The 121,896-nt window shown below is 52.9% G+C and overlaps 3 protein-coding genes across 7 annotated transcripts; 2 read left to right on the forward strand and 1 right to left on the reverse strand.

The window, feature by feature from the left end:
• Positions 1 to 37,641: 37,641 nt before the first annotated feature.
• On the reverse strand, positions 37,642 to 62,129 carry DHCR7 (7-dehydrocholesterol reductase). 4 transcript variants are annotated; one of them, XM_033861371.2, is made up of 9 exons: positions 62,022 to 62,129; positions 56,941 to 57,070; positions 54,481 to 54,578; positions 53,683 to 53,905; positions 52,140 to 52,230; positions 51,190 to 51,403; positions 49,221 to 49,425; positions 48,922 to 49,053; positions 37,642 to 41,008 (listed from the first exon to the last, which is right to left on the reverse strand). In XM_033861371.2, exons 2-9 carry the CDS (start codon positions 56,965 to 56,967, stop codon positions 40,553 to 40,555), a joined length of 1,446 nt encoding a protein of 481 aa, XP_033717262.1. In that variant the 5' UTR covers positions 56,968 to 57,070; positions 62,022 to 62,129; the 3' UTR covers positions 37,642 to 40,552. The 4 variants fall into 4 exon arrangements, with proteins under 4 accessions (XP_033717262.1, XP_033717260.1, XP_073665427.1 ...); XM_033861369.2 differs by lacking the exon at positions 37,642 to 41,008 and adding an exon at positions 44,684 to 45,913; XM_073809326.1 differs by lacking the exons at positions 37,642 to 41,008; positions 62,022 to 62,129 and adding exons at positions 44,684 to 45,913; positions 61,735 to 61,881 and having other exon boundaries at positions 56,955 to 57,070.
• A 3,864-nt stretch (positions 62,130 to 65,993) lies between these two features.
• Positions 65,994 to 101,295, forward strand: NADSYN1 (NAD synthetase 1). Of its 2 annotated transcripts, XM_033861373.2 has the most exons (21): positions 65,994 to 66,241; positions 67,325 to 67,385; positions 69,365 to 69,481; positions 74,757 to 74,810; positions 75,231 to 75,320; positions 84,394 to 84,445; positions 87,285 to 87,373; positions 87,543 to 87,660; positions 88,420 to 88,551; positions 91,526 to 91,600; positions 92,454 to 92,578; positions 93,006 to 93,054; positions 93,520 to 93,622; positions 94,046 to 94,214; positions 95,088 to 95,223; positions 95,907 to 96,013; positions 97,578 to 97,709; positions 98,093 to 98,162; positions 98,454 to 98,582; positions 99,203 to 99,379; positions 100,543 to 101,295. In XM_033861373.2, the coding sequence occupies exons 1-21, from the start codon at positions 66,157 to 66,159 to the stop codon at positions 100,624 to 100,626; spliced, it is 2,154 nt and encodes a 717-aa protein (XP_033717264.1). In that variant the 5' UTR covers positions 65,994 to 66,156; the 3' UTR covers positions 100,627 to 101,295. The 2 variants fall into 2 exon arrangements, with proteins under 2 accessions (XP_033717264.1, XP_033717265.1); XM_033861374.2 differs by lacking the exons at positions 65,994 to 66,241; positions 67,325 to 67,385; positions 69,365 to 69,481 and adding an exon at positions 69,517 to 69,649.
• Positions 101,296 to 106,025: 4,730 nt separating this feature from the next.
• Positions 106,026 to 115,320, forward strand: MRGPRG (MAS related GPR family member G). Its single transcript, XM_073809327.1, has 2 exons — positions 106,026 to 109,500; positions 109,993 to 115,320. Exon 2 carries the CDS (start codon positions 113,541 to 113,543, stop codon positions 114,726 to 114,728), a length of 1,188 nt encoding a protein of 395 aa, XP_073665428.1. The 5' UTR covers positions 106,026 to 109,500; positions 109,993 to 113,540; the 3' UTR covers positions 114,729 to 115,320.
• Positions 115,321 to 121,896: the final 6,576 nt, after the last annotated feature.

Genomic DNA, 121,896 nt, shown 5'->3' on the forward strand with positions numbered 1-121,896 from the left:
CCTGCCCCGGGGAAGGCTGACCACTGGCTGACGAGGCACCTGACAGATGCCCCCTTTCTGAACAGCAAGTCTTAGTCGGGGGAGACCAGAGAGAAGGCTCAGGAGACCCTCTGCCACCCCGGCTCCTGAATGTGTGTGGACCTCGCCCCTCTTGATGCCCGGTGATCCTGCTTCTCCTGGAATTCCAGAAGGATCTATTTCTATTTTAAATTTGCCTTGGCCCCCACTCCACTGAATGGGTTTTTCACCCCTCCAGTGAGACACGCCCTCTGTATGCATCTGCAGCGTGGATTTCTCTTCTGCCACGTGGAACACAAGGTGGGAATCTTCTCTCTGAGCCTCTCACCAGCATCCCTTCCACTGGAAGCCTCTCTTAGATATTTGGGGAGTTTGGGGAGCAGGGTCAATGCTTTTCGTCTCTATCCTGAGCGTTCAGCACGGCACCCACTACAAGCTGCTTGCTGGATGACGGGGTGAACAGAGGCAAGAAAGAGACCCAGGGAAGGGAGGCCGCTCCTTTAGTCACAGCCTGTGGCTTGTTCTGGTGGCTGAGACGTGGGGACTGGATAGAGAGCCGCTGGAGGCCTTCTGCTGCCGGGTGGCTTCATCGCCGGAGAGCCAGCCTGGGTTCACGGTGCTGGCAGCGATGATGTCAAGACAGCAAGGGCTACCAGCTCCGGGCAGATGCACGGGGCTCTTCCTTAGGAAAATAGAGCCTCACAAAACCTGCCAGCTGCATGGCAGGGGACCTTCTGACTTCAGCCCCTGGTAGAAAGGGGCTTTTTGGTGACTGAGAAAATGAGGGAGTGGCTAATACATCCCCGGGAGGAGACCTGTTCTGAAGCCGGGTATTTGGAAAAGATTATCCAAGTCTAAACCCCAATGCAAAATTCTGTCCCAAATACACTGACAAGAAAAAGGGTTTTATTTATTTTTATCTATTTATCCAGAAGCCCTGAGATTGGGTCCCAGACCTCCTCTGCTTTAAAGAATCATCTTTAAGTACAAACTAGATTAAAGAAAAGTGGAATTTACTGGCTTCGCAAACGATGAGTCCGTGATCGAATTCAGGCTTGGTTGGTTAAAGCCGTGCTGTGAGGAATCAGAATCTCTTTCTCCTTTTCCCTTTCTTTTTCTTTCTCTGTCTCTCTCCCTCCCTCTCTTTCTCCCCTCCCCACTCCTGGGGGTTCTCCTGCAATGGCTTAGTTCTCATGCAGGTTCCCCATTGTGGAAGCTTGAGAGTTGCCAGCAGCTTCAGACTTCTGTCTAAGAGGGTAGCTCCCTCACAGGAGCTGCTACCCAACAGCCAGCATCCTGGAGTTGAGCCTCACTGGCCTGGCTTGGGTAACATCCCACTGGGACGGGTCAGCCAGGCTTTGGGCACATGCCCGCACCTGCATGAGAGGATGGTTATAAACCTCATCCAAACCAACACCAAAGGGAGATCCAGAGGGAGAAAGAGCGCTGAGCCATAAAGGTATCACTCCTGACATGCTGTGCCCCGGATCCTGGCGCCCTCGACCTGCCAGGGCCACGTCCTAGGGCGCTGGGAAGTGGCTCTCTGAGGGACACCTGAGACTCAGGTGCAGCTGGGCCCGCGGCCTGGGTGTGCTGCTGGCTGCTGTGAAAGGGGGCTGCTCTGGACACCCCAAGGGCTTGTTGGGGCTGTTCTTGGTATTTTGTGTATATTCTCTTCCAAATGAACCTTGAATCGTCTCGTCAAATTCCACTCAGGTCTCATTGGGTTGTGGTTAGGGTTACACTGAATTTCTAGGTGAACGGGGGAGAGCTGACGTTCTATATATTGTCTCTCATCCTTGAGCATGTTATTTTCTCCCTTTATCTGAGTCTTCTTTAGCAAGTCAATAGAGGTTTATGGTTTTCTTAATGTTAAGTCTTGTACATTTCTTGTTAGTCTACTTTTCTTCTCTAGGTATTTTATAGCATTTGTTGCCTTTTCCCAATTTTATTTTCTAATTGGTTATTGTAGATTGCATCACGTATAGGTATTTTGGCTCCCAAGTGATAAAGAAAAACTCAATTCAAACATTTATAACAAAAAAGGAGTGTGTGATTTATTATCTTATTAAAATGAAAAATCGAGGTCTGGCTGGCTTCAGGTCTCAAAGGATGAAAGCCCAGTTTATTCTTTCTCCCCCAGCTTGCACGCCTCACGTATACATCAGTTAAAACACCAGCGGCTTTAACAGAAAACCCTCAGTCTCAGCAGCTTAACCCAACACAAGTCTGTTTATTGAGCATCTAACAGCCTCAGTGCCTCTTCTCTGAGAAGGGGATTCCAGGACCCAGGCTCCATCTGCAACCCAGAGCTCCCAAGGTCAGCTGAAGGTCGACTCCAATCTAGGCAGCAGGGAGGGAGGGGGTGTGTGTGGGGGGTGCTTATGGGTCTACCCGGAAGTGGTGAGCATCAAAGATGAGTGAATAAACAAAAGGTGGTCCAGCCGTACAATGGGATACCATTCAGCAATAAAAAGGCATGAATTACTGACGCACGCTCCAACACAGATGTACCTTGAAAACACACAAAAGACCATGTATTGTGTGTTTCCATTTTTATGAAACGTCCTGAATAAGGAAATCCACAGGGACAGAAGGTAGATGAGCGGCTGCCAGGGGCTGGGGGAGGGGAGGAAGGGGAAGGACTGCTAAGGGATACAGGGTTTCCTTTAGGGTTGATGAAAATGCTCTAAACTTACATTGCAGTGGTGGTTGCACGATTCTGTAAATTTACTAAAAACACTGAATTACCTACTGTAAGTGGATGAATTTTTATGCCATGTGGATTATACGTCAAAGATTTTTTCAAAGTGTGAGCAAAACGTAGACATTCTCAGATAGGCATGAGTTTGCCACCAGCATACCCTCGCTAAGAGGACTTCTAGAGGAACAAACAAAGTCAAATTCAAACCCAAGACAGAAATGAAATAGAGGAGGAGAGACTGGAACACAGGTGTTCTGCAATCTCTCCATAGGTAGCGGTAGGAACGAATTCATCCCCAACTTTACGTTTAGGAAGCCTGTAAAGATTGTATGGTAACCACAAAAGAAAAGAGATAACATACAAAACTCCCAAATCAGTTGGGGAATGAAGAAAGTTAAGTCAGTTCAGTAGAAGAACTGTAAATGTAAAAAATGTAAAAAGAAAAGCATTCAAAAGAGCAGTATAAAAATAAATAAATATATCCAGCATCATACGTAACGTAAATGGATTGATTTACATCGTCAAGGGCAGCTGTCGCTCTACAAAGGCAAAGTTGAGTCGTTGCGACAGACACTGTGTAGTGAAAATATTTACTATCTGGCCCTTTGCAGGAAGTTTCCTAGAATAGTTTGACTCTTTAAACTATGTGCATATATAACTTTATACAAATAGAAAGTAGATCTCTTGAGCTGTAGATTTCCATTTTTACTTTAAAAAATTCAACACAGATTTTTAAGACAGAGCATCTTAAAATCTCCTATGTATAATTCATTGCTTTTAACCATCACATAGAAATAGAGGATTTGTATGGACCAAGCGTTATATATTGATTCCCCCAGTCTGTCCCCATGTCCACCTGAAGTGCTCAAGGCTCCGTTGACACGTGCAACACTGCAGGGAGTCTGGCAGGAATGTCCCCTCACAGGTGGGGTGGGGGTGAAGCTTAGGCGAAGATTATGGTTGTACCTGGGCTCCAGGGCGCCTCTCCCTACGAGCTTCCTCTGTACGTGGTACCTGGCTACTTAACAGGTGTCGAGCAGTATCTCACTCCCATCTTTGTTTTTCTTAGCTTGTAGAATTTCTTTTTCTTTCTTTTTTTTTTCTTTTTTTTGCGGTACACGGACCTCTCACTGTTGTGGCCTCTCCCGTTGCGGAGCACAGCCTCCAGACGCACAGGCTCAGCGGCCATGGCTCACGGGCCCAGCCGCTCTGCGGCATGTGGGATCTTCCCGGACCGGGGCATGAACCCGCGTCCCCTGCATCGGCAGGCGGACTCTCAACCACTGCGCCACCAGGGAAGCCCTGTAGAATTTCTAATTCCACCAAATCCAAAGAAATCCATCAGTGCGTTGGAGCATTGATTCATAATTTTATCATCTACTTGTTCTCTGCTGGGCATCGCCAATCCCTGTAGTTTGCCCACTTTCTATAAGTTTTCTTTCTCTTTTGTCCATTTCTTTCATTCACTCACTCATTTGTTCAACAGATACGTGTTCAACAACCATGGTGGACCGACATGCCGGGATTCAGCTGTGAGCAAACACACACAGTCCCTGCTTTCGAGGGCCTGGCATCCCAGCTGGAGGGCAGACGATACACAGAAGCAAAGGAAAACTCTGCAGAGAGATCAGAGCCGTGAAAAGCACACAGAGCAGGACACAGACAGAGTGGTGTGGGCGGGACAAGGCTCTCTGCTAAAGAGAGTTTCCCCAAAGACCTGAACACAGTGAGGGAGTGAGTCATGCCAGGAGCTCTCTGGGGCCACTGTGTCGGGGCAGCAGAGGCCCTGTGGTGGGAGTGGGTCTGAGCAGAGCAGCCCGCAGGCAGGTGTGACCAGAGAGGGTGAGTGACGGGAAGCATGGGGGGAGGTGACGTCATAGAGTTGGCAGCAGGGCGGGTCACACAGGCAGAGACTCAAGTAAAGCCTGTACGTTTCCTTCTGGGATGAGAGCCCATTGGGAGTTTTCAAAATTTTTACTATGGTAAAATAGACATAAAGTAAAATCGACCATTTTAACCATTTTTAAGTGGAGAGCTCGGTGGCATCAGGGACATTCACAGTGTCGTACAACCATCCCCACCGTCCATCTCCAGAGCTTTTCTTCTCATCTTGCAAAACTGAAATTCAGTTCCCCATTAAACCAATCTCCCCATCCCCTCCCCCAGCCCCGGCCCCCACCACCCTGCTGTCTGTCTCTATGAATATGACTCCTCTAGGGACCTCCTACGAGTGGAATCAGACAGCATCCGTCCTTTTTGTGACTTTTTTTCACTCAGCCTCACGCCCTCAGGGTTTATCCATGTGGCAGCATTTGTCAGGATTTCCTTCCTTTTTATGGCTGAATAATACCCATTTATGGATGGACCACATTTTGTGTAAGTACGCGTTTATCGATGCACACGGGGAGTGTTTCCACCTTTTGGCTGTTGGGAATAATGTTGCTATGAATATCGCTGTACACATACGGTTTAGGTCCCTACTTTCAATTCTTTGGGGTATATATTCAGAAGTGGAATTGCTGGATCACACGGTAATTCTACGTTAAGATTTTGGAGGAACCTCTAAACTGTGTTCCATCGTAGCTGTACCCCTTTACGTTCCCACCAGCAATGCACAAGGTTCCAATTTTCCACATCCTCGACAACATTTGCTGTCTGTTTTCTTGATTATAACCACCCAGCTGGGCGCGAAGCGCTGGCTCATCGGGCTTGCACGGAGGGCTCTATGCAGAGGGATGCTGCGACCTCATCTGTGTGTTTCAAAGGTCACTCTGGCTGTTGGGCAGAAGCAGGAACTTCAGGCAGGAGGCTGCTGGAAATTCCAGGCGAGAGGGGACAGTGACAAAGCCTCAGGGAGAGGAGGAGCACAGTGAGAAATGATTGGATTCTGCATAGCGTTTGGAGGTAGAATCATTAAGATTTGCTATACTTTATGTGGGCCACGAAAGAGAAAAGACAAGAATTACTTTACAGATTCTGAGTGGCGCTATTCCTTACTTGGACAGAACCGAGGGGTTCGACTGGGGCACGCTAGTTCTGACGGAGTTCTCAGCACTTTCTAGGCACCATACCCTTTGCCTGATGTACTTGGAAGCTAAATGCACCTAAAAAGGTGAGAAGATTCGTGACTTATATTTTCACTTTCCTTTGTAATTTCATGTTACACGAGTCCCATTTATTGCTACTTTCCCCCGGGTTTCCCTTAAGCTAATCAAAACAATTGTTGAGAGTTGAACACAGATAGTACAAAATTCAGAATATTATAAAGGGGAATTCGTTTAGATTCCATCGTCCACTTACAAGTCATTAAAAGCGTTACTTGAAGGTTTACTACCATAAAGGTATCCTGATCTATTCGTTCAACTACCATCATTCAAAGTGAAATTTGTCATCAAGAGGGGGGATGTCTGGGTGGTCTTCAGCCTACAGATCAGGGCACAGGAATGCCCTGTCAGAGGCATCGTGCCGGGTGAATAGCTAACGGAAAGGTAACGGCAAGCAACTTTCGCTCCTATTTCCAAATTTATGGAAAGAATGATACTTGCTTTCAGGTCAGAAAAAAAACAGGAACATCTGCTAACTGAAACAAACCAACCACTGTTTGCCGTAAGCAATGGCATTCCACCAAGAGGGAGATGATTTTCACAGGCAGCAGAGGCTGCTAGAACGGTTCCCTTCCAGGGCCTGAGGTACCTGGGCAGGTGCAGGGCTTAGGGCAGGCTGCGTGGCCATTATTTTATGCTGAGGACAGTAGACAGAATCTCACGGGTTCAGGCTGGGTCTGGATGGCGCAGTGGCCTGTTACCCTTACATCACGAACATGCACATCGAAGCTTATCCTTTCCCAGCAATATCGGAGTTCAATCATGTCCGTATTATCCACAGCTTCATCTTCTTCCTCATTCTTGCCTCTAACCCCGCTCCACCCCCCATGTCGAGATGCTCTGAGAGTTTTTGGTTCCACATTGCTTTGCTTTTTAAAAATTCCATATAAACAATTATTTAGATGTAACTCCCACTTTGGTCTTCCTTAATCCCCACTGTTCCTTTCTTAGCTTGTTTCTTTATTCATCTCATAGATAATCTTTGATTTTTTATTAGAGAGAGAGGGCAGGTGGGTGGTAAATTTTCTGAGTCTTTGCCGGTGGCCAAATGATGTTTTTCCCAACATTCCAACCCCAGTCGGGGGAGGTATGAGATTTCCAGCTCAAGAGCATCCTTCCTCTCCTCCTCGTGGTTTTGTCCTCTTATCTTGTAGTAGCAGCTTTGCAGGTAAGAATTCTGGTGCAGATCAAAGCCTCTTTATTTTAGAGTAAGGTTGAAAGATTTAGCAAATAAGAACACATGCCATCTTTGGGACGCGCTTATACCATAAAGTTATGTGTTGCATTTCTGAAATTCAATTTCCTTGGGCAGCCTGGATTTTTCTGGTAACCTTACTTTATAGTTTACCTGGTTTTTGTTGTTTTCTCCTACGGCCTCTAGAATTTGCTCTTACTTTCGACACTGTGGGATTTCCCCAGGCAGCGTCCGCCGAGGGGATGCCCCATTGCTCTGTTCGGCCCTCCACAGTCCTTCACAAGGTGAACTTGGGCCTCCAGGGTGGGAACTTCTTCGTAGATGCTCGTGCTGACTTTCTCCCCTTATTTCTCTGCCCTCACCCTCTGGTGTCCCAACTAGGAGTTCTCTACAGATGTAAACTCCCCGTCCCTGTTGAAATGACCTCACTCAAACCCATAAACGTCTCTCAGCTTCAGCTCCGGCATCACGAAGTCGGCTTGAATAGGCCAATCTCACGGCAACGTGATGAGGAATAAATCCGTGAAGGACGTAATGCCCCCTGCATGAATGTGCCCTAACCGTGCGCTCGTGAACCAGAGCATCTGCGCTGTTTATCCCATGTTGGAGGCCAGGTCCGTGGCAGGGTGGTACTTCCCAGCCTCCGTGGTGGTTTGGGGCCACGTGACTTGTTCTGGACAATTAATTGAGCAGACGTGCCATGTGTCCCTTTGCTGCCAGTGAAAGGCCCTCCAGGGCACCCTTATGTGCACCCACAATGCATGACAATGTTCTAGATGGCGTGAGGGTAAAGCAGGACAGAGTCCCTGTGACCTTCAATGGGCGTGTAGCACGGGTGAGAAATATACTTTTGTTTTATGACACTGAGACTTGGGGAATGTCTGTTACTGCAGCACAGCTTAGCCACGCCGAAATAATACACAGGGGATGCCGGAAATTCCCTCCCCTCGTGACTCTGCTCCGACATAGTGAGTGCCTTGCGAGCATTTCCCAAGATGCTGTCTGTCCTTTCTTGACCCTTCTTGTCGAAGTCTGGGGGAGGGAGGGCCGCCTTCACGTTTGAGTTGGTTCTGAGCTCTGATCAATCCAGCCAAGCTGGGGCTCAGCCTGGAGCTTGTGCTGATGAGACAGGCGATGGGGTCCGGACAGTCACAATCAGAGGGTTATCCCCCTGACGATGGAGGAACCGATGTCCTTAGACACTCCTCACTGGTGACCCACACGTCCTTGAAGGTGGAGAGTGAGCACAGGTTGGAACCACCTACCCACGAGCCATATAGGGAATATGGCTAAATACAGGGCCGGCCCGCTGGAGGTCTCAAACAGGTTCTGTGGGAAAGCGCGGAACACTCAGGGGGCGGGTTTCCCTTAATTCCATGAGCACATGAGGCCGACTGGCCCGAAGCCCTGGGCTCCCCCTGAGGGATCCAGACAACAGGGTCAGGAATGCCAGCCCTGCCCTGACGAGCGCTGCCACACTGTTTCCCAGTCTGTAAAATGGGCTCGCGTTCTTCCCAGGTACTAATGGGACAGCACCTTATGGACCGTCTCAGGACTGATCACAGGGCATCACGTCATCTTATGAACCACCGTTTTCTCACAGTGGGGATGCAGTTGAATTCCCAGTGTCTCTGTGAAACCGTTACCGGTCCCTCCACTGAATACATCCTTCTTTCTGCTCTCTGAGGGCGGGCAGATGTTACAGAAATTCTCACACGTGGGAGGATTCATTTGTTTTATTAAAACGGAACAATGAAAGCTAACCGTTATTGTGTGTTAACTGCACGCCAGACCCTTAGTCCAGACGTGGCTTGGTCAAGAAATCTCTCCTGGGTGCTGACTGTATACAGGGTGGGAGGAGTGAACAGGGTAGGCACAGCCTTGCGTTTACAGCCCGTGGTGACCCCCCGGGGGTATGTGATATTAGAGCCCCCCCTCCCCGTCCACAGGAGAGACCACTGGACAAGAATGCGAGGGAGCAGGTGGCAAAAGTGGGATGTGAACACGGCTGCTGAACACGGCAGGGCACTGCCTCTGTGAACCTGGCTGGGTGAACGAATGATTCTCCTGCAAGATGGTGACACGGGTCCATAGGAGTACAGGTTCTTTTGATGGCAGGACCCAACACGGTGTCACTCAGACAGATGGAAGGCAGATTTTGTTACGTACAGCTCCAAAGCAGGGGCAGCTGCCAGGCTGGGCCACGGGGGCGCGGCACCCAAGGACGGGGTCACAGTGAGCTGGAGCTGCCGGGGGCAGCTCCCGGGTGGCCAGCGGGGTGCTCTGCTAGGTTGCACGGGTTCCTTGGATTGGCTCGTTTGAATAATTTCACGGCCTCTGTGCATCGGGGCAGTCCCTAATGGTCTGGTACCCGGTTCTGAAGTGATTAGGGCAGGTGTATCGTGGCCCTGGGGTGTGTGACAGGACCATAAGGGGAGCGGTTGAGGTGCAGACTTAACCAGCTGCCTAAGAGGGAAATTAACCGGCCTCTAGCAAAGACCTCTTAACCGGGTCAAGACAGCACTTTTTTTTCTGATTGGGGTATAGTTTTTTACAATGTTGTGTTAGTTTCTACTGTACAGTGAGGTGGAGTTCCCTGTGCTACACAGCAGGTTCTCATTAGTTATCTCTTTTATACATATTAGTTAGTGTATATATGTCAGTCCCAATCTCCCAATTCATACCACCACCCCCCTTTCCCTCCTTGGTGTCTACACGTTTGTTCTCTATGTCTGTGTCTCTATTTCTGCCTTGCAAGCAAGTTCATCTGTACCATTTTTCTAGATTCCACAAATATGTGTTAATATACAATATTTGTTTTTCTCGTTCTGACTTACTTCACTCTGCATGACAGTCTCTAGGTCCATCCGCGTCTCTACTAAAACACAGTATTACACACGGCCAGGATACGCCACCGAGCTCATTACTCACCAAGCGTGCTGCCCACCAAGTGCGTTATTGCGGAGCAGGGTCAGGGGGGATTGAGGATTTACCCAAGAGAAGTGAAAACACATGTCCATACAAAGACTAGCCTGTAAGTTTGTGCTGTTCCTGGGTGCCCCCCACATTGGAACCTGGTGGATCCTGGAATTAAAAAAAAAAAAGTCCTGGAATTTGGATCCTGATGGAGGAGGGAGGGCATCTTTTATGCTCCAACTAGAGACCGCTCCCCCTAAAAACACAAAGACATAAACCAACCTCCGCTCCCCCTGGCCTGGCATGAGGCCAGAGGTCACAGAGTTTGGAAGGGTCTTCGGGGTTCCTGTGGTCAAACTCCCACTTTATAGATGAGAAAACTGAGGCCAGGGGACAAGAACCAGCATTTACTGAGGGCTCGATGGGCGCTAAGCACTGGGACAAGCGCTTTACAGCGTTAACTCATTTCATTTCAACAGCGACCCCAGGGCCGATACCGTTAGCATCCTTCTGAGGAGGAAACCAGGACACTGAGAGGACCAGTCAGCCGCCTGAGGTCACACACGTTGGTGCAGCCAGAGGTCTTAAGGCCAGGCTGGGCCCTTCCTTGTACGCTGGGCTGCTCCCCCGTTGGCTTCTCTTCTGGGACACAGCCCCCAGAAATCCTCTTCAGATACAGGTTTATTCCAGGAGAAAAATCAACCCTGCACTTCTCAGCCTGTCCCAGTCTCCGGGAGGAGCCCTGGACATGGGCTGCTGGACAGAGGGACGTAGGCAGGGAAGGGACCCTGCTGGGAGGGGCCTGCATGATGGGGAGCTCGTGGTGGCGCCCACAGATGCGGGGAAGCCCATTTGTCCACAGTGAGGTGGCAATCCTTGTGCCCCGGTGTGGACCCCCATCGCCTGCTGTTTCAGAAGCCTGCAGGAGCTTCCGCCCTTCGGCGCCTCTCTCTGTCCTGGGCTGTAGTCACAGACTCCCCCCGAGGTGACCCACCGGGATCTGCCTGTGGGGGTGCAGAAGGAGAGCTGGGGGATGCGGGAGAGGGTGCTGGAGACCTGAGGGCCCCTCTCCCTACCTGCTGAGCCCTCCCGATGCAGGTACCCACCTGCTGCTCCTTCAGCCCTGGGAGTGGAGGCGAGGGGACGGCTCCCCGTCATCACCCGGGGGCTCTGCAACCCTCTCGTGCTGCTTTTCTAAGACTCATGCTCACCTTGGTATGCAATCTCTTTAACAAACCCTCACCAACATTACCTGACGTGAGTGTGCTTTGGTTTCCTGCTGGGATCCTGATACGATTAGAGGGTAAATTTGGAGACAGTCAGGACAGAAAGGCAGGCAGTGGGCCCTGGAAGGGTGGGGAAGTGCCCAAGACAGGCTGTGTGGCCAGCAGTGCAGTTTGTGTGAGGGTGTCTTAATGTGTCTACTTGCCTGGGCCATGGAAGGGCCAGACATTGGGTCAAACATGACTCTGGGTCTGTCTGTGAGATTGACATTTCGGCCCATAGACTGGGTGAAGCAGGTTGCCCTCCCCAAAGCGGGTGGGCCTCATCTAATCAGTTGAAGTTCTGGCTAGAACAAAAGGCATGACCTTCCCCTGAATAAGAGGGAATATCCTCCCTTCTGGTGGCCTTTGAACTGGGACATCGGTTTTTCCTGCTTTTGGACTGGAACGTATACCATCCGCTCTCCTGGGGTCCACCCTGCCGACTACAGACCCTGGGATTTGCTGGCCTCCATAATCCCATGAGCCAATTCCTTATAATAAACCTCCTTCTATATGTGCATCTCCGACGAGTGCTGTTTCTCTGGGGGACCCCGAATAAGGCAGTCTGGAGTGGCACATTCCCTCGGGTGAGGGACAGTTCTGTCTCTGTCTTCTCTCTCCAGCTCACAGGGGCCCCAGTGGGCAACTGGCATTCTCGGAGCTGGTGTCTGATGTGGCAAGGCTGCAGGCCTGTGCCAGGTCCACATGGCGCCCGGCAGGGCCCACTTCTGTGACCGACCTGCCCACATGCAGGGGAGATTCACTGGCTCCCCTGAGTGCTGTGTTACACGAGGCAGCATAAGGTACCGCATCCTGAGCTGTGCTGGGCGGTGCTCTGCTTCTGGGCCATGGCACGAGCCTCCTCTGTGTGCAGGTGGTGCATGGGCCACTGGGCATGCCCGCTGGGTCACCGCTCACGGCGGGAGGCACCGCTGGGCTCCAGGGAGTCGGGGCCAGGTGGTGGGACATGGCTGCTTGCTTAATTGGCTCACCTAAGTCCTCAATAAGGCAGCCCCTGTGGTCCCCACCTCACCTGGACCCCGCTCCAGCCTGAGGGGTACTCTGCCACCTGTACTGGGGGTGCACCCCCTTTCCCCAGCAGCCTTGATGGGTTCCACCACCCAGTTCAATCCAGTTCAATCTGGGGCAATCCGACCAGCACACACTCCAACTCCTTGGGGTGCGGGGGTGTCAGGCCCCACGTGAGGCCCAGAGATGGAGGAGGTCTGGGAGCTTTTAAGTCAGGGTTAGACCTGCAGGCAGGACACACCAGGCATCAGTGTTGAGAATGGGGCTGTGCACTCAGACCCCAGGGTCTGGGCGGGTCCACAGGCCACTCGCTGGGTGACCTCAGCCAGGCTTCCACTCCCGGAAGCCTCAATTTCCTCATCTGTGCAAAGGGGTTAATAATCGCCCTGCCCGTAGAGTAGCCATAGGTCTAGATGAAATCATTCAGATTAAACACCTCGCCCGTACCACACTGCTTGGTGAGTTCTCCAGAGGCTGCCGTCACTCTTGCCGCTAATGTCAAAGAGGTTGGGTCTCAGCTGGTATCTCAGTCTCTCCGCAGGGAGCCCGAGGCTGGTGGGGGGGCCCGAGCTGCCCGCCACGCAGCCTTCTCCCTGACCCCCTTGCCCACCACCTGGCCTCTTACCTGCGACCCTTTCTCTTTGCTGGACGTCGGGTTCAAGGGCGGCTCTGTCAGCATGAGAGGATACTGCTCTGGGCAACGTGCAGCACCTGGTAGAAGGAGTAGTGCCAGACCTGAGGAGAGTGGGGGGCACGTGTTAGGAGGATTGAAGTGGAAGTCGTCTTGCTCAGGCTTCAGAGGCGATATTAGGCCTCGAACCGATTCGTGACCTTGCCTGGACTACGTGCCTGCTTGTGAGCTGCCGCCAGCAAGTCTGGCGGCACTTAAGATAAAGAAGGGAGGGGCTTCCCTGGTGGCGCAGTGGTTAAGAATCCACCTGCCAAGGCAGGGGACGCCGGTTCGAACCCTGGTCCGGGAAGATCCCACATGCCACGGAGCAACTAAGCCCATGCGCCACAGCTACTGAGTCTGCGCTCTAGAGCCCGTGAGCCACAACTACTGAGCGCATGTGCTGCAACTATTGAAGCCCACACACCTAGAGCCTGTGCTCCGCAACAAGAGAAGCCACCGCAATGAGAAGCCCTCACACCGCAACGAAGAGCAGCCCCTGCTCGCCGCAACTAGAGAAAGCCCGCGTGCAGCAACAAAGACCCAACACAGCCGAAAATAAATAAATAAAATTAACTTTTAAAATTTAAAAAAAAAAAAGAAAAAGAAGGGAGTGGATCGTGGAATTTCTTGAGCCTCGTGGACCTGGTCATTTCCTGGGGGTCTAGAAATTTGCATGATACACAAAATGAGATAAACAGCACTGCTGAGGAAACCGAGAGCTGTATATTTGCATGCAATGGATGATATCAGTTAGCGGCCTGGTATTATAAGCGGCAGTCCCCTAAACTGCAATCTGAAGTCTCACCCACGCGGTGGACGCACTGCCTGGGACCTTTCCCAGCTGGGACTCCAGATCGCTGTTTTCAGGACTCCCCGCGCCGAGTCTGGGTGTAGGTGTCACCCCATCTGGTGATGTACCTGCTTTTACTTTCTATCCCTTTTCATTTCTATTTCTTCCTTTCTAACGATTTTCTATGAAAGTTAAATTGAAATTGCCTATTTGTGTGACGAGTGGTGTCTTTTTGCTAACAAACCCTTCGAACCTAAAACAAAAGTAAAACTTTTGGCAAAACAGCACATCAGAACATAAAATTGACCACTGTAAGCTTGTTTTAAGTGTACAGTTCAGTGGCATTAAGTATATTCACATCGTTGTTCAACCGTCACCGCCATCCATCTCCAGAGACTTCCCATCTCCCCAGACTGACACTCCGTCCCCATTAAACACTCATTCTCCAACCCCTCCCAGCCCCTGGCCCCCACTAGCCTACTTTCTGTTTCTAAGAATTTGCTGACCCTAGGTCCTCATGGAAGTGAAATGACACATTGTTTGTCCCTTTGTGACTGCCCTGTTTCACTTAGCATTATGTCCTCAGGGTTCATCCACATTGTAGCCTATGTCAGAATCTCCTTCCCTTTTAAGACAACGATATTCCATTTTAGGGACGGGCAACACTGCGCTCATCCAATCATCTGCTGAAGGACACTTGGGTCATTTTACCTTTTAGCTGTTGTGAATCACGTTGCTATGAGCATGCGTGTACAAATCTCTCTTCCTGTCCTTGCTTCCAGTTCTTTGGGGATTCACTCAGAAGGAGGAATCCTGGACCATACAGTGCTTCTAGCTTAATGTTTGAGGACCCACCATCCTGTTCTCCATAGAGGCTGCACCGTTTTACATTCCCGCCAGCAGTGTTTCAGAGTCTCAGTTTTCTAATCCCTCCTTCGCACCAACCTTTGTTATTTTCTTGGGGCGGGGCGTGGGCGTTGTTTGTTGGTTGGTTTTCTAAGGAACAGCCATCCTAATAGGTGTGGAGTGGATTCAGGATTTTTTATCCGTCGTCCGCTTTAATCCTGACAACAGCACTGTGTGATAGGAAAAGTTATACCCCTTTCTTACAGATTAGGAAACTGAGGACCAGGGAGCCAAGTTGCTGGTCCAAAATGACGCAGATCAGCAATGGTGGAGGCAGAATTCAGGCCCAGGTCTCTGACTCTAGCATCGATGAGGTTAGTACCGTTGTGTAGTGTCTCCAGGGACCCAGAGCCAGGAAGCGCCGGGAGAGCCCCGGATGCTGGCGGTTCATCCCTTCCTAGGTGCCAGGCAGCGGGGCTGCCATTTGGCGTCGATGGGGGCCCTGGGAGCGGGTCCCACCCAACAGCAGCTGCAGCCTACCTTTTCCATGGTGTGCCAGCTGGTGATGGGATATTTCAGGTTGAGTTTCCCTCGATTTTTCTCAACTTCATTTCCGATGAACCAGTCTTCTTCTTCCTTTCCCACCAACAGCTTCTGAAAGACATAGGCCAGGCCAGATCTGCCCTCAGGAGCAACTCGCCTCACTGGGCTCTCGTGTGTCAGTGCGCAGTGGACGGCGGGGAACCCCGACGTGCCACTGGGGATGGCTCTGGGTCACAGCACCGCCATCGATGGCCTTCTCAGACCCGTGCACTGTGTCAAAATGCCACTAAGGGGTTTCAGCAAATGACCTGCAGGGAAGAAGTGTACCCGAGGAACCCCTGCTGGGACACGCTGTTGCCCACTTTGTAGGTGAGGACACTAAGGCCACAAAGAGAGAGGCGGGGGAGGAAAGAACCATGGGGTGAGGGACACACTGACTTCTACATTTGCTTTGGAAAGTGAGTGGGGGAAAGCGTGTGATTTAAGTTAATTTCTGTTATTTTTTAGGAAGATAAATCTATCTACTTTCATGCGGATTAAACCGTTCGTTCTATCGTTCGGAAACGATCTGAGAGTCGGCTGTGTGTTAATCTGGGTCCACCAAGAACCAGACACCAAGAGATGAAAGGTATGAGGATTTTATTAGGGAGCACGCCAGACAAGGCGAGGAGAGACACTGGGCCGTTGTGCAGGTTTGAGGCTCGGTGCAGGATGGAGGGCTGGGTGGGTGCTCTGGGGCACCGCGCCTGCGGCGGTGAAGAAGAAGCAGGGTCATCCTGGTTCGACATGGACGGTGCTCAGGTCTGCCGACCGCTCTGGTTACAGCGGGCTGGGTGACTCCGAGCTGAGCCTCGTCCTGCCTCTCCGTGGCTGCAGGTCCCCCACGAGGGGTCTCACTGCCAACCTGCTGCTACACCGAAGTGCCCAGGAGGAGTCATGGCGCTTGGATGGAAATGAGTCCACGCAGAGCATCCTGTTACATGCCGACCCCTCTTGGAGACAGACACTTCCTTCCTGCCACCCAGGGGCTTGCCCGAAGACTGGGAGGATGCAGGCGAGATGTCTCACGGAAAACAAAGACAGACAGCCCGGTCGGCTGCGGTCCTGATAGATGGTTTGCTGCCTGATCATTCGTCTTGGTCACACGTTGCTATTTCGGTGAGGAATTTGGGGTTTTTTTGCTGTGATCTTATGCTTCCCCAGGTATGTAACCTACTTTATATACGCTCCGTTTCCTGTTGTGCCTCTTTGTAGAGATAACAAGTATTTTTTCCTCCCCTGTGGCTGTGGAATACTTTCCATGGGGCAACGTTAAGTTGTTATTTGGAATTTTTTGGTTTTTTTTTTTACTTTCTGTAGTATTTAGTTTGGGTTTTTTTTACATTATTTTTTAATATTCTAAACCATAATGGAAAAGAATGCAGCTTTAAGTTTTGACCTTGCAGGACCAATTATTATACGTGTCGGGGCAAGAGATGCCACAGCAGGGATTTCAAACAGAGGGATTGAATACAAGGAGGTGGTCACACAGCATCAGGGGTTCAAAAGCACAAACAGGGCAGAGAGTAGAACCACCCGACACTGCTTGGCTGCAGGGAGAACCGGGCAGTGGGTTTGCAGAACAAGGGCTCAGAGGAGGCCCCACAGGGCTGGGAGGGGCTCTGCCCTGCCATTCTTTCATGGCCACTGGGCGCTGTGCGGATGGAGCCGGAGGACGCAGGAAATCGCTGTTGCTGGCGGGAGGCTGAACGGGGCAGGAGAACGGGAAGACTGTCCCCTCCCGCCGCCTTCTATTTGCAGAACCTCTCAGGGAGCAGTAGCCAGAGGAGCCCCAGTCCCGGCATGGGCACCGCAGAGCAGAGCAGAGGCAGAAACCAGCTGCAGCGTGTTGACTGGTGGCCCCCAAGGTAGGTCCACGGGCCGCCCCCAGAACCTGTGCTGGTGTGACCTTATTTGGAAATAGGGTCTTTGCAGATGTGATTCATTTAGGGATCTGGAGAAGAGATCATGCTGGATTTAGGGTGGGCCTGAGATCCAATGACAAGTGTCCTTATGAGAGAGAAGGGAGGGGAGATTTGGGACAGAGAAGGGAATAGGGGAGAGAGAAGCCCCGTGATGATGGAGACAGACCAGGTCCACGAATGCCTGCACCCACCAGAAGCTGGTAGAGGCCAGGGAAGGTCCTCCCCTGGACCCTCAGAGCGTGTGGCCCTGAAACACTGCAGATGAAGAAGGTCGCCTGTCATATCAGTAAACAAAGGGTGTCGCGGCCATCAAGCCGTCAGTCACTGCAGCCGCCCGACTGTGCACCCCGAGGGTGGAGAAAAGCGGAATACTGGCCCGAGATAGCTGAGGTGCACATCAAAGGAACGATTCCAGTGAGCCTAGACGCTTGCATCTTCCCATACATAGAAAAGCGCTAAATTCGTTCATTTGAGATATGTGTTTTTCCTTAATTAGCAATAATCTTTTGACATACCGACGACCTGGTGTTTGTTGCGAATCCCCTATATATCCTAGCTTCTCCCCTGCCTCTTCAGAGCAGTTCTTCAGAGCTGTCTGAGAGCCTGTCTTCCGGGCTCGAGTCCTCAGCAAGTCTGCCAAGTAAAACAATTCTCAGCTTTTAGCCTGTGCGGGGTTTTTTTGTTTGTTTGTTTGTTTATTTTTTTCAGTTGACGACACCTTGATTCTGGACTTGGGGCTCCAGAACCGGGAGAGTCTAAATGTCTGTTGTTTCACCACCAGGACAGCAGTCCTTGGTCACGGCCGCCCCAGGGCACTAACCCAGCAGCAGTTACAACAGGGGAAGTATAAGCCCCCCACTGCCTGCCCCCTGCCCCCCAATTTATTCTCACTCCCCCTCTCCAAACTACTGAGTAGTTAAACCCCTAAAAGTGGGGTGGGAGAGGTGGGAAGTAAATGCATTCTGTCCTGTTAGTGGGGGATTATTCAGAGAGAATTCGGTTTCTGAGAGAGCAGATAGCAGACGAGGCTCAGAGACCGCGAAGCTTTGGGAGGAAGGATCGAGGGGCGGCCAGACTGGGTTCCTGCTTCTGCAGATGCAGCGGGGCATGTGCAGGGGCTTTCAGAACGTCCCGCTCCCCCTGCTGCAGTGGCTGGCAGCTGTCCCGGTGGATAAAGCTCAGTCTATAGCTGTGCGTCGGCAGGGGCTTGGAGGGGTGTCGAGGCCCCTCTCTCACTCAGCTCAGCCATGGTCAGCAGATGAAGGAAGGTTCTCCAGGCCTTTTCTTATCTCCAGCATTCATGCTGCTGCAGACTCCAGAGCCTACGGGACTGGAAGCCAGCGGCCACCGCTTGCAACAAGAGCTTCATCTGGGGAGTTTGGGCGGCCCTTCTCGGAAGTCTAACGGCTCAGTCTCCAAGGAAATTAACACACCCAACTGTTCTCCTGGGTGTGCAAACACTGGTCTAAGTGTTGCTGAGAAGGTGAGATTAACATTGACATCAGTCAACTTTGAGTAAAGGGGATCGCCCTCCACCATGTGGGTGGGCCTCAGCCAATCAATTGAAGGCTTTCAGAGAAAGGACGGAGGTCCCCCAAGAGGAAGGAATTCTGCTCCCGGTCAGTCGTGGGACTCAAGACAGCAGCACCACCTCCTCCCGAGGTCCCCAGCCTGCCAGCCCACACTGAGGATTTTGCGGTATGCAGGACTTTCACTGTTGTGGCCTCTCCCGTTGCGGAGCACAGGCTCCAGACGCGCAGGCTCAGCGGCCATGGCTCACGGGCCCAGCCGCTCCGCGGCATGTGGGATTTTCCCGGACCGGGGCACGAACCCATGTCCCCTGCATCGGCAGGCGGACTCTCAACCACTGCGCCACCAGGGAAGCCCTTGCGTTTCTTGATTACAGGAAATAGGCTTCATTCGGCCTCCATGACCTTCCCTGAGTTCCAACAAGCAGGTTCAACCAGTTGTTAATTAGGGAAGGGAGTGGATGCAGAGACAAGGGAGAAGCAGTTAGGAGAAACAATAGCGCAGCCTCGGGTCAGGGTCCTGGTTCCCCATCAAGGGATACAAACAACAATATCTTTGAGCTGTTCTGCAGATACTGAAGCCCCCTCCAGGTGGGAGAAGTTAACTGCCTGCTGCCCACCAGCACACAGACCCCAGACCAGTTGGAACCAGAAGGTTGATGATGCCTTCCCGACTACCTCACCACCAACCAATCAGAAGAATGTCCGTGAGCTGACCACGCCCTCTTTGAACCATCGCTATAAAACTCCTCACTACCCCCCTCCAGGGTGGGACACACAGCCTTGAGGGCATTAGCCCGCTGTGGCCTCCTTTGCCTGGCAAAGCAATGAAGTGAATCTTTTCTACTTCACCGCAAACTCGTCTCTGAGAATCAATTCAGTGTCGGGGTACAGAGGCTGCATTAGGCTTCAATTTCTCGAGGTCACTGTAGTCGGCTGAGTGGTGTCCCCAGAAGATGTGTCCACTTGGTACCCGTGAGTGTGACCTTATTTGGAAAAAGGTTCTTTTCAGATGTAATTAAGGTAAGGATCTCAAGATGAGATCACCCCGATTTCCCAGGAGGTAATGGTTAGAAACTTCCTACTGGCCAGAAGCTGTGTTAATCATACAGTCACCATCTTGTTTAACCTTCAGGCCAAATGTATGTGTGTATATACTTTTGTTAACCCTGTTACGTGACAGAGAAATCTGTCACCACACGTGCCGTGTGGTCCCACTTAGGTGAGGTCCTTAGAGGAGTTCAATCCATAGAGACAGAAAGTAGGCGGTGGGACCAGGGCTGGGGAAGGGAGATGGGGAGTGAGTGTTTCATGGGGACAGAGTGTCCATTTGGGAAGATGAAAATTTTCTGGAGGTGGATGGGGGTGACGGTTGCACAATGACTTAATGCCATTGAATTGCATGCTTAAAAAGAGTTCAAATGGTAACTTTCATGTTATATATATTTTTTATCACAATAAAAAACCCTGAATTTCTAAATTCTCTTGAAGAGCAGGAAAATCTGGCAATACTGGGCCTGCTTTCTTGCATGTCAACAGGCAGCAAAGATGCCCTTCCAGGCAGAGCCTTGGCCGCAGTCCCCGCCCATCCCTATTGTCCTCCTGTCACGGAGGCTGCATGTCAGTTGTCACCTAGTACTAGTGGACTGACGTTTTTCCTAAAGGTGGAGAACTCCTTCCCCTCTCAGAAGTGGGAAAATCAAACAGTAAATAGATGGGCATGATTATTTTTGACACCTGTCTGCTCTTCTATCATATGTAATCGGCCTGTTCTTTCTAAGTCTGTGGTTCTCAAAGTGTGGCCCTGGGCCAGCAGCCTCTGCATCCCCTGAGAAGTGGCGGGAAGTACAAACCCTGAGCCTCTCCCCTAGACCCGCTGAAGCAGAAGCTCTGGGCGGGCCTGGCCCCCTGCCTTTTGCCAAGCCAAGCGCCCCGTGAGTCTGATGCACGTTCGCCACAGCCACCCTGCTCTACGGACCTGACGTGGCCGGCCTGTGTGGGGGAGGAGCTGCGGCCCCCAGGGAGGACACCCGGCACTCCCATCCTGACAAAGTTTCCCGAGGACGGTTGGGAACACAGCCAGGGGCGCTTCAGTCCCCGCGAAGCCCACCTTGCTGACGCCCAAGCCGCAGTCGCAGATGAGGGGCACATTCATTGTGCTGCACGTGACCTAGATGTGGCTGCAGGGAGAGACAGAAGATGCAGTTATTTGTGCCATTCGCAAGGCTCTCACCTGCGGGGTAGGTGAGGTGCCAGGTACGATCTTGGCTCCGCGCACCCAGAGCTGGGCACACCTGGGGGGGCGAGCCACCATCTGGCTGCTCTGGGCAGTTTTCTGGAGCGGCCAGGCTCTCAGATGGCCACCTGCATGTGTCTGCACTGGGCTAAGGCTTTTTCTCCTACCTGGTGTGGCCTGTGACTTGCTTCATTGGGGTCCCCTGAAGCAGCCCCTTCACCATTCACCCAGCCGGGGGCTTTGGGCAGGGGGACCCTGGTAGGCACCGTGGTCTTGGTGGTCTGTCTGCTGGTGTCCTGGCCAGGCCCCCAAGTTCAGCACCCATACTGCCTCTCCCGGGAGACCTCTCCCACCTCCCGGCCCAGGGTCGAGATGAATCCCCCCCTCCACTTGGCTTCTAGACAACTTCTTCCACGTTTTTACAAGTTTGGAAAACATGAGAAAGTATAAAGAAGGAAATCCCTATCTCCCAGAGTCCTACCACCCACCGCTGCCCTGTTCTATTTTGATATTTGTTTCAACTTTGCTTGTATACATGATTAAAAAAAATTAATTACCCTCAAAATAAATGAATCCATTTTCCCTTTTGAATATTGCATTTTAACTAAACCTTTACTGTAACAAATGTTTTTTTCATTTTGAAAGTGATTTTAATTCTTTTCCAGTTAAAGACAACATGTTCACTAGAGAAAACTATGGGGGGACATAAAAGTCTCCCCAAATCCTACTAGTCATAGACAGCCTTTGTTAACAGTGGGCATCTACCCTTTCAACTCCTACATATAGCATAGAGGTCACTGGGGTCATTTTCTGTCTGGTGCCTTGTGAACAGCCATGTGCGGTACGATTCCCGGGGGCAGTGGTATGTGGTGTAGCTATGTGTTTATCGTATGCATGCATTGCGTAGGAAATATCATATATATTTATGCACCCAAATGTTCTGCAGCGCTATTTACAATAGCCAAGACATGGAAGCAACTTAAATGTCCATCAACAGATGAATGGATAAAGAAGATGTGAGATATATATATATATAAAATGAAATATTACTCAGCCATAAAAAAGAATGAAATAATGCCATTTGCAGCAACATGGATGGATCTGGAGAGTATCATACTAAATGAGGTCAGACAGAAAGACAAATAACGTATGATAACTCATATATGGAATCTAAAAAAAGATACAAATGAACTTATTTACAAAACAGAAACAGACCCACAGACTTAGAAAACAAACTTATGGTTACCAAAGGAGAAGTGGGGGGAGGGATAAAAAGGGAGTTTGGAACTGACATATACACACTAGTATATTTGAGATAGATAACCAACAAGGACCTACTGTATAGCACAGGGAACTCTGCTCAATATTCTGTAATAACCTAAATGGGAAATCAGTTTTAAAAAGAATAGATACATGTATATGTATAGCTGAATCACTTTGCTGTACACCTGAAACTAACACAACATTGTTAATCAACTCTACTCCAATATAAAATAAAAATTAAAAAATAAAATATTACATATATGTAAAATATTGTCTATAGCTATAGCTATTACCTGCTCATCCCTTTAACTGACCCCTATCGTGGAAGGTTTAGACCCAATCTTTCTGGTTTTTATAAATAACCTTGTGATGAGCCTCCTTATTCCTCTTGCTTTGTCCTGAACCCTGGACCAACTCTTGATCCTGTACGTCCTTAGAATGACCGGTGGGAAGACCAAGAATTTTGAAAGGCTCCATAAACATGTTGGCAAATTGCCGTCCAGAAACATCGGCTGATTTGCTGCTGCCACGTCGAGGCCCGTTCCACCCCGTCCACCACCTCCACCTGCCCCGGTCTCCCTGACGGGTCACGAGCTCCTCCGGGCAGAGTTCACGTCTGCGTCCAAGCACCTGTCGCTCCACCGGATGCCCAGCTACTGTTTGTTGATTTGCTTTGGAATTCTGGTCTGTCCTTTACGCAGGACTTTGGGCATTTTCGTGGGTGTCCTGTATGTCTGGTTGCTGGCTGCGTATCTTCATGTAGCTTCTTTTTTCTTTAATAAATTTATTTATTTTATTTATTTGGCTGTGTTGGGTCTTCGTTGCTGCATGAAGGCTTTCTGTAGTTGCGGCGAGCGCGGGCTTCTCTTGTTGCGGAGCGCGGGTTCTAGGCACGTGGGCTTCAGTAGCTGTGGCGCACGGGCTTAGTTGCTCTGCGGCATGCGGGATCTTCCCAGACCAGGGCTCGAACCCGTGGTCCCCTGCATTGGCAGGCGGATTCTTAACCACTGTGCCACCAGGGAAGCCCCTTTCCTTGGTTTTCTAAAAATCATCTGATGCTGCCTTCCATGTCCATTTACTCAGCAAAAGGAGGAAAATTAGGCCACGAGTAATTGCACAGCTCTTTCCAAGCCTAAACGTTTTCATCTAGGTGTCTTGAGTGGAATATAACTGGTTCAGAGCAGGGAGGGGATTTGCCTCCAACGGGCTGACTCCCTGAGCTTGCCGGTCGCTGGAAAGGAGGGCAGGGCCACTGGGCCCAGAATGCAACATTCCACGAAGGGGTGTTTTCCTGCTCTGCTCCAAATCCTTATGGAGCTGGGACTCCCTTGTAAGTCCAAATAGTCATATCAACACACAGAAACAGAAGTCTAAGGGAGGGTGTGATGGAAATTGGAAGGGGAACGTTCAGCTTACCCACAGGATGGACATGCAAAAGGAAGGGGAAGATTGAATTGCTCCCAAACTTCAGGAAACGTACTAAAACACATGGCTAGCACCAGTGAGAACTGGAGACAAGAAGGTCCAGAGATGTAAAGGGGGAGCCCACCTGTAGCCCAGGTGGCGTCCCTCTGTGGCGTTGCTTCTCATGAAGCCACTGGTATGTGATTGGCAGAGACGGCATCTTCTTGACCCAGTTAGTCTTCTCCAAGTTCTCTAAGAGCCTTTGCTTCTCTCTCCATCAAATCCCCCTTCTTGCGGTTTGGATGACTCTGGCCCCAGAGGTGATCACGCCACTTGTCAACAGCGCTGCTATGAACACTCATGTACAGGTTTTTATGTGGACATATATTTTAATTTCTCTCGGGTAGTTGCGGGGTCATATGGTAGCTCTATGATTAAAATTCTTAAGGGGCTGCCAGACTGCACCATCGTCATTTCTATTAGCACCGTTTGAGGGCTCCGGTTTCTGCCCATCCTTAACCACACACCTGTCATTGTCTTTTTTTACAGTCATCCTAGTGGGTGTGAAGTGACATTTTGTGGTGGTTTTAATTTGTATTTCCCTGATGGTTAAGTATGTTGATCATCTTTTCACGTGCATATTTGTATATCTCCCATTCACATACCTTCTTTGGATAAATCTCTCCTCACATAGTCTGCCCAAACAAATTGCTCTGTTTGCCTTTATTTTTTAATTAATTTTATTGAAATACTGTTGATTTACAATGTCGTGTTAATTTCTGCTGTACAGCAAAGTGACTCAGTTGTATATATATATATATATATATATATATAGAGAGAGAGAGAGAGAGAGAGAGAGAGAGAGAGAGAGGGAGAGAGAGAGAGAGAGAGAGAGAGGGAGAGGGAGAGAGAGAGAGAGAGAGAGAGAGAGAGAGAGAGATACATACTTTTTCATATTCCTTTCCATTCGCGTTTATCACAGGATATTAGACATGGTTCCTTGTGCTATGCAGTAGGACCTTGTTGTTTATCCATTCTAAATGAAATACCTTGCATCTGCTAGTCCCAAACTCCCAGTCCTTCCCTCCCCCACCCCTCCTCCCCCTTGGCAACCACAAGTCTGTTCTCTATGTCTGTGAGTCTGCTTCTGTTTCCTAGATAGGTTCATTTGTGTCCTATTTTAGATTCCACATATAAGTGATATCATATGATATTTATCTTTCTCTTTCTGACTTACTTCACTTAGTATGATAATCTCCAGTTGCTGCAAAGGGCATTATTTCACTCTTTTTTATGGCTGAGTAATATTCCATTGTGTATGTATTCCATTCCATCGTCTTTATTCATTCATCTGTCAGTGGACACCTAGGTTGCTCCCATGTCTTGTTTGCCTTTATTTTTGAGTTATGAGAGATCTTCATACATTCCAGACACTAGACCCTTGTCAGAGGTAGGATTTGCCACCATTTTTTTTACATCGTTCAAAGCTTTTGATGATGTACAATTCTCAGGGATGGCCTGTCAATCTTGCCGAAAGTATTCACGTCCCCTGAGTACACAGATCACATCCCTACCTTTGGTCCTCTATTCCTCTCCTGTGAAATTCCCTACCTGCATCTCCTCCCCATCTTGAGCTCCTTGACTCCAGAGCCCTGTAGGTCTGCATCAGAACTGAAGTGGGCTGCCTGGGACCACCTGCCCTGCCTGAACATTGAGCTGTGACTGTAGTGTGCAAACGTCGCAGGATAACGTTGTCACGCAGAGGGAGCGTGCTGCATACTCTTCTCCTCCAAAGCAAGTTAGGTGGGCCCGTCAGCTCTGAACGGGTGAGTGTGTAGAACGAGGGTTCTCAGCTCTGGCATGATTGGCATTTTGGTCTGGATAATTCTTTGCTACGAGGGCCATTCTGGGCATCGTAAAGTGTTGAGCATCACCCTGGCTTCTACCCACTGGAGGCCAGTAGCACCTCCCACTTGTGACACCCCAAAATGTCTCCAGACACCACCAGATGTTCCTGGGGAGAGGGAGGTGGACAGAATAGCTGTGGCTGAAAAACCCTGGTGGAGGGGAGGACCTTCATGACGGAGACCTATGAAAGCACGTGGGAAGACAATTCCAAGCTCTGAAGCAGTTAGAACCAGGTGTCCCCGGTCCCAGATCACCCAGATCACAACAGATTCGAGTGATTGCTTTACTCCCTTTTACGCAAAGCAATTTCCTCCAAACCAGCTCCATCACGAGGAGGAATGCAAAAATCAGAATGACCGAGTTGTGTAGGTTATTCCCAGGACATTTTCTTGTTCTTTTCACTGTCAGGTGCATCAATGCCCACCCCCGTCTACCAAGGATGGAAGAGAGGAGGTTCTTCCCACCTGTGACCTTGGTGTGCCTGACGGGTCCTGTGTCTGTGTGAGTGGTGCAGCTACGGAGGAGAGCATTAGTGTAAAGCCTCGTGTTTATAAACCATAAATGCTGTGACACCTAAGGAGCGGATGATTTTAAAACAAGGGTTTATCCTTATGATAGTTTGAGAAATTTGAATTTCCCAAATGGGAGAGGTTGGGATGAGTGAGAGAGTGTGTGTGTGTGTGTGTGTGTGTGTGCGTGTGTGTGTGTGTTTGTGAAGGGGATGTTGGAGTAGCATAGAATTGGAAGATAAGTCTGTGGGCTAAAGTATTTGTAAAGAGTTTGTTGAGCCCCGGGATGAATGGATGGATGGATTAGATAGATGATAGATAGACATATATATAATCATTTCTAGCCTTTCATCTCTTATACCTCTCAAAGTTCAGACAACCATATCTCCACCTAGTCCATTTGTTAAAAAGAAATCCATCTCCAAAAGGGAATCCTCTTCCACTGTTGGTGGGAACGGAAATTGGTGCAGCCACTATGAAAAACAGTATGGAGGTTCCTTAAAAAACTAAAAATAGAGTTGCCATGTGAGCCAGCAATCCCACTCCTGGGCATATATCTGGAAAACTCAAATTTGAAAAGGTATGTGCATCCCCATGTTCACAGCAGCACCTTTACAATAGCAAAGACATGGAAGCAACCCAAGTGCCCATCGACAGAGGAATGGCTAAAGAAGATGTGGTACATATAGACAATGGAATATTACTCAGCCATAAAAAAGAAGGAAGTATTGCCATTTGCAGCAACATGGGTGGACCTAGAGATTACCATGCTAAGTGAAGTAAGACAGAGAAAGACAAATATTATATGCTATCACTTATATGTGGAATTTTAAAATAATACAAATGAATCAATATACAAAATAGAAACAGACTCACAGACATAGAAAACAAATTTATGGGAAAGGGACGGGGGTAGGGATAAATTAGCAGTATGGGATTAACACATACAAACTACTAAAATAGATAAGCAACAAGCATTTACTGTATAGCAGAGGGAACTGTATTCAACATCTTGTAATAACCTATAATGGAAAATTATATATATATATATATATATATATATCTGAATTGCTTTGCTGTAGACCTGAAACTGACACAATATTGTATATCAACTATACTTCAATTAAGAATAAATAAAACAAAGTAAAGAAATCCATCTCAAAATGGTCCTTGCCGGAGGAGAAATGATGTATCTTTCTGCTGCCTCTGCAAAATTCCTACAGTCTTGGTTCTCTTCTATAATAAAACCATTTAATCCCACAAACATGTGCGGAATACTGACTCGTGTGTTGCTTTAGCAAGCTCCTGGGTCTAAGTGGAGAAAGAGACTCCTTCCTCCCAGCCACCCCCGCCCCCCACATTGAGCTGGACCATCCCTGATGCCTCAGAACGGGATTTGTTCTTCTCACAGGAAACACAGAGGATCCACAGAATGTGGCTACTGTTTGTTTTTCTTAAGAAAATTACCCAAACTCCATGCGGTGGTGTCCCCGTAAAGAGACCGCATTCAGCTGAAGGGGAGCAGGACAGGCAGGGTTTACACACTTCCTGTTACAGGTCCTTCCTTTAGTGGGAAAAGACCCTGGCTGGCTTCAATGTTTTTAATAGACAATGGGGAGAAACATACCCCACATGATTTAAAGGGGTTGTGATTGGATGATCTCAAAGACACTACTGCAGGCTCTGAGTAAGACACTGGTTCTGCACTCAGGGAGTTCCCAGCTTACAGGAGAAACACACTTGTTTTCTAAAGTCACTTTAATCCAGTGTGATAAGGGCTGTAAACAGGAGGCAATGTTATGAATTGGCCTTGGAAAACTTGCACAGATTCCAGACAGGGGAGCAGAGAAGCAAAAGCCTGGCGTCCAGGGTGGGCGGGACAGTCCTTGAAAGATGAAAGGACACTCCATATGGCCTTGGGTCTTCCGTTCCTTGTGTCCCCACTGCTGTCACAAGTGTGGGGCTTCACTTAGACATGAATGACAGCCACCATGTGGAGAGGACTTTCTCGTGCGAGACACGGTTCTAAGTTAACTCATTTAAGCCTCCCAGCAATGGTGTGGGCCTGGGGAGCACCAGCCTCAATGTCCTGATGAGGAGACAGGCACAGGGGAATAAAGTAAGAGCTCCAGCTGGTGAGAGGTGGAGAGGAAACTCAGTCTCAGGGAGCTTGACTCCCTACGCAGCTCTCAGTCTGAGCTGTCAGGGGAAGCAGCTTCCCCTATTACTAAGGGAGGGGACCTATTGTCCCACTGTCAAATCTGGGAGGGACTTGTGACTCTTTGACCAGTGACATTGATGGAGATGACATCATGTTAGTAGTCATCCATCCAGAGGAACTGTGACCCCCTCTCTTGCTCCGATAAGACTACTGGGTAAAAGAGCCTGAGCTAGCCTCTTGGAGGAGGAGAGGCCACTGGGAAGAGAACCCCAGGTGCCCAACCAATAGCCAACCACCTGCTAGACATGTGAAGGAGGCCATCCTCAATCATCCAGCACCAGAGGGTCTGCTAGGTGGCCCCAGATACATGAGAGAGCCCATCAGAGACCAAACCAGCTCGGACCAGAATAATCACGCAGCTGACCCATAGACTGATGACTAAAAATAAGATGGTGGTTGTCACAAGCCACTAAGTCTTAGCATGGTTGTTACGCAGCAAAGGCTGACTGATACACTCTGCTACTCTGCCTTTGTATTTTTAATAAATGGCCCTTCCCGCGACCCTCGCGGCCTGCTGTCAATGGGGTCAAAGTCATCTGCTCACCAATACACAGGGATAGAGAACACAGAGAAGCTCAACATCTTATCAAAAGTCACAAACCAGGGGTTGGCAAACTACAGCCCATGAGCTGAAACTGGCCCACTGACTGCTTTTGTAAATAAAGTTTTATTGGGACACAGACACGTCCATTTATCTTTTACATATTGCCTATGGCTGCTTGGGGAGGGGGGGCTACCATGGCAGAGCTGAGTAGTTGAGACCAGGTGGCCACAAAGCCTGAATGAATTATTTACTATGTGACCCTTTATAGAAAATGTTTGACACCCCCTAGTCCATACTTAATGCCCTTAACACTCGACAATAGTTCTCAAAATGTGGCCCCCAGGCCAGCAGAGTTAACTTCACTAGTTAGAAATGCAGTCCTATGTCCTTACCCCAGACTGACACCATCAGACATGCTCTTGTTTAAGAAGCCCTCCCAGTGATTCTGATCTCCATGGTTTCAAGATCAGACAACACAACCATCTTTGACGACAGAAATCTGGTATAATGCTTGCTTCCCCAGTTTAAAAAGCATTTTCTTTCCCACTCCCAGCTTTTGGAAGAGGAATAATTGCCCTGAATCCTTATTTGACTAGTTTAATCTGCCCCCAGCACCAGCTCACAGTCACCCACCAAAACACTTGCCGTCCCCCCCAGTGCCATGACTGAGCCGAAGGTGTAGAAGGAGTTGTTTGGGGGCAGTGGAGGATAAAGTCAAACCTTCCTTCCTGCCCCCTCCAAAATAAATCTGGCATTTACGAAAGGCATGCAGGAGGTCTGGAGTGCTTTCACGGCATGAAATCAATTGGAACAAAACCAAGCCTTCCTGATCCGTGTGGGGTGACACCTCACTGTAGTTTTGATTTGCATTTCTCTAATGATTAGTGATGTTGAGCATCCTTTCATGTGTTCGTTGGCCATCTGTGTATCTTCTTTGGAGAAACGTCTATTTAGGTCTTCTGCCCAGTTTTGGATGGGGTTGTTTGTTTTTTTGATATTGAGTTGCATGAGGTGCTTGTATATTTTGGAGATTAATCCTTTGTCAGTTGCTTCGTTTGCAAATATTTTCTCCCATTCTGAGGGTGTCTTTTCATCTTGTTTATGGTTTCCTTTGCTGTGCAAAAGCTTTGAAGTTTCATCCAGGGGGGTGGGATAGGGAGGGTGGGAGGGAGACGCAAGAAGGAAGGGATATGGGGAGATATGTATACATACAGCTGATTCACTTTGTGATACAGCAGAAACTAACACAACATTGTAAAGCAATTATACTCCAATAAAGATGAAAAAAAAAAAAAAAGCCTTATATCTAAGTTACAAAGTCCGGGCGGAATCACCAGCTCGTCTTGGTTTGTCCAGATTTTCCCAGCTTTAACGTTGAAAGAACCATGTCCCTGGAAACACCCCAGTCCTGGGAAGACTGGGACAACTGGTCCCTCCACGTCTGGGATTTAAAAGACAATGTTTCCTGCAGCCCAGAAAAGCCCAGCATGTGCAGGCTGATGACATTTACTGATGCTAAGTGCCTGTGCTGGGGGAGGAGTTGACAGGTGGGGCCCTGGGGCTTGGGAGCTGAGGGGCTACTCAGAGGCAGCCAAAGGCAGTTACCCCCACTGTGCAGAAACTCTAGTTTCCACTGGACTGGGGACCTGGGAGCCGTGGGGACCCACAGGGGCATCCGGGCCAGCCACTGTGCTCCTGGACCCAGCATCCCTGGCATTGAGGCTGTCCCCTGTGACATCTCCCATGCGACCACGAAGCCGGGTCTTCACACGAGGTGCAGGCCTTCAGGCTGAGACGAGAATAGCAGTGCATCCCCTACAGCTTCTAGGAAAGCACACTGCAACCATTCCCATTAGGGAATGGTCAGAAATTGAGGGGCCCCAGCTCTACACTATTCCCCTCCCCCAGGGAGCTGTGCCCTGAGATACAAACAGGGAAGGGGTGAGTATTCTTCTTCTTTTTTGTACTAGTTTATGATGATGTTATACAAATCCATGTAACGTATACGCACGTTTTAGCAACGACTACTTATTTTAATAAATAAGTTAATAGCTCACCACCTAGCGCGAGGCATCTATATCATCCAAACCTCTGCGTCGCCCTCCACTCCGGCCTCCCTCCTAGAGGCAACCATCACCCTGAAGTTTGTGTTAATAATTCTCTTGCTTCCTGTCTCAGTCTTGCCACACCTGGATCTGTCCCTGAAGAAGGTATTCTTTGGTTTTGCCTGCTTTTGAACTTATGCAGGGAATGATCACCCTGGATGTTTCAGGGCCTTGCTTGTTTGGTTCAGTCTTTGGAGATCTCCCCACATTGGTGATAGGACTGTGGTTCATTTTTCCCCACTGTAGAGTATTCCCTATTCCACTGCGTGGATACATGCTCATCTGAGCCAAGGGGTGTGTTTGAATGCCAGCAGGTGGCTGACAACCTGTGGCACGAGGAAGAGCACGCCCCCTTTCTCTGGAGGACGTGATGAGGTGCAGGTCGGAGACAGAGCTGAATCTGGGGGAGATCCAGGTGAGGCTCAGCCCCGCCATGTGCCCCTCATAGCACTTGACCTCTCCCCTAAACAAATGTTCAGGTCAGTTATTTAAATAATGTGGCCGGAGGGGGTCTCGGCTTGCTCTCCTAGGATGACACGCTTCTTGGTCTAGTCCAGAGGACATCACACGTTCATATTTACAATCAAGTATTTATTTGCACGAGTAATACACGTCAGCAAACCTTCCACAGAGTGTGGCAATGGAAGAACGCTTCTGGCTCAGCGTTTCCCATCCCGGATTCCAAGCCCTGCGCCTCAAGAGCGCACACAACGCGACCTGGGACGGTACACCCCTTCCAGACTCGATTCCGCTTTCTGTTTCTTCCTGCAAAGCAGCTCAGTTTCCTGTGTGCCCGGGGTGTCCCCTGGTGGCCGCTCCCTAGACCACAATGCTCATGGACCCGGCTCTCAAATCCACGTCCAGGAAGGAAAGATGGAGCAAAGAAAGGTTTTCAGCCCTTCAACTTACCCCTAACACAATACACAGTAATTTGACAACATGAAAAAGAAATTTTATGTACAATAGTGAAAGGAAGAGGCAGAGGCAGGTTTTTTTTCTTTTTCTCCTTTTTTAAAATTGATATGTAGTTAATTTACAGTGTTGTGTTAATTTCTGCTGTACAGCAAAGTGATTCAGTTATACTTATAGATACATTCTTTTTCATATGCTTTTCCATTATGGTTCATTCCAGGATATTGAACATAGTTCCCTATACAGTAGGATCTCATGATTTATCCATTCTATATATACTAGTTTGCATCTGCTAATCCCAAACTCCCAATCCATCCCTCCTGCACCCTCCTTCCCCCCTTGGCAACCACAAGTCTGTTCTCTATGTCTGTGAGTCTGTTTCTGTTTTGTAAATAAGTTCATTTGTGTCATATTTTAGATTCCACATATAAATGCTATCATATAGTATGTGTCTTTCTCTGTCTGACTGACTTCACTTAGTACGATAATCTCTAGTTCCATCCATGTAGCTGCAAATGGCATTATTTCATTCTTTTTTATTGGCAGAGGAATATTCTATGGTATATATGTACAACATCCTTTTTATCCACTCATCTGCTGATAGACATTTAGGTTGTGTCCATACCTTGGCTATTGTGACTAGTGCTGCTATGAACACTGGGGTGCGTGTATCTTTTTGAATTATGGTTTTCTCCAGATATATGCCCAGGATTGGGATTGCTGGATCATATGGTAGCTCTATTTTTAGTTTTTTGAGGAACCTCCATCCTGTTTTCCATAGTGGCTGCACCAGGTTACATTCCCACCAACAGTGTAGGAGGGTTCTCTTTGGGAGAGGTAGTTTTAATACATTGTATTTAACTAAAATATCCAGTTCTGGGTCCTGAGAGGATACAAAGGTGCCATCTCTGTCCTGTAGAACCGATGAGTCCATCTAGTGCAGGGGACTGCACACATGACCCATGGGCCACATCCAGCCCCCTGTGTGTTTTTGTAAATAAAGTTTTATTGGAACACAGCCAAGCCCATTTGTCTACATATTGTCTGTGTGCTTTCTCACTACAGCAGCAGAGTTGAATCGTTGTGGCAGAGGCTGTCTGGCCCACAAAGCCTAAAGTATTTCCTCCTTGGCATTTTCTGGAAAAAGTTTGCCCACTCCTGGGTGAGTGGGTTCACGGAGGCACCTATAAAATGGGCTATTGTTAGCCTGGAAAGAAGCTTCCTCTGTGGATTTGATTTTTCACCAATTCATTCCAAAAATTGTTGCAGACCTACTGTGTGCCAGACATTATTTCTGGCCAGAAAAGATTCTTGATGTTTTCAAACTTGGAGAGCTCCAGTATTTTTCAGTTTGGACAATAGTCATACCAGTTACCAGCATTTTCCACCCAAAACATCTCACTTTTTTTGGCTTCTACCACCGAACCCACCATCTAGACCAAAGTTTCACCCTTTCAGCACGGACACCTCCTCTTTGCTGGACTGAAATTTATATAGGCGCCATCTCCACATTCACCTGTTTCTCCTGATAATGCTGGAAGCCAAATTTTGTCTTCTGTGGAGCATATCAAAAATGATGTGTCGGGCTTCCCTGGTGGCGCAGTTGTAGACAGGGGACATGGGTTCGTGCCCCGGTCCGGGAGGATCCCACATGCCGCGGAGCGGCTGGGCCCATGAGCCATGACCGCTGAGCCTGCACGTCCGGAGCCTGTGCTCCACAACGGGAGAGGCCACAACAGTGAGAGGCCTGCATACCGCAAAAAAAATAAATAAATAAAAAAAAATTTTTTAAATGATGTGTCGATTCCAGCCTGGCCAGGGTCCACAGGAGGGGAGAAGAAAGGGCATTTTGGCAAAACCTGGGTCTGGCTACATGCCTGTTGTTAAATCAAGGCTCTGCTCCCTCAAGGCTTTAGAGATCTTTTAGGGATTTCCTCACTTGTATTACCCTGGCTTGTGTCACTGGTGAGAAATGCAAATGCTTGTGAATTTCTAATACATATTTGGAAGAAAACTCCAACATATTTCATTTACTCGTGGCCATAAGCAGCCCAAGGTGGACCCTTCTCCTTAATAGAATCTTAATTTAAATGTGGATGTTCCGGGCTGTGATTAGACATATGAACAGAAACCCAGGCTACTTTGCTATGTATTCTGCCAGGAGCCCCTGACTCTGGGGCCCAGAAGCCTGCCCATGTGTCCAGACCCACAGAAATTAGGGAATTCCCGACACCTTTAGAATTGAATTCCAGACACTTTTAGAAGTAAGTTGGTTCAATCCCTACCTAAAAAGTCTTTATTAATAGCTGGAGGAAGAAGATAAAAGAAGCACCTAGGGCTGCCCTGGTGGCGCAGTGGTTGAGGGTCCGCCTGCCGATGCAGGGGACACGGGTTCGTGCCCCGGTCCGGGAAGATCCCACATGCCGCGGAGCGGCTGGGCCCGTGAGTCATGGCCGCTGAGCCTGCGCGTCCGGAGCCTGTGCTCCGCAACGGGAGAGGCCACAACGGTGAGAGGCCCGCGTACCGCAAAAAAAAAAAAAAAGCATCAAGAGAAAACATGAAACCATTCATTTTTACACATAAGAAATTTGAAATTCCCGAAGCACACTCTCCTACCTGGAAAGCAACTGCCCCGCTCTCACCTCTAAGTTCCCCGAGGAAGAGATGTGGCACCTGCAGGCCTGATTCTCAAGGGGGTTTGCGTTTATTCAGCAACCGTGGGTCTTGCTCAGTGACATCCCTCTTCCTATTAAAAGAAGATTTCAGGGATTTCCCTGGTGGTCCAGTGGTTAGGGCTCTGTACTTCCACTGCAGGGGGCACGGGGTCCATCCCTGGTTGTAGAACTAAGATCCTGCATGTGGCGCGGCGTGGCCAAAAAAAGATTTCAAAAGCCTCTAATTAAACAGTGAAAGTGGGACTTCCCTGGTGGCGCAGCGCTTAAGAATCCGCCTGCCAATGCAGGGGACACGGGTTTAGATCCCTGGTCCGGGAAGATCCCACATGCCAGAAAGCAACTAAGCCCGTGAGCCACAACTACTGAGCCTGCAATCTAGAGCCCGCGAGCCACAACTACTGAACCCCGCGCGCCTAGAGCCCGTGCTCCGCAACAAGAGAAGCCACTGCAATGAGAAGCCCGCGCACCGCAACGAAGAGTAGCCCCCGCTCACCGCAACTAAAGAAAGCCCGCGTGCAGCAAAGAAGACCCAACGCAGCCAAAAATAAATTAAAAATAAACCAAATATATAAATCAAAAAAAAAATAACAGCGAAAGCATCTAGGCCAAACCAGAGCTACTGAAACAAAGAGCTGAATGCACATGACGGACAAGACAACCCACTAACAACTTTCCCAACCCCGTCCACCGGGGAAAGGCAGTTCTGTACAACTGAGCTACCCGGACCACTGAAACCTCAGGAACGCGACGTTTTTAAACACGTGAGACTCTCAAGGAAATGACAAACCTCTCTGCCTGCTTTACCAAGAGTGCTGGGTGTGGGATGACCTTGTCTTGGTGGCCTGCGGCCATCATGATGCAGAACAAGTGCGCTGTGCTGTGACACAGCTGTGACCTCAGGGCTCTGCCCCTGATATCAGGGTCAGCCTGCCAGGGCCCGGCATGTCCTCTAGTCTTTATTACCTCCTTTCTACTTTTGCTATATCCACTCTCACACTTGTTTTGGCGCATGGGGTCCTCCAGGAATCAGTCCTGCTGCTGAGACCCAGGCCCCAGCCAGAACACTGAGGCCTTCCCCTTGGATGGGAAGCCTCGGGCACCGGAGGAGACTTGACCATTGGGCAGAGCTGCCCTCAGCCCTGGGCAGGGAAGGTCCAGGCTGGAGGAGAGCCCACATGTCCTGGCCTGGACAAGGCAGGGACAGAAGCAATGGAGTTCTCCTCTGTGGGCAGAACATGTCGCACCTTCATTGAAACGATGGGGAAAAAAAAAAAAAGGGACTTCCCTTGTGGTCCAGTGGTTAAGATTCTGCGCTCCCAATGCAGGGGGCGTGGGTTCGATCCCTGGTCGGAGAACTGAGATCCCACATGCCAGGCTAACAAGAGGTGACGGGGACTCCTGGATCCCACCCACTCGGAGCACCATGGCATTGCCTCTGCCAGTCATGATGCCAACCTGGGGACCCCGATGGGGTAGTTAAACTGTAACAGACTTGCTTCCCTGGGTCCAGAACCAAGATTCTAACGCCATCTCCATGAACGCCTCCGAACGGCCGCCTGGACGCACAGGTCCATCTGGTAGGGTCGGGTGAGGGGGGAGCGAGTGGCTGCAGGGGATGGACTTGACGTGTATGTGCGTGGTGAATGCTTTCACAATTTAGCCCCTGGGCTTTGTGACTTTGTACAGATAATGAAGTTCGTGCCCTTACGGGCACACCGGGAGGACTTTGACATTCGCTGCCCTTGTGTAACGGGATGGAGATGCAGGTGTTTCTGGTTCCTGGGACAGCTGCCCTGCCCCCGCCACATCGGTCACCCACTCCTAGAGGTAACCGTCCTCTGTCTCCTGGTGCCATCGTGCAGCTGGCCTGACCTTGGAATTCCGAGAGTGTTTGCTCCTGGGTCCGGCTTCCTCCGCTCACCAGCGTGCACGGGACTCTCCCGTGCGCTGTAGCCCCCGCGGCGGGGGGTTTGCCGTGTGCTGTACCTTGGTCACCCACTCTACTGCGGACTGACTTTCGGGTTCTTTCACTGTTTATGAGCAATGCCGCTGTGAACACTCTTGTGAGTACAGACGCTTTGTCCCTGGCAGTCCAACCCGGCCAAGGGGAGCTGCGTCCAGGGGATGCAGACGCTCGGCTTTAAGAGATGCTACCAGACTCTTTCCCCCAAGGGGCCGTTCTAACCTGCACCCCCATCCCAGGGGCGGAAGTGCCAGGGGCTGCACACTCACCACCAGGTGGGCTTCTGAGCCCGTTTACCTTTGCCATCCAGGGGGAAGTGGTTTCATCTGCATTTTCCTGACCACTAAGGATGCTGAGCACATTTTCATATGGTTATTGGTCGTTTTGTTCAAGTCTCTTCCTCCTTGATACAAATCAGCTTGCCAATCACCGTCTTAGTGATTTGTAGGAGTCCCTTATATATTCTGTCCATGAGTCCTCCAGTGGGAGCAGCATCGTTGCAAATACCTTTTCCCTCCTTGTGAATTGCCTTTTCACTCTCTGAATGCTCCCTTTTGATGAAAAGAAGCTCTTTTTCTTTTTTTTAGCATCTTTATTGGAGTATAGTTGCTTTACAATGGTGTGTTAGTTTCTGCTGTATCACAAAGTGAATCAGTTACACATATACATATGTTCCCATATCTCTTCCCTCTTGCGTCTCCCTCCCTCCCACCCTGCCCATCCCACCCCTCTAGGCGGTCACAAAGCACCAAGCTGATCTCCCTGTGCTATGCGGCTGCTTCCCACTAACTATCTACCTTACGTTTGGTAGTGTATATATGTCCATGCCACTCTCTCGCTTTGTCACAGCTCACCCTTCCCCCTCCCCACATCCTCAAGTCCGTTCTCCAGTAGGTCTGTGTCTTTATTCCTGTCTTGCCCCTAGGTTCTTCATGACCTTTTTTTTTTTTAGATTCCATATATATGTGTTAGCATACGGTATTTGTTTTTCTCTTTCTGACTTACTTCACTCTGTATGACAGACTCTAGGTCCATTCACCTCGCTACAAATAACACAATTTCGTTTCTTTTTATGGCTGAGTAATATTAAAAGAAGCTCTTAATTTCACTGAAATCCAGTTTCTTTTCTTTTTTTGTGGTTAGTGCTTCACTGTCCTTTTTTTTTCCTATTTCTATATTTTTTAAAAATTTATTTTATTGAAGTATAGTTGATTTACAGTGTTGTATAATTTCTGCTGTACAGCAAAGTGGTTCAGTTATACATATATATGCATTCCTTTTTATATTCTTTTCCATTATGGTTTATCACAGGATATTGAATATAGTTCCTTATGCTATACAGTAGGACCTTATTGTTTCACTGTCCTTTTTAAGAAATCTTTGCCTAACCAAGATGATTCTCTTTTATTTTTAAAGAAGATTTTATTGGTTTACCTTTTACATCTCAGTTTTGTTTTGTTTTGTATGATGTGAGCTGGAGTCAAGATTCATTTTTCTCCATTTGGGTATTCATCTGACCCAAAAGTCTGCATTTATTAATTCTTAATTTAAAAAATTTTTATTGATAATGGCCTGTTTGTGCCTTCAAACGGTGGAGGAGTAAGACGTGGAGCTCACCTTCCTCCCCACAAATACATCAAAACTACATCTACATGTGGAACAGCTCCTACAGAACACCTACTGAACGCTGGCAGAAGACCTCAGGCTTCCCAAAAGACGCCCTCAGGTGACCTACATGCAGAGGCGGGGCCGATACAAAGCTGAACCCCGGGAGCTGTGCGAACAGAGAAGAGAAAGGGAAATCTCTCCCGGCAGCCTCAGGAGCAGCAGATTAAAGCTCCACAATCAACTTGATGTACCTGCATCTGTGGAACACCTGAACAGACAACAAATCATCCCAAAATTGAGGGGGTGGACTTTGGGAGCAACTGTACACTTGGGGTTTGCTTTCTGCATCTAATTTGTTTCTGGTTTTATATTTATCTTAGTTTAGTATTTAGAGCTTATTATCATTGGTAGATTTATTGATTTGGTCACTCTCTTCCTTTTTTTATTTTATAAATATTTTTTTCTTTTTTTTCCTTTTTCTCCTCCTGTGAGTGTGTATGTGTGTGTGCTTCTTTGTGTGATTTTGCCTGTAGAGCTTTGCTTTTGCCATTTGTCCTAGGGTTCTGACTGTCCATCTTTTGGTTTTTGTTTTTTGGGTTTTTTTAGTATAGTTTTTAGCGCCTGTTAGCATTGGAGGATTTGTGTTTTGGTTTGTTTGCTCTCTTCTTTCTTTCTCTCTTTCTTTTTTTTTTATTACTTTTTTATTTTTAATAATTTTTTTCTATTTTAATAACTTTATTTTATTCATTTATTTATTTTTCTTTCTTTTTCTCCCTTTTCTTCTGAGCCGTGTGGCTGACAGTGTCTTGGTGCTCCAGCCGGGTGTCAGGCCTGAGCCTCTGAGGTGGGAGAGCCAAGTTCAGGACATTGGTCCACCAGAGACCTCCAGGCTCCATGTAATATCAAACAGTGAAAGCTCTCCCAGAGAACTCCATCTCAACGCTAAAACCCAGCTCCACTCAAGGACCAGCAAGCTACAGTGCTGGACACCCTATGCCAAACAACTAGCAAGACAGGAACGCAACCCCACCCATTAGCAGAGAGGCTGCCTAAAATCATACTAAGTTCAGATACACCCCAAAACACGCCACCAGATGTGGACCTGCCCACGAGAAAGACAAGATCCAGCCTCATCCACCAGAACACAGGCACCAGTCCCCTCCACCAGGAATCCTACACAACCCACTGAACCAACCTTACCCACTGGGAGCAGACACCAAAAACAACGGGAGCTATGAACCCACAGCCTGTGAAATGGAGACCCCAAACACAGTAAGTTAAGCAAAATGAGAAGACAGAGAAATACATAGCAGATGAAGGAGCAAAGTAAAAACCCACCAGACCAAACAAATGAAAAGGAAATAGGCAGTCTACCTGAAAAGGAATTCAGAGTAATGATAGTAAAGATGATCCAAACTCTTGGAAATAGAATGGGGAAAACACAGAGACATTTAACAAGGAACTAGAAGAACTAAAGAGCAAACAAACAATGATGAACAACGCAATAAATGAAATTAAAAATTCTCTAGAAGAAATCAATAGCAGAATAACTGAGGCAGAAAAAATGAATAAGTGACCTGGAAGATAAAATAGCGGCAATAACTACTGCAGAGCAGAATAAAGAAAAAAGAATGAAAAGAATGGAGGACAATCTCAGCGGTTGTGGTGCGCGGGTTCCAGAGCACGTAGGCTCTGTGGTTTGCGGCACACGGGCTCTAGTTGAGGCGCGTAAGCTCAGTAGGTGTGGCACACAGGCTTAGTCGCCCCGTGGCCTGTGGGATCATAGTTCCCTGACCAGGAATGGAACCTGTGTCCCCTGCATTGCAAGGCAGATTCTTCACCACTAGACCACCAGCAAAGTCCCCGGCCTCCCATGTTCTTAGCTGAACCTGCCATATTCTCGTCCTCGTCTTTGCATCAAGTTCATCAAGCAATGGGTGTTGAGAACAACCTAGGTGCTGGGCCAGAAAGCAGAGCCAGGCGGGAGCTACACACCACGAGGAGCCCTGGACCTCAGTGGGAAGGTGCAGCCTGGGGAAGCTGACGAGGTCCACGCTCTTGCCTCTGAGTGGAACTCTGCCACCCATCAGACATGCCACCGTCAGTGAGGTACCCCTCTCCAGGGACTTTTGCAGGTTCCTTTATTGTCAAGTCACCTATGGCAGGCAGCCTCTGAGATGCACCCCTGGCTGTTGGTAGCCCCTGTGTAGCCCCCTCCCGTGTTGAAAGGTGCTGACTTGTGTAACCAATGGAATAGCTCAGAAGTGGGGGAGCAGGACTTGCGAGGTTCGGCATAAAGGACATTGTGTGTCTGGGATCAGACCGTGGGGGCCGCCGTGGTGTGTGGATATTCAAGCAGCCTGTGGAGAGGCCCACATGGTGAGGAGCTGAGGCCTCCAGCCAACAGCCGGCACCAGTTGCCAAATACACGAGGAGCTGCCTTGGGAGAAAGTCCTCCAGCCTCAGTCGAGCCTTCGGGTGATGCAGCCTTAGCCAACGCCCTGCCTGCAACACCATGAGAGACGCTGAGCCAGGACCCCCTGCTAAGCCGCCTCTGGATTCCTAAGCCTCAGAAACTGCATGAGATGATGTTTATTGTTGGTTTAAGCCACTCAATTTAGGGGTCACTCATAACATGGAGACAGATAATACATAACCCTGGGGATGACTTGATGACCCATGAGTGGGTCGCAACCCAAAGTCCTTGAAAGCACTGGCGGAAAGCTTGCCTCTGGCCCAGCCCTGCTTCAAGACACAGGCTTTCTGGTTATTTAACAAGTAGGGCAAGAGGAGATGAAGCTCTAGGGGAGGTGGTAATGAGCACAGACTCTGGCGCCAGAGGGAGTTTGAGGTCCAGCTCTGCAACGTATCAGCATGGAACCCTGGGCAGGTCCCACGGTCCATCTGTGCCTCGGTTTCACCACCTATAAAATGGGGGTGATGACGATAGTATTTAGTAGCTGGGTTATTGTGAGGGTCAGAGAGTATATGTAAGGTTCTCACAGCGGTGGTGGGTGCACAGTAGAAGCTGGAAGAGTCAGCTGCTGACACAGGGCAGACGGCGTTCTGGGGCTGCAGATACATCTGGGAACAAAATAATCAGAAATTTACCCTCAGTGATCTTGTGTTCTTGTGGGGGAGACAGATAAGCAAGATAAATTGGTAACTTATAATCTGTAACTGGAGAGTAGGGTCTATGAAGAAAAGCCAAGCAGAGTCCTGGGATGCGTGTGTGAGGAAGGCTTCCCTGTGAAGGTGATATTTAAGACACGTCTAGGAGGTTGTTGAGGGACCAGACGGATGCCAGGGGGAGAGTGTTCCAGGCAAAGGAAACAGCCTGTGCAAAAGCCCTGTGGTGGAAGAGTCCTGGGGCCTTGGAGGGCCAGCGAGGCGGCCGGCATGGCTGTCGCTGGGCAAATGTGGGAGAAGGAGCGAGGCAAACCTTAGGTTCTGGAAATGACGTTGGTGTTTATTGTGAGTGACAGGAGGCCTTGAGGAGTTCCGAGCAGAGCAGTGACATGCTCTGACTCTCACACCTTAACAGGACAAGTCTGACTGTTGTGCTGTGCTAAGAACAGGCTGGGGCCGAGAGGCCAGAGGCCACGAAGCCAGTGCTGGGGCTCCTCTTGCTGTCGAGAGAGGGCGGGGCTGGGACAGGCTCAGCACAGAGACGGTAGGGAGTGGTCGGATGCCGGATGCCTTCTGCAGGAGAGCCTGTACTCTCCTGCAGAAGGCTCTCCTGCAGAAGAGGAGTACAGGCCGGTTGGGTGAGAGAGGGATAATTCCACGAGCGGGTCTGGACTTGCCATCACCTGAGAGCAACTTCTGGGGGAGACGTGGGAGTTGCTGATCCGTGAAGTTTTGAGAAGGCTTTAAGACCCTAACCATAACCCTAACCCACCTAACCATAGCCCTAACTCTAACCCGCCAAACTATAACCGTAACCTTAACCCTAAACCCACGTAATCCTAACCCTAACCCTAACCCTAACCCACACAAGTGAGACAGGGAGGAGGCATCTGGACACATGGATGGGACTCAGGCCAGAGAGGCATCGGAGGGGGACCTCTGTAGTCGCCGGTGCTTATGGAGGTATTTAAGGCCCCAAGGCAGGTGAGCTTCCCTGGTTACCTGCCTCTCACCGAGAGCTCTCTTCACATCCCTGTTTGTCCAGGTGAGTGAGCTTCCCTGGTTACCTGCCTCTCACCGAGAGCTCTCTTCACATCCCTGTTTGTCCAGGTGAGTGAGCTGGCCCTACACCAATCTCCAAGGCCTGCCTGTATTCCCAGGACAAGGAACTGGCGGCCTGAGCAGGTCTGTGTGTGGGTCACTGGTGGACAGCCACACGTGGGGCACTGAATTTCTGGCGCCCACTGAAGCCATCCCGTCCCTGCCTCCTAATCACGTCTGCCCACGTGACACTCCAGGGCATGCTTTCGACATCTTTCCCAATAGATGTGGAGATCTGAGTCTGGTGAGGGGCAGAGTGTGGTTGTGCAGTGTGAGAACGACCTGCCCTTTCTAGAAAAGAAGCGTGCGGTGTGGACTTACATCTTGATCTTGCATATTCTATTCAACTCAGCCTCTCACCCAGAGAACCTGGCTGGGTCACTGCCTGGCCTGCCTTCTCATGATCGAAACAACACCCACATCCAGGTAGGAGAGCGCCAAGAACTGGAGGAACACTCCCAGGCCTCTGTCCCTCCTGGGATAGCGCTCCCTGAAGACAGCAGTGAAGCCAAGCCCATCGCCGTGGGCAGCGCGTCTCCGGTGTGGACCATCCTTTCCCCCCACCACCTACGCCAAACTCACCATGCACAAAGGTGGAGCTCCGGGCTCCCCAGTGCTTGCCCGGAGAGGGGGCACCGGGCTTCATCCACATGCAGAGGAGGTGAGGGAGGGCAGATAAACCTACCCTATGGCACGGGGCGCCCTGCCTCACTGTGTTAGCTGAGCACGCGGAACAAAACAGGTCAAAGCGCAGCCCAGCTCCAAGACGCTAACACGCGAACGAAACTTGGCAAACTGAGGGGCAGATCCAAGGTTCAAACCCAGAGCTGTCCCAGGAAATCTGGCTGAGGAACCTCACACAAGGCAAGAAGACAATCATCGCCCTTAGTTTTCAAACAAGGACAACAAAGCACAGAGAGGGAAATTGCCTGGCCGTGGTCACACAGCTGTTGAATAGGGAAGCCAGGGTCTGAGCTCACAGCCACCACCCTCCAGCCTCCTTAAAATGAATTCACACAGTGACTGGGAGGAAACGGCGGGGCCCACCGTACTCAGCGCCATCCCGTGGGAGTTCACTGCTCTGGCCCTGGTAGTCAAACCACTTGTGTGGCTGGTGACAATACAAACACCTGGGACCCCCTTTGACCCATGAGCTCCACGGGCAGGGGTGGGGCACCAGCATTGGAAAATCACGGCTCTTAAGTCGGCCCAGGTGGGCCCCAAGCTCTGGTCCCCTCCTGGCTGCGCAGGAGGCCGCCTGTCTTTGCTCAACCAGTTGTAGACTGAGCAGGGGAGGCACTGCCCTGCACCTGCCCTCCCTGCCCAGGGAGCGGGGCCCCCAGCACACTCCAGTCCTCGGTTCCTCCAGGTGTGAAGCAAGCCTAGCACCGCCATCTTTGTGGCTTCTCCGCTCTCTTGTGGGGGGCAGGCGGCCAGACTGGAATTTCTTCCTTTGGCAAACGGAATGGATTCTCACACCCAGCACAAGAGTGGCCCCAACAGAGGGCCAACGGTGGGGAAAGTATGGAGCCCTCCCCTGAATCCCGTGATCGGTACCCAAAGCTCTGAGGCAGGACCCAAGCATCTGACCCAAAGTTCCCCGGGCATCGCCTCTACACACCAGAAATCGAGCCCTTGTCTATGTCCAGGCCCCACTGGGAGACAAACCACAAAGAAGTCTGAACAGGGAAAGGTTAAAACAGGCACATCTACTTCGTCGTGCTTCGCAGATAATCACGCTTTTTACAGACTGAAGGTTTCTGGTGACCCTGCATCCAGCAAGTCTACCGGTGCCACTTTTCCAATAGCATTTGCTCACTTTGCGTCTCTGTGTCACATCCTGGCATTTCTGGCAGTACTTCAAACTTTTCTTTCTGTTTGTTAACGGTGATCTGTGATCAGTGACCTGTGATGTTACCATGGTCACCGTTTTGGCATTTTTTAGCAATAAAGCTTTTTAAAATCAAGGTGTATACACTGTCTTTTAAGACAATGCTATTTCATACTTAAAAGAGTACAGAATCGTGTAAACCTAACTTTTCTCCGCACTGGGAAGCCAAAACACTTGTGTGATTCGCTTTATTGTGATAATCGCTTTATTGGGGAGGTCTGGAACCAAACCTGCAATACGTCCCAGATACACCTGAATAAAGAATTATTAACTCGACTAGGGCATAACGTCTAAAGAGAGCTGTCAAGAATACCTGTGGGGACTTCCCTGGTGGCGCAGTCGTTAAGAATCCACCTGCCAATGCAGGGGACATGGGTTTGAGCCCTGGTCCGGTAAGATCCCACGTGTCATGGAGCAACTAAGCCCGTGCGCCACAACTACCGAGCCTGCACTCTAGAGCCCACAAGCCACCACTACTGAAGCCCGCGTGCCACAACTACTGAAGCCTGTGCACCTAGAACCCGTGCTCCGCAACAAGAGAAGCCACTGCGGTGAGAAGCCCGTGCACTGCAATGAAGAGTAGCCCCCACTCGCCGCAACTAGAGAAAGCCCGCGTGCAGCAATGAAGACCCAACACAGCCAAAGATAAATAAGTAAATTGAAAAAAAAAAAAAAAAACAGAATACCTACGGGTCAAGGAGTGTGCCCAAGGTAAGAAAACACGTGAAGGGTGTCCCGTCCCCGAGGCTGGGGTTCAGGTCTCTTTGGGGAAGGCTTGGGTGAGGCCCCCGGATGGTGTGGCCAAGTTCTCTGGGTTGCCTGGGCCAAGTCTGTACAAGAACCAGAACCGGAAGATGTCCCTACTCGTGCAGCATCCCTTAGCGCCCTCTACAGACAAATGTAACGAGGTGCACGTGCGAAGGAGAGAAGTCTGAAGGGCACAGCTCGCTACCGCAGAGCAGGTGATGCCGGGCTGCACCTGGGGCTGAAAGGCCGTCAATTGATAACTGCCACAGCTTACGTGTCCACTTCTACTTTATTTAGCAAGAGTAAGGGCAGGACTGACCACGGGGGCTGGAAGACATCCCGTTCAGTGTCGGACTCCTGCTGTCTGGGCGGCGGGCAGCTCAGACCCCAGGGAAGAAACAGCGTCATCTGCGAGCCAGCCAGGTCATCCTCCCACCCTGGGGACACTGCACGGAGAAAGCTGGTCACTTCTGCTGGCGAGAAGGCAGTCGGTGTAAGCCCCCGGAATTCCACTCAGGACAAGTGCCGGGCTGTTTGCATCTTACAGGTGAGGACGCAGAGGCTCCTGGAGTGCGGCGCAGAGACCCTGCTGCCCCAGCGGACCTGACTCCAGCTCTCCTCCCTGCCCCGCTGGGGGCTCCTCCCGGGGCGGCCCTTCAGAAGATTCCGGGCAGCAGGCGGTAAGGCACGGCGGCCGTGTAGCGCTCCCAGTCGCGGCCGTACTTGTTAGCGCAGCGGTGCTCGTCCCGCAGGCAGCGGTGGGTAAGCAGGATGGCCATGTAGATGATGTAGAAGTAGGGCAGGAGGTGGCCGCCGCCGCAGGCCAGGCAGTACGCCAGGCTGCCCATCAGGTCGCCGGTGTAGTTGAAGTGGCGGGCCACACCCCAGAAGCCGGACACCAGCAGCTTGCTGTGGTGCTTCTGCTCATCGGCCGACGTGAAGGAGCACTCGATGACCCTGGGCTTCCTGCCCCAGATCAGGCAGCGCCCGTCCGTGCGGCGGAAAAGGTCCTTCTGATGGTTGGCCATCCGGAAGATGTAGTAGCCCAGCAGGCCCAGCAGCAGGACGCCCAGGGAGTAGCGGGTGGGCAGCTGCACGGGGTGGTACACCAGGTACAGACCCTGCAGGGCGAGCGGGAGAGGTCAGCAGGCTGAGCGGGACAGCGGGCTCGGGAGCACGGCCTGGGTTCAAAGCCCTGCTGCGCACCTGACCGGCTGCCCCCGTGCCCTGCCTCGGTTTCCTCTCCTGTAAATAGAAGCGCCCGCCCCGGAGGGTTGCCGTGGGATCAGACAGGTAACTATGCAAATCTGCACGTCCACCTACCTACCCACCTAGCTGCCTTCCTATCTATCTGTCTATCTACACGTACATACATACACATGTGTATCATATATAGTATACATATTATATAACAATATTACAAGCATTATTTGAATATAATATTGTGATGGTTAATTTAATGTGTCACATTGGCTAGGCCACGGGACCCAGACACTTGGTCAAACGTTAGTTGTTACGAAGGTTTTTTGTTTTTTTTTTTTTTTTTGCGGTACGCGGGCCTCTCACCGCTGTGGCCTCTCCCGCTGCGGAGCACAGGCTCTGGACGCGCAGGCTCAGCGGCCACGGCTCACGGGCCCAGCCGCTCCGCGGCATGTGGGATCCTCCCGGACCGGGGCACGAACCCGCATCCCCTGCATCGGCAGGCGGACTCCCAACCACTGCGCCACCAGGCAAGCCCCACGAAGGTATGTTTTAGATGGGATTAATGTTTCCAATTAGACTGAATGAAGCGGACCACCCTCCGCAATGCAGGTGGGCCTCGTCTAATCGGCGGAAGGCCCTAAGAATGAAAGAATCCCTGGAATAAGAGCGAATTCCACCAGCGGACGGCCTGCAGACCCAGCTGCAGTACCAACTCTTCCCTGGACCTCCAGCCTGCTGGCTGCCCTGAAGATTCTGGACTTGAACGCACCAGAGTCACATAATCAAATAAACACACATACACGTCTGTGTGTGTGTGTGTGTGTGTGTGTGTGTGCGCGCGCGTGTGCGTGTGTGTGTGTGTGAGTGAGCGAGCTACTGCTAATGCTTTGCGTGCTTGGAAAATGGTGTTCACAAAATCAGGGAACCAGTGAGCCTGCAACCAGCCAAGCAGAGGAATGAGTCCAGAGGGTCCGTCCAGAGGATCCAGCGTGGGGACCAGAGTCCAGAACTTGTGGCCCCCAGCCCAGGGCTCTCTCCCCTCAGGCCTGCTCACTCTGCTGTGATTTTCCTCCTCTCCCAGTGATCCTGTTTCACGCTGCTGCACAGGGTAGTCAGCCAGGTACCACGGGCCCCGTTATCATCGCCTGCAGGACTGGCTGCAACCACTCACCACCTGCCCGCGCACATCCGGGCCAGCCGACAAGGTCTGTTAGCATTGGTCCTCTCCACTCCTGCACCTCCTGTTTAAGGCAGGCCACCGCTAACCACTCAAGTGCCCTAGAACCTGCTCTTTCCCCACCGCCACACCTCTTCATACCTGCTCACAGAACGGGCAGGTGGGCATCTGGCCAGGCCTCTGAAGCAGCCACCCTACACAGGAGCCCGCGTGCCATGCAGAGGAAAGCAGGGCTGTCCTCTGTGAGCTGGGAGGGGTGCGGGGGGGTTCACGATGAGGCCTCTCCCCTATTCCCCAGCAGCCTCAGAACACGGCGGGTGCAGGAACGCGGATGCCCAGCCCTAACAGAGGTGATGTCCGCCCTACTTTTTCAGAGATGCTCAGGGACGAGTTCAAGGCCCCCTCCCGCGGCTGGCAGCCCTACAGAGGTGCAAACCCAGGTCCCTCAGGCTCCCCAGTCAGGCTTTCTACCCTCGGCTCTGCAGCGTGTGCTGAGGCTCTCCTGGGGACCCGGCCTGATTCATTACTCGTGGGAACTCTTCCCGGAGCCTGTGCCCCCCAACCCCCAGCATCCTCTTCTCGCCTGGAACACTCCCCTCTTGTAGGCCTCCCACCCGGTGCTGGCCCCTGATCCTCCAGCCTCCAGTTGGGCAAGGCTTCCTGCCACCCCCACGTCCTGTGTCCCAGCCACGCTGAACTGTCTTGTGCCTTAAATGTCCCCCTCGGCCCTCCCCCCCACCCTGATGTATTCCCCACTCCGCCTTTCTGGAATGTTCTTACCCTCAGACTCATCATTCTACTCTCAGCCTGGCTCTGACCCCCACCTGCTGGCTGGGGGCTCCTCCTTGGCCCTCTCTCAGGGGTCAGCACCCCACTTCCTGTCCAGCTCCCCCTCCCCGCACTGGACTGCCTGTGTCAGGGACTTTCCCTCCCAGCTGTGAGCTCCGAGAGCGCAGGGCCCCCTGCATCTCCTCCACTCTTGCGTGTACATACTCAAAGCTTAAATGCAAATGACGGAAGGAAAGAAGGCCTCTCATCCTTTCGGCCTTGAGATTTGAACACACGTGAATACAAATACCCACCTCCATCCACCCAGATCCCCCAAAGCATTACTTTTGACCCAAAGTTTACTCCGTATCATCATCTTCTCTCAGTCTATGGGCTGAGCTGTGTCCCCCAGTCCTGACACCCAGCATCCCAGAATGTGACTGTCTTTGGAGTTGCCTGTCTTTCTTTCAAGAGGTGAGGAAGGTAAAATGCGGCCACTAGGGTGGGTCCCGATCCCACAGGACGGGTGTTCTCATAAGAGGAGGTCAGGACACAGACACACACAGAGGGACGACCCTGTGAGGACACAGGGAGGAGACGGCCGTCTACACGCCGAGGAGAGAGGCCTCAGGAGGACCAGCCCTGCCCACACCTGGTCTCGGATTCCAGCCTCCAGACGAGGAGACAATGAACCCTGTTGTTTAAGCCGCCTGGTCCGTGGCATTTGTTACAGTGGCCTGTGCTGACTCGTACACTAAGCCTTCTCTTCTTCCTAAGACAGGGGAGCAGCCTCCCTTCTCCAGGTTCTGGCGCCACCCCACACCCCCAAAAAAAACACACACTTGGGTGACGACAAGGCTCGGCATGTGCTCAGCTGTGTCTGCTCCGAGGGCAGCGCTGGGGGTGCCCGGGGACCTTACAGCTCAGTGTGCTGCTGTGCTGGGCATGCGTCACGGGGGGCTCCCTGCCCCTGCTTCTCACCTGCAACGTGTAGAGGTACGGCAGCCAGACGCAGTCCCCCCAGCCCAGGTACCACCCAAAGTGGTCGTGGCAGATGTCAATGGTTTTCAGGTACCAGGTTTCGTTCCAAAAGAAGTCCAGCACATAGATGGCCTGCAACACAGGAGCGGCCGTGTACTGACCAGAGACACATGGGAGGGGGGCCGACCCCCACGTAAAGGCGGCAGATTACGGTCTTTTGAAAACCATCTGGCTTTCAGGCTTCCCCAGCGCCCACCGGGTGTCAGAGCTCCCACCCCCCTGGGCCACAGAGAGGCTACCTGCAGGACGTTGACCAAGACCATGGAGTTGGTCACGTGGCCATAGAGCTCCTGCTGCTTGGCTGCGAAGGACAGGTTGATGAGGGTCCAGGCGACGATCCCGGGGCGTCCATTGAAGAAGAGCTTGAAGTCAAACCACTCCCCGATTCGGGGGTTAAACTCAACGCCCATCATGTAGTTGTAAAGGAAATTGCCTGTGAATTTGCTTTAAAATACAAAGAACAGATGCGTGTCGTCAACGAGCGCATCTCACAAGTGGCCTACGCGGCTGGCACGGACACAGGTGCCCAGCCCAGCCTGGGTACGGCAGGCCCAAGAGAGACGACCTGGGGGGAGACCTGCCGTGAACTGCGGGGATGCGGCAGGCAGAGGTCGCGTCAGCCTCCCTCCCTCCCCGCAGACTCAGAGCTTCACTCCACGTTCACCTCTGGCCCTTGAGTTGCTCGCTCTGCTCCAGGGAAGGTGGGGCGATTGTATCTGTGCACCTCCCTTGGGCCAGCACCCAGGGTCCTCCCTCCCCACTCCAGGCTCCCTGGAGGCACAGCACAGCTGAGCTGCCCAACTGGCTCGACTGGACAGAGATTTTATTCTGAAAGACTCACAGGGCATTCGGGTCTCCCGTGGGCCAGTGGAGCTATACGTGATGCCGAGGTAGATGTGGAAGAAAGCGTGCTGCTCAGAGCCGGGCGCCTGGCTCCAGGGCCCACACCCATCCCTTGCTGGGCAAGTTGAATGTTTCGTTACCTTGGTTACCTGACCTATAGCCCTCTCCAGGAGCGATCAGAGAATCTGCCATAGTAACCCTTGTGGAGACCTTCATTAAGTATAACTTGCTGTACATACACAGGGATTTCTGTGCTAGTCAGAGAAACACATTTTCGTGTCCATTTCCCTCAGGTAGGGTAAGTAGAAAGAAGCCGAATATACAAAGTCTACAACAGGGGATGTGATTATAAAGCAGAGAAAATGATTTCCATGAGTCCTAGAAGACCAGCCTCACTATTTGATAAAAAAAATCACACAGGCTCAAAGTACCACCAACCAAACACGTTTCCTAAGAGTTTAGGTGTAACAGTTAAAGGAAACATACTTTATTTTCATTTGGACCCCCAAACTAAAATGTAAGCACCCCGAGAATAAGAATCTTGTTTACACCTAAAGCCCCACTGCCTACACCTGTCTACAGGAGGAACCCAACAAACATCTCTTGATGAATGGACGGATGGAAGGAGGTGGGGAGGGAGGGATGGGGGGAAGAGTGGATGGATGGATAAATGGGCTGGATGAATGGGTGCATGGGTGAATGGATGGATACAGGGAGACAGGAAGGGAGGGAGGGAGGGAGGGGTGGAGGAAGGGATGGGGGATGGATGGATGAATGGATGGGTGGATGGGTGCATGGGTAGGTGGATGGATGGATGAGTTGGATGGGTGGATGGATGGACAGATGGGTGGATGGGTGGGTGGATGAATGGACGAAGAACTGGATAGATGGATAGATGAAGGAGAGATGGATGCATGGTTGATAACTATCCAACCCAGGGCCCCATGAGAATGGACACCCATCAGTAAGGCTCTCCCTGGGAAGTTCTTACATTAAAGCCACTGAGAAAACAGGACTCCTCACTAAGACTGTTTCAGGCCACACTGACGTTCCAGAAAAAGAGGTGATGGACTGTCTTTGCCACCCAACCAGAATATGCCTTTTCCACCCCCCTGCTCCCTGACAGCCCTACACGACACAGCTCGGCCACCAGAGATGGACTCGGCCGTCTTCAACTGCATCCTCCCTAAGGCAGGAGAAGCCACCCCGACATTTGGAAAGGATGCTTCCCAGAGTCCATCAGGTTCCCTTAAGCTCCTCCTTCAAGGATTCTCAATCCTCAGGGCTCTGCAACCTCCCAGCCCAAGGTAACAGAAAAAGGCACCTGCTCTCCATCTTGGGCTCGACCGGCCGCTGAGGACGTACCAGTCTCGGGCATCGGTGGGGAAGAAGTAGCCCTTGATCATGGCGAAGGTGGAGACGGCGTAGCCCAGAATGTTGGCACACCAGAGCAGCGGGATCCAGTTGTCAAAGATGATGGTGGGAGAGAAGCAGGCGAGGAGGTAGGAATTAAGAAACCAGAGGAGATGCGTGATGAGCCAGGCTTGCAGGCCGTTGATCTCATACTTGTTGACGATTCCTGCGGAGGGAAGAGGGAAGATCGGAGGCGTTCCCCCAGCTGCAACAGCTCCTGGCTCCGGCCCTGCCGCCTTTCTGGGCCTCAGCTGCCGGGGTCCCCAGACCCCAGGCTTGACAGCCAGTCAGCTGCTGCTGCCAGTCGGGCCCCTGGGGTCAAAATGCCCGCGGCACACCTCACGCTGTGAGCTGGGGACTAACCGCTCCTGCTTGCCGAGTTCCTGGAAGGGTGAGAGGGTGCGGAATGTCTGGAACCAGCCAGAGGCTGAGTCACCAGCCTGCAGTTTGCCGGAGGCTGGGGCTGAGCTACAGCAGAAGCGGACGAGCGTCCCCTAGGGTACCTGGCGGGGGACCCAGCAGCCTCCCTGAGGGACCAGGTGCTCTCTGTGTGCTGGGGTGGGGTCTCAGTGACTGCGGGGAATGAATGGGCCAGGCAGCCCCAAGGACCCCTTAAGAAAAGCCCCGTCCCACCAGGTGCCCCTGGGGGACTCGAAGCGTCGCCGCCGGGGAGAAGCTCCATGAGGCCGGCTACACAGCCAGTGTGGGGCAGGGCGCATTCCTTCCCACCTCGAATCTGGGGCGGTCCCGGGGTGTGGAAATTCCCAAGCAAAGTTTTTACTTTGTCCGGGGGCAGCCTTTGGGATGGCAGCTGCACGGGGGCGGGGGCGGGGGGAGGCCCCGTGAGATGAAGGGCGGGCAGAGCTGCCACAGGTGGGCAGCAGGGGCGGGGCCCAGCTCACCTGCAGGAGTCATGGCGCCCTCCTGAACGCCCCCCACGTAGCCCGGCAGAAACTTGTGGCAGAAGTCAGGAAGCAGCACGTACAGAAGCACCTGAGACACAGAGATTTTCCGCTGAATCCCCTGCGAGCTGGGGGCCTGCTGTGCTTCGACACAGCCTTGCTTTATTAACCGAGATGATAAACGGGGAGGCGCCGAAGGAACGGGAGAGAGCCTACTCATAGCCAGTTATTCCTTCCAGGAGAGTCTGTAGCTCCGGGAGCGCTGGCAGCAGGCTGACTGCGGGCTTTGAAGGGGGCCCTGAACAGGAAACTCATCACTACTCAGAGCGCCCAAGCCGTCTGCCCACGGGACTCGGCCACTCCCCTCGGGAGAACCCACTAGTTCACATTCTGGACGACTCGCCCTTTGAAAGTGTTCGCCGGAAGTGTTCAGTGCGCTCCCAAGCTCGTGCAGCCCTCCCCAATGTCTAATTAGAGAACGGTTTCACCCCCTCCAAAGGGAACCCCACACCCACAAGCAGTCACTCCCCTCGGGCCCTGCCCACCAGCCCCTGACAACCACTAACCCACTCTCTGTCCCTATGGATTTGCCCATCCTGGACTTTTCACATAAACAGAATCAGCCAGGATGTATCCCTTTGTTGCTAATTTCTTTCACCGAGCATCGTGTTCTGAAGGTCCGTCCACGCTGTAGCCTGGGTCAGACCTTCATTCCTTCTTATGGCAGAATACCATGCCACCACGTGGATGGATCACACTGTGTGTGTCCAGAACTGTCGATGGACACGTGGGCTGTTCCTGCCTTTAGGCTACTGTGCCTCTCGCTGCTCTGAATCACCTTTTACCCAAAGGGACCAAGAGACCTGAAATGAGAGGGAATCTGAAGCTCGAAAGCTGGGAATGTGGGGAGAAACAGCTAGTAGTGGTCAAAGTCTTCCTTTAGAACAGGAAACCCCAGGGCGGGGAGGGGGTGGCATCTCACAGCACCGTTTCCCTGGAAACCTCCTGGGTTCAGATAGTAAACACCACCTGCTCACCAAGTTCATGGTGCAGACAGCCTTCTGATGAACTCCTCCTGGTTGGGAGGCCAGTGGGGTCACAGCAGAGCCAAGGCTGTCCTTGGACAGGTCTGTGCAACCACCTGCTGGGGACACAGCCTTGGCTTTGCTGAGACCGAGAGCGGCCCTTTAGGATAAGCTCCCCATGGTGCGTGGGGCTTCCCTGGTGGGCCACGCCCTCACGCTTTGCCACGGGGTCCTGCTTCCTGCTCGGCAGGTCCCCGCAGGGCTGGGCACAGCCCTGAACCTCGAGGAGGCTCAGCGGAAAGCGAGTCGGACACTGAAATGCCACCAGGTGCCCTTGATCTGAAGACAGAGCTAAGTCCCTCGGGCTGCAGGTGATTCCCTGCTGGGTCCCGGGAATGAGGGCGCCAGTGTGAGCCAGGACTCCACCCCTGACAAGGGGCCAGGACTGTCCCGGCAGGAGGGGACGCTCTGCAGAGGCGGAGCCCCGCCCATGGTGGCCGGTGGCCGGGAGGGCTGACCTGGAACGTGACCCATGCCACGTAGATCTGGGCCGCTTTCATCGTCACAGGTGGCGTCTTGGCCCAGATGTCTGAGAGTCGAGCCTGCCCAGTGGCGATGTCCACCAAGGGGGCCGTCAGGGAGCAGCTGTACTGGTCGCAGGCCATGATGAAATAGTACACGATGAAGGGTGCAAACAGCAGCAGGAAGGTGACGCTTGCCAGGGAAAACCAGTCCACCTCCCTATGGGGCGGACGGACGGTAGGAGGTCACGTGGCGCCCTCCCGACCCTCCGACCCGACGCACGGGATGCTCTGCTCCACGTGCAAACCCGCCAGCGCTTCCCAAGAGAAGGCTGTCAGCTCGCAGCGCAAAGGCCCCCACTGCCTGGGGAAGGCACCCCACCTGCATGCTCCACTGTAAGCAGTCTGAAGGCCGACAGACCCGTGGGCACCCCCAGAAAGCCCAGGGCCCAGGGCACGAAAGGCAGAAGGCCTTTCACAACCCAGGTGGCCAGAGACTTCCCGTTCTGGGCCATGGGGGACATTCACCAAGTCCCCAGCACTCTATGGCTCGACAACCATGACCCCCATGCGCTGCACAGTGAGGGCGGTACAAGGGCACCAGCTGTCCTTGGAATCAGTTTTTAGTTTCTTCTTCTTGTAATTCCTCACTCTCTAAAAGGGGAAACTGCTACTAATGATAGTCTTGCTGATAAAAAGAATTTTTTAAATAGGTTCATGAAATCCCAAAGGCTGGCAACCTCTCACTGAGATTCCACTTTACTTTCTAGCTGGGAAGATGGGTGAGAGCCTTACCAGGCACGGCCCCACTGCCCATGGGTCGCGGCCTTGCTGATGCTGCCAGGACTCTTGGTTTTGGGGTCGTTGGACTGTGACTTTGCAGCCATTGGGCCCTGAGGGAAGGAGACACTGCGTTCAGATCGTCCCGTGACAAACGGACACTGCACCTCCCTGCCACTGTTCACAGGCCCCACAGGGCTGGCCTCCTTCATTCACCTATTCTTTATCTTGTCCTAGATGGGAGGTTCCAGGCAGGGAAGAGATCAGTGCATCTTAGACTCACTCCTGGAACCCGCAATAACCTCCCCCATGGCCCTACTTCTGCTCTTGCCTGTCTCCATTCATTTTCCAACGACAGCAGAACATCCTTCTTACTACGTGAACCCAGACACCTGTGGCTCAGAACCCTCCCACAATGTGCTCCTTCCTCCCCTCGTCCCCACTCTCCCTTCATACCCTCTGCTCCAGGCACAAGGAGGTCTCTACCAATCCTTTTTTTAAAAATTTTATTTATTTATGTGTTATAAGCAGGTTCTTATTAGTTATCTACTTTATACATATTAGTGTATACATGTGAATCCCAATCTCCCACTTCATCACACCACCACCACTACCCCCACCTCCCCGGCCACTTTCCCCCCTTGGTGTCCGTACGTTTGTTCTCTACATCTGTGTCTCTATTGCTGCCTTGCAAACCGGTTCATCTGTACCATTTTTCTAGATTTCCCTACCAATCCTTAAATGTGGTTTATCTTGTTCATGACACCCGCTACTTCTCAGCTTAGAAGGTCTTCTCATTCAGGTCTCCTATAAAATGTCCCCTCCTCAGTATATGACTTTTTATTTTTCCTGGAGTTAATGGTTGCCTCACTTTTTCCATTTTCTAAGGTTCCCATGCATCTATCACTAACTTTTTTTTCTGAATGCTCTAACAGAGCTATCATACATATTAATAATTTTTCTACATACTCCCAACACAATTTATCATTTCCATTCCTCTCTCCCACCCATAGCCACTCATCTTGTACCAACATACAAGCCAACCAGTGGTCATAATATGGGGGAAGCAGTGACGTCTCCATGTCTAGAACAAGTTCACAATTGTCAAGGTTCCAAATATCAGGCATTAAAAAAAAGATGATCTTAAAAGCTTTCAGAAAAAATCCAGGATTAAGAGTCACACCAGCAGCAGGCTGGATTCTAGAAAACAAGGGTGGAAAACTCAAAATTCTGACGGAAACTTATTTCAACCTACAGTTCTATTCCCAGGTTAACTATTATTCAGAGAAGACACAGGATCCAAGAAAGCTGCTAAAGAAATGCCCAGTGAAAGGACAGGAGGAAGTCCCAAGAGAACAGCTGTGCAGTGGACCAGACAGTAACCGGTCCACACCGGCACAAGACGAACGGCTACAGGGGTGAGGAGGAAAGGAAATGACACATTTTGTTGTGTTCGAGTGTGTAGAACAATCGTTGATATGTACGATGGCTCTGTTAAAACATGCAGAAAAAAAATTAGTGATAGATACACAGAAACCTGAGTGTATGGAAAAAGGGAGGCGACCATTGACTCCAGAAAGATTAAAAAGCCATACAAAGGGGGAAAAACACCCAAACCATACGATAGTACATTACTTAGCTTAACAGCAAATAATAATAACTTTGCCAGAACCATGTAAACTCTGATGACTGACTGACTACTAGATGTATAGAAGGAAACGTGTAAAGCTGGGAGCGCTGAAAGGAAATGGTTTAGAGAGAAGCAGGTGAAAACCACACAAAAGTAGCTAAGGGAATGAAAAGTATTCGCTTCTGGGAAGTGAGGCTATGAGATGAGTCACGGAACTGTTCACTTTATATATAAGCCTCTTAACACTGATTTTATTTCAAATGGGAACATGAATTACTTTAATACAACTGTGTATTCATTTACAGTTTTTCAGTAATGAAAACTGCAGCCACATCACTTAAGTTAATTTACACAGGTTAGTTTGTGGAGCATCTGCGATGTACAAGGCAGGCTGAAGAGTTCTTTATAGGCGGGGACCACCCATCTTTACAGCCCCAAAACACAGAACACCGAGCCTGGTACATAGCAGCTACTCTGATCTAACGTGCTGGAAAGTTGCAAAAGGGCCAGAAATGTACAGGCTGTGAACTAAATGTGGAAAGCCGAAAGGAAGAAGCGTCTCTTCTAGGGATTAAAACAAGCCCAGATAATTATTCTGAGCTTATAATAGCGTTCATTCACCCCTCTGTCATAAGCACTGAATTTTTAATAAAGGTGTAAGTAACATCCTTGGCAGGAGATGGCTGAAAATAGGGCACAGGGTGGCATTCTGGATGTAATTTATTGTTTTGCTAAGAGTCAGACGAGAATTGATACCAGGAGCTGAGGGACCAGCTGCCTCTACTTCTCCAAAGCTGAAAAGTCCCTGCCTTTGCCCAGGAGCAGCAGTGCTGAGACGGGCTTACCTCCAACCTCTTACCAAGCGGTTTCATGGTAGAACGCAGGTTTTCCTTCTCGAACTGCCCCCTTTCAAGTCGCTAGATTCCCACGCTCCACAAGGCCCGCTTGATCCTTTTCAACCCGCTGAACAAAGTCCTGCAGGGGACACGAAGAGACTCAGGGGAACAAAGGGAGACAAGGACCCAGATGGTATTTTCTCGAGGCCCGCCGCTGGGACCAAGTGAAAGGCGCAAGCTCAGCGCCTAGGGGTTCTAAAGCACAAGAGGCCCCCGCGGGTGGGGATCCCCCAGGAGAAGGCAATCTTATCGCGCAGCTTCTCCGCCTGGCACCCACACCGCCTGCCGAAGAGTAAGCACTGATCAACAACGGGCAGAGCTGGATGGAGGGCTTCAGGGAGGAGTTGTCTTGCAGATGAGCCTTGACACGGCAGACACAGCTGGTGAACAGCAACGAGCCAAAGCTGGCTTCTTTGCAGACTCACGCCAGGCAGCGCACGTGCCTCTGAACCGTTTCTACAAGCCATTTGTGCCACTGACCCGGATCAAGCCCCGCTAGAGCCTGCACGTTCCCACCGCATGTTCTAGGAGCCAGTGAGCTCCCAAGAACACAGGGCACCGCTGACAGTAATCTGGGCTCGGAGGCTGGTTCTCAGCAGACGTACCGGACCTGGGACCTTCCTGAGTGTCTTGGGGCATCAAAGCCCCCCCCCCCACACACACACACGAGGTTCTGCGCTTGTTGTTAAGGCTGGATAAAGGAGGTTTCGTGTCCACACCCGGGAAGGAGCCAGGGAAATGCCGGGGGGCACCCTGCTCAGCTCCCTGGGCCGGATTTTGAGTTCCACAGGCCAAAGATAAAGGGATGTTTCTCCTGAGGGTTTGGGATGATGTAGTGTGAGTGCCTGACAGTAAGCGTCCATTTCAAAAGCCCTCCACCTTGAATGAACACATAGCCACCAGCAGGACCGCCAGAGAAGGACCGAGGCGTCCCCCAACCCACGAAGGGCCCTCACTCAGGAAGTCCGGGGTGACCTAGCGACTGACAGCTTGAGTGACCGCGCTGCTCCCTTCCCACACCCTAATTCCTGTTCCTATGCTTTAAAGTCACCAATAAAGAGTGACCCCGTGAAGCCCTAGACACCCCGCCCTCAGGCCCTCATAAAGGCAGAGCCCAGCCCCACACCCACACCCTCTTTCTACCCACAAGCTGGCTGCGTGTACCCACAGGACCCGTGAGCAATAAATCTCGTTCCTCAACGTTCCATGGTGGTTTTTGCTGAAGGCGTCCTGCAATCATGGTGAGAACCTCAAGGGCCAGTCTGGCCACGACATGGCCCCGGCGGGGGAGACGTCTGTGGGCTCCTCACAGCAAAGCAGTCCAGGCGAGTGCCTCCAATGTGCTATAGCTGAGAACATCACCATCGACAGCCCGGGGTGCACACAACAGAAGGCTTAAGCCCCGTGGCAGTTCTTTCGGCATCTCGAGGGTCTGGTATTTGGAGATGCATGGCAGGGATGGGATGGCATGGTGAACCCCCAAGAGGCCCAGATGTCACCCTCAAGGCTGCAAGTTCTCTGCTGGCTTGGTTTCCTCATCCGCAAAGTAACTTACTCTGTCGGGTAAATGAGGTCACGGGGCCAAGTGCTCAGAGCCCCACCCAAGCCCCATCAGAGTCCGCCCCAGAGAGTCGGCTACTGCCGACACCGCCACCAGCACCACCCAGGCCTCAGGAAGGCTCAGTGGGGCTCACACAGGGCATCGGGGTGACGTCTGGCCTGTCAGAGGTCTAAGGGGGATGCACCTGCAAGGCCCGACCCCAGAGGGTTCTATTACCCACTGCACAGCTCATCACTCCTCAACGTAGTGGTTTAAAACAACAATCTACCAGGACTTCCCTGGCAGTCCAGCGGTTAGGACTCCATGCTTTCACTGCTAAGGGCACAGGTTCAATCCCCAGTCGGGGAACTAAGATCCCACAAGCTGAGGGGTGCGGTCAAAACAAAACAAACAAACAGTCTTTCGTCCTTTGTTCCTGTGGGTTGGCAACCTGGGAAGGCTGGCTAAGTAGCTATGGCCTGGGGTGTCCCGGAGCGGCGGCTCATCACGTGCTTGCTCGGTGTGGGCTAGCTTGGGCTTCCTCACAGCATGGCGGACTCAAGGCAGTGGGAGGAGGTGCCCGAGCTGCCTTTTCTGCCCCGCGTCAGCCCAGCACATTCATCTGGCTACACTGAGTCACAAGCCCACCAGCTTTCAAGGGGAGGGGAAGCAGGCTCTGACTCCTGATGGGGAAGCCACAGGGTATTAAAAGAACGTGAGATCCTGGATGATACAACCTATCATAGGTGACGACTATTTATTGAGCATCTACCAAGCTCCAAGCACCCATCAGCTCATAGAATTCCCACCCCAATCCTGGAGAGTTGCCATCATTAGGCCCACTTTACAGATGAGGGGGTTGAGGCAAGGAAAGCGGAACAAGTTGTTAGCACAGACCTACAGGGACAGAGCTGGGTCTGCGTGCACGCCACCCTCTGTGACACACTTGGGAGACTGTGGAGTAAAATTCAGAGTAGTGATGACAAGAGCCAACCTTTCTGAGTCCTGCATCAGGTACTATCCTAACATACATACAGAAACATTTAGTTGGAATGTTATCGGAACAGCAGGGGTTCTGTTTTGGAAATTTGTTAGTCCAAGGAGTGGTAGACACTGAAAAATACAGACATGCCCCAACTTGGACTTAAAGGAATGATACAATTCAGAACCGGTGAGAGTTGGGCAGCTGCTCTCCTGGTGGGAGAACAATTTCAGAGGCCAGGTAGACCTTCAGGTTGACCCAGCATTTACTTGTACGAATTTATCCTGGGACACATACAGATGGCTGTGTAAACCCACAGGTGAGAGAAACACTGACACACCGGTGCAGGGGAATACTCAGCAACTGTTAAAAAGAATGAGCTTAACGTGGCAGAAAGTTCCCTGGTATGTTACAGCACAAGGGCAAGCCGCAAGACGGTCTATCACTAAAAAGCTATTCAAAAAGCCGTATACCCAAACCCTCAGTAGTGTGGGACATCCACGTGGGCTCCCCCCCCCCCCGCCCCGCCTTTTCCTAGTTTGTCTAGTGGACACTTGTATAATAAAAGAATTTAACAACGATGAAATGAGTTGTTGGTACAGCTCTTGGAGTTCTTAGAGCCACAATTCTGGGAACATCTGTGGCTCTCTCCGGGGTCAGGGAGGTCATCTGCTCTCAAGGCATAGGGGAGTGATTTCGGGGGTCATTCTTGGGTTTACCTGCAGCTTTTTTGCATCCCCCCCCCCAGCCCTCTGCCGATGGTGTGGTCAAATGCAGAGGCTGCTCTTGGCACTGGACAGCTCTGGCCTGGCTTCTCTGGGGAGGGTTGAGGTCCTGGCTGGGGCATGGCAACCCGCTCCTGGGGCGCTTCTGAGGCCTCCAGAAATACATGTGAGCCCTGGAAGGAAATTCCAGAAACGATGACCTCTGATTCGAAAGGGTAAACTGCAGCTTTGACTGCAGGTACAGGGTTTCTGTTTTTTGAAAGTTGCAAAATATACACTCACTGTAACACCATCACTGCAACAGAAGTTTGAAAGTCAGACAACAAATCCCCTCAATCCAGCCCCTGGAGTCACTGAATTTTGCTGTGTATTCTCCGGATTGTCTCACGAGCTACTTGTCACACGATACACACCCACTCTCCCTCCTTTTTCTCCCCCAAAATTCGTTTACCTCTAAATTCTTTTGTAAGTTTGCTTCTTCACTTTCTCTGATCTTAGCAGCTTTCTACTAGGTAGATCTTCTACATGAATAGGTAGATCTGCTGCATAAATCTGCCACTTTTTTTTTTTAGCAGCAGTAGTTACATAAAAGGATTTTGTGGGAAGTTTTCCAAGAATTAATTGTGCATGGTTGTTTCTGCCTGGCAAACCGTCCTGGTTTTTGAGTGGCGAGTGTCCTGCAGGTGGGGTAACTCCATCCTCCTCAGGCCTGTTCCTGCCGCCTTCCTGGGGACCTTCAAGGTGCCTGGGGCTGCTCAACCACCACCTGGCCTCTGCAAACCCCAAGCTTCTCAGCTTCTCATCCCCACCCCCACCCCCCTACTAAATGCAGGCATTGCCGACGGGGCTCTTCCCCCCAAACCAAAGTCATGTAGCCGGTATCTCTGGGTTTGAACCCCGGCTCTGCCGCTAAGTACACGACTCTACACGTCACTTCACCTCTCGGGAGCCTCAGTCTCCTCATCTGTAAGATGAGGGCGATGCCAAGTACACAGGTTGTTCTGAGAATTAAGGTCAAAGCACCCAGCCCAGTGCCGGACACTCAGGAAACACCCAGTAAATAACAGGTCTCACACACCATTTTTGATAAACACGATTCCTCATTTCCAACTTTCCTGTCTCCTTTCTTTACCTTTTGTCGGGAATCTCACCAGAGCAATCCCTACCCTTAAAACCCTTTTTCATAAAATTATAAAATGTCCAAGAAAGAGGCAATACATCATTATTTAAGTTAGTCGGGAAAGCTGGAAAAGAAAAGAGGGAGCGTTTGGTCTTTTGTGAGCACTCCCTGCCCTGCCCGCCGTGCATCGACCCCCCCTCACCCCCCCCCCCCATTAATCTATTCCTAGTAAAGCAATTCAGAGTCTCCTACTACCTGCTCCCACCTTCTCGGTGAGCAAAGACAAATTATCCGCGTTTCCTCAACAGAAAACTGCATCCGCTCACGCGGGGCACCCGAGGAAGGAACCGGCCCACCCGGCGCAGGAAGCACCCACCTGGCTCCGCCCCGGCTCCTCCGGGATCTCCCGACCACCGGGGGACGGAGCATCTCCGAAAGGCCGTCTTCGGGTGGCCAACCTGCGCCCCTAGATCTCCGGCCTCTGCTCACCTGCACGCACGCACCCCTGCCCACCTGAGCACGCATCTCCTCCTCGCCAGAGCACTAGCCCCCCTCCACGCTCCTGCGCGCACCCATCCCACCCCTGACCTGCGCACGCCCCCGGACCTGCTCGCCCCCCGCTCCCCTGCGCGCGTCTCACACTTGCGCAGCTGGCCCGCTTACCTGAGCGCCAGTCTCCGCGCCCGGCTCCCCACCCGCTCCTACTCGCGCGCTCCAGGCCGGTCGTCCCAAGATGTGGCGTAATGGCAGATGACCAATCGGAGACGGGCCCTGTGAGGCCCGGCGCCGTCGCGCCCCGCGATTGGTCGCGGCGCCTAGCCCCACCCCCTGGGCTGACTCCGGGCCACCGCGCGCTCCATTCGGCAGCCGCTGGGCGCGAGATTGACAGCTGAGGAGCAGTCCCGCGCACAGCCTCCCTAAGGGCCGGGGAGCCCCGCCCAGGCTGGGGGCTGGGGGCTGGGGGGGGGGGGGGTTCGTCCCCACCGGTGGTGGTGGGCAAGCGGCTTAGATCCCCAGCCTCAGTTTCCTCTTCTGCCAATGGGGCTTCAAAGGCGCGCAGCCCACGCTGAGCCTGTGGTGTACAGATTGCCGGGTCCACAACAACCCACAAAACAGACCAAAATCCCTGCTCTTGGGGCGCACGCGCGGTAGTGGTGGTGCGTAATCAATAAACAATCGGGCAGGCAAATAGGGTGTCAGATGGTGGAAAGTGGTGTGGAGAAGATCAAAACAGGGTGTGTGGGTAGCAGCTTTATTCAGGGGTGTCGGGGAGAGCCCGCCGCTAGGAGGCCACCCCAGGCCTTCCCCAGGAAGGGACCGGGAGGTGGAGTTTAGGGTGCGCTCACAGTGTGCAGGGCTGGGTGGAGAGAGAAGCTGAGTGGAGATGCGAGCAGCAGCTTAGGTCAACCACGTGGGGAAGCCCCCTAATAAGACAGCCCCTCAGAGTTGTCCCCTGGGCAGTGACAAGAGAAATGTTCACAGGTCAAGGTGTGAGGGGGTCATTTCGGCTTGCACGTGGTTCACCCTGAACTCCAGGCTCACCAAAACAGCCTGTTTGTGGCCTATTAAACGTGCGGTGTACATCTGCTTTAACCATTCAAGAAAAGAATGCGTTTAAAAATCAAAAGGGAGTGACTATGGTTCAGGCATTTGAAATGGATCTGGGTGGCCTTTGTGGACATGGTTTCAGGCAAGTTCCTACATCACTGAGAACTTGAATTTTCTGGACTGTGTTAGCCTCAAGGACACCACCAGCTGTTCTCAGAACAATAGCTGCTGGCTGCCCGCTGTAACCTTGAAAGGCTCGAGGTCTCCTCTTGTAACTATGCAACCATGTTGGACCCCAACCAATCCTTGCTTAACAAGCGCTCTTACTTCTTGCCAACTGCAATTTCAATTCTTAACAAACAACTTTTCTCATTTTGGGGGGTTTTGCCTTTAGAAGCTTCTCCCATTTTATAGTTTTAATCGCTTCTTCTTTTTTTTTTTTGCGGTACGCGGGCCTCTCACTGTTGTGGCCTCCACCGTTGCGGAGCACAGGCTCCGGACGCGCAGGCCCAGTGGCCATGGCTCATGGGCCCAGCCGCTCCGCAGCATGTGGGATCTTCCCAGACCGGGGCACGAACCCGCGTCCCCTGCATCGGCAGGCGGACTCTCCACCACTACGCCACCAGGGAAGCCCTTAATCGCTTCTTGAATCAGCGTCTCCTGGGCTCTAATCCTCAGTTTGCCTCAAATAAAACTCTTCTATTCCTCTTATAGGTTGGTTTATTGATTATTTCTGTGGACAGCAGGAATGGCCAAGCCTCCTTCATATACCCCTGCCCTAGCAAGGGCATGACCTTGGGTTGGGCAGCTGTGCAACCCAGGCAGCCCCTGGAGGGGAGGGGAGCTGAAGGTGTCTGCTGCTGACCCCAACTTCCAACATCTGGGGCATCGGTTTACTGGCAGAGGGATCTGGATGGCCATCTCTGTGTCCCTCACAGAGACATGTTTTTCCCCTGTAGTCTTTTATTTTGAAAATGTCCAACATGCAAACCAGTTGAATAAATAGTAAAGTGAACACCCACATACTTAGATTCAGCAGCCGTCAACAGTTTGCCATATTTAATTTCTCTCTCTCTCTCTCTCTCTCTCTCTCTCTCTCTCTCTCTCTCTCTCGCTCTGTAGGTGTGTGTATCCCCTCCTTTCCCCCCCCTCCCCGAACCACTAATTAGCTACAGATGATACCTCCCTCCTGAATATTTCAGTATCCATCTCCTAAAAACAAGGACATTCTTCTACTTTACCAAAATAGAATGAGCACACGCTGGAAATTTAACATCCATTCCATGCTATTGTCTAATATATTACCCATATTCAGCTTCCTGCAGTTGTCCCAGTCATGTTGTTTGTTGCTCATTAAAAAAAACCCAGGATCCGATCGGGGAACCACACCGTGCATTGAGCTCGTTAGCCTGCCTTCATCTACACCACTGCCCCAGCAGTACTTTCTAGTTCGTTTTATTGTTTCTTTTCCGTCCTTGACAATTTTGAAGAGTCAAGGCTGGCTTTTCACAGCAAGTCTCTTGATTGGGTTTGGCTGTTGTCCTTGCTTTTAGGTTATGCATTGTGGGGCCGGATGATATGCTACCCAGATGTCGTATCTTCACGCATCCTAGCAGGAGGCAACATGATGTCACTTTGTCCCTTTGTTGATGGTAAGTTTGATCGTGTGGTTCAGGTGGTATCCGCCAAAAGTCTCCATTTTTCCTTTCATGATTAATGCGTAAGCTGTGGAGTGATACTTTGAGGCTGGAAATACACTGCTCACAAATAACCCTCGGTCCAATTATCTAGCATTTAATGATGACTCTTGCCTGAACCAAACTACTGGATGCAAAAAGGGTGATCTAACTTCCTCAACCTTTCAATATTTATTTGTTGGCATTTTTCTGTAAAGAATTTGCCTCTCTTAATTTTTTGTCAGAATGGACGAATAGATTTTTTGCTCATTGAGTTACGATCCTGTACTGTCATTTACTTTTTTTTAAAGTTCCCATATTGTCCCATACTTGGCCAGTGGGAACCCCTCCAAACTGATTCTTCCTTTTCAAATAACATGTTCCCATCATTTTTGGAGAACGTCCTTATTTTCTGCTCCAACCAGACATTGGAGGATTTGCTCCTTCCCTGCCCAAGGCCTAGAATCAGCCATGGTTGGCAGGAGATATTTGAGCATACTGGAAAGAACTGAGGTATTTCTAGCAATGAAAACTGCCCCAAAGGGTCGAAGTGAGGATTAAATGAATGAACATATAAACATTTTTGTGGTTTTCTGAAATTTCCAAATGGAAGCTCATGAACAAGCATTACTTTATAAACGGGATACACGTTTGTCTGAAATGTGAGAACGTGTACAGTACGTATGACAGAGGCAGCATTGCAAACCAGTAGAAAAGGGTGGCCTGTTCCATCAACGATGGTCAGCCAGCTACTTATTCACAAGGGGAAAAAAATGAATTCCTACCCTAAGGGGACTAAAGGGTGAAATGTGAAAACAAAACCTGAAAAACTGCTGGTAGTGAATAGGTTCAAAGGCTTCAGAGAGGAAATTGGGTAACATTTAGTAAAGTTGCACGTATGCATATCCTACGCCTGGCGAGCGAGGCGCAGGTAAGTGCAGCTCCAGGGGAAACTGGCAACGGTAGGCGGCGTAGAGAAACTAGTTGCCCTCACACGGGATGCGTTACAGGAATGAAAATAGCAGTGCGCGTGTGTGCTGGCACAGCGCTGCTAACTTAAATGAACGGATAAAGTGGGCTTTATTCCTACAGTGCAGTGACAAATGCAGAAATAACCAAAAGAACGTAATTAATATCACGGGGGAAAATAAAGTTGCACAAGCGTATTAAGATGCAGTTTGCGGGGAGGTATGGGGGCACGCGGGCGGGCCGGCCCCTCTCCACCTGCGCTCCAGGACTTGGCGACCGTCCCACCTGCCCGGTCAGAGTCGGGGCGGCGCGGGCGGGGGTAGCGCGCTGGCACCCTTGCCGAGCACTCGCGGCTCCGCGGGCCTCCCTCCTGCGCAGGCGCGGCGGAGAGCTCGGCGGGCTGGGCGGGGCGGGCTGGGCGGGGCGGGGCGAGGGCGGGGAGATCGCGGCGGGGCCTGACGCTGGGGCTCTGCTGTCCTGTCCCTTCAGGGCCTGGCGGGACGGGACGGGGCAACCCGGAAGGACACAAGCCGCGGCCGCCTGTCTCCCTAGGACAGAAAGACCCACCGTCCGGCCGGCCTTTTGCCCAGGCGACTGCAGCCAGGATGGGCCGGAAGGTGACCGTGGCCACCTGCGCGCTCAACCAGTGGGCCCTGGACTTCGAGGGCAATTTGCAAAGGATTTTAAAGAGTGAGTCTAGGGCCGGCGTGGGGCAGAGGGGCGAAGGTCCATTCTGGCCACCAGACTTGCTGTGACGCACACGCAGCCTTGCTCTGGAGAAACTCGTGGCCGTTGGCATGGGGACAGATAAGATAAGCTATCTTATGACCACGCCTTTGCCCGTAAGTGCCCAGGTCCTCCTCATGAATGGGAGTGCGGAGTGGGTTACAGTGCCTGGGGACACGTGGTCTGTACGCGTGGTAAGAAAAGTCTGGCCGTGGAGGTGGAGATGGGAGGGCTGGGGTGAACCTGTCCTCAAATATCTTTGGGGTCGCATGTGACATTTCTAGAGCTGAAACCGACCCAAAGAGGGAAGTGGAATAGGGGTGAGCTCCCCAGCTTAGAGACTAGGTGTGGTCGTTGTGTGTGTGTGACGGGGGCCCCCATACAGTTGTCATCTGCACCAGCTCACCTTTGAAAGCGCAAGTTTGCACTGTTGACATCTACACCTGAAGTGGGGCTGCCCTGGGCGACCCTACAGGCTCGGCCGCTTCAGACTGGCTGTCCTCAGCTGGTTACTGCAGCAGAGTTGCCAACCGCAGTAAAAACAGAATGATTCAGGTGAGGGCATCTTAGCAGCCATGTGCCTCGGACCTTCATCCTTTTTGTTTTTTTTGATCTCAACCTGCTTTCATCTCATCAGAGCTCAGAGCAAATCTAGTTGGAGTGAAGAGAGGCAGTCTCGGTGGCCAGAGCTGAGTCTCCACTTGGCCAGCCTTTCCTCCCCGGCCTGCTGCTCAAACCCAGAGGCGGCTGGTACCTGCTGCTGGTGCCTTTGGGTCCCGTCTTCTCCCTACACAGGGTCTTCCGCATCTGCTGGTTAATAAACTACCAGTGTGTGACTCCCCGCTCGCCCCGCTCTGCTCCTTCTTGGTGCTGAGGGTCAGCCCTGCAGGCCCTGCCTGTGTCTCTCATTTCCTGCAGGTGTCAGCAGGGTCTGGGAGATGCCCTTTTGTTTTTTACGACACCTATGGCAGCAAGAGAGTTGGATCTGCCTTTGGACCAGTTGTGGGTGCTGAAATTGCCCCTCTTTCTCTCTCTCTGTACATGTAGGTATTGAAATTGCCAAGCACAAAGGAGCAAGATACAGGCTTGGACCAGAACTGGAAATATGGTGAGAGCAGAACACACAGACACCCCAGGGTGGGCAGGTAGAGGCGTCTATATCAGCTCCCCTCAGCCGAAAGTGCAAGGAAGGAGGTGGCGGGCATTGAGAACTGCGGACATGCAGGCCCATTTAGGAGACCATCAGAAGCCCGTGAATGTGCGTGCTTGGCACACTTGAACAAAGCAGGCCCGGCAAGGCTGGGTGATCCCAGACTCCTATGTCGGGTAACACAGGAGCTCGTAGAGAGGCAGACTCTTCCCAGTCCGGGGCTGATGTCAAAGCTGGCTGGACGTCTGGCATTGCATTGGTGTTTGATATCATATGTGGCCTGGGAGGTGCGGAAGTGACAGCCTCTGAGGCAGGAGTCTGTCCTTGGAGAGGAAAGGGCATCCCAGGTCTGGACCCCGTTTTCATCTAAGAATCAGGCTCTCCCCCTGATCAGAACCAGAGGCTGAGAGGAATGCTTTTCAAGGCATTAAGGGTGGCAAAGGCCAGTTGGGGGGTTTGTGTTCACGTGTGCAAAGTTTGCTCGGCGTTTGCAACATCACTTCCGGGCCATGCGTAGTGGGAAGGACCTTGTGAAGATTTAAAAGTGGTTTACAGAGAATTCCCTGGCAGTCCAGCGGTTAGTACTTCACGCTGTCATTGCCGGGGGTCGGGGTTCCATCCCTGGTTGGGGACCTAAAATCCCACAAGCCATGCGGTGTGGAAATAAGACAAAATGAAGTGAAATAAGATAAAATAAAATAGTAAAATAAATAAAACAAAATAAAATAGTACTTTACAAATTCTGTACATTTCGTTACTGGGACTCCCAGACTGAGAAATTACTCTCAACCCACTTCCCCTGTTAGGACCTCATTGAGCATTGTATTAGTTTTTTCTGGAGCTGCTGTAACAAAGTTTCACAAACTGGATGGTTTAAAACGGCAGGAATTTATTCTCTCACAGTTCGGGAGGCCCGAAGTCCCAAATCAAGGTGTCAGCAAGGCCCTGCTTCCTCCAGGGTGCCAGGGGATGGTCCTTGCTGCCCCTTCAAGCTTCTGGTTCCCAGTTCTCTGTCTTGTGGCCGCATCCCTCCAGCCCCAGCCCCGTCTCTTCTCCATGGCTTTTCCTCCTTCTGTTTCATGTAAGGACACTTGTCACTGGCTTTAGGGCCAGGGTCATCTCATCTCCAGATCCTTCACTTACATCTCCAAAGACACTTTTTCCGAATGACGTCACATCCACAGCTCCTGGAGGTTAAGGCATGGACACCTCTTTTTGGGGGACACCATTCAGCCCCCTCCAAGCTTCCGTATCTCTAGCAGGAAACTCAGGAGCAGCTGTGTGAGTGGCATTTGAATGATTATTCATGGTCCCTTTGCCTGAGGAATGTTTTTCTCTGGGTCCAGCTTTGTTTCTTTCGCATCCCTTTCTTGTAGATTAGTGGGATTTGGGCTACATGGAAGGTTAAAAAGAAAAAAATCCAAGAGCAGACACTTTTTGACATGAGAGAGAATTTCTCATTGTAACTGACAACTTTGAGAAGTGGATGGGGACCAGTCCATGAATTTCCAATAAAGAGCATCGTTTTTGGGGTTTTTTTTGTAGCAGTGATTCCAAGTCTGGCTGCACAATAGAATCTCCTGGGGGGCTTTATAAAGATACCAAGGGGCTTCCCTGGTGGCGCAGTGGTTGGGACTCCGCCTACTGATGCAGGGGACGCGGGTTCGTGCCCCGGTCCGGGAAGATCCCACATGCCGCGGAGCAGCTGGGCCCGTGAGCCATGGCCACTGAGCCTGCGCATCCGGAGCCTGTGCTCCGCAACGGGAGAGGCCACAGCAGTGAGAGGCCCGCGTACCGCAAAAAAAAAAAGATACCAAGGCCTGGGTTGCACCCCTGCATATTCTGACTCCTAGGCCCCTAGTCCCCTGCCCCACCCCTGCCCCCGGGCCCACCCGGTGTGTCTCAGGGATTCACTGTCCTGCTCCCTCCCTCTGCAGTGGCTACGGTTGTTGGGATCATTATTACGAGTCGGACACCCTCCTGCATTCGCTCCAGGTCCTGGCTGCCCTTCTGGAATCTCCAGTCACTCAGGATATCATCTGTGATGTGGGAATGTAAGTGCCGGCGTGAGCATGGGGAAAGGCTGGCTTGGAAGGAGGCAAGTTCAAGGGCGTCGTATGTCTGGAGCCATCCTAACAGCAGGGAGGTGGAATCTGCACAGTTCAAAGACACAGAAGGCCTCTTGTGGAGGAGCGGGCTTTGTTCCCTCTCTAGCCCTGCAGGTACCTAACTCCCCCAGCGGAGGCCGCTCTTGGGAGATTTTTTTTTGTATGTTCTTCCAGATGCTACTGTGCATGTGGGAACACGCTTTGCACAGCTGGGAGCACAGGGTCTCCCTTTCACATGCATAGCTCTTTCTTTACTTAACGGTAAGTCTTGGGATGGTTCCACATCACTCCATATCGACCTGCTGACCATATGGTTCCAGGGGGTGTAGGTATATAAATGTAGCTTTCATAGCTGTAGATTCCATAGGTGTAGGTTCCCCCGTATGGTATAGGTCCATGTGGTATATAGGTCCATAGGTGTAGGTTCCATAGGTGTAGGTCCGTATGGTGTACGTTCCCTAGATGCAGGTTCCGTAAGTATAGATGTATATGATGTAGGTTCCATGGCTGTAGGCCCACGTGGTGTACAGGCAGACCTTGGAGACCTTGCAAGTTTGGTTCCCGACCACTGCAGTAAAGCCAAACATAGCAATAAAGCGAGTCACAAAGCTTTTGGGTTTCCCAGCGTATATGAAAGTTACATTTACATTATACTGTAGTCTATTAAGCGTGCACTGTTATGGCTAAAAATATACGTACTTACGTTACTTAAAAAATACTTTATTGATAAAAAATGCTAACCATCGTCTGAACCTTCAGGGAGTTGTAATCTTTTTCCTGGGGGAGTGTTTGAAATATTGCGAGAATTACCAAAATGTGACACAGACTGGAAGTGAGGAAAAGCTGTTGGAAAAATGGCGCCAGTACACTTGCTCAATGCAGGGTTGCCACAGACCTTCAATTAAAAAAAAAAAAAAAAAAGCAGTACCTGCAAACCACAGTAAAGCAAAGTGCAATAAGACGAGGTCTGCCTGTAGGTCCATAGCGGGTAGTTTCCACGGGTGCAGGTCACGTGGGTAGGGCTCTGGCCTAGGACTGTTGTTGAGCGTGTCTGTGACGTGCTTTGCGTAACCAGAGCCCACTGGCGGGCCTTTATGTTGTTTCTGTTTGCATCCTGCACTCTGTGTCACGTGGTGTGGATGTGGCCGAGTTTGCTTTCTTTTCCTCGGCCCTGCACGTGGGCTGCACTGCCTTTTCAACCTGCTGCGACGTCTGTGTGGTAGGTCTCTTTTGAGCAGTGAACAGATGAGATTTTTAACCCCGTTTGTTCGCTTTTACTATCATTCTCGACACACGGACCATGTTTGTGTCCTCTTTTGCTGCTGTGTGACAGAGTACCACAGATGCGACACACAGAGCCACACAGATCTGTTGCCTTGTGGGTGTGGAGCTCAGAAGTCTGAAACGGGTCAGCAGGGCTGGGCTTCTGGAGGCTGTTGGGGGAGCATCGGTTTCCTTGGAAGAGTCCAGCTCGGGAGGCCCGCCCGCATCCCTTGGCTCGTGGCCCCTCCCCCTCCCTCCATCTTCAAAGCCAGCGATCATATCACTGCAACCCCTGCTTCCACTGCCACATGCCCTCCGACTGTCCCTCCTCCCTCACAGAAGGACCCTTGTGGTTACGATGAGGGCGCCAGAGAGTCCGGGAGAATCTCCCATCTCAGGGTCTGTAACTTTGTTATATCGGCGAGGTACCCTTTGCCGCATGAGGTGACATGCTTGCACGTCCTGGGAATAGGGATGGGGACATCATTGGGGGCCTTTACGCAGCCCACCACATGGACTGATTCTGGCCACTTTATTTTATTTTATTTTATTTTACATCTTTATTGGAGTATAATTGCTTTACAATGGTGTGTTAGTTTCTGCTTTATAACAAAGTGAATCAGTTATATATATACATATGTTCCCATATCTCCTCCCTCTTGCGTCTCCCTCCCTCCCACCCTCCCTATCCCACCCCTCCAGGTGGTCACAAAGCACCGAGCTGATCTCCCTGTGCTATGCGGTTGCTTCCCACTAGCTATCTATTTTACGTTTGGTAGTGTATATATGTCCATGCCTCTCTCTCGCCCTGTCACAGCTTACCCTTCCCCCTCCCCATATCCTCAAGTCCGTTCCCTAGTAGGTCTGTGTCTTTATTCCTGTCTTACCCCTAGGTTCTTCATGACTTTCTTTTTTTCTTAAATTCCATATATATGTGTTAGCATACGGTGTTTGTCTTTCTCTTTCTGACTTACTTCACTCTGTATGACAGACTCTAGGTCCATCCACCTCATTACAAATAGCTCAATTTCGTTTCTTTTTATGGCTGAGTAATATTCCATTGTATATATGTGCCACATCTTCTTTATCCATTCATCCGATGATGGACACTTAGGTTGTTTCCATCTCCTGGCTATTGTAAATAGAGCTGCAATGAACATTTTGGTACATGACTCTTTTTGAATCATGGTTTTCTCAGGGTATATGCCCAGTAGTGGGGTTGCTGGGTGGTATGGTAGTTCTATTTGTAGTTTTTTAAGGAACCTCCATACTGTTCTCCATAGTGGCTGTACCAATTCACATTCCCACCTCTGGCCACTTTATTAAATGTCCTAGTCATCATGGTTTTTTCTTTTTTGTTTTTCCTGTTGTCTTTTGTGTGTTTTCTTTGTTCCACTTTCCTCTGCTGGCCTTGAACTTATAATCCGATTATAATTTTTCTGCTTTTTGTCCTCAAAGTGCTAACAGTCATATTTAAAGACATTTTTCTTTGGAAATCCAGCATTTATCTGGATCTGTAAGCACCACTGAAGAAAACAACCGTCATACCATGATGTCATTGATATTCTCCGTCTGAAATTGTCTTTACAAATTATCCTCCAGGAAAAAGGTGCTGAGCCTCCTTCCTGCCCTGTTTCTGAAGGCGTGTTGTCCTTAGCGCTGATCACAAAGGGCTAGCTCAAAATAAAGAAAACTTAAAAAACAAAATAGAATCTTAAAACGCACAATAATTTTTTTTTAAAAAAAAGATCTTATTTGTTTGTTTTCATGACTTAGGAAGGTGAACTCTCTTGTTTGTTTTTGGCCGTTTGCGACACTTGTTCTTTAGCCTACAGTTGAAGTGTCTAATTTATTTTAAGAGTTCTTTATATGTGAATAATATCAACCCATCCCCACATACGATAAAAATACTTTTACTTGTATGTTGTTTGCTGTTTAACTTTATGCGTTGAGCTTTCAATTTTCTGTTTGTTTTTGTTCAAGAGGCTTACTCCAATTGGAAATCGGATATTCACTGAGGGTCTCTGTTTTGTTTAAAATATAAGTTTACCTCCTGCCTTGAACACATTTTTTTTTTTTTTTTAGTTTATTTACTTATTTATTTATTTTTGGTTGCACTGGGTCTTCGTTGCTGCGCGCGGGCTTTCCCCAGTTGCAGCAAGCGGGGGCTACACTTCGTTGTGGAGCACGGGCTCCAGGTGCGTGGGCTTCAGTAGTTGTGGCTCACAGGCTCCAGAGCACAGCCTCAGTAGTTGTGGCGCACATGCTTAGTTGCTCCGTGGCATGTGGGATCCTCCCAGATCAGGCCCTGAACCCGCGTCCCCTGCATTGGCAGGCGGACTCCCAACCACTGCACCACCAGGGAAGCCCTTGAACACATTTTTGTATAAATGTGAACACAGGCAGGTTTTGGTTTGGCCTGGGGAGGATTAGAAACCACAGCGGTGGAAGTCCTTGCTGGTGGCATCCGTGTGTCGTGGCCACAACTGGGGGCACCCCCGCCTGCATCCTGTCCTTCAGTCCCTCTGGGAGGAGGAACCCAGGGTAGTGAGACTTATCCCAGTGCAAAGCGGGATTGGGACCTGGCCACCTGACTTGATAGCGCACACTATTAATGGCTGGTTTTATTTCCTCCTCCATCACTCATGTCCCAGGGCATTTATTTATTTGCCTTATTAATTTTATCTGACAACCCATCGTCTTAGGTACCCCTTAAGGCCATCCTCCCGTGGTGCCTGATGCCTTCTGCCCTGAGCGCTGCGCTCTCACCCTGAGCTGGGCTCCAGCACCTGGGCTTTGCCCAGCTCTGCCTTCTCTGCCATCTCTGCCCAGCTCTGCCCAGCTGTGCCCCATCTCTGCCCCATTTCTGCCCAGCTCCGCCTAGCTCTGCCCCAGCTCTGCCCCATCTCTTCCCAGCTCTGCCCCATCTCTGCCCCATTTCTGCCCAGCTCCGCCTAGCTCTGCCCCACCTCTGCCCCGTCTCGACCCAGCTGTGCCCCATCTCTGCCCCATTTCTGCCCAGCTCCGCCTAGCTCTGCCCCAGCTCTGCCCAACTCTTCCCAGCTCTGCCCCATCTCTGCCCCATTTCTGCCCAGCTCCGCCTAGCTCTGCCCCAGCTCTGCCCCATCTCTTCCCAGCTCTGCCCCATCTCTGCCCCATTTCTGCCCAGCTCCGCCTAGCTCTGCCCCACCTCTGCCCCGTCTCGACCCAGCTGTGCCCCGGTTCTGCCCCAGCCACTGGCCCCAGAGCACCCCAGCCTCTGGAGCTTTGATCCCCTCCCCTGCAGAGGAGGAAGGTACCAGGTGGTCCGGGAGGAGATGTAAAGCACAATGTCTATCCTGAGAAGGGTCCAGACAGAGGGGTGAGTAGATCTGCTCAGGGCCCACCACTCCCCACCCCAGCCCCGGCCCCTCGGACCCGCTGCCCCTGCCCTGCAGCCTGCATTCTGGGGTGGGGGGTGTTCGGGTCAGGAGAGGTGCCGGGAGGGAGAATTGGGGAGGCACAGGGGCTAGTGCCTGAGGCCAGCAGGGGACGAAGAGGTGATGTGACAGCAGGGGTGTGAGAAGGGGAGGGAGGGAGCCACTGGAAGGTCCGAGAACCTTCCAGGAGGAGAGGAGGAGCCCTGAGCGGGGAGGGACCTGGTGCTCTATTTAGAAGACGCTCTCCCACTTAGGGCCTACGCTGTGGCAGAAACACTTGGGCTTGTTGTTAACTTTGGCTTGAGAAAGCCACAGGGGAGCCTTCTGATTCTCACAAAGGATGGAGAAGCTTCACATTGAAGCAGACACATCGCTCTGCTCTTCGCCAACAAGCGCGCGCGTCCCCTCTCTCCGCAGGCCCAAGCAGACACACAGCTCTGCTCTTTGCCAACGAGCGCGTGGTCCCCTCTCTCCACAGGCCCAAGCAGACACATAGCTCTGCTCTTTGCCAACAAGCGCGTGGTCCCCTCTCTCCACAGGCCCGTGATGCACCGAAACGTCCGCTACAACTGCAGGGTGATCTTTCTCAACAGGTAGGTGACCGCCGGGAGCAGTGACCTGCCTGCCTCCGCTGAGCTCTAGGGGCCTGCGGGCACTCGTGCCAGTGCCCTGGGGCACGGTCCCTGGGGGCCCTGTGCAGGGAGGCTTCTTCCGGAACTACCTTAGTGGGGGCTGGTGTACCAGGCAGGTGACTCGAGTGGCACTGCTCCTGGTCTCCACCACCACGGACACCTTCAGGTATTAGAAAGAGAGAGGCCACGGGGTTGGGTGTGGGGACACACGGCCCCACTGCTGGGAGGTCAGTCCAGGGAGAGAGGCCTTGTCATGTCCCCTCGCCCCCCTGCCGGGTCTTAGCTGCCCTGTGCCCATCGACTGTCGGGGTGGACGGACCGGCAGCTGCTTCTCGTCGGGTCGTGTTCATCTCAGGCGTGGCCTTGTCCCCCTGCCTGTAGGAAGATCCTGCTCATCAGACCCAAAATGGCCTTGGCCAACGAAGGCAACTACCGGGAGCTGCGCTGGTTCACCCCGTGGTCCCGGAGCCGGTGAGTCGCTGCCCGATGCCGGGAGCCAGGTCTGTGACTGCTCCTTGAGCGCTTGTGAAGCGTCTTCCTGCGCGTAGCTTGTGCAGGTCGTGGGGGAGATAGACAAGGATTCCGGGCAGAGTCCCTGCCCCGCAGTACCTGTCGCTTAGCTATAGCTGGTTTGACCCTGCCGATTAATTTATAGCCCACTTATCAGAGACCACATGAAACTCTCAGTCATCAGTCACCCATCCTCCGTCATTGTACATCCGATCCTGTATATCACAGTTTCCCAGCTCCAGCCCCGTTGCTTTAGGCTGGACCATTCTTGTCGTGGGGGCCTGTCCTAGGCATGGAAAGGTGTATAGCGGCATCCCTGGCCTCCACTGATAGACACGTCCATTTGTGACAATTTAAAATATCTTCAGACATGGCCAAGTGTCCCCTGAGGACAGAATCATCCCCAGTTGAGAACCCCTGCCCTATATTCTTCTTAGAGTTATTCCTGTCTATTTATTGTTGCTGCTATTACAAATGGAATTTTATGTAGGAAAACTTGAGATTTTGTGTGTTGCTTTTGTAATTGGCCACCTTACTACATTCTCTTATTGGGTCTAGTAGTTATTCTATTGATTTTCTTAGTTTGTTTTTTTTTCAGGTCGAAATTCTATAATAGAAAACTAATTTTACTTCTTTCTAATATTTACATCCCTCAGTTCATTTTCGAAACTACTTTTCTTGGCCAGCGTTTCCAGAACAATATTCTAGATCATTTCTAGAACAAATGTCTTTGACAACAGGCATTTTTGTCTTTTTCCCAACTTGACTTGGAAAGCTCTTCCTGTTTCTGATTTGGTTTCAGATTTATATCCATCCTTAGTTATTTTTACTTTGGAGATTTAAAATTAATTGAGAATGGTTGTTGAATTTATCAAATTTCTTCTTAGCATATGTTGAGATGAACATGGTAAGTCTTTGCATGTCTTTATAAGCTCCAAATGGATGTGGAACGTTAAACTTTGTTTCCGTTTGCTAGTATCTATTCAGGATTTCCCTCTCTTCCCTAAATTTTTTTTTTTTTTTTTTGCGGTACGCGGGCCTCTCACTGCTGTGGCCTCTCCCGCTGCAGAGCACAGGCTCCGGACGCCCAGGCTCAGCGGCCATGGCTCACGGGCCCAGCCGCTCCGCGGCATGTGGGATCTTCCCGGACCAGGGCACGAACCCGTGTCCCCTGCATCTGCAGGCGGACTCTCAACCACCGCGCCACCAGGGAAGCCCCTCTCTTCTCTAAATTTATATGCCAGTGTTATGTTAGTTAAAAACATTTTTTTCTGTGCTCTGAATGCTTTAAATATTATAAAAATCATGTAATATCAAGTAATAATATGACAGAACTTCTCTTTACAGTTGGGAATGTTGTATCAAATAGTGTTTACTTTTACACTTTTTTAGTGAGGCATAAATAACATGCAATAAGATATGCAGATTTTAGGAGCTTTCTTTTTTGACAGTTGTGTGCATTCGTGCAATCACACCCTAAAGAAGATAGAGCCATGTCCACGGCACCCCTGCCCCTTTCCAGGTGATGCCCCCAAGGTTAGTCTTCTCCTTTCTTAGATTTCATACAAATGGAGTCACACCATGTACATTCCTTTGGAAACGGTTTCTTTAGCTTAACATGACGCTTTTGAGATTCGTCCAATGGTTTGTTCCTTTATACAGAGTACAAATAGTTTGCCCTTTTATATAATAATATGGTTTTGTAATTCATAAATAATTCTATAAGCTTGATAACAAAAAAGAAATACACAACCCGCCCCCCCACAATCTGCCCCGTCTCCGAGCCCTGCTCCCCATAGCTGTCCATTTCCATTTTCCATTTTTCTCCTTTCTCCTGTAGCCTCTGGGTTCCGCCTTGGTATTTCTTTCTTTTTTTTCTTTTTTTTTAATTAATTAATTTTTTTTGCTGTGTTGGGTCTTCGTTTCTGTGCGAGGGCTTTCTCTACTTGTGGCAAGCGGGGGCCACTCTTCATCACGATGCGTGGGCCTCTCACTATCATGGCCTCTCTCGTTGTGGAGCACAGGCTCCAGAAACGCAGGCTCAGTAGTTGTGGCTCACGGGCCTAGTTGCTCCGCGGCATGTGGGATCCTCCCAGACCAGGGCTCGAACGCGTGTCCCCTGCATTAGCAGGCAGATTCTCAACCACTGCGCCACCAGGGAAGCCCCCGCCTTGGTATTTCTAACTCGTGCAGACATTGATATTTCGTGGCCTCCTGCTCTGGAAGGACAGGGTTTGGCACACGATGCAGCCTCACTGTTAGCTTCTCTGACCGCCTCTTCCTGACATGGGCACTTCACAGTTTTCTGGTTAAGTTTGTTTAAAAAAACAAATATTCATCTGAGTGAATTTGGTGATCTAATTGGCTTTATTCAACAATTCAGGAACTGGGCAGCCTCCGACTAGTAAATAGAAGGGGCTGTACACAATGGAAGGTTTTTATAGGCAGAAGAAGGTATTAGCGAGAGAAAAGTTTCAGCCCAGGCCTTCCTCTGATACGGAGGACACAGCAAGCAGGGTCTTTTTTTTTTTTTTTAGTTGATGTATAGTTGATTTACAATGTTGTGTTAATATCTGCTGTACAGCAAAGTGATTCCATTATATATATATATATATCTCTACATTTTTAAAATACTCTTTTCCGTTATGGTTTATCACAGGATATCGAATATAGTTCCCTGTGCTATATAGTAGGACCATGTTGTTTATCCATTCTGTATGTAATAGTCTAATTTGCTAATCCCAAATCCCAGTCCTTCCCTCCCCCTTGGCAATCACAAGTCTGTTCTGTATGTCTGTGAGTCTGCTTCCCTTTCGTAGGTAAGTTCATCTGTGTCCTATTTTAGACTCCACATGTAAGTGATGTCACATGGTATTTGTCTCTCTCTGTCTGCCTTACTTCACTTAGTAGGATCACCTCTGGGTCCACCCATGTTGCTGCAAATGGCATCATTTCATCTTTTTTAGGGCTGAGTAATACTCCATTGCATACACACACTACCTCTTCTTTATCCGTTCATCTGTCGATGGACATTTAGGTTGTTTCCATGTCTTGGCCCTTGTGAACAGTAACAGCAGGGTCTTCGTCGTGCAGAGCCTGCCTCCCCAGTGTGAGCAGGACGTCAGACTGACTGTTCTCAGAGGTTGAAACTGCAGTGAAGTCTTGGTTTCCTGTCTTGGGGCAGATGACTCCATTTTGGGCTTGCTGTTTCTCTCTAACCAGTCACAGCTCAGTGTTTCACGATCGGCCGATATCCGCGTTCACAGCTGAGCCGCAGATTGTGTTCTGAATCCGTGTTTCTTCGCCCATTTCTCCTGCCTGGAGTCGACCAGTGTCAAGTTCCTTTGCTTTCAATCTCTGTTCTCGCCCAACACCCCTCCCACAGACAGACAGGCACTTCCTGCCCCAGTCTGCTTATTGTCCCCCAGGCTGGCTGCACAGCCGGCACCCCCTCCCTGTCACAGTTCTCTGGGACTTCCCTTCCCTCCTGGGTTTGCTCAGCCTCCTAGATGACTGTCTTCCCCTGTCAGTCACTCATTTGCTGAAACTCAGCACCCAGTAGCTTTCTATGATTCTGCCACCACCAGGCAATGAACTCAGTGCTGATACTGTCTACCTGGAGGTAGTGTCTGACCCCACAGGTTCAGGGCTCAGCCCCACTGAACTGCCAATCACAAGTCTGTTGCTGTGGACACACCCACTTGTCCAACGTGCAGCAAACCGAATGCCGAGATGCTCAGGTTTGCAACTGTGCATTCAGGCCACCCAAGGTGGCTGCCCTCTGGCTCTCTGCACATCCCCGCTGGACCAGTCCCCGCCTCACCTACACCCCGCTCACCTGACTCACCTTCCCTCTTAGTCATAGAGCCTAATCAGTAAATGCCTACATACTTGCCCCCTGGCCCCAGCTAGTGACGACTGTTCTAATCTTTAGATCAGAACTATCTATGACAGTTTATCAAAGGGGCGGTGAGGGACATGCCCCTTTGCTGGTTTCCCTGGTAACCGATGAGCCAACCTCCACGTTCTTGTAAAACAACTGGGCTACACGAAGCTGGGAACGTATTCAATTAAAGAGAGGAAAAAAAGAAAGAAAGAAAACAATAACTAAAGTGAGCTACCTCAGTAAAGGCGGTTTACAAGCAGAGGGGTTTTAACAAGCTGTTCCCCAGTCTGCTGCTCTGCGAGACAACCTCAAGAATTCCTTTTAGCCGTCAGCTTCTGTTAACTCTGTTAACTCTAGGGGGCATGGTTTCAGGCCCCCCAACCTTCTAAACATTCCTCAGTCTTGAGGGAAGGGGGCCATGACCACTCTGGCTGCTTCCTGCTGAAGAGGGATGTAGGCCTAACGAAGCTTTGACGAATGAAACTGTTTCAAATTTGATTTCAAATACTCACAAATCCCAAGAGGAGGTCAAGACTTTGGGCTTAAGGATACAAGACAAACAGCAAGTAGAGAGTTCTGACAAAAAGGGCTATAAATCCTAGCAAACACAAAATGATATTAACCAGTCCCTCAAGCATAGACCTTATTCTTGCTGGGATCCATTAGAAGATATTTCTTAAGAGATCAAATCCAGGTTTTGGGGATGACATTTGTTGGAGCCAAGCTGCCTTTTGTCTGATTTTCTCTAAACAGGTTTTAACTTCTGATGTGATATTAGTACATACGTAGCAGGAACTCTTGGCCACTACATACACGCCCCCTTCTTCTGTTAAAATGTAACCTAAAGCAACTTTATTGTCCAGGAGCCTTCTGGCTAGAGGATCGAGAGCCTCTGCTGGGAAGCTATGGCTTGAGCTGTCTCGTTTGCTGCTGTTCCTGAAGTAAAAGATTTCGTAGTTACAAGAGGAGACCTTGAGGACGTAAGTTTGCAATTGGCAGCTAGCAGATACTGTTTTGAGAACAGCTGGTGGTGTCCTTGAGTCCGATACAGTTCAGAAAATTCAAGTTCTCAGTGATCCTGGGGCATGTCTGAAACCACACCCACCATGGCCATCCAGCTCTGTTTTGGATGCCTGAACCACAGTTACTCTATTTTGATTTTTGAATCCACTCTTTTCCTCAGTGGTTAAAGCAGACGTACAATGCATGTTTGATAGGCCACAAAACAGGTCGTTCTGGTTAGTATAAAGTTTAAGTTAAACCATGTGTAAGCCAGAATGACTTCCCCATACCTCAACATGTGAAGATGTCCTCCATCATCTTCCCCTTTTGACTGCAGATCTTTTGATAGAAAGCATTTATGATCAAAATATTTGCCCTCGATGCCAGGGCGGTTGCTGCCTGCTACGGGTCCATCATATCACTCGGTGCTAGGCCAGCTTGATATAGATATAAACAGATATATGTGCCTAGTTATCCATGTTGGGGAAACTAATCAGACGCAGTGAACAAGCACAGAAGTATGCTAGCCAGGAAACCTTTTATAGGCTATACATTTTATCAATTATACTGAATTGTCAAGGAAACATTTTACATGTGCTTTTAGCAGTAGACTTAAAGCAAGCACTGGTACCTGTCACGAGTACGTATACTCTGTGACAACTTCACTAGAGAATTTTCTTTCCATCTGAACTTTGGGGGCAAAGGTATGGTTAGAAGTAAAACAATAACTTCAATGTTGATAGGGGAGACAGATATTTGGTAAACAGTAAATTGAATTAGTAGAATGGGTCTGGTCCAGATTCTTGGGCCAGCTGTCTACAACTGCTGTCTTCTTCTCATCCTGGGGTGGCTGTTGTTTGGCTCAGCAGTCCTTTCTGTAGACCAGTCTGATGCAGAGACCCCTCGTAAGTGGGAAGTATGAACCCAAGAGTCAGTTCCCTTGTTTCACTATGCTTATGAGCTACTTATGAATACCTGGTAAGGGTCCTTTCATCTAAGTTGGAGACAGAGTCCTTTAAATGACGACTTTTTGTTGTTGTTGTTGTTGTTGTGATACGCGGGCCTCTCACTGTTGTGGCCTCTCCCGTTGCGGAGCACAGGCTCCAGACCCGCAGGCTCAGCGGCCATGGCTCACGGGCCCAGCCGCTCCGCGGCACGTGGGATCTTCCCAGACCGGGGCACGAACCCGTGTCTCCTGCATCGGCAGGCGGACTCTCAACCACTGTGCCACCAGGGAAGCCCGAAATGATGACTTTTTTAGTATGTATAATCCCTGGTTGCAGGTCATGGGGCCTCTGATTTTCATCCAAAGAGAGATTCCTGTGATCAGCTTCTGAAACAAGCTTCCCTCTTCCCACTGGTAACCACTAGTTTGTTCTCTATATCTGTGAGTCTGTTTCTTTTTTGTCATATTCAGTAGTTTTATTTTTTAGATTCCACATGTAAGTGATATCATACAGTGTTTATCTTTCTCTGTGTGACTTATTTCACGAAGCATAATGCCCTCCAAGTCCATACACAATGTCGCAAATGGCAACATTTCATTCTTTTTTATGGCTGAGTAGTATTCCATTGTGTCTATGTATCACATGTTCTTTATCCGTTCATCTGTTGTGGACACAGGTTGCTTCCATGTCTTGGCTACTGTAAATGTGCTGCTATGAACATTGGGGTGCATTTAACTTTTCAAATTACGTCTTTGTTTTCTTCTGATATATGCCCGGGATTGGGATTGCTGGATCATGTGGTAGCTCTATTTTTAGTTTTTTGAGGAACGTCCATACTGTTTTCCACAGTGGCTGCACCAATTTACATTCCCACCCACAGTACCCAAGGGTTCCCTCTCTGTTCTGTTCTTTGATGCACCTAATATGTTTTCATATCTTCAAATGTTTTAATTTTTCAAATTATTTTCTTAGTTTTGAGCTCACTTTTTATCTTCTATTGTCTGATTTTCTTTGCTATCTTGCATTGGCTTCTGTTGTCTCTAACTCTATGCCAGCGTAGATCTCTAGTTCACTTTTTTTTCCTCCATTTCTAATGTTGAAACGTTGAATCCTTTCAGACCATCATTCATTTAATGGTGCCTGTAGGAAGGGTGGCAGTGGATACTGAGCTGGAACCAGAAGCTTTCATTCTGGTACAGTTAAAAAACTAAAACAGAGTTTTTACCCTTCGGGAGTTGTGCCAAAATGGTGACAATAAAATGGTTCTGTCACTGTGTCCCTGCTTTAGTAATGAGTCCGTCACAGCTTCAAGATGCTATTTCAGGCTTTTGTAGGAAAACAGAAAAAAGGCCCAGTTCTTGACCGCAGAGAACTTAAGAATCTAGGTTCACTTTCATTAGATTCTTAGGTGGATGCCCCAAATCTGAGCCCAGCAAGACGGGGGTGTTGGGGGGCGGGGGTGTCGAGGGGACTCTTGTAGCTCCCAGAGGGCCAGAAAAGACTTGAAATTAGCATGGCCAGGAGTGGTTTCTCAGCAGAAATATGCTGCTAGGGTTTCTCCAGGGGATGTTCGCTGAGGAAGAAGAACAGCCCATCAGAGGAGCTGTGCAGAGCAGGAGGGGCTCCGGTGTGGAGGCAGCTGGAAAGATGGGGCGGGCCAGCGTGAAGCCAGCTTGGAATGACTCACTGCCGATCCGGAGGGTTTACTGTCGGTACTCTGGTTCTTTAATGAACTGTGCGGACCTCATGAGCCATCCGCTGGGTGTAGGCTGGCTTTGGAGCAGGGCGTGGGGAGGAGCAAAGGGGAACCTGCGTCGTTCCCTGGTGGGCTCGCCTGCATCTGGTTCTGAATGGATCTTCGTGCAAATTGAGGGGAGAGGCGAGGGTGAACGGAGAAACCTTGGGGCGGCTCTTCCCTCTAAAACAAATTGTGACGCAGCGGCACCGCCATCACCGAGCCTACCGATGGTGAGCTCATTATGGGATGCCAAGGCAGCTGGGGGTCAGAGGACGTCTGCAGTTTCTTTTCCCTTCATTAGCGAGGGAGAAACAGCATTGTCCTCTCAATTTCTCTGCTTTTAAAATTTACTTAAGTAAAAGCCACGAAAATCTCCCAGAAGGTTCTTGTGAATTCCAAGAAAGCAAAAAGAAATCTAGTTAATTAAATGTCTTAATGGTGCATCTGGTAACAGCCTATCTGAGGTCAGATTTGGAAACCATCTATTGTTCGAATTCTACCTTTTCGTGTAGACCGTGGGATGGCTTGTACTGAAGTTGTGTATTAAACTCTGTGTCCAGCTCATACAATCTGGGACGTTATTTTATTACTTCAGTGATGATATCCGTTTGTCACCGTACGTTGGGTTCATGCGGTGTGATCATTTTGATTCAGGACCCTTGAACAGGAATTCCACCTGGATGTCTCCGTGGGGAAATACGACTTCTTTTCAGATAATCGCCGTGACATGCCTCTCCGATGCCGCGCGTGAAAGTGTTAACACAAGTGTGTGCCCGAGGCATAGCGAGGCCAAGCAAACTGAAATGTCAGAGTTCGGAGCAGAGAGAGGTTTTCTGCAGGGCCGCGCAAGGAGACGAGGTGGCCCAGGCCCCGAGAAGTCTCAAGCTCCCCGAAGGGTTCTGACAAAGCGTTTTTAAAGGCCAGGAGAGGAGGGTGTTGCAGGGTACGCGATCAGTTCGTGCACAGTTCTCTGATTGGCTGACGGTGAGGCAGCAGGGTGGTGTCACAGGGTGAATATGATCAGTCCTTAGGCTCCAGGAGACCTGGGGCCACGTGTTCACGGTCACTGAGTAGTTCTTCCATTTGGCGGTGGTGGTGGGGGGTGTTCACATCTGTAAAACAACTCAGGAAATGGGCATCAACTACTGTTATCTAGGTACTTCAGAGAGGAGCTAACGCAGAGGCTATGGGGGAAGGCCTGTCCCAGGAAGGCCCCCATGGTGTCCTGGTCAGTTACAAAAGGGTGGGGAAGCCAGGCCGATGGTAGGAGAGCACCCAGCGTCTCGCTGTCACGTGGCCTGGGAGCCTCATCGCGCAGGCTTATACTTGCCTTTTTGCCTTAAATTGATGGTTCCTTTGCCAGCTCATCCGTTCCAAGCTCTCGTTTTGCTCTGCGTCTGGGTGCCGTTCTGCGTATTTCCCGGATGGTCCTTCTCACATCTGTGGTGGTTTCCTTTCCAGGCAAACAGAGGAATATTTTCTCCCCCGGATGATACAGGACCTGACAAAGCAGGTGAGTCTTGGAGAAGAAAACCCGTTCTCGGTCAGACGTCGCTCTGGGGTGGGCCGTGGGGGCAAGACCCGTCGGGTCAAAGTAACGGGCATCACCATGGCCCGTGTAAGGAGCACAGACAAAGGGGTGATGTCTGTAACAAGTGGGGAGGGTCCCGGGAGCAGAGGTGGGGGGACGGTGGGCGTCTCCTTTCCCCTGTGTCATGCCTGTCCTGTCCCTGCCCTCTCCTCTCCTCTGGCTCACTCAACGGGGTAGAGGGCTCAGGGGAGCCTGGGGGAAGGGGTTCCTGCCCCACCTCGGCCGGCCGGCTGTTCCCTGCTGGGCTGGGGCTCGGGCTTAGGGACTGCTCAAGAAGCCGGGTTTGGAGGGTTTCTAGTTATAAAACTCATGAAGGACTTTCCTTGGCTGCCTGTTCATTCTGTGAAAACTCAGCATCGGAAATCTGTCTTGTCCTGTCTTATCTTTTGCACCTGGCTGGCCAGGCCTGAAGAGCTTTGACTTTGCAGCCTTATCTGGGGACCTCGACCATCCCCTTCGTCCTGGAAGCTGCTGCGGTGGGACAGCTGGGACCTGGTGCTGTCCACTTCCTGCAGGGCGTTGAGAGCCAGGGGCACAGAGCGGGTGTTTCGGGGGGGGCCCTGATTTCTCTGGCTCCTGCTTGAGTTTCCATTCTGGTTGCCAAGTGTTTCAGTTTGTTTAGGCCACCATAACCAGGCACCACAGCCTGGGTGGCTTAAACAACAGACATTCACTGTCTCCAGTCCTGGAGGCTGGAATCTGAGATCCAGGTGTGGGCAGGGCTGGGTCCTCCTGAGGCCTCTCTCCCTGGCGTGTAGACGGCCGTCTCCTCCCTGTGTCCTCACGGGATCGTCCCTCTGTGTGTGTCTGTGTGCTTTTCTCCTCTTCTCACAAGGACACCAGTCACATTGGATTAGGGCCCCACCCTAGTGACCTCATTTTACCTTAATCAGCTCTTTAAAGATCCCCATCTCTAAACACAGCCACATCTGAGGTGCTGGGGCTTAGGGCTTCCGCACATGAATTTCGGGGACACGGTTTAGCCCATGACACCCAATTCTCTGCACCCCTCACTGTTGCGCTCAAGGTGGCTCATGGAGACACACTGAACCTCCGCAGTGGAGCAGGTCAGCAGGGACGCATCTGGACCTTGGGGATGGATCTGGGGGGTGGGACAGGAGTGCCCTTCTCCCCGATCCACCAGCCCCCAGACCCCTTTCCTCTTTATGCCAGGGGTCTCCGCCTGCCTCTCACTTCCCTGGCCCTTGGGCCAAGATCACCGCTGCTCGGGAGCCAGATTAAGTCACTGGCACCGGTTCTGATCCCTAAGAGAGGATGTCCGGGGGGCCAGCTTGGGTTGGTGCCCCCCGCGAGGCAGTCAGGGCTGGGCACAGCTGCGGCTGGGGACAGGGGCTCTCAGCCAGGTCTGGTCGCCTCCCATGTGACCTGGAAACTTTTCTGACCGTGAATTGCAGCAATGGGAACAATTTAAGTGCATCGTGATCCAGACACAGTGAGTGTGTGTGTGTGTGTGTGTGTGTGTGTGTGTGTGAGAAACAAGCATTTCAGCGGCAGTCCCCCTGCTGCGAGAAATCCTCCCTTTCATTCTTCTAGGACCCTTTGATATCCTAGAAAACATACCAGGTGACCCCCTAAACCAGCGTGGGGGCCGCCTGCAGGTGGAAGGACGCTGCTTGGTGTCCCTGGTTGAGAGCAAGTTGCAGAAATTGGCCCTGGGTGCAAGTGGATTAAAGTTCAGGGGAGTTTTCAAGAAACAGGGCAAACCAGCCCCGTAACTGCTGTAACCTGGATAATTCAGGTCAGGGGCCCGTCACTGAGAGCCCCCCTGCATGCCTTGCTTATCACCCTGTTGCCCCGAGCCCTGGTCTTGTCACAGGAAGATGGGGTCAGGATCCCAGCCCTAACCCTGTGATAAGGAATGCGAGGCACCCGTTGCAGGGTGTGCAGGGGTCCCGGGACGGCCAGCTCGGGGTCCTGGCTGAGGGCTGTGTCCGTGGCAAGAAGCGTCAGAACAGAAAATGGCAGGCCTGCCCCTCGGTTCTTGCCCTTGGTGATAAAGGGAGTTGAACCCACTAACACACACGTCAGGGGACCCAACCAAGAGTGCTGGGATGCGGTCCAGGCCCGCCAGGGTGATTTTTTGGCTCAGTGAAATGGCAACGCAGCTGAAACTTGGTCCCCGAGAGAGGAGGCCAAGGTGGGCCCCACGCCCGGGTGATCCTGTCAGCACTTGCTCATCTCGGTGACTGCTCAGACCGGTGCGGCGGCCTCAGGGGCAGCTCCGTCCCTGCCCTGGAAGCTCCCACCCCTCGGGGGACACGAACGTAGCTCCTAGAGACACAGGGACCCTGCGTCCTGCCCCAGCCCTGCCGTTCAGGGGCTGGATGACCCGTCGGCTGGCGTGAACTTTGTAAGAGCTCAGTCCGTTCGTTTCTGACATGGGGATGGGACCCCCAGGAGCACAGATGATGTCAGAAGAGCACCCAGCCGATGCTGTTGCCGCTGGCCGTCTGGGCCCGTGGAAGCTTCAGGAACCGAGTCACAGTTAGCGGCAGCCACACTCAAGCTTGTGGCAGCTCAGCTCGGCTTCCAGGTGTGACTGAGGCCCTTGGGTCAGCGGAGGAGCTGCCTGCTGGCCCCTGGGCTGGGACCGCTCCGGGTCGAGGAAGGATTCATTAGTACTTGAAACAAAATCGTGGCCTTCATGCAAGTCTCATGCGTCACATCTGGCGTCCTGGTTCAGTACCTGGCCCAGACGGGATGGCCAAGGGGTCTCAAGCGCTCTGGTCTCCCAACCCAGGAAACTGTGCCCTTTGGGGATGCTGTCCTCTCCACCCGGGACACGTGCATCGGGAGTGAGGTCTGCGAGGAACTCTGGACACCCCACAGGTCAGCCTTGCCCTCTGCGCCATAGATCCCATCCTCGCTGGGCCCCGGAGGATTGGAGGTTTGCAGCCTTCCTGGTGTCATGGCCTGGGGCTGGGGAGATGCCCTGGGAGCTGCGGGGCTGGGAGGGTGGGTTGGGGACACCGGTCTCTTTGCCCTCCCCTGCCCACAGCCCACACGTGGACATGGGCCTGGACGGCGTGGAGATCTTCACCAATGCCTCAGGCAGCCACCACATGCTGCGCAAAGCCCACGCCCGGGTGGACCTGGTGACCATGGCCACCACCAAGGTAGGTGGCGGCGGGGATGCTGGAGCGTGTCTGCCTCACGCTTGTGACCCCAGCGCCCAGCGCTGGGCGGGGCCTGAGCGTGGGGATGCTCGGTGCTTCTGGTTACAGCCGCAGCCGATCGGTGTGCGTGACGCCCCTTCCCGGGCCCCGCTTGCCTGACCTCATTTAACCCTCAAAACTGCCCTGCGGGCCAGGTGCTGTTGACACCTCTGCTCTTTGGAGCAGGACACTCGGTACATGGCAGTCAAGTGGCCCCTGGGCTCACACCCCAGCCATCCGGTTCCTGGGCTCTTGACCATCATACTGGTCTCAGGACAAGTGACCTGGTGACCGGGAGCCAGGATGCCCGTTGGCACCACAGCAAGGCACGGGGAACGCCCACGAGTTTGCCCCTCTTGCTGGCAGCGTGACACCAGGGGCCGTGTTTGCTCTTTCCTGGGACAGAGTCTCGGCTTCGTGACCTGGGGGGGTTTGTCTTCTCTGAAGCTGCATCTCTCCTCCTGTCTGGTGGAGGTGACAGCGCCTGCCTTGAAGGGTAGTTGGGAGGCGAGAATGAATGATTCGTGTGATGCCTGGTACCTTGGAAGGCCGAGAGCACCATAGCTGCGGACGTTCCCTGGAGGCGCACATTTTCTTGCTGGGGTGGGGGGGCTAATTATGACACAGTCGCAGGGGCGTCTGAAGCTTCGTGTGTTTGGGCCGGAGGAGGGTGAAGGTGACGGACCACAGTTGACCGTTGCCGTCCCCTGCATTTTCCAGAACGGCGGGATTTACTTGCTGGCCAATCAGAAGGGCTGTGACGGGGACCGGCTGTACTACGACGGCTGTGCCCTGATAGCCGTGAACGGCAGCATCTTTGCCCAGGGGTCCCAGTTCTCTCTGGACGACGTGGTACGAACCAGCCCGCGTGGGATGGCGGGAGGGTCTCTGGTTCAGGGGCCGTGTTCTCTGTTCTCCCCCATGACGGGGGGTCTGATGTGGCCCCATGGTGGGTCCTGCTGGTTTTGATTGCTTCCTCTTCACCTCCTTGGTTCGGGAGGGATTCTCACCCTGAGGTTACGGGGACCGCCCGCACAGCACGCTGGACGGATGGGATCCCCGGCAGTTTATCAGCCCCACGTGCCCTGCAGGGTCCCCCCGAGGCTGCCCTTGGAGCTGAGGGAGAGGCCAGGAGCTGCAGGAGCGGGCTTTGTAGTGACAAGAGGGGTGACCCCCGGTTCCCGGGAGGATGTGATGGGCTTGTTTGAAGAATCCCACAGCCGGGGCTGGCGGGGAACTGGAGCCAGTCCTCAGGAATGAGCAGGCACTGCGCCTGGTCCCCGTGATGAGAGCGGAGCCCGTCCGTGGGGGCGGATCCAGGAGGGGGCTTGCAGGTGGGCCATTAGGGGGTTTTCCCCAGAAATCAAGACAGCACACGTTCCCTGTGGGCCCTGCCCCGCGGGTTCTGGAAGCAGCATTGGAGACCCCCACCCTCCTCATTCTGGGGGGCGCCCTGGTCTCACTGGACTGATGACCAGCTGGGGGCGCGGGGGGGCACGTCCCCCCAACGTTGTCGTAACCTCACTGGAGCCACAAATATGAAAACTGCACACCCTCTGCTTCTGAAAACACATTAACGTGAGTACAGAGCTTTCCCATGTGATTGGACATTAGTTTCCTTTACAGAGAGAATAAGACGAGATGAAAAGGTGCGCTTGTAGAGAATCGTGTGGCTCTCCCTGTTGGTTTTCTTTTTTTTTTTTTTTTAAGCACCCAAGAAGGAAAATGGCTTTTACTGCCCAAAAAATGGGAATAGATTCCACTTCCGCAAACGCAACACAGCGTAACTTTCAGTGCTGCCGGGAAGGGTCACTGTTACTGGGCTCAGACGGTCAGTACAGGTCTCACATGGCATCGCACATCTTGTCTTTGGATCCAACTTGGGTTTTTTTTGGAAACAAATGTTGGAAACGCTCACTCACAGAGGCAGGTGGTAGCAAAAAAAAAAAAAAAAAAGTCTCCGGGGATTGCTCTGCCGGAGCAAAAGGCAAGCGGTGTCACGGAATAAGAAAGTCTCCAGGACCCTCTGTTGTAACTTCTGTCGCTTCATCTCCTTGGCATCCACGCAGATGAGGTGATGTTTCATGCCTTCCGCAGTCTCCTTGGGGTTGTTGGCAAGGAAGTGGTTATGAAACCAAACTTCGGTTTCAAAATGGGCCAAGGAAAGGAACTTTGAAAAGAATCCCATGGTGTTTTCTTGCCCAGAGGGAAGCCCAAGGTTTGGCAGTCTGGGCCCCGGCCGCGGGAACACTCCATCTCCCTGCAAAAGTCGTCCTGATCGTGGTCCCTCAGACCTTGCTTTCCAAGTGGCTGCGTCCCCAAAGCCGTCCTGTTGTTCAGTATTAACCATGTTAAAGACGGAAGGGCGTTGGAGGGGAAGATGAAGGCCATGCAGACGGCTAGGTGTTCATCTCCTCCAAACATGCTTCAGTGCACGTCAGTTCGGCCAAAGCACTAAGCCAAACGTCAGAGCCTCAGGCACCTGGTGGCAGGATTCACCGGCAGGGGGTTTGGGGGGGGGGGTCACATGCTGCAGGATGAGCAGGCCTGCAGGTCGCTACAGGTTCTGGACCCCGTCCAGGCCCCCCAAGGAGCCCCCATTTCAGCAAGCACACAGGCGATTCTTCGCCAGACAGAAACCTGGGGACCGTTGGCTCCCGCCCCCTGGAGGGGGCTTTCGAGCCAGAATTCTCTGATTTTGCCTGAGTGTTGGGGACAGAGGTGGCATCACTGCCCTGCGGCCAAGGCAGTGCCCTTCTGTCCTGCCACCTCCTCCGTGGTCAGCTGACCTTCTCGAGGGCACATGCTTCTCACAGCCTCGATCGAGCCTTTGTGCAAGGCTAACTGAGTTCTGGGGAAAGTGGACTGGAGCCTTCTTCCCAGGAAGGGTTCACTCCTCCGGCGTCTTCTCACTTTCTGTGGCTTTGTCAAGGCAGCCCGGCGGCTTCAGTGACCCGTCACTTGGGAAATGACAGGAGAACCAAAGGACGCGGCAGCTCTTTACTCTCTGTCTCTTCACGGGTGTTTCCAGCTTGGGTTAGGCCCACTGCTGACACAGGTAGCTGTCCACAGCCCAGCGGCAGGAGCGGGGGCCCAGCCACCCTGTGTCCCCCAGTGGTGCCCAGAAGCAGTTCTTGCTGTCCTGCACCTGTGTGTATGAGACAATGTCCTCACAATATAATTTGATTAGTGTGTTTTTCTTCATAAGGGAAGGAGTAACGTCTATGAGTTAAAACTTTTCCCTTTTCTGTAATTTGTTGCAAGTGGCAGAACCCCCGTCTCATCTGGGTTCGAAGGAATGAAGCATCATCTCCTAGAGCACAGGCAGCACGTCCAGGCCAGGATCCCAACGCGATGACTGCCGGGGCTCTGGCTCCACCCCTCCATCACTCTCCATCTGGGCCTTCCTCTGTGTGGGCTTCATTTTCAGTTGCCTCTTGGTCACAGGATGGCTGCAGGAGCTCCAGCCATGCATCTTCATGCAGCCCCGTTCAAAGGCAGAAGAGGGGCCCTTGCTCCTCGTGTGTCTTTTTAAGAAGCTGTCTCAGAAGCCCCAGCAGACATTTATTGACAGGATTGTGTCCCGTGCCGTGATTAACGAATCACCGGCAATTCCGTGGACGTTCCCGTGGCAACGACAAGAGGAAAGGGCTTTGGGTCGGCAGCACCACTGGCTGTCCCCTCTCCCTGGACCCCCAGTCCCTGCCTTAGAAGGCATAACTCATCGGGTGCCATTTGGCACACCTACGAAAACAAATTAGACGTGTGAGTGAAAAACAAAACAGAACAGGAAATCACGATTTCTCTTTGAAACTCCCTTCTCCAGGAAGTCCTCACCGCCACATTGGATTTGGAGGATGTCAGAAGCTACAGGGCAGAGATTTCATCTCGAAACCTGGCGGTAAGTGCTTATAGACACACACGTGGGATGCGCATCAAAGACCCAGAATTTTTTTTAATAACAGCTTTATTGAGATGTCATTCCCTTACCACACAATTCACTGATTTCGGCACACAGTTCGGTGGATTTTAGTGTATTCGTGGAGTCAAGCAGCATCACCACAATCAGCGTCAAAACATTCTCATCACCCAAAAGAAACCCGGACCCACGAGCTGTTACTCTCCGTCCACCTCCCCCAGGGCCCCCGGCAACCATCAGTCTGCATTGTCGCTATGGATTTCCCAATTCTGGACGTTTCATAGAAATGGAATCATATCATATGTGGCCTTTTGCGTCTGACTTTTTTCGCTGAGAATAATGTTTTGTGGTTCGTCCATGCTGTAGCGTGTGTTAGTGCTTTATTCCTTTTTACGGCAGAATAATATTCCACTGAATGGCTAGACCACGTGCTGTTTGTCCATTCGTCTGTCGGTGCACGTCTGGACCATTTCCACTCTGTCTGTGATGAATTGTGCTGCTGTGGACGTATGCCTGGGTGTCCGTGTGGACGTGTTTGCGTGTCCTTTGTTACATACCTGGGACTGGACTGCAGCGTCCTGTGGTGGTTCCCTGTTTGACTGTAGGAGGCCCTGCCAGGCTGTCCTCAGCCACTGCCCATCTCACGTCCCCCCAGCGCTGTGCAAGGGCTCTGGGTTCCCCACATCCCTGCCAGCGTTTGCTACATCCGTCTCTGTTCTGGCCGTCCTGGCGGCCGTGAAGGGTCCCCAGTGGGGTTCTGAGCTGTGTTCCCCACTGGCTGCAGTCATCCCAGGGGCCTGTACGGGTACCAGCGCTGAGGGGTTGTCCTTCCCAGGCCAGCAGAGTGAGCCCCTACCCCCGCGTGAAGGTGGACTTCGCCCTGTCCTGCCACGAGGACCTGCTGGAGCCGCTCTCTGAGCCCATTGAGTGGAAATACCACAGTCCCGCCGAGGAGATCAGGTGGGGCCCTTGGGAAGCTGGGGGGGGGTGGTCCTGTTGTCCCCCGGGGAACCCCCCATCCCCTGCTGCACCGCCAGGTGGCGCTGCGGGGCCAGTGTGTCCTGGTCTCCAGAGCCTGCCCTTGACGCTGCAGCCGGAACCCCTGGCCCACACCCAGCCCTGCCACTCCTTGCCCTGGGCCCTTGGGCACAGAGACGCTGTTCTTGCCTTCCTGTGCCATTTCACAACCGGGCCAATGATAGCATCTGCCCCCTGGGGCTGTTTTGAGATTTCAAATGAAATCATTCACGCGAAGTGCTTAAAACAGAGACCTGGGCGTCGTGCTGGCGGCTCTCACGGGCACAGCGCCCACCTTGGCACCTGCCCCCAGGTGAGCTGTGGACCAGGTCAGCAGTTCCCCATCCTAATGCTTCCCATCGTTCCCCAGCCTCGGACCCGCATGCTGGCTCTGGGATTTTTTAAGACGTAGCCAACAGGTAAGGCATCAGTGTCTCACCACCTCCCTCTGCTTCTCCCAGTTGGTTTGCGTTTGATCCTGCGGCAGGCTGGTGACTTTGTTTTTAATGCAAGCATTTCATGGCTCTGCTTCCGTCGGGAGCCTCAGCTACACTAGACAGAGCCCAGAGGTCCCGCTGAGCTCTGGCTCCGTCTTTGGGGTCCTGTCTGATGACACTGAGTTACGAGACTCCCCGCCTCCTGCCGCTTTCGTGATCGTGCGTGTCTGTTGTAATTCACCGTGGCGACCCAGCCTTAGACCCTCCACAGTGGAGGTCCCTTTGCCTTCTAGAAAGTCCATCCTGGAACGTGCAGGGCATCTTTTCCCCTCCCCCAGGGAGAGTATTTTGTGGGCGCTCATTTTTGCAGGGGGAGCCGGGCGCATCTGGGGGCGCATGGCTTCCCAGAGGCCCTGCTCACACCCCCGTCTGGTCGGCCCGTTCCAGGCGGGGTTCTTCCTGCCCCTGAGCGGCGGGGTGGACAGCGGGGCCACCGCCTGTGTCGTCTACTCCATGTGCCACCAGGTCTGCGAGGCTGTGAAGCGCGGAAGTAGGTGACGTCTGGGGCCGGAGCAGTTTCCAGGGGGTCAGCCTGTGGGAGGAGCAGAGGGGAAACCCAGGTCCTGGGCCTCGTGGTGGAGGTCGTATTCAGAGGTCACAGCGTCGCGCCCGAGTCCCAGGGCCTGGGGACAGCAAGGCCGTTAAAGTCCCTTCCAGGGCCCACGTGGCTGTGTCCATCAAGCCACAGGTGCCCGTCGCTGCCGTGTGTCGGCAGTGTGGCCCCAAGGAAAGAACAAACCCACGTTCACACCCTGTCGCTCTGTGCGGTGACATCGGCCATTCCCTCAGTGTCCGCGGCCGAGAAACGGGCATCGCAGGGCCGATCTGACGAGGTTCCCGGGCGGTGGAGAAGGGATTAGGTGGTGCAGGCACCTGGCACACGGCACGTGCGCTTCTGTCCGGTGGTTTTCAGGTCAGGAAGTGCTGGACGACGTCCGGACCATTGTGAACCAGACCAGCTACACCCCCCAGGACCCCCGGGAGCTCTGCGGCCGCATCCTGACCACCTGCTACATGGCCAGTGAGAACTCCTCCCGGGAGACGTGCAACAGAGCCAGAGAGCTCGCCCAGCAGATCGGAAGGTAGCTGGTCAGTGGCGTCGGACACGGCCAGGTGGCGGTGACGGCGGGCAGCTCCCCGCAAGGCCACGTTTGTGGGTCAGTGAGCACCCCAGAGGCGAGCGGGTTCCCTCCTCACCCCCCTCCAGCCGGGAGCACAGGCAGGCCCTCGCCCCTCCCGGGAGCGTGAGCCTCCCTCTGCCCTCTTCCACCTGGAGGCCTCTGTGCCTGAGGAAGGTGGAGAGAAGGCATCTTGCCACACAGGGAGACTCGGCTCCATTCAGAACATCCCATTTATTCTGCCTCCAAGGGAAAAACAAGAGGCTGCCCATTCTGTACGCGGAGCTCAGCTAAAAGCTGTCCCCGCGCAGCACTTCTGCTCCCAGGGAGACGCCCAAGGGAAGTGAAAGCAGGGACGTGAACAAATATTTACACGTTTGGGTCCGTGACAGTGTATTCACAACGGGCAGAAGAGCTCAAACGTCCATCGACAGCTGAGTAGGTAACCAAGAGGTGGTTACGAGGGGGCGGTATTCAGCCTTAGAAAGGAGCGAAGCGCTGACACAGGCTACGACATGGATCAGCCTGGAAGCACCATCCTGAGTGAGAGAAGGCAGTCAGCAAAGCACAGATACTGTGTGGTTCCATTTCTCTGAAATGTCCAGCCCATGCAGACCCACAGAGACAGACAGTGGGTCAGGCGTCCTCGGGGGCTGGAAGAGGAGGGTGTGGGGAGAGACCGCTCGTGGGCACAGGGTTTCCTTCTGGGCTGATGGAAAGTTCTGGAACTGGTGGTGGCGTCGTCAGTGTCCTCGATGCTGCTGAATGGGGCACTTGAAAATGGTAAGTTCTGTGTTTTTGTTTTGCCGTCTGCACGCCTTCCCTTTCTCTCCCCAGCCACCACATCGGTCTCAACATCGACCCAGCCGTGAAGGCCGTCATGGGCATCTTCAGCCTGGTGACGGGTAAAAGCCCTGCGTTTGCAGCTCACGGAGGAAGCAGCCGGGAGAACCTGGCCCTGCAGAACGTACAGGTGTGCCTCCCAGATGGGGCCGTTGTCCCCACTCGGGGGCCGCAGGGAACCCGGGGGACAGCCGGCACTGGGGTCAGCAGCCTGCCTTAGAGACCCTGAGTGTGCAGCCTTGCGACAAGGATGGGGGTCTGCGTGTGTGTGCGTGCGTGTGCGTGAGAGCGTGCGCATCGGCGTGAGGGTTTGGGAACGTGGCGTGTGTGCAAGTGCGTGCAGTTTCTGCATCTTTGGGGGGCGGCTCAGACGCAGCCCCACCTTCCAGGCGGCTGCAGGGGAGCTGGACCCTGTGTGGTCTGTGGAGGGAAAGAGGGGGCCTGGGCTACAGCTGCCTGGGTCTGTCCTGTCTCTCTGTCCCCTTTCTGCGGGTGCGGGTGACCTTGCCGAGCAGTGCAGGGAGTGACAGGAGGGACCACAGTCTCCCCCGCTGGCTTTGCAGCCCTGTCTCACCGCGGCCTCGGGCTTTGGTCCTTCCATCTCTGTGGCTGAGTGCGGGAGCCCACGGTGTGGGTGAGGGGACCACAGGCTCCCGGCCCCTCTGGACGCTGGAAGCTCCTGCGTCACTTAAACTTCCCTGTGCTCCTGAGGTTGCTGGGAGAGCCCCTGCCCCGAGCTGCAGGGAGGCGGTGTTAGCATGCGCGTGCCCCGCCCCCGCCCCGCGCGGATGACGTTCCCCTCCTGTGGTCCAGGCGCGGGTGAGGATGGTCATTGCCTACCTCTTCGCTCAGCTGAGCCTCTGGTCCCGGGGCGCCCCAGGCAGGCTTCTCGTGCTCGGATCTGCCAACGTGGATGAGAGGTGTGTATGCCTTGCTCTGCGTGAGTCCCCTGGTCGACCCACGGCCGCTCCGGCCGGGTCTGTGTTTCCCTTAGCTCCTGATGCCCCTTTGAGGGCAGCCGAGGGGGGAAGGGGCACAGGGGTCAGGTGAAAACGACAGTCTCTTCTGGCCTGGAAACCCTGGCCCTCGCCCACGGACCGGACCCTGTTCCTTCCGTCAGCCATCCGTTTAACGGGACAGGGAGTGATGTTACACCCACCTCGGGGTTGCTCGAAGGAGCCCCGCTTAGGGCGGTGCAGGTTTTAATCCCCCCTGTCTGGGACCCAGGGGGTCTTACACCCCGGCTTTGCACCCTCGTGGGAGCCTGGAGGGCTGAGTGTTTGGTCTTTCTCTTGAAAAGTGGGGAGAGGTCAGCCGTGTGAGTGCAGGTGGGACAAAGGCCAAACAGTACCCACGGCACAGGTCAGCAATGGCCTTGTGGTGGGGGAGCTTGGGATGCGGGTGGAGAGCTGCGGTCATCCAGTGGTCCAGCGAGAATATGGTAGCGGTGGTGGCGGGGTGGAGAGGGACGGACGCATCGAAGGGGTGAGTGTCGTGGGGTTGAGGTGACAAGTGGGCACAAAGTCGGTGGCTCCAAGGCGCCAATGAATTATCTTACAGTCCAGTAGGTGAGGGGTTCAGCACGGGCCTCACTGGGCCAGAGTCAAGGCGGCACAGGGCCGGTTCCTTCTGGGTGCGGTAGGATAGGGGTTCAACACAGATCTCACTGGCCCAGAGTCAAAGTGGCACAGGGCCGGTTCCTTCTGGAGGCTGCGGGAGAGAAGCTGTTACTCGCCTTTTCCAGCTGCTGGGGGCGCCTGCATCCTTTGGCGTGTGGCCCCTTCCTCTGTCTGCAGAGCCCGTGGTGCAGAATCTGTGCGCCTTTCCTGTGGCCACAGCTCCCGCTGACTGACGCCCCCCGCCCGCCAGTTCTCTCTTCCACATTTAAGGACCCTTGTGCTTGCATTTAGGGTCCACCCCATAATCCAGGGTAATCACCCATCTCAGGGTCCTCAACCTCACCTCATCTGCGGAGTTGCTTTCACCCTGTATGTGTATGTATACAGGTTCCGGGTATTAGGATGTAGGCATTTGGGGGCCACTCTGCCGACCGCAGGAGGTGTCTGGCAGTGGGGAGGCGGCCCTGCTTCTGTGGACTCAGCGTCCATGCCTGAGGTCCTGCCCCTCCCTCCCGAGGACCTCCATCCCTCAGCTCCGCACTCTGCTGGCCCCAGCCCTCCCTCCCAGACGGGCCGCTTGCAGGTGGCTGCTGGTCAGTCCCCAAGCTGCTTCCCGGCCCAGACGTCTCGTCCGGCTTGCTGGATCCTCCTCCTTGGCTGTCCGTAGCCTCTGCCCCTTCCCCAATCTGCCCCAGCACATCAGGCTTCTCCCAGACCCTTGAATCTGCCAGGGTCTGGCCCCAGGGCCCTGGAAGAAGCGAGTCTTCGGATGCCCAGGGGCTGGATGGCCAGGCCCCCAGGTTCGTGGAATCTGCAGCCCCTCGGGTCTGCTGCATGGAAACCGCGCGTTTTTCTCCTGCTGCAGCCTCCTCGGCTACCTGACCAAGTACGACTGCTCCAGCGCAGACATCAACCCCATAGGCGGGATCAGCAAGACGGACCTGAGAGCCTTCGTCCAGCTCTGCATGGAGCGCTTCCAGCTTCCCGCCCTGCAGAGGTGCGTGTGCGCCCACGAGGCCTCAGCCGTGGCCCCTGAGCCACCGGGTATGCGTCTCGGCACAGCCCCGGGCCACCCTCGCCCCATCAGCCACCTTCCATAGCTCCCATCTCCTGATGGAAACAGTCCTGCCCTGCAGGCGCGCTTGGGGTCCCGAGACCAGGCACCCCCTTCCTTCCCGTCGGTGCTGCCCTGCCCTGGCTCTGGCCAGATCAGGCAGCCGCTGCTTCCCTCTTCCCCTCACCACCCTTCTCCCGCTGTCGTAAGGCCGGGAGGTCTGTGTATCCCTCCGTCTTCGGGCTGAGCACTGCCTGGTGCTTTCATGGTATCTGTTGAGTTAATACGCAGGTGTTGTGACTGACCTCTGTGTGTCTTGGCCGCAGCATCCTGGTAGCGCCGGCCACTGCCGAGCTGGAGCCCTTGGCCCACGGACGGGTGTCCCAGACTGACGAGGTAACGGCGGTGGCTTTGTCACTGTGCTTCTTCCCCCACCTCCCTGCTGCTGGGTTCCTTCATGGCCTCCTTTCTGCCCCAACAAGCCATGCTCCATCGCTGGGTCCCGGCCTGGGAGCCGAGGGCTCAGCGTCATCCATGGCTGGCCTTCAGTGTTCAATTCAGGTCTCTCGAGGTTGGAGCCGGGAGGGAGGTGATGAGGCGAGTGGTGGGGGTGGGGCTCGGTTCCATCTCCATGTCCCCCAGCGCTGACTTGCTGTCACTCATGAGACGCCTCTCCTTTGTCCCCAGGAAGACATGGGAGTGACCTACGCGGAGCTGTCGGTCTACGGGAGGCTCCGGAAGATCGCCAAGATGGGGCCCTACAGCATGTTCTGCAAACTCCTCTACGTGTGGAAGGACGTCTGCACCCCCAGACAGGTAAGCCATGTGCAGTGTCCTCAGGGAGTCGGCAGGTAAGGTCACCTTGTGGGTGGAGTTGACTCAGGAGCAGGTGGCCACGGTGTGACCTTAAGATGAGAACAGTCTCTCTCTCTAAGGAGCTACGGTCCAGTTTCAGGCTCCCAGCAGCCCAGGCCTTCCTTCTGCGCTGGCTCAGTTTGTCTGGGTGGGGCTGGACCCCATCGTAACACGCAAGCTCCTCCTTTTTGGGGGGCAGGGGGCGAACTCTGAGGTCGGAATATCGCTGCTTCTCTGCGAGTTGTCAGGCTCCTCAGGGCCGAAGCCCACAGACAGAGCGGTCCCCGCAGAACCGCCTGGAAGCCTCGTGAGATACATCTTCCCGGGACCCCTGACCGGGTCTCCTGATGCAGCTTCCGGGGTGCTGGAGTCAGGAGACTGCGTCTTCAAAGTTCATCCCGCTGCCCCAGCCCGAGCAGTGGCACCGGTCCACTCCTGCCTTCGGGGGGTCCAGACGCAGCCGTGTTGCAGGGGGTGGGTGCTGTTAGCTCGCACAGCCCAGGGCAGTGCTGCCGGGAACACCAGCCTGGGGTCTTTCCGGCTTTGCCAGCATCAGGCCCTGTGCATCCCTCGCCTCCCAGGTGGCCGACAAAGTGAAGCGGTTTTTCTCGAAGTATTCCACGAACAGACACAAAATGACCACACTGACCCCCGCGTATCATGCCGAGAGCTACAGCCCAGACGACAACAGGTTCGACCTGCGGCCATTTCTGTACAACGCCCGCTGGCCTTGGCAGTTCCGCTGCATAGAAGCTCAGGTAAATCAGGCAGAGGTGCTTTTTCTCCCTCTTAAAGGTCTGTGGAGGGAATATCCGCTCACTTCCGTTGAGGACCGAGAAGCTTTTTAATATATACGGTGGCGTTTTTTAGCGTCCGTCTTTCTGCAGAGGATCCCGTACGTTTCACGTCAGTCAGAGCATGAGCTATTTTGGGCTGTGCTGAGGACGCTAAACTCAGGGCTACAACGCTGCGTCAGTGTGGTACCAACCACTGTCACTTCTAGACTACCAGGGTATCCAACTGGCCTCACATCTTCCTTTTTTCCCCTAATTACCTAATAATAGAGCCATCTTGCCCGAGAATTCAGGCTTCTTTTATCCTAACAGGGGAGGGACTAGAATCAAACATTTCCTGGCCCCAGAGGGGATGTGTTTTTTTCTTCCTCCCTGCAGCCATTCATAGGTGGGCCTGGTCAGGATGTTTCCCGTGAGCTAAACAAAGGTATTTTAGCTTCATGTTCGTGACCTGGGAGGCAGGGTTGGGCCAGAGGTGGGCCATTTTGTATAATTTAAGCTTATAGGCAGGATCCCTTTAGTGACGAACTAGCGGCCGGAGCTAGCCGGTGGGGAGCGGGGAGCAACCATGAGGAGATGACGTGCAAACCGAGATGGGACGCAAGCAACGCTGCACGTCCGTGGCCGTGGCCCTCATCCAGGGGTCGTCGGGCAATGTCTGGAGACATTTTTGGTTATCGTACCTGGGGAGGGGTCTGTGCTGCCGCATCTGGTGGGCGGAGTCCAGGGATGCCGCCAAGACACGCCGTGGTGCACAGCCCGGCCTTCTCCCCCCGCCAAGTATTAGTCAGCCGTGGGGCCTCGCTTCCACCAGTGCGCACTCGGGAGTGAGTTCCCTCACATCAGGCCTGGGGTTCAGAGGGTGTGCCAAGACCCTCAAATGGAGAAAAACACATGTGGGTAAAGACGGAACTCGCCTGGAATCTTCTAGCCCAGCAGCGACCCCCGTGCCCGGGCCAAGGCACATCCTTCCGGACTCTGGATCCACCCACGTCTCATCACTGAAGACGCTGTCGGAGGACCTGCGTTTTCAGTCCCGTGACCGCGACCCTCTTTCGGGTGAATCGGTGCATTGTGACGGCCTCGCCGTTCAGGTCCTCGTGGTGACGCTGCATCTTCTCTTCTAGGTTCTCCAGCTGGAGAGGAGACAGCACCAGGACCTGGACGGCGTGGAGAGCAGACAGCATCAGGACCTGGACGGCGTGGACTGAGCCCGGGTCCTGCGCAGAGCGCTCCCCTCCCGCCAGGATGCTCATGCTACGTCTGCCTTGCCGGTGACTGTGCAGGAGTGGCTGGCGTGTCGACAAGCCCCGTCTGACATATTTCAGGGAGAGGGATCTTTTCGGTCTAGTTTCTTTAAAAAAGGCTGAAATACAAGAGGATGCGATTTTAAACCCTCTTCTGTTTTTTTTTTTAAATTCATTTTTATTGGCGTATAGTTGATTTACAGTGTTCTGTTAGTTTCTGCTGTACGGCAAAGTGAATCAGCCATACGTATACATATATCCGCTCTCTTTTAGATTCTTTCCCCATAGAGGGCATTACAGAGTCTGAGTAGCGTTCCCTGTGCTGTACAGCAGGTACTGGGATGGACATGCCCAGACTACTACATATAAACCCTCTTCTTGAAGCGAGCGCTTTCCCCAGCCCCTCTGGCCCTTGCGCAGCATCTCCTCTGAGTGTCACCTGAGCTGAAGGAGGATTTTCCAGGTGGGGATGGAGGAGGCCCTGGGGGGTGGAGGGTGGTTCTAGAACGACGACCGTCCCCGCCCGTCACCCACCCTTGCAATCTCTGTAGTTTTGCAAAGCAGCCCTTTCTCCTTTTCTGCCTCTGTCCTTGTGTATGATTCTTCTCACTATAAACGGGCCCATTTCCCAGATTTCTCTTTCCTGGTCACCGTCATTGTCATTCCGAGGACCTAAACCTGCAGGGATGCAGATTCGCCTCCATCCTGTGCCACCAGGGAAGGCTTCACATGCTCTCGGGGCAGTCTGCGCGGTCACCATCCCTGCCCCCCCATGTGCTGCCCTAAGGAAAGACCCCCCTGGGGTGCTGGCTGCCTGCTCCCCCCCATGTGCTGCCCTAAGGAAAGACCCCCCCCCTGGCGGGCCGGCTGCCTGCCATCCTTGCCAGCCTTCTCCTCCCATTTCGGTCTCACCATCCTGGGTCAGCACCCAGGTTAAGTGGGACGATGCCAGTGTGGGCGGGAGGAGAGAGCTGGGCTCTGGTTGCGGGCCTTGCGGAAGGTCCAGCCTTGGGCCCGAGCAAGACAGCTCAGCCCCCGTGCTGCTGGAACACCAGGAATTCCTAAGAATCCCCAGGAGTATTTACAAACTGCATCAGCTTGGACTTCCTGCGCGTGTGTTACCAAAAGCCTTACCCAAGAAAAGAACCTGGGGAACAAGGAAAGGAATTTATTGACGGACGTGCTGAGCGGTCCGGGGGAGTGACGGCTTCAGGCCTGGCTGGACCCAGGGTTTGTGCCATGTCGTTGGAACTTGTTTCTCTCTTCCCCTGACCCTGTCTCTGTGCGCTGGCTTCCTCTCGTGACTGCAGTCTTGCCAACTCCCAAGTTCAGATCCAGCAGGAGATTAGCACATGTGCCTTCCCCGTTTCTTCAGTACAGGCCCTGGATTAGCTCAGTTGGGTCATATGCCCATTTCTGAACCAGTTAGCTACTGCCCCGAGGTCCTCCAAGGAGGACCACGGGGTGTTATCAGAATTAGGAAAACTAGATGGTGAGTTCTCCAAACAGGAACGGCCGCTGCACACACCCTCGGGCCCTGGCCCAGGCCCAGGCTCTGGACGATGGCTCCTTGGGTCTAAGCCCACGTTTCCTGGCAATGCTACTGCAGGCCCTGGGCCTGCAAACCACGTGCACAGACCTTTCCTCGACTTCCCACAGTGACAGCAGCACCCAGGGACGTATTAATAAGACGCCAGGCTTGGGCCGAGGGAAGGGAACAAGGGCACACGCCCTCTTTCCCCGAAGGCTGCCGCCACCTTTGTATCTCCCACCCCCGGAATCCAGAAACTCTCCCGCAGGCTCGGGGACAGAATAACCCCCTCTCCCTCACCCCACCGAGGGCCACTTTTCTGTGACGTAAAGTCACTCGACATAAAGACAACCTTTTAACCACGATGCAAAGCCACATCCTGCTTGCCGTCCGGGGTCCTTCCAGAAGAGAGTCTTGGCCTTGTGGACCCAAATCCCAGTGCTATGGTCTGAATGTTTGCATCCCCCCAAAATTCATATGGGAAATTCTAACCCCCCCATGTGATGGTGTCAGGGGGTGTGGCCTCTGGGAGGTCATGGGGGCCTGAGGGTGGAGCCCCATGAATGGGATCGCTGTCCTTATAACGGAGGCCCCAGGCAGCCCCTGGCCCCTGTGCCACGTGAGGACCCAGCAAGAAGTCTCTGACCCGACGTGGAAGAGGCCCCTCCCCCGACCTGCCCGCACCTGGTCTTGACTTCCGGCCTCCAGAGCTGTGAGCAGTGCCCTTTTGCTTTTGTGTCACCAGGTCTGTGGCATCAATATTTTGTTACAGCAGCCCGCACGTACGTACTAAGACGCCCGTGAAGGTGTTTCTCCTAAAACAAAGGAAAAGTTTACGCTTCAAGGAGAATTCAGTCCTTCACCTTCGGGAGAATCTGGAAAGAAAACAGAACAGCAGTAGAAGCTGTTCTTCGAGCCGATGTGGCCCAGGTATGCTGATGAGGACAGTTTTGAGGACGGCCGGCGAGTGGATGGGTGCATCCCGTGTGGGCAGCCCTCCCTGAACCTGTGGGTCTCATCCCAGCGTTTGGCCCTCGTGGGTGGTGACACGGATGAGCTCAAGAGGACGTGGCCTTGGGTTCTGCAGCCTAGGGGTGACAGTGCTGTCACCTTCTGGGATGGCTGCCACCCAGGGTGATGGCCAGGCCCCTCGGTGCAGGTGTCGGCACCCCACGGGTGTCCCCCCGGGGGACGTGCACCTTGCTGACACCCTGGGGAGGAGACATCCTCCTGTCTGCCGCCCCCCTCCCCAGCCACACGCACCCTCCTGAGGCCGCGGCTCCTGCACCACGTGTGCTGGGAGTGGGGTGGAGGGCTTCTGCTCCAGGGAAGGGAGATGGAGGGAGCGTGGACACTCGGGACGGCCAGTCGTGGGGTCAGTGGCAGGGTCCTGAGCATTGTCCTGCGAGAGCCTCCTGCACTCAGGGACCCCAGGACCCTGGCCGCTGGTCATCCAGGTATAGGGTAGCGTCCCCCACTTATAAGGTAGTGTCCCCCAGCTATAGGAGGTGTCCCCCCTGCTATAGGGTAGTGTCCCCCCAGTTAAAAGGTAGTCACCGGAGCTTGGCTGATGAGGGGCTGTGGGTTCCTGTCTGCAGCTCCAGCTCGTCGTGGGGGGTCCTGGCTCTTTTCTGAGACCCAAACATAGACAAGCCCGCCCACCCCAGCTCCTGGAGAGGGCAGTGAAGCCTCATGTCAAACCCAGAGCTAACTCGGAATCTCCTGGGGTCGCTCCTGAGAGCAAAGACTCCCCAGCACCTTCCTCTCGGTTGGACGGTCGTACACGCTTCGGCTGAAACATTTCCCTCAACAGTCAAAGCAGCCTGGGGGCCACACGGAGACCTGAGCGTCACTGCAGCGTGAGCCGCTGACGCAGCCGAACTGCACCAGCTGGACGGTGCCCACCCGCCCACCCCGGACAGCACTGGCCAACAAACCTTCATTTCACTGGAATTCTAAAGACAGAAGGAGAGAGTTTTGAGAGAGAGAGTACATCCCACGAGGTCAATCCATTAAAAGTCAAGGAAGAAAAAAATAAAACACTGTATTCAGACCCTAGAACATGCCGGAAAAATGGGCGAAGGACAAGGGTGCGTCATTTCCAAGGACCAGTCTACATCCGAAAGGAGTTTAGCGCGTTTGTTATCCAAAACTGAAAATAAGCAGAATTTTAACAGTAAGTCAGAGGTTAAAGTCGACTTTCTGAGTTTGGTGAGTGTGAGTTCACAAACTTTCTGAAGGATAATTTAACAGGTTTCAAAAGGCTCAGATGTGTGCATTTGGTTTCATATACACACACACACACAAAAATTCTGCTTCTGGGGCTTCCCTGGTGGCGCAGTGGTTGAGAGACCGCCTGCCGATGCAGGGGACGCGGGTTCGTGCCCTGGTCCGTGAAGATCCCACATGCCGCGGAGCGGCTGGGCCCCGTGAGCCATGGCCGCTGAGCCTGCGCGTCCAGAGCCTGTGCTCCGCAACGGGAGAGGCCATGACAGTGAGAGGCCCGCGTACCGCAAAAAACAAACAAACAAAAAATTCTGCTTGTGGCTATTTGTCCTCGTTTTTCACAAAGAGGAGGCTGGGAAGGGAACTGTTTGGGGGTGCTGACTTGGGGAGCTCTGTGCCGCTGGCAGCGAGGCATAGGAGATGGTAGGGACTGTGCCCCAGGGACACGGATCCACTGGGAGCCCCCCATCCTTCAGAGGTCCACCCTCTCCACCTTGCCAGTCAGGGGCACCTTCCCACCCTCACCATCCCTGTTTCCTCGCCCAGGGCTCTGTCTCTGAAGGCCCCCAGTGAAAAAGTAAAGAGCAGCGTTAGCCGTGCTGTTGATGCAGGATGGGAGGACGCAGGCGTCGCTGAGGGTGTGGTTTTGCACGTCAGCTACGAGGACCCTGATGATGCAGAGGCGCAGGCCGGAGAAAGAAGCCCGGGGCCGAGAACAGAAGGACCAGGTAGAGCTTTTGGGGCCAGTGCTGCTGGGAGCTCGCCTGGACTTGGGGAGCAACAGCTCACTGGACACGCCCAGGATGGAGAACAGCAGGAAGCCCCACATGGTGGTGGCGGTCATACGTGCAGGACAGAGCTTTGTCCTTGGGATGAATAACTGACCACAGGCACGACCTCTCAGTATATTAACCGGAAAGATCAGAGCCCCGAGCAGGGCGCTCACGTTGCCCGACAGGTGCTTGGGGCAACGCCACCGGTACCCAATAGGGAAGAAGGAGGACAGACAGCACTGGAAGCTGATGGCAGTCATGATGCCCAGGCCAGTGAAATAGAAGAACCGCAGGACCATAAAGGTGTCATGCAGGTGAAAGGAATAGTGAAGGAAAAGCTTCCGGATTTGGAGGTCTCTAGTTGCAAATTTGTACCATTACACAATGTACACCCAATTCCTCCAGCCCCTGGTAGACACCATTGTACTGTTTTCTGAGTTTAATCTGAGCCTTTATTGAGCCGTGGCTGCTGCAGCGGCCCACCCACCGTCTCCCAACCTTGCTCCCTCCAAGGCCCTGGCAACCAGCCACACTGTTTGCTCAAGAGCTCACATACCTCCTGATTTCAGATCACTTCTCCCTCCGTGCTTGCAGTTCCGTCCTCCCCACTGTCCTTTAGGTGTACTCCTTAGTGGGACCACGGTGTGGCAGCAGCTCATTTGGGGCCTGGACCAGTATATCAACCTATCTGTGAACAAAACCCAAATCTCCTTCTCCTCCACCAGCTGGTCTAGGTGACCCCTTCAAGAGTGAGCTAAAGCAGGGGCTTTGGTGACATGAAATGGTTCACATGTACAGAAAAGCTTTTTTTTTTTAACGGACATCCACATACCCACCACCAGGCGGAGTCACATTTTAGCATTTTAAAAATACCTATTCCACATCTTTTTTTAAAAATTTTTGGCCACACCTCGCGGCCTGTGGGATCTTAGTTCCCCGACCAGGGATCGAACCCATGCCCTTGGCAGTGAGAGTGCAGAGTCCTAACCCCTGGACCACCAGGGAAGTCCCCCACATCTTTTTTTTTTTACCAGCGACCTTACAGGTACCCACGAAGCTTCCTGTGTCATCTCCCCAGGCCCGGGCACCTGCTTTGTTCTTCATATTTCATTGCGGGGTTGTTTCTTACAGTGAAACACAGTGAAGCGGAATATATAACAAGATGGATAAATTACAGAAGCGTCCATCCTACGGAATTCTACACCACTGTTAACATGAGGAGACATTTGGAATGGCAAATACCAAAGACGAAACACTGAAAACATCAAGTTCTGCACAATGATGTATAGACCATGGTAAGATTCACACCTTTTTTTTTTTTTTTGACGGAGCCATGAAGGGTGTGGGATTTCAGATCCCTGACCAGGGCTCAAACCCACGTCCCCTGCATCGGCAGGCGGACCCTCAACCACTGCGCCACCAGGGAAGCCCCGGGTCTGTTGTTATAATCAATCCATTGTTCAAGGCCATGAGACTCGATTCACTGGCAGATCCCCACCGCCCGCCCTGCCCCGCTCAAGGGCCCCTCGGGGCCCCCACCCACCCATACTCTTCCCCAGGCCTGAGATGCAAGCTTCGCCCAGAGCTTCAGAAAAGCTAGTCGCCACGGGTATCCCTCAGTGTCAAGGGGGTAGGCAGAGAAACCACACTTCCTGGGCCCTTCAAAACCAACCTAAAGCAAAGAAGACGAGAAGGAGAAAATTCACGAGCTCATATGGTGGTAGATTAACTTCACGTGCATACGAACGTAATCTTTGTCACAACCCTGTGAAGTGGAATACTCCATCTTTTTTTTTTTTTTTGCGGTACGCGGGCCTCTCACTGTTGTGGCCTCTCCCGCTGCGGAGCACAGGCTCCGGACGCGCAGGCTCAGCGGCCCTGGCTCACGGGCCCAGCCGCTCCGCGGCACGTGGGATCTTCCCGGACCGGGGCACGAACCCGCGTCCCCTGCATCGGCAGGCGGACCCTCAGCCACTGCGCCACCCGGGAAGCCCTGGAACACTCCATCTTGAACGTGAGCACACCGAGGCTCAGAGGGGTGAAGCGAGACGGAGCAGAAAGACAGGCAAGTAGTGACGCCCCCCCTCCCCAGACCACAGTCCCTCCACCAGCGGGACCACAGCCGGCTCAGGTGCCCCCAGCCCCATTCGGGCTGCCCCGACCCTCCCTCAGCCCCCAGACCCCTTTGCCGTGTCTGGGACAGACACAGCTCAGCAGCCCTCAGGAGCTCCCTCCCTCCCGGAGACCACGCCCCACGTGCAGAGGTTCGGGGGGCTCTAGATTCCTCCTTCTCGGGCTCCATGGACAGGTGCGCCTTCCCTGAGGAGCCCCAGAAATGCCGCATCCTCTGGGGTCTCTATGGACCCCCGGCCTTGGGTGTGGAAGCAGGTCACACAGTGGGTGTGCGGTCCGCTGGCCGGCGCTGCTCTCCAGGCTGGACCTGCCTGCCTGGCCCCCGTCCGGTGGTCCGAGAGACCTTGAGGAGGTCTGTGGGCTCAGGGCCTGGCGGCCTCACTTGGACACCCACCTACCAAGTCCCTGGAGAGCCCGGCGCTGTGATGGAGGCCCCGGTGCGTCCTCACCTGTCCTCACTAACGCTCCCGGGTCGCTGGGAGGGAGAAAGCTGCCTTGCCGAGTCTGCCAGGCTCCCAGGGGTCCAGCTGGAGCCCATGGCTGCCCGGCGCTGCTCAGGGGAGTCTGGCACCCCAAGTCCCACCTTCCAGGCACACGGCCCCGCCACCTGAAGAAGTTTGAGGGGGCAGTGGGGCTTCCTTACAGCCCCCCAAGTGCTGGCGGCAGGCTGGGCGAGCAGGGGCTTGGGCACGGGGGTCTCAGCCCTGAGCCCTGGGGACTCCAGGGGCCTGTCCCAGTGTGTGGACTTGGGCACAATGCAGGGCCACCACCGGTGCCACTGGAGAAGCAGACACTGCTGGTCTGACCCAGGACTGGAGGCAGAGCAGGGGGTGATGGAGAAGAGCTCCCCCTCCTCAAAGGCCTTGACTCTCCCACCTCGGCCTCCAGGGCCTCAGCCTTGGCCCTTCCCCACCTGCTGCTTGAGCCGGGCCACCCTTTGCACTGAAGCGTCTGCAGGGCGCGGCTCCCCTCCGGGACAGCCCAGGGTCAGGCTGGCCACAGTGCAGACGGGACAAGCTCCCACGCATCTTCAGCCAGGGGTGGACGCCACTCGTTCTCCCCCGCCCAGCCTGGGTCCACCCTCACTCACCTGCATCCCTCCTCAGGGTGCGGTTCAAGTCCCATCATTCTGGCTGAGTTCACACTGCCCCTGCCTTGGGGCACTGACCTTTGGGTCCTGGGGAGAGGTTGACACTGGACTCTAACTCCAGAGGACACTGGGGCCGGGGCGGCCATCCTCCCAGCTGGAGCCCCAGGCCGAGTGGGCAGGTGAGACTCCAGTCTCCCCCCAGGCAAGGACACCTTCATTTCTCACCTCCCTGCCCCGCCTGCACCCCTCTGCCCTCAAGCAAAGCCAGACCTCAGCCTGTCCTGAGTCAGGCTGGGAGGGGAGGCAGCTCCGGGTCCAAGGAGGCCGGACCCCCAGAGCCAGAGCCAGTGCCCACCCTAGCCCCACCTCCAGGACCCCAGGACCCCCGGGGCTTATCTGGCCAGGACAGCGTTCCCGGCGACAGGCACGTCCCTGCTTGTCTTGAGCAGCCAGACGTTCCCGGGAAGGGTGTGGGACGCTGCCCCCTCCTCGGGGACCTGAGGGGAGGCTGCTCGGCCCGAGGCAACCTGTCAGCCCGGGGCCAAGGGAGAGGCCCCCTCACCAGGCCCCACCCCCGACTTGGATGAAAGTTTTCAAATATCGTTTGTTTTCGTTGTGTTGAGGCCACGCTCCCTCCTCAGCGACTTAATTACATCCGAAGTTGGGAAAACACCACAAAAATATTCAACCTAAAATAGGAAATCCACTCGAGTTTTATCTTTTTTTCATGAATGGCACCATTCTTCCGGAACCCCTGCGCCCCAGTCTGGCCAGGGGGAGGGAGGGACCAGCTGGAGGGGCTGTTCATCTCTGGGGGCTTCCGCTCGTGTGATCGTGGGCTTGGTGATTTTATGAAGGAGTGTTTTGAGAGGAAAGGCCCAATTCTTTAAAACCCTTTTTACGGTCATTGGAGTGGTACAAAAGGCAAGAAAGGCAACGCACGCTACGTCTGCGCTACGCGTTGTACATGTAACAACGGGGTCAAACACGTAACATGCGTGATGTCGTGCAAACTTCCCGACCAGATCCACACGGGAGGCAACAGAGCTGAGCGCCGACCGAGGGGGTCCGGTTTCCCAGGCACGGTGAGCTCCCAGTCCGGGATCTTCTGCCCCCTCTCCCCGGGGCAGCCCCTTGGGAGCCCCTCGCCATGCAAGGCCCCAGAGTAGGAACGAGAAGGGAGAAAGGAAGCAGAAAGTGCAGCCTCAGACCCGAGCCCACTCGCCCCCAGCAGTTCACAGCACCTACCTATACAAGCCCCTCTTTTATTTTCTGTGCTCCTGTGCTCTAACTTCTGGGGCCTCCTGACCCCCCAGGGGCTGCCCCTCCCACGGTTAGCCAATTCCTAGATAGCAAACCACTGCCCGCAGCCTGCTTTGCAGATGCAAACCCCTCAAAGCCCAGCCCACACCTCCCCACCTCCCCTATGGGGCTCTAGCACTCAGGGCCACTAGCTCCTGCCCCGATGAGCCAGGGACCACGCCTGTGCCACAGAGCCCCCGAGATGATTCGAAACAGCCAACCCTAAGCCTGCTCACCCTGACTCACCGTTCCTTCCCGCGGAAACCACCATAAAGGCTCCTGACCACACAGCCCCCTGCCGCTGCGCCCCGACCCGACAGCGCTTCCCTGAGCGGTGGCCCCCGGTGGCGCACCCCCTCCGCTGGAGAAGTGTGAGTAACACTCTATCCGCTGAATGACAGCTGTCTCCTGAGGTGCTGGCCGGGCCATTCCTGCTAATGATAATGCCACCGTTAAGACACGCCTTCCGCAGACAGGCCCTCGGCCTGGGACACCCCGCTGCTGGGGAGTGGGGAGACGCTCCTCTGGTCCCCACTCCCCATCTGCCCCCGGGGGGGGCTGGGCAACACTGGGTTCCTTCTCTGGGTCCCAGAGTCGGACGATTGTGTCCTGAGCCTCGGATGGCATGGTGGCCACGGGAACCACAGGAACAGGAACAGTTCATGACAGGACCTCCCGTATCCCCCCACACCCGATCCCCGCCCCGCTCCCTTTTCGTCCCAATGTGTACTCCTCACCGAGTCCCCGTGACGCGCCCGAGATGTGAGAAAACCAGGTTTCAGCCTGCAGACGTGGGCACTGAGAGACAGAGGCACGCCGGCCTGCCCAGGGCCAAGGGCTGGGTTGAGGCTGCACTGCGTGAAGCTGCCCGCTTCGTGGGGCAGAGACGGCTGAGTAGCGGCCGCTTGGTGTAGTCAAGGCTCCCGCTAGCACGGTCGGGCTTGGACACAGGCCACCAGCTGGGAACAAGCTCAGGAAGGATTCGTCCAAACAAACGCACTCGGTGTTTCGGGTGGTGGCACAGACTTCAGACAACAGATATTTCCTTTCTCGCAGTCTGGAGGCCAGAGTCTGGAATCAAGGTGTCCCAGGGCTCCAGGGGAGGGTCCTTCCTTCCTCTTCCAGCTTCTAGGGGCTCCAGGCATCCCTGGGCTTGTGGCCACGTCCCTCCAGTCTCTGTCTTCGTGGTCACGTGGCAGTCCCTCTGTGTGTCTCTCCTCTCCTGTCTCTTATAAGGACACTTGTAATTGTGTTTAGGGTCCACCTGGGTAATCCAGGATGGCCTCATCTCAAAACCGTCACTTCTTCTCAGTAAGGTTCCAGGGATTGGACGAGGACGTGTCTTTGGGGGCCCCATTCAGTCCAGGACACGCACCACCCTGGTGTTTGCTGCTGTCGTTGCCAACACACCGAGAGCAGACGCTCCTCTCGAAGCTGTGCTGAGAGCCTGGCGTGCGCGAGGCCCCACTGGCAGCAGTGGGCAGAGAACCCGGGGACTGGCATGGGACATGGCGGGGAGAAAATGAAAGGGGGCAGGAGGGCAGGGCAAGCTGGGGTGTGGTGTCAAGTATCCAGGCCAGGGACAGCTCACAGGGAAGGTGGCCTTTGAGGAAAGGGGGAGGGGCAGTGGGAGAGCGTCCCAAGACCCAGCAGGCAGAGCGGGTAGGGCGGCAACAGGGCCCTGCAGGTGGAAACCTTGTCCCTGGGCCTGGAGGCCAGGCAACTCTTCACTCCTTAAAGCCACGTGCAGAAGCGCAGAGAAGCCGGGGGACCTCGGCCGGGAACCACAGGCTGCACGGAACACTTATTCCACGGGCGGCACGTGTTAAGCAAATGAATTCGAAGCTAAATCCACTTGAAAAATGTTAGAACAAACAGCATCTCTACACATAACTTCTGACTTGCACTCTGAGTCCCCAGGGCCACAGAGCAGCCCACAGAAGAGGCGAGTCCTCAGCAGGACCAGCTCAGAGCACGTAGCTCTGCGGAATGGAGTTTAGAAAAGTATTTTAACCCCTAAGAATCTGTCAGCAGCTGGGGCCCCAGGGTTTGAGGCCGGCAGGTGGACGGTTGGGGTCGGTCCTTGGGAAAGGGACCAACATCTGCGGCCCCAGACATCCCACAGCGGCACCGTCCAGTGACCCACCGTGTGGGGTCCAGCGCCAGGCCGGGCACGAGCTGTCCAGGAATGGTGACGACCCACTGGACACCGGCCCCCAGGCTGCTGCCCCACCCCCCACGTCCCTCGGGTGCTGAGGAAGAGAAGGGCTGGACCACATGGAGGATATTATCTCCACCTGAGCTCATCCCGTGACCAGGAGGGGCCCTCCCACTTCCAGCGACCTGGCCAAGCGCCCAGGTCCAGCCAGCCGGGCCCCAGGGACACGAGAGGTTTCAGGGCCCGGGGGGAGCCCTGGGCGGCAGCGTGCAGGCAAGAAGGCTTGGGGCCCCTGCACCAGACACCCCTGAGGACTTTCAGGCTCCCGTCGGACTGGGAGTTGGGGGCAAGGATGGGGAAGCAGGCTGGCGGGATCAGTATTTAAAAGCCGGCGCTCTGGGTCCTCGTTTGAATGTATGGGCAGGTGTGCCTGTCCTGAGAGCTGTGAGGACAGCCTTCCTCCAGCCCTCCCTCCACCTCCACGTAACTCGGCGCCTCCACGTACCTCGGGGAGACTGAGGCTGGGGCACGGGGGGGCGGTCAATGCAGGGCCCCCGGGACGCCAGAGTCCAACTCGGCTCTCTGGGGCCCGAGACACCGTCACCGCGTGCCTGGCGAGGGGAAAGCCTGGAGGGGGTAAAGGCGAGAGACCTGCCCCCGCACCTCCCACCGGGGCACAAGGACAACCACAGAGAAGGGTGTCAGCAGGGGCGCGCAGGCACAAGGCAGGGAGGCCCCAGGGGTCTGTGGGAGGCTCCAGGGTCTTAAAGGAGGCAGGACCTGGGTGAGTGGGGAGGGGGCGAGGGCGGTCCCGGCAGGGCCACAGCCCGAAGGGGTGACTATGGGAAAAATTCAAGGTGTGCAGGTGGGCTCCCCGCCTCCACCGTGTCTCTGTGTCTCTATCTCTGTCTCTGTCTCCCCTGACTCCTCACCCCAGAGACAGGGCCCTGATGGCCCCCCCACTGCATCTCTGAGGCTAAGAACAAAAGCCAGGTGGACCCCGGGGAGAGGGGCCCAGGGGAGGGAGAGGCGGCTCTGAGACCCTCCACTGCCTCTGCTTCCCTGTGACGGCGTCTCTCCCCTCGGACCAGAGCAGGGCTTGGCTTCTCGCAGGCAGCAAACACCTGTGTCAGCTTCTCCCCCAGAGGACCGGGGCCCCGCCACCAAGTCCACACACCTGCTGAGGCTTCAGAGCCGCACTTGGCACGACCCGCTGGCAGCGGGAGCCCCGGGTCGCATCCCTGCCCAGGCGGGAGAGAAGGGGAGGCTGGGCGCGTCCCCCAGCCTTCCCTCATCTGCCCAACCGCCTACTGCCCCCACCAGGACATCTGCACCCACCCTTGTCCACGGCAAGTGCAGGACAGAGTGTGCTCAGCAGACCCTCTGGGGCGGGGACCCAGCAGGAGTGTGGTCCTGGCCCTCCAGGATGGGAGGGCCCCCGTGGAGTCCCTGAGTCGTGTCCTCATGAGAGCCCCCTTTGCCTGCAGAGACCTGTCCAGCCATCACTGACCTCTGCGACACGGCTACCGCGGTGTAGCCGTGTCAATCAATCTTGGCGCATTTAATCTAAACATCCAGCCAGGGGCAGGCCTGCCCACCTGGTCGGCCATCCTCATCTCCCTGTGTTGGGTGCATCCTACCTAATCCTCCTTTTACAAAGAGGTGATGAGGCCTGAAGGGTTGGGCACTGGCTGGGAAGGCGCCCCGGGCTGGCTGCATCTGTCCAGCTGCGCCGGGATGCCACCCGCCTTCCCAGGCGGTGATAACAACGGCAACGTCTGTGGCCTCCCTCCAGGGTCCTTCCCACCGGCCGCGGAGCCGGCCAGCATGTTCGGGCTCTGGAGGACCTTCACCGGCGTGTTTTTCTACCTCACTCTGGCTGTGGGCCTCGGGGGGCTGGCGGGGAATGGGCTGGTCCTCTGGCACCTGGACTTCCACATCAAGAAGGGCCCCTTCTCTGTCTACATCCTCCATGTGGCCACCGCGGACTTCCTCTTCCTGGGCTGCCAGCTGGGCTTCTCGGCCGTCCAGGTGGCCCTGGGCTCCAAGGACAGCCTCTACTTCGCCGTCACCTTTGTTGCCTTCTCCGCGGGGCTCTGGCTGCTGGCCGCCTTCAGCGCCGAGCGCTGCCTCTCCGACATCTTCCCCGCCTGCTACCAGGGCTGCCGCCCCAGACACACGTGGGGAATCGTCTGCGGCCTGATCTGGGCCCTGACCCCGCCGGCCGTGCTGCTGCCCGTCAACACCTGCGGCCTGCTGCGCGAGGGCGTGCGCCTGTCCACCTGCCTACGGTACCACGTGGCTAGCGTCACGTGGCTGCTGTCCTTGGCCTGCGTGGCCTGCGTGGCCGGGCTTGCGCTCTTCGTCTGGGTGACGTGCTGCTCCCAGCGCCCGTGCCCTCGGTTCTATGGCATCTTCCTGGGCTCCGTATTCCTGCTCTTCTTCTGCGGCCTCCCCTACATCCTCTACTGGACCCTGCACCCAATCCTGAACCTCCTGCTGCCTGTGTTCCTCCCGCTGGCCACCCTCCTGGCCTGTGTCCCCTGCAGCGCCAGGCCGCTCATCTACTTCGCGACGGGCCGGCAGCCGGGCAAGCGGGAGCCACTCCGGGTGGTCCTCCAGAGGGCCCTGGGGGAGGGGGCCCAGCTGGGGGCCGGGAGGCTGTCCCTGCCCATGGGCCGCATGTCAGGGCCAGCCAGGGTCCCCCCAACCCTTCACCAGACCCTCCAGGACCATGTGTCATCCCGGTCCCCCCCAGCTCACTGGCCCTGGGGACCCAAGGGCCGGGGGCATCAGGAGAGCCGTGGTCTCGACTCCCACATGCCCAGCCTGTGGAGTACAAGGAAGGCCTGAGGAGAAGGCCAGAGACACAGCAGCTAAGCGGGGAGTCCCCAGGACTGGGGCGAGGATGGGCACCCCAGCTCCCGCCTCCTTCCCCCCCTGCCACCAGCTGAGGGCTGGGGTGGAGGGGAGGCCGCCCCCCAAGGCCCACGTGGGCAGCTGGGCGGGGCCTGTCCTCGCTGAGGCCGTGCTGTGATCCTTCCACTATAGAGTTCTCCGGCTGCCTCACCCACAGGCTCCCAGCGCCCAGGTGACCCCTGCCCAGCAGTCTCCCCACCGGCCACCAGATGGCGCTGCTTCCTCACCAAACGCACCCATAAGTGTGCCCGCCAAAGCAGGGTCACTGCAGAGCCTGGCGCCAGCTGGGCCCTCCCCTGCCCCTTCCAGCCCTGTCGCCCGGAACGGGGGTCCTGGACACCTGCTGCCTAGAGGGTGCTCTTGCCCCCAACCCCCATCTCCAACTTCCCCTCCTCCCAGGAATCCTTTGCTCACTCATCACCCCCACCCATCCCTGCCCACTCCTTGCAGACCCTGCCCAGCCAGTGTTTGCACCACCCTCCTCCCACTCCCCTGGGCTTCCCTTGGGAAGGAAGGAAGGAAGGGAGGGAGGAAGGGAGGGAGGGAACTGCAGCCATTCCTTTTAGCTTTCAAAGAACAAATCATTGTATGTGTCTCTGATTTTTTAAAATAAATTTATTTATTTTTACTTTTCGCCGTGTTAGGTCTTCGTTGCTGCACACGGGTTTTCTCTAGCTGTGGCAAGCGGGGACTACTCTTCAACGGGGTGCGCGGGCTTCTCACTGCAGTGGCTTCTCTTGCTGCAGAGCATGGGCTCTATGTGCGCGGGCTTCAATAGATATGGCACGTGGGTTCAGTAGTTGTGGCACACGGGCTTAGTTGTTCCGCAGCATGTGGGATCTTCCAGGACCAGGGCTCAAACCCGTGTCCCCTGCATTGGCAGGCAGATTCTTAACCACTACGCCACCAGGGAAGCCCTCTGATGATTTTTTTTTAAATGACAGTTCATAGTCATTGTCAAGACTTTCAAGTCCTACAGAAAATATTGAAAAGGTAAATCACCAAAACTCTTTGGACCTAGAGGGAGACATTTTGGGCATAGAACCCTCCAGCTGTGTTTATTTTTCTAATAGAGATCCACAGAAATTTCCATTTTTACCAAAAAGAAAACATTCTATATATCCTATGTGAAACCTGTTACAATAAAGCATTTTATAACTCCAGGAGAATTGTTTTAAAAAGTCCTTTTTTCACTAGAAAATGTATGTGTTGCTCATTATGGGAACTTCAGAGAACATTAAGAAATGGAAAGAAGAAAGACTTACCTATAGCCCCCCAACCCGGAGACACCTTTGCAGGTTGTCCATCCTTCCCTGGGATGGGCAAGGTTCTGGCCAGTCCTGGTCGCCCTGCCTGGTCTCCCCAGACTGCCCTTAGGGAGCCCAGGGAGGCCAGGGCTCTGGCAGCCTAAAGACCATCCCGCTCGGCAGGTTCAGGAAGGTGGGTGAGGACCCCAGCCTTGGCTTTGGGGGGTAGGGTGCCGAGGGGCCATCCATTCGTGGGACCACTTCCTGCTGGACCCCAAGGAGGGGTGTGGCCTCCTCCCTGGAACGCCTGGAAATGGGATGAGGGTGAGGGCAGCTTCAGAGGGGCCCCGGCATAAGCCCCGCCCTCCCAGCCCCAGGAAATAGCTGTGAGGCCCCCTGAGGGGCCATCATCTGTGTGCTGCCACTGGGGACAGACGGTCAGCTGCCCCTGGGGCGCGTGACAAACAGCCCAGTCTAGACAGATGGGGAGTGCGGGACCTCTGGCCCTGGAACCCGCCGCTGGGGCGAGCGGGCGCCAGCCTGGGCCCAAAGAGCCAGCGTGTTCCCAGTCCTGGAGGAGTGATGGCCACCTGGAGGGACGGGGCTGTCGCAGGGCTGGGCTCCCATCCCGCTGGCACCTCTCCAGCTTGGTGACCTCCAGCGAGTCACCGAATAGCGGGGAGCCGTGTCTGCAAAAGGAGAGGGAACAGCATCTCCTTCCCGGGACGCGGAGGTAGGAGGCAGGCAGCCAGGCTGGCAGAGCGCGGTCAGTGCTGGGGCCCGTCCCCACCTTCAAGGCCAACCGCGTTGCGTCCCCCGTCTCTGCCTCCGTCTCAGGGCAGTCCTCCGGATGGCCCCTGCCCAGCCTCATCTCGGCACACCGCCTATGCTGCCTGCTGGCGTCACTGCTCCTGGCACATCCTGCTCGGCCATCAGGACCCGTCCTTGGGCCGGTCTGTTCTGTGACACCGGGAGCTCCCTGGCAGCGGGCGCCCTGTCCTCAGCTCCTCTGGTGCTCACCTGCCCTGGCTGAGCACCCAAGGGGACCCCCTTGCCCAGAGCGGCCTCCCACCCACCACGCACTGCATTTCCTGCACTCATGTTTGCACCCCTGTTAGTGTCCGTGTGTCTCATGGGAAGGTGGGCTCCTGGGGGGAGCTGTCTCCCTGGGCCGAGAACCGGAGGCCCGGGTGGAGGGTCCTGACAAGTATTTGTGGAATGGATGGACCTGTGGTTGGGTGAATGGGTGATGGCGCGAAAGATGGGGTCAAGTGAATCAAGGGCATGGCCGAAGTGGAGCACCACCGAATGGACTCGGACCAGGTCTGTCCTGGGTCCTGGGACATTCCAGGCCAGCAGAGCCCTGACTACTGACCCGACACCTGAGAGGGGGGTGAAGAAGGGAGGGGATCTGCTCTCACGGCCGAGTCCAGCCACCACAGCCTGTCACCTACTCTCGGCCACACTCTCCCCTTTCAGCCAGCAAACCCCAACGGAGCCAACTCGGGGCCGGGCACTAGGCGGGAGCTCGAGGGAGGGTCGTGCCATGGTGTGGTCCCGGTCCCCAAGGAGCTCAGCATCTGGAGAAGGGACAAACACATTGACACAATCCAAGGACAGCATGTGAAGAGGTTTAGGGAGGCACCTTCTGTCCTGACTCACCCTTGACAATCATTACCTGCCCCTTTTTACCCATACATGTCCCAGTGTGGGTGACAAATCATCACATCCCCTTAGTGTTAGGGAAGCACAGAAGAGGGAGGGTCTCATGTCCCTCACTCAGAAAGCAGAGGAGGCTTCCTGGAGGAGGGGGTGTCTGCGCTGAGCCTTACAAAGTAATGTAAGGAAAGGACTGCCATCAGTTGGGGGCGGTCTGAAAGGCCCCAAACACGGGCACGTGCTGAGAAGAAAAGAAAGACGGGGGTCCCCAGAGGAGGCTGTGGCAGCTAGACCCCGAGATGGGAACAGGTGTGCACCAACACAGGACAGAGGACACCCCAGGGGGCATGGGGCATGAGACACACATGTGACCTTCCTCCCGGGTCTGTATTTCCTGTGATTCATCACAAATAAAATGTAGACGGTGTGGACTTCCCTGGTGCCACAGTGGGTACGAATCCGCCTGCCAGTACAGGGGACATGGGTTCAAGCCCTGGTCCGGGAAGATCCCACATGCCTCGGAGGAGCTAAGCCCGTGCACCACAACTACTGAGCCCACATGCCACAACTACTGAAGCCCACGCACCTAGAGCCCGTGCTCCGCAACAAGAGAAGCCACTGCGATGGAAGCCCATGCGCCACAACTACTGAGCCCACACACCACATCTACAAAAGCCCAAGCGCTCTAGGGCCCATGTGCCACAACTACTGAGCCCATGTGCTGCAACTACTGAAGCCTGCACGCCTAGAGCCGGTGCTCCACAAGAGAAACCACTGCAATGAGAAGCCCGCACGCCACAACGAAGAGTGGCCCCCGCTCACCGCAACTAGAGAAAGCCCACATGCAGCAACAAAGACTCAATGCAGCCAAATAAATAAATAAATAAATAATTATTTTTTTTAAATGTAGATGGTGTGAAACAGAGGTCAAGTTTCAGCTGGTTTTTGTTTTCTTTTATTTTTTTTTTCCATGTGGCTAACCAGTCATTCTAGTAACATTTGTTGAAAAGACTTCCCTTTTCCCATGAATAACATGGACGCCTTTACTTTAAATCAGTTGATTGTATGTGGTGAGTCTATTTCTGGACTCTGTTCTGTGTTGGTCTATTTGTCTGTCCTTATACCAGCATCACACTGTCTTAATTACCAGCATTAAAGTATATCATGAAGTCAGGTGGTCTAAGTCCTACAATTTTTTTATTTCTTCTTCAAGATTTGCATTTCTATATAAATTTTAGAATCAGCTTGACAATTTTTTCAAAAATCTACTGAAAATCTGACTCGGATTGCATTGAATCTATTCAGTTATTCTATAAAAAATTCATGGGGAACTGACATCTTAACAGTATGGAGTTTTTCCGTTGATAAGCATGTTTAACCCCTATTTATTTCAGTCTCTGACTTCTGTCAGGTATTTTTTGTAGTTTTCAGCATAGGTATCTTGTTCATATTTCGGAAAGTTTACCCCTGGGTATTTGAGGTGTCTTGATGCTATGCAAAATTATCTTTTAACTTCATTTTCCAGTTGTTTGATCTTGCCTTTATATAGGATTGAATAAGTCTCCTGCCAACTTACTAAATTCGTTCTAATAGTCTTTTTGAAGTCTACTTAGTTTGTGCACTATGTACACAAACATGGCATTTGTAAATAGAGATCATTTTACTACTTCCTTTTATTTCCTTTTCTTCCTTTATTGCACAGGCTAAGACCTCTCATACAATGTTGAATAGAAATGGTAAAAATGGGGACTTCCCTGATGGTCCAGTGGTTAAGACTTCACCTTCCAGTGCAGGGGATGCAGGTTCTATCCCTGGTCGAGAGCTAAGATCCCTCATACCTTGGGGCCAAAAAACCAAAACATAAAACAGAAGCAATATTGTAACAAATTCAGTAAAGACTTTACAAATGGTCCACATAAAAAATAAATAAATAAATGGTAAAAATGGGCATCCCTGCCTTATTCCCAGTCTTACAGGGAAAAGTGTTCAATATTTCACCATTAAATATGATGTTGTATGTAGGCTTTTTGTATATGCCCATTATCATATTGACATAATTTCCATCTATTCCTAGTTTTCTTAGAGTTGGTTCTTTTTTTATTCATGCATGGGTATTGAACATTATCAAATCTTTTTCTTCACTTATTAAGATGACATATGGTTTTTCTCCTTTGGTCTGTTACTTTGTTGAATTACATTGATTCATTTTCCAGTGCTGACTTTGTAGTCCTTGGATACACCTTGCTTGGCCATAGTAGATTAATTATCCTTTTTATAAATTGATGGGTTTGATTTGCTAATCTTTTGATAATGGCATTTGCAGTTATATTCATGGGAGATGCTGTTCTCTAGCTTATTTTCTCATAATGCCCTTGTCAGTTTGGAGTATCAGGTATCCCCTGTTACTCTGTAAGAATTTGGAAAAGACCAGTACTCTTTCACCAGAGAAACCATCTTTTGTGGGAGGAGTGTAAAATACAATTTCAGTTTCTTTAAAAAATACAGGGCTACCTAGACTCTCTTTTTCTTCTTGCATCAGTTTTAGAAAGTCTCATTTTTCAGGGAATTTTTCCACTTCACCATTTGAATTTAACTTAAATATGAGTGAGCCATCTTGGAGGTAGACCCTCCAGCCCCCGTCAAGACAGCAGATGACCACAGCTGTGATCAAAATCTTGATTTCAAGACCCTGAGCAGAACTACCCCAGATAGGTCACTCCCCAATTCTTGACTTGCAGAAGCTATGAGATAATAAAAGATTATTGTTTTAAGTTGCTAAATTTTAGAGTAATGAGTTATGAAGTGATAGATTACTAATACAATCATGAAATGTTCCTCTTTGTCTCTGGTGATAGTTCATGCCTTGAGGTCTACTTTATCTGAAGGTAATAGTTAGCTGCACTGACTATCTTGCGATTATTGTTTACATGTCATATTTTTTCATTCTTTTCTTTCAGTCCATTTGCATCTTTAAAGTGTGTCTCTTGTAAACAGCATATTATTGGGTAGTATTTTTTTTTTAATCCAATGGGAGCTCCCAAGGAATTGAGGGGTATTTGCACACACAATTGGGGGGGCTCTCCTCTCTGTGTATCTCTCTGTTCTCGGAGTTTCTCCTTCAATTTCCAGTCCCTCTGGCAGCCCCAAATTCCAAACTCTGTCTTCCATCTCAGTAAGACTGACCACTTTCTGCTTGCCCCCAATCTTCAAAGCACCACCGGAGAAAAGCTGGATAGATGTGGAGCTCACCAATTTGTCTCCTTCCCCCCAGAATCATGTGGTAGGCTGAATAATGCCCCCAAAGGTGTCTACACCCTTTGTAATAATAACAGTCCATATGAAAGCGTAGGTTGCCAGACAGATTTTTTTTTGAATGATACGACTATAAGCTGCCTACAAGAGACACACTTTAGATTCAAAGGCACAAATAGTCTAAATGTAAAATGATATAAAATGCAAACAATAACCAGAAGAGAGCAGGGGTGGCTACACTAATACCAGACAACACAGACTTTAAGTAAAAAATTGTTACTAGAGATAAACCAGGACATTTTTTTTGGATGACGAAAGGATCAGCCCATCAAAAAAGCACAACACCTATAAACACCTGTGCTTGTGGTATGCTGAAAATGCCCCGTAAAAGATATCCGTGCCCTAATCCATGCGACCTGTGAGTGTTCCCTTGTATGACAAAAGGGACTTTGCAGGTGTTATTAAGTGAAACATCTTGAGGTGAGGAGATTGCCCTGGATTGTCCAGGTAGGCCCAATGGAATCAGAAGGGTCCTTATAAAAGGGAGACAGGAAGACCAGAGAAGGTATAGCGAGCAGAAGGAAGACACAGGGAAGCAAAGTCAGAGAAACAGAAGATGCTACACCAGTGGCTGTGAGTATGGAGGAGCGGACCACAGGCCAAGGAACACAGGTGCCCGTAGAAGCTGGAAAAGGTAGGAACAGATTCCCCCTGGAGCCCACAGACGAGTACAGCCCAGCATTTTAGACTTCCACCCTCCAGAACTATAGGCTCTATAATTCATAATAAAGTTATTAATTAACTAATTCATTAATTGCCTCAAAATTGCAAGAAGTTCTGTTCCTTTAAGCCACCAAGGTCATGCTCATTTGTCAGAGCAGTGAAGAGAAACTAATCCAGATTGCGTCCCTCCAATTTCTGCCTGCATTTATCTACTCTCCTGT

This window comes from Tursiops truncatus, chromosome 8 (assembly GCF_011762595.2).
Source record: "Tursiops truncatus isolate mTurTru1 chromosome 8, mTurTru1.mat.Y, whole genome shotgun sequence".
Lineage (NCBI taxonomy): Eukaryota > Metazoa > Chordata > Mammalia > Artiodactyla > Delphinidae > Tursiops > Tursiops truncatus.

Coding starts and splice junctions, on each gene's coding strand:
- DHCR7 (XM_033861369.2), bottom strand. CDS start 56,967: ATGAAACCGCTTGGTAAGAGGTTGGAG. Junction 54,579..56,940: donor CGCTTGGTAAGAGGTTGGAG/GTAAGCCCGTCT, acceptor TCCTTCCCTCAG/GGCCCAATGGCTGCAAAGTC. Junction 49,054..49,220: donor TCTTGGTCAACGTCCTGCAG/GTAGCCTCTCTG, acceptor CCTGTGTTGCAG/GCCATCTATGTGCTGGACTT.
- NADSYN1 (XM_033861373.2), top strand. CDS start 66,157: ATGGGCCGGAAGGTGACCGTGGCCACCTGCGCGCTCAACCAGTGGGCC. Junction 66,242..67,324: donor TTTGCAAAGGATTTTAAAGA/GTGAGTCTAGGG, acceptor CTGTACATGTAG/GTATTGAAATTGCCAAGCAC. Junction 67,386..69,364: donor GGACCAGAACTGGAAATATG/GTGAGAGCAGAA, acceptor CTCCCTCTGCAG/TGGCTACGGTTGTTGGGATC.
- MRGPRG (XM_073809327.1), top strand. CDS start 113,541: ATGAGGCCTGAAGGGTTGGGCACTGGCTGGGAAGGCGCCCCGGGCTGG.